At 36.2% G+C, this 144,179-nt stretch overlaps 3 protein-coding genes across 19 annotated transcripts in view; 1 reads left to right on the top strand and 2 right to left on the bottom strand.

Moving 5' to 3' along the window:
- Positions 1–2,039: 2,039 nt before the first annotated feature.
- On the bottom strand, positions 2,040–41,405 carry SRSF11 (serine and arginine rich splicing factor 11). Of its 9 annotated transcripts, none has more exons than XM_037501159.1 (13): positions 41,311–41,405; positions 32,467–32,685; positions 26,025–26,158; positions 22,150–22,259; positions 19,975–20,067; positions 19,335–19,384; positions 18,453–18,580; positions 16,211–16,292; positions 12,332–12,463; positions 9,683–9,772; positions 4,046–4,141; positions 3,526–3,664; positions 2,040–3,417 (listed from the first exon to the last, which is right to left on the bottom strand). In XM_037501159.1, exons 2-13 carry the CDS (start codon positions 32,661–32,663, stop codon positions 3,223–3,225), a joined length of 1,446 nt encoding a protein of 481 aa, XP_037357056.1. In that variant the 5' UTR covers positions 32,664–32,685; positions 41,311–41,405; the 3' UTR covers positions 2,040–3,222. The 9 variants fall into 9 exon arrangements, with proteins under 9 accessions (XP_037357056.1, XP_037357054.1, XP_037357057.1 ...); XM_037501157.2 differs by having other exon boundaries at positions 2,040–3,420; XM_037501160.2 differs by having other exon boundaries at positions 32,467–32,688; positions 41,311–41,401.
- Positions 41,406–41,491: 86 nt separating this feature from the next.
- On the top strand, positions 41,492–79,833 carry LRRC40 (leucine rich repeat containing 40). The gene is made up of 15 exons (XM_037498849.2): positions 41,492–41,699; positions 45,273–45,454; positions 45,818–45,891; positions 48,832–48,961; positions 49,590–49,713; positions 52,866–53,008; positions 61,280–61,452; positions 65,335–65,422; positions 65,530–65,575; positions 67,972–68,080; positions 70,218–70,325; positions 71,644–71,754; positions 74,031–74,108; positions 76,639–76,824; positions 79,243–79,833. Exons 1-15 carry the CDS (start codon positions 41,549–41,551, stop codon positions 79,346–79,348), a joined length of 1,809 nt encoding a protein of 602 aa, XP_037354746.1. The 5' UTR covers positions 41,492–41,548; the 3' UTR covers positions 79,349–79,833.
- Positions 79,834–100,768: 20,935 nt separating this feature from the next.
- The window catches only part of LRRC7 (leucine rich repeat containing 7), a 433,981-nt gene continuing 390,570 nt past the window's right edge, over positions 100,769–144,179 (bottom strand). For 8 of the 9 annotated variants that reach the window (XM_037499532.2, XM_037499531.2, XM_037499527.2 and 5 more), the window contains 4 exons: positions 139,729–139,950; positions 133,912–134,004; positions 114,944–115,018; positions 100,769–102,490 (listed from right to left, as the gene is read on the bottom strand). In XM_037499532.2, the coding sequence (XP_037355429.1) occupies positions 102,383–102,490; positions 114,944–115,018; positions 133,912–134,004; positions 139,729–139,950 (498 nt within the window). In that variant the 3' untranslated portion in view covers positions 100,769–102,382. Of the gene's footprint in view, positions 102,491–114,943; positions 115,019–133,911; positions 134,005–139,728; positions 139,951–144,179 lie in introns of those variants that run through there. The other variant, XM_037499530.1, reaches the window with a different exon arrangement.

The raw sequence follows: 144,179 nt of genomic DNA on the forward strand, positions 1-144,179 counted from the left end.
AATATTTTAGATAGCACAGGGAGGAAATGCAGATTTTAGATAGACTATTTCTCATTTTCAGTTTAAAAGATGTGTATCAATCTTTAGACACGAACCCTAAGCACTTTATCTGGTTCTCCAATTGAAGAAGGTGGTGTATTTTATTAAGAGGAAGTTGCCTTATTGATACTTGTTCTGGACATATAATGCCCTTAACAGAACCTGTTTTAAGAAGCAAATCCAAGATTAAAGTTAGTTTTACTGGTTTCAGTAGGAGCCCAGTGACCTCTTCCATATAGAATTGATTCAAGGAAGCCTATTAAACCAAAGATGTTCCCACAAAAAGATAAAAGGCCATCTCAAACCTAATCTTCAATTTATCTTTGCACTCTCGCTTAAACATTGCCCCAAATTAAATTATTGCACTCTTTTTTTTTTTTTTTTTTTTTTTTTTTTATAGAGGCATGCTTTTATTTATTTGTTTGCTGGTTTGTTTGTTTTTTTTGTTTTTATACATGCACTGGGTACAGTCAGAAGCGCGGGAGGGTGAGAGAATTCACCAGAGCCAGAGCGGGGAGCAGAGCAGGCAGAAGGAGCGAAGTACACTGCTGAGGGGAGCAGCGGGCGGCAGGAGAAGTCTGCACGCCATGTGGGACCCTCCTCCGGTGGCTGGGGAGCAGCCGGGGATCGAACCGGCGCCGCAGAGGCCGCGGGCAGCTTCGCAACCCAGCGCTCAACCGCTGCGCCACCGGGGAGGCCCTAAATTATTGCACTCTTTGAAAAGCTCCATAATCAAACAGCAAGTACCATGTGCTGACCCAGGCACATGGAGCTACATTTTTTGAGCAGAATTACTAAATACACTGCAAAGTCAGGTATCACTCCCACCTTAGACAGGAAAATTATGGTTAAAAAACTGGTCTCAGCAGCTGTGAACGAACCCCAAATTTGTAATTGGACTCAGCCATTATCTCTCACTTCTGGTAAGTTTAAGCAAATAAATAGGACAAACATTTTTCTAACAAAACATTTTTTATTTCTTGATCATTTTTACTACCAAATACAGAACAAAACCGTGTGGAGGGAGTGTCCACTTGATTTCATCTGGTTATCTGTGTGCAAGGCTGTGTCCCAGTGCAACCTTACCTTTGTGCATAAAATGTTCACTGAAAAATAACCTAGGTATGAATTCCCTTCACTGCAGCATCTTAAATTTCTGGTACTATTTTAGAGTCAAAAATTTCTTATCTCTTTTTGAAAAGTCTTATTTGTATTCAGAGATTACAAGTGAGAGAATGAACTTTGAGTAACAGGTTTAACCATGTGAAACTGCCAATATTTTCCTTTCAACTTACAAAAATGGCTATGTCAGATGATTCAAACTTCTAGAAAGTTTTTATAAGCTTGATGTCATGTTTGTTCACTTTTGTGTTTAAAAATGCAGTGATTATTAGGACTATTACTAATAGTTCTTACTATAGACAAAATTCCTTCTGATAAAATCTTTAAAAAGTTACTACAAACTGTAGAAACAATGCTGCTTTTCTATATGACATTTCAATTTTTTAAAAGTTAAAAAAACTTATACTCAAACTCTGATAAAATCTACAATTCCAAGTCTCAATATCCCCTTAATCCCAGCCACTGAAAACACTACTCATTTTATAAATGATTATACTATTTAGTATTATACAGTATATATACCATTGACAGTCTCTATACTATTCCAGAAAAGGTATTATATTTCACCGAAAATATAAATTTGCTAGATATAGGTGGGATCATTTGGTTATCCTAAACTTCATTGCTTTAGTGAGCCAAATTCCTACACCCAAATATGAGAAAATTACACCAGGAAAAAGACTATTTTAGAGAGAAATGAAACCAACTTTGACAATTCTGATGACAGCTAATCGCTATAGTGATGGATTTCATCTTATTACTATCTTTAAACATGTGGATTGAAATGGGGAAAACTTGATTTGTAAAATGAATGAGGTAAATGTCATACATTCAACAGTGTAAATAAATACAAATACGGTTTTACAGGAACATGAACATAAGTTTAAGGGTTTTATTATCAAAGTCTTGTAAAACAATTTCAGAAACTGTACATCAACATGGCACAGACTGTAGCCTACTTTTGTTTTTACTGCACAAAAGTGAAGCTTGAAACTCCTGTAACTAAGAAAACAGTTGCCTAACTACTTTGCATTTAAACATGGAATCACTGGGTGCTTAAGAGATTACGACTGCAGTAACACAAATTTATTGGTTTTATACAACTTGAGATCAAATAAAAAGTACATTATCAAGTAGATTTGTCTTATTTTAAAAGCATATGAAGGTCAATTTAAAATGCACTACCCCCTTTTTCCAACATTGAGATTAAAACAAATTAATAAAGGAGTGGAAAATTGAAAATCAGGACAAGAAAACTTTCTTTTACAGGTGGACTCAGGACAGGCAGATAGCTTCACTGATGGAGATGTGGAATAAATTACTATTTCAGGAAAAATTTCCGAAATACCTTATGAAAAAGTATACAATTCTACCTCAAAATATGTTATTTACTGTCAAAGACAGTTTCATTTGAAATCTTGTTTCTGTAATTAAAGCCTAATTAGCCATCAAAAAAAGGTTAGTGCATATAACACCTTTCAAAGTTAAACAAAAGCCACAAAAATTTAGCCACAAGGCTTAAAGGATTATCTATTTCAATGCTCATTTCAGATGTAACTATAAGAATGTTAATTTGTCATGTCAACAAACAAGACCATAAGTAGATCCATCATGTTGGAGATTTTAATGACATTTAGGATATTCCTGCCACAATTAACATGCAATCAGTGCATTCCCTACATGGCTCTATTACGGCAATGAATCAAATTCTAGAAATACTATAAGTGAACTTACGTAATAAAGGAGATCATACAACATAAACAATCCATGCCTGCTGTAGATGCATGCAGCTTTTCGTTTTTGTTATGAAGCAGCACCAGAATAGTAAAACTGCTTGGTTACTCAATCACATTTCACCATGTCAAGAATTGGTTACCCACAATATCATTTTCTAAAAGATTTTTGGTGTAAATAACTAATGTCAATATCAGGAGCTTTATAACCATTTTAACTCAGAGCTGTATACATCTAGGTTTGAGATGAACAAATACAGCATTAAGAAATCACACAAAGGAATGACACTGATGCATGTATACAGTCAGATTCTCATGGAGGCAATATTCAGTCACTCATATCCATGTCTTCCTCATGATGATCATCCCCATTCACTTTGGATTCTCTCAGTGAATCACCAGTTCCCTTCTCCACAGAACATTCTTTTGTTTTAGGGGAACCTGGCTCTGTTGGTTTCTTCTCCTCTTTTTTCTCCTTCTCGCTGTCATACCCCTGTTCCTCTTCATCGTAATCCCGTGTAACCTGCTTTGCCAACGAGAATAATAAAAGTAAACTTCTTCAAAGAAAAATCACTTCTTAAAAGTACCAGCACCACCCTAAATACCAAAATAAGTTAGTTTTTAGACTTACTTTTACATCTTTATCACTCTCTGATTTTCTTTCCCGATCCTTTTCCTTATCTTTACTCTTCTTCTTCTTGCTTGTTGATCTTTCTCTTTCATCTCTGCTTCTTTCTTTGTCTTTATCTTTCTTCTTCTCCTTTTTATGTCTAGGATGACAGCAAAATATTCTCAAACAGAGATTCTTAAACAGAACCATTCAAGAAGCTTTACCCTTACGTGCAGCAACAGGTTTTATTTGTTTGGATGGAGAGCTTGATCCAAGTTCACATAAAATTAATAGGAAAGCAACGATGAGAGTTCAAAACACTCGATAACACGCAGTGCACAAGTATTCTATGCAAGATGACTAACTTGGGTACAGATCTAAAATAAAACATTCAGTCTTGAACACTGATTATTATAAAAGTCTCAACTCATGAAGGGAACCTATCAGCAACTTCTTAGGCACTTAGTTCCCGAAGAGGAAAACTCGAATAAAACTGACAGCTTCTGAAAACAGAAAAGACAGAGTGAAATAATGTTCTTACCTCCTAGGGGATGGGGAGCGAGACAATTTTCTTTTAGGAGACCTAGGCTTTTTAGGAGACCTTGTGCCACTTCTGCTTCGTCGTCGTCGTCTTTCTCTAGAACCACAGATGTATAAACTAGACTTTAAAATACAGTATTATCTAAAACATGCAGACACATAGCAGATGTTTCTATGATGGAGCTCCTTTAGGAACTCCGATAACAGAATTCTGTTTTCAAATACTATTTTGAATTAAGGAGTCAAATGAACAATAACTCTTTGCAAACAATAGGCCTTTGTAAATGATACACCCTTCCTTTAAGGCCCTCAAGTAAATCCAATTTTAGCAATAAAGGCATTAGAAATATTAAATTTGAGAAAAGACTGATTAACAAAAATCACTTAAATTGAGTAAAATTTCAGAAAATTAACATTAGTTGGTAACATAGAAATCAAAATGCTTATAACTCTCCCCTTCTCCATCCCTCTTACTTTGAGCAATTAACTCTCCCCTTCTCCATCCCTCTTACTTTGAGCAATTAAAGATGGACAATGTATAATAGCTTTTTCCAATTCTCTTAACAACTTCTTTAAAATCTGAAGTTATGGGCCTCCCCTGGTGGCACAGCGGTTGAGTGCTGGGCTGCGAAGCTGCCCGCAGCCTCTGCAGCACTGGTTCAATCCCCGGCCACCGGGTGAGGGTCCCACATGGCGCGCAGACCTCTCCTGCTGCCTGCTGCTCCCCTCAGCAATGTACTTCAGTCCTTCTGCCTGTTCTGCTCCCGGCTCTGGCTCTGGTGAATTCTCTCACCCTCCCACGCTTCTCACTGTACCCAGTGCTTGTATAAATAAATAACTCAATAAATAAATAAAAAATAAAACCAGAAGTTATCAGACTTGTAAAATGACCATTATAATTTGATTTGGGCACAAACAAAAAAGTCCCTGTACTTTCAGTTGTCTAATAACTTAAAAAAAAAGAATCCTTTCAGTTGTGACCCCATGGTCCTGTGAAACATTACAGTTTAACATTCACTCATCAAATATTTACTACATATACCTCATACTTTTTGCTAAACTTTGTGTAGCTGCTATCTCAAAATCCCCATATGGAAGAAATGTTTTATATTTCTCTGCCTTTCTACAGATTGTAGATTGCAGCATACTGCAACCACACAGTAGGAAATCAGTAAAAACTTATAGCATATGCCTGAACTTAGAATGATCCAGTAAATACTTACGTTAAGATGCTTATAAATAACTTTATTAAAGCAACAGGCCTCCCCCCCGCAAAAAAAAAAAAAAAAAAAAAAAAAAAAAAAAAAAAGCCTCCATTTTTAAGTTAAGAAGAGTCATGCTGCACTCTATCTTTTATGTGCTTCTGCCACTTATTCCTCAGACCTAATTTGGCATTTCCTGCAGTACTTTATGCCTGGCTTTTTTTCTTATAGATTTTATTTTTAAAATTGAGGTAAGTAACATATTTTATTAGTTTTAGGTGTAAAACATGAACACTTGATATTTGATATACTGTGAAAAGATCACTACACCTAAGTTTAAATAACATATATTACCACACAGTTACAAGAACTTTTAAAGATCTATTGTTTTAACAACTTTCAAATATGCAATACAGTATTATCAACAATAGTTCCCGTGCAGTACATTACAATCCCAGGACTTATTTTTATCCACCCTCACAACTTCTAATAACCAATTTGTTTTCTCTATCTATGAACTTCTGACTTATTTCACTTAGCAGAATGTCCTCAAGGCAGACTTAGTTTTTAAGATGCTTCCAAAAGAAACGCCATGCCCTTAGAGTTATGACTTGCCAACTCCGACTAATCTACCTTTATCAGCTTACCTATTCTGATATTACATATAAACAGAATCATACGATTAAGTGGTTCCTTATGACTGGCTTCTTTCATCTAGCAAAACACTTTCAAGGCTCATCCACAGTGTAGCATTCGTCAGTATTTTGTTGATTTTTACTTCTGAATACATGGGCTGTATGGATATACCATTTTCTTTACCCATGATTAGTTAATGACTATTTGGGTTAACTTTTTGGCTATTATCAATAATGTTGGACATTCATGTTCAAGTTTTTTTGTGTGGAAATGTTTTATTTCTCTTGGGGATAGCCCTAGGACTGAAATTGTGTCTAAATGTTTACACTTTCTTAGGAACTACTACTACCTTACACCCATCATCTGTGTACTCCATGACATCATGTTCTCCAAAGAAGTGGAATCATTTTACAATCACACCAGCAACAGATGGTGTTCCAATGTTTCACATCCTCACTAGTACTAGTTATCTATCTTTATGATTATAGCCAACTACAGATGTAGTTTTGATTTACATTTCCCCCATGTCTGATGGTGAAACACCTTTTTAGATACTTAACACCAGCATATTTTGTTTGGAGAAATGGTAATTCAGATCCTCTGCCCATTTTAAAATCAGATTGTCTTTCTATTGTTGAGTTTTAACAGTTCTTTCTATATTCTATCTTTTTTGTTTGTTTGTTTTTTATTTATTTATTTGTTTTGTTTATACATGCACTGGGTACAGTCAGAAGCGCGGGAGGGTGAGAGAATTCACCAGAGCCAGAGCGGGGAGCAGAGTAGGCAGAAGGACCGAAGTACACTGCTGAGGGGAGCAGCGGGAGGCAGGAGAGGTCTGCGCGCCATGTGGGACCCTCCTCCGGTGGCCGGGGAGCAGCCGGGGATCGAACCAGCACTGCAGAGGCTGCAGGCAGCTTTGCAACCCAGCGCTCAACCACTGCGCCACCGGGGAGGCCCCTCTATATTCTATCTTAAGGGCCCTTATCAGATTACAATTTGCAAATATTTTCTAGCACTTTTAAAAAAAATTGAGGTAAAACTGTTTGAAATATTGTATATGATTTGGAGGTGTAGGATCACATGCTTCAAACATGTGTTACTCCATCACACCCACCACCAAGGTACTGCAGTCCTCCACTACAATCCTTTGGGACTCCTCCTCTTCCGCCCTGGTAGCCTCAATTTTACAGTTATTATCTAGGGTTTGTTTTGGTTTGGTTTTGTCTGAGCCTTTATTTTGCTGTATTTCATAGGTGTGAAACCAAGCCGTATGTGCTATTTTCTGACTCATTTCACTCAGATGCTAATTCCCTCCAGTTCCATCTATGTTGTTGCAGATGACAAGATTTCATTTTTTTGTATAGCTGAGTAGTGTTCCACTGTGCACATAATACTGCATCTTCTTAACACACTCATCTGTCTCTGGCCACTTAGGTTGTTTCCATTAACTTGGCTATTAGAAACAGTGCTGCAGGGCCAACTACCATGAGATACCATCTTATACCAGTGAGAATGGCACATATTAAAAAAACTAGCAACAACAAATGTTGGCGAGGTTGTGGAAAAAAAGGAACTCTCCTGCAGCACTGCTGGTGGGAGTGCAAACTGGTCCAACCACTATGGAGAGCTGTGTGGAGATTTCTGGACCTACTAAACATAGAGCTTCCATATGATCCAGCAATTCCACTCCTAGGTATTTACCCAAAGGACACAGAAACATCAATTCCAAAGAGCACCTGCACCCCTATGTTTATAGCAGCACTGTTTACAATAGCTAAGCTTTGGAAACAGCCCAAATGCCCAAAAATAGATGACTGGATCAAGAAGCTGTGGTACATATACACCATGGAATATTACTCAGCATTCAAAAAAGATAAACACATGCAATTTGCAGCAAGATGGATGGCGCTCGAAGGGATCATGCGCAGCGAAATAAGCCAGAAAGAAAAAGAAAAATACCGATGGTCTCACTCATAGCAGTAATCTAGAAAACTTAAATAAGGGACCAGGAAAAAGAATAACTATAGAAAGTAAAAATCAAAATCAACAAACAACTATGAACCAGAGAAACTCTATGGGGGTGGGACCGGGGAGGGGAGGGACTGGGGTCAAAATAAGGAGGTCGCAATTGTATGGGGAATATAAAAATAAAATTTATAATTGAAAAAAAAAACAAAAAAAACAAAAAAAACAGTGCTGCAATGAACACAGGAGTGCCTTGTATCCCTTTGAATTTGTGCTTTGCCTTCTTCAGGTAGATACCAAGGAGTGGAATTGGTGGATCATATGGCATCTCTATTTTTAATGTTTTAAGAAACCTGCATATTGTGTTCTATAGGTGCCAGAACAGTCTACATTCCATCAAGTATGAGGGTTCCTTTTTCTCCATATCCTTGCCAACACTTGTCGTTTCTTGGTCTTTTTTGATATGAGCCATACTCATGTGTGTAAGGGAGTAGATTACTGGGGCTTTGAATTATATCTCACTGATGATAGATATGATAAGCGTTTTTTCATATGCTTGTTGGCCATCTCTAGGTCTTCTTTGGAAAAGTGTCTAATTAGGTCTTCTGTACATTTTCTGACTGCATTTTTGTATTCTTTTTGTTGAGTTGTAGGAGTTTTTTCTAGATCTTGGGTATTTACCTCTTGTTAAAAATATACGGCATGCGGGGCCTCCCCGGTGGTGCAGCGGTTGAGCGCTGGGTTGCGAAGCTGCCTGCAGCCTCTGCAGCGCCGGTTCGATCCCCAGCTGCTCCCCGGCTACTGAAGGAGGGTCCCGCATGGCGCACAGACCTCTCCTGCCTCCTGCTGCTCCCCTCAGCAGTGTACTTCGGTCCTTCTGCCTGCTCTGCTCCCCGCTCTGGCTCTGGTGAATTCTCTCACCCTCCCGCGCTTCTGACTGTACCCAGTGCTTGTATAAATAAATAAATAAATCTTAAAAAAAAAAAAAATATATATGGCATGCAAATATGTTCTCCCTTATAGGGGGGTGTCTTTTCACTTAAATGATAGTTTCTTTTGCCAACCACTTTCCTGACAGTGCTCTTTGAAACATAAAATTTGTTGACTAAATATTTCCCATTATTTACTATTTCTTTTCTGTTACTTAATATTTTTGAAGTCAATATCTTCAAACTTAAGGTCATGAAGATTTACTACATTTTCTTCTCAGAAGGTGTTTAGTTTTAGTATTTACATTTAGGTCTTTCATTTTGAACTAGGTTTATATACAGTGTGAGACATCTATATAAACGAGATTGGGGAAAAAATGCCCTTATGTGTATGTCAAGTTTAAAAAATGAATTTTCAATATGGCAGGTCAAAGGTAGAATGATGAGTCTAAGATTGACAAACCAGAACCTGCACTGCCTTCATTATTTTATCAAAGAACTACGTACTACATATGGGGAAAAAATTATTTGAAGTATTAAGGTGCATCATTTAAGTATAACTTACTATAATTAATTTCATGTAGTAATTCAATTCACTTTAGTTATCAAAACAAATACTTAGGGGAAAAAAACTTGAAAACACTTGGGGCGAAAAAAACAGATCAGGATGTGACCTGCATATAGTAAACATAAAAAATAAGTTCTGTTAAATTCTGTTATTTCAAATATTTTCTATACCATTAAAATAAGTGAAAAGATAAACTTTATGCAGAAACTACTTAATCAAAACAAAACTTCAAAACCAAAGTGCATACTGATGTACTAAAAACCTTCATGTTCACAACCTACTGACTTTCTCTGAAACAAAGTTAAAAAAATATGCCAAGACTTTGTAATGCACCTTACCTGCTTGCACTTCTGGAACGTCTGGCTGTGCTATAACTTTTTGGTGGTGTTTTGGAACGTTTCTTTTCTTTGTCTTCTTTCTTCTTGTCTCTAATAGGACAATTTATGAGCACATTAAAATAGTGAGCTTAAACTTACACAGCACTAAAAACAATAAAAAATGCAAAATCTGAGGACCTCCCCTGTGGCTCAAGGAGTTAAGTCTCGGTACTATCAAGCTATTGGCAGTCACTGCAGCATAAGTTCAATCCCCGGCCAGAGAGCTAACCCACATGGCGCAGTAGACCTCTCCTGTCTCACCTGCTGCTCCCCTCAGCAGTGTATTTCAGTTGATCCGCCCATTCTGCTCCCCACTGTCCCTGGGGAAACTTCTCACCCCCTGCATCTCTGGCCTACACCCCAGCTCTTGTATGGATAATAACAAAAAAAAAAAATAAATAAAATAAAAAGCACAATCTGATTAATGCAATTTATAAAATGTTCCCACAGAAACTGCATAGAAACACTAGCACAAATGGTATATTTGTGGTAAATAACTTTAAAAATCCTCCTGGTATTACTTCTTCTCCAATGGAGGTAAGCAGATTATGTGGTGAGAAAATAATTAGTATGTTGGCCCATTTCTTGCTGTATCTGGCGATACACCATTTATAATAATCACCTCTAGGTTTGAAGCTTCAACATTACCTTTTTCTATCACCATGGCTCTAGATCTTTTACTATCAGATCTAAATCCTTAATGAACTAAATCATAGTGACTCACCAGCATTACAAATGATCTCATAAAGCGTATACCCCATATGTTAATGTCCACCATGGAACAAGTCAACCTTCTACTCTTTTTCCTGTTGCTACATACATATTCTATCATTAAATATCCGGTCATAATGGACACAACCATGCCTGAACCTCTGAAATTTTTTTTAGATTCTTGTAAATTTACTTTTATTCCCCAAAGTATTTCCTCCACAAGATCATTACTCTCCCCAAGACTGCAGGCAAAATGTAGATAACCAATAATATATTTGTTGAATGAGAAGTCCTTTTACCCATGAACAGACACATATCTATGTTCAACTACACTATAATTTTTAATGATTAAAATATGTATGTGCATATATAATTTCAAAGATTTATTTTTATTGTTCTAAATTAATTCACCTGCCCTATATTCTCTATTTCATACCCTCCCTTCTTTGGTAATCCTCTTTCCATTCAAAGTCTTTGCCATCTAATTCCTAAATTATTTTAACAGTCCCTTAAGTCCTAATCTGTTTTCTACAAGTTCATCTCAGACCTTTTATCAGAAATATTTCTAAGTACAAACTTGAAAATATCAGCACCCTGTTCATCCTTTTTACCATTCCCATTCCCTCCTCGAAAAACGCAAATTTCTTAAGTGTTAACAAGAACTTAGCGTGAACACAACTTTCTGTGTGTGATCTGTCACTTTAACATTTTTCTAACCTCTCTTCTTGGCACTCCTATAACAGGTATTTGCTATTTCTAGAATTTATGCTTTGAAACAACATTCTTTACTTGAAACCATGCTACTTACTGAGTCTAGTAGAATCTATCAGAATTTAATACTTGAGCATAATTTCTCAATTAGGCCAATTCCAACACTTAACACAGTTCTTTCTTTATAATTATATTCATTTCTCTCCTGATGTAAAGAAAGTTTCGTGAGAGAAGGAATGCCTAATTCCTCTTTGGATGATACGTGTTTCATTAAGAAAGCTTGTTTGCACGATTGACTAGATGACTCACTCTGCAAAATATAATGACGAAAAGCCTGAACACTCAGTAAAGCTATTCCAGAACATCAGTTTTCAGCTGAGTTTTATTCTTACTAGGGATAAATTTTACTGGTACCCAGCTGTCTTTATTTTAACTTACATAATCAAATGAACAGATAAAATAGTATGAAATAGAGGCTACATCTTAAAAGTTAAGGCAAAGAGAAAGATAAGACAGTTGTTTAGTGTTGTGAAATTATATGTGAATATCAAAAAAATTCTAAAAAACCTAGGTACTTTCAAGTGATAGTTTTTTTGGACACTTTAAAGGTGGTTCAACGGAAATAAACAGCAATTTATCACTCAAGACTAGGCATACTAATTTTAAAGGGTTTGGCCTAGATTTAAAAAAATGGATTCCTTAATACAAGCATGTTTAAGTCAAAATGAAATGTGAAGATGGGAGTGTTTTTTTTTTTTTTTTTTTTTTAATGAATCCTTACTTTAACTCTCAACTGGTTCCATCCAAATCACAGGCTAAGAGCCCCTAATAAGCCTAATATACACAGAAGCTTAAAATGTTTGCTATAAAGAGATACAAAGACAAGTCATAGTTATCTGCCATAACCTCTGGCATACTATGAAGAAAGGCTGTCAGCACTAAATCCTTAGTGGTGATTGAGTGGAAATGAAAGAAGGTAGCAAGACAGCTAAGAATTTTTACTACAAAGAAATCTTATTTATATAGGCCTTGCTATAAACGGATATCTGTTTACTTACAAAATGTCAGTTTCCTCAAACTCTATAAAGTTTCTCTCCAGTCTACTTCAATCTCCTCTATCATTAATACAGTATTGGATCTTGAAGCTTTAAAATTTGTTTTCCCACACAAAGTTGAAGTCTAATGTACCTGTTTTTTGATGTGCTCCTTGACCTTCTACCTCGCTCTCTGGAATGAGATCTTCTCCGTCTTGGACTTTTGGATCGTCGCCTACTCCTTGACTTAGAATGTGATCTCCTTCTTGACCTGCTTCTTGACCGCCTAAAAATATAAAAGGAAGCCAACACACATATAAATGTAAAAAGACTAGCTCTTGCTTGTGAGTATTTTACTTGGCACCAGACAAAAAACTCACACAACTGAACTAACCATCAGTAAGTGGGGATACTTGCCTGGTGGGTGCTGTCATTGCTGCCACTATTTACTTAGTTCATACAGTAAACATCTTCGATACCCTAAAAATTAGCAGAACTTTTTCATAACTGTAATTCCATGCATTTTAATCTTTTGCTTAATCTGTCAAACCAGTGCTTCTATGTCTACTGAAACTACAACTCCAAAGTTAAAAATAATGGCAAAGATTAAAAGGAACATTAATCTGACTTGCATCACCTCTCATAATTACAAAGTAATTTAGCATGTACTTGATTCCTCACTGATGCATGGTAAGTCTATCAGTTATCAAATAGTTATATATTCTTATTACTTGCTTTCTGAATGTTATCTTCTATGACTTCTAATTGTTATTCTCTAAAAAATATCCTATCCTTTGATTTATAATTTAAAATAAATCTAAGCAACGCTTGCCCCACATATATATATATATATATATATAAAAATAAAATTCTGGGGGCCTCCCTGGTGGCGCAGTGGTTGAGCGCTGGGTTGCGAAGCTGCCCGCAGCCTCTGCAGCGCCGGTTCGATCCCCGGCTGCTTCCCGGCCACCGGCAGAGGGTCCCACATGGCGCGCAGACCTCTCCTGCCGCCCGCTGCTCCCCTCATCAGTGTACTTCGGTCCTTCTGCCTGCTCTGCTCCCCGCTCTTGCTCTGGTGAGTTCTCGGGCCCTCCCGTGCTTCTGACTGTACCCAGTGCTTATATAAATAAATAAAAGTAAATAAATAAATAAGTCTTAAAAAAAAAAAAAAGACTCAGAAGATCAGAATTTGGAAATTTAAAAAAAATAATAAAATAAAATTCTGTATAAACTGCCTTTTATTTTCATTTCTTCTCAATATATAGATCTGTCTATATTATTTCTTTCCTGAAACATAACAAAAATGTTTCTTTCAGAAAGGTTCCCCTATTCTGTTTTCTTGAGGACATTTGAAGGACAACTATCCTTTTGATGTTGTCAATGATCCTCATTCCTGTATTTCATTCTCCTTGATTTTAAGAACAATTAGCAAAAATTTCAATCCTTTTCTTAGACTTGATCTTTCAACATCTACTAGTCAAACTTGTTCCAAGGAAAATTTTAAAAGAGGATGGGACATTTAGAAATGGAAAATATTCATGTTCAAATTTCACTTATAAGAAAGCTGAGAGCATATATTTAGCTATTTGAAGTCTTCATCAAAGAAATATAGCAAAGTCACTTTTACACACTGATATATTTGATTTTAAAAAATAAGAGATCAGCATATATAATTATATAAAAAAGTCTTACTGAAGCTTACTGGTCATTTTCTTTAATATCAAGAGACTTAAGACACTACCACCTCTAATAATCATCTCTCTATTATGATGTCCAGTGTCCAAGCACAGTTCAAAAGCACTGCATTCTGGGAAATAAATGTTTCAGTTATTTCAAATTACAATTTAAGCGCTAGCATGTACTTGGTATGTACAGAAGAAAAAAAAATTGTCCTTTTTACATGTTAAAGGAGATTATGACAGCAACTGTCCTGGAAGATTATGACAGTATACAGTACCAACACTTTACAAAAGTGTAAAATTAAGCAGCATTTGAACAAAGAAAAAGGAGTTCCTCAAAAAGAAGTGAAGATGTACCAAAATCTGCAATGCAGAAAGAAACATGAAGAGTGAAAATGACTACATTCAGTCAAGTGTTACCATGGCTCTTTTGGAATGGCAACTGACATAGATGGAAAGACAAACCAGACCAAATAATAAAGAACCCTGAATAGGGTTTTATATTTTACCTTATTAAGGTAATAAGGAATTTGTCAAGGTTTAAAAGAGTTGCAGTATGATCCAAATTTGTGTTTTTGAAAGTCAGCTTTAAGAACGAGATGAGTAAGAGAAATGTGGGTGACAGGAAATAAAACAGAAACACCAGATAGGACAACCTTCTAACAGCTAGCCATACTGAACGTGTACTGCAAAAATTCTGACATGAAACCTAATCCCAAGTGTGATATTTTGAAGTACGGCCTTTGGGAGGTGATATGGTCAGGAGGGCATAGCTTTTATGAAAGAATAGGATACAAAACCCTTATGAAAGACATCTCAGATCCCTGGCATACTGCCTATGAGGATACAGTGAAAACACAGCAGACTATAAATGAGGAGGCAGGTCCTCATCAGACATCACATTTGCTGGCACCTTCATCTTGGACTTTCCTAGCCTCTAGAACTGGAGACATAAATTTCTGCTGTTTACAAGTTATTCAATCTATGATTCTTATTAAAGCCGTTGTATGAGCTAAGACACAGCCCCAAAATGAACTTGATGATGTCATGGAGTCTAATGAAGACAAAATTATTTTGAAAACAGTAACAGCATTATTACTTGCCTTTTCCACTGTATTGACAATTGCACTAATAGTGCAAAAGCAATGGTAGTGTAAAAAGGCTGGCATCTCCTTTAGTATAAATCAAGGTAGTGGCAAATGAACTGTCCTAGTAGTCACTGTATTCTTCATTAGAATTTGCAGTATGTACTTGCAATGAAAGAGGAAGAAGAAAAAAAAAGCCATTTTCACTAAGGATGTCTTGGATGAAGCAGTAAAAATTGATTTTATTAAATCCAGTCCTAGTACTATTAAAGCAGTATTTCAAAATCTAGTCTCTTGGGCATTATTCTAATGGAATGGAATGGGATGCATGCACAAAACACTTCTGGTAATTATAGCTCAATAGCTGTATCAAGGAAGACAGTTGTGTGACTGAATTATAAGCTTAACTAATTGTTTTTCCATGAAACATCAACTTTATTTGAAAGAAGTGAGCAACCAAGTTGCTGAGACTTGGTTAGATGGCAAAATTATCTTAAAAACATGGTAAGAATGAAGTCTATCATTTTAAGGAAGATAACTACACTGATGCCAATGATAAAACTTGAATTAACCTTTGTGAACATTACAACTTTGTAATACTTAAAATGATTTTCGGATTACAAAGTGTCACTTTTGTATCATATAACACAATGTGTCAAGATTTAGGTGACAAATTATTCTCCAGGCCACCAATGCCTAATTTTACAAAACAATGACTGGAAGAAAATCCACTCAACGTAGAGGATGAGATTTTAACAGAATATGTAAAATCATTATTATGGAGTTATGGTGTTACATAGCAAAGAATATTCATAATATTATCACCTAAAAAATCACTTTCCCCTTTTCTAATTACATATTCACATGAAGCCAAATTTACTAACCAGAATCCCATACACCTTCAGTCATGCTAAATATTAAAGAGATTTGTAAGGCAGTAATACATAGCTGTTTTTTTTTTTTAAAAAGATTTGCTTCTAAGTTACATTAACATGTATGGGTTTACCACTGACATTTCAAATCTTAATGGCCAACATTGACAGCTCTCACCCACACATTTTTTTACAAGTACATAGAGATTACCAACCTGCAAGTTTGACAGCAACTTTTGAGAAAAACTTGCAGAACATAAGGATATTATCAACAGTGATTACTAGCAATTTAACCGGGAGTTAGCAGGTTTAACAGACAGCAAATTAACAAAGCAGTGACACACAGAAATTATCTTTGTCTAAGGTACAACTGACCACAAAAAGTGATTAACCGAACCTGTGCCTAGAAGATGAGGGGGTCCTCCTCCTCCTAGAACGTGATCTTGACCTTGAGTGCCTTCGTTTTTCCTCCTTCTTATCTGTATTTAAAAATGAAAATTTGGATTTATAAATAACCAAATAAATAGGGAGATTACTCCAATTCAGGAATTATTCTAGGAACTTATACAGCTATAATCACCCTGCTGTGAAATTTAATTTTACACATTTATGTATTAACATGTCTCCAAACAGTACTTAACTGTAAAATGAATGTAGTGTTCATAAAAAAAAATATAATAAACATTCTAAATTTTTTTTTAAAGTTGCAACAGTAGTTTATTTTATTTTTTTAAAGATTTATTTATTTATATATACAAGCACTGGGTACAGTCAGAAGCACAGCCGTAACTTTCAATTGTGTATATGGATGAGACATATAGACTAATCTCTCTCCATTTCCTAGCCTTTAAAGAAATTCCTTCAAATAGTAATTACTTAAGATATAAAGGCAATGCATTCTTCACTCATGGGCTCTCATCAAAGTGAGACTGAGATCATACCTTTCACGTTAAATCATTTCATTAACAGGATTCAATTTATTATAAATGTCATTACACTAATAATAAATTGACAAAAATACTGACAATAATAATCCAAACAAAGCTATTTTTAATCATTTCAGTTGTGAGTTTTCCATGAAAACAGAAAATAGTTACATCATGTTTTGGAGTCACACAAATCTATCTGTGTATCTAAAGTCCCTACTGCTTGCCATGTAAATGCAGGGCTAATAATTTAATATTCTGTGGCTCAAATGAGATAATACATAAAGCACTTGGTATCAATTTGCCCAAGATTATACTTTATTATTATTATTATTATTTTTTAAAGATTTATTTTATTTATACAAGAGCTGGGGTACAGGCCAGAGTCACGGGAAGGTGAGTGACAGAGTGGGGAGCAAAACAGGCAGATGCACCAAAAGCACTGCTGAATGGAGCAGCAGGCGAGACAGGATTCTCCCTGGCTGGCCGGGAATTGAACCGTTGCAGTAGAGGCTTCATAGCACTGCGCTCAACCCACTGCGCCACCTGGGAGGCCCAAGATTATACTTCAATGGAAAAAAAAATCCAGGAGAAAAGACCCAAATACTGCCAGATAATAGGATATATGCTCATTCTGCCTCGAAAAAAGAAAAAGGGCAGAAAATACAGTTTTTTTTCCTCTCTTAAATGGCATAACACACCTTTTTTAAAAAAAAGATTTTTATTTATTTATTTATTTATACAAGAGCCGGGGTACAGGCCAGATTCACAGGAGGGTGAGAGGATTCACCAGAGACAGAGTGGGGAACAGAACAGGCAGACTGGCTGAAATACACTGCTGAGGGGAGCAGCAGGTGCAACAGGAGAGGAGAGGTCTGCCACGTCATGTGGGACCCTCGCCAGCCGGCCAGGATTGAACCGGTGCTGCAGAGGCTGCGACAGCTTCACAGTGCTACGTTCAACCACCTGCACCACGAGGGGAGGCTCCATACCTAATCATGTTAATTAGGTTTCTTTTGGTCAAACAAATGACAAAAATCAATTAGGCTACCCCAACTTAGGCAAACATAAATGACTAAAAACCAAAAACCGGGCCTCCCAGGGGTTAAGATGCAACCTACGAGGCTGTCCACAGCCACTGCAGCACGAGTTCGATGCCCAGCCAGGGAGCTGCCCACATGGCTCACCCGCTGCTCCCCTCAGCAGTGTATTTCAGTCAATCTGCCCGTTCTGTTCCCCACTCTGTCTCTGGTGAATCCTCTCACCATTCCACACTTCTGGCCTGTACCCCAGTTCTTGTATGCATAAATAAATAAATCTTAAAAAAAAAAAAAAACACAAAACCTCAGAAATAAAAAATAAGAAAAATACCACAACAAATATTAGATATACTTAGATGCTACTAACATTTTGGAACAGATCATTCAGTGTTGGCTGAGGGTGGCATCTATCCTCTACCCACTACAGGCAACTGGTACCAACATGACAAGTCTCCATATAATTTTTCAAATATATCTTGGAGGCAACTCTGCTTCCCACACTGAGAATCATTTCATTACTTGACCCTTTACCAGAATTTAGACAATCCAAAAAAAAAAACCAAAACAAAACAAAACAAGACATCTAGAGTATTATTTTAACAAATTTTCAAAAGAATCGCTTTTGTGAATAATCAGTTTAAGACCGAAAACAACTGCAAAAACAAGAGTTTACCTGGTTCTATAGCAGCAGAAATTAGGGACTGTGCTTCTCGTACTCTCTTCATGGCTTCCTCTATTTCTTTACTAGAGGTATCTGATTTCAGGCTTGGTGAAACAAGACCAGCAGCTACATGATTCAACCTGAAACAGAAGCAAGAATTGAGATCTAAAATATTTTAAGAATATGCAAAACATGTAAAATAAGTAAAACATCATTTTAGTAAGTTACTTGTTGGAGGGAAAAAAGGGAGGCTGCCATAATCTTCGTAAACAATACAGAGTACAATATCAATTAAACCATCCTATGAACTTACTATCAAATAGGAAAAAACTTCAGTTATAGCACGAAGGGAACTTCTAAAAGCACCTAAAAGATGATGTTGGCTAGTATGTCACACACACACAGTACTTACTACTTTGCTATGAGATAGTGTTTCCTCACTTTGCCTTCCTAACTCCCTTCATCCTTTAGGGCTTAGTCTCTGATCTTCTTCTAAACTCTCCTCCTCTCAATTAATTCCCAAAGCAGCCCTCTCCTTCCTCTAGTTACTTTATTATGTTTAGCAACATCGCTCTTCCTTTCAGAGCATAAATGCTATGAAAGTAAATGTTTGTAATAAGCACTCAGCACATATTTTTTTAAATGAATCAACTAAAGATAACATTCATCTCTTTCACTGTCATCCTGGCATGAGCTATTGTCAGTTATTTCAAAAGACTCAAATTACATAAAAACAAAACCTTTTACAAATGGGCTGACCTCTGGATTTTTCTCATTTTAGAAAACAGAATTACATATTGCATGCCTTGGGATAACTTTTAGCTAACACAAAAAACCCAACTGCTTTCTAAACATTCACACACACACACAATTGGTAAGGAAAAAAACCCTTACTTGGGATCAACAGTACTCATAAGCTTCAGCAACTGATCTGCAGCAAGAGACTACAAAAACAAAAATACGAGTGAGCACACATAAGACAATGATTATATTTCATTTTGGGTTATGCTGAATGTATTGAGACAATCTGGCAAACCTACAAAAAGTACAATATTCTTGGCACAACAATGACCAATAGAAATATAATGCCAACCAAACACACTGTATTAATTTTTCTGGCAGCCACATAGGAAAACAAAAACAGGTGACGTAAGTGACTATAGTATTAGAAATCTAGAGCTACTTTAGCAAGTCAAACACAAAGATAATAGTTACATAGTCCAGATTTTAAAGAAACTTATCTCTTGCTTACTTTAAGATGTTCTGAGAAAGTTTTAATCAAAAGATTTCTACAAAGGGCTTCAGATAAAAGTTTAAGCAAATTATAATTTACTGATTGCATGATACGGTATGTATAAGCTTTTTATTAAACTACTTTCTAATTTGAACTATAAAATAAATTCTTTAATGGGTAAAAGGCTAACAATATAGTAACCAAAAATTTCTTTATATTAAATTTGAAATGCAGCCAATGAGATGAATTCTTTAATTAATTATAAAGAGAAGCTCAAAGTGGAAGGATGTTAGGTTATACCTGAGAATTCAAGTTTGCTCCAGGAAGCCCAAGTGCGGCAAGGGCAGGATCAAGAGTAGGGGCTCCCAAAGCAGCCAATGGAACAGCGCCAATCTGTGAAATTTCAAATTTTATTTAAAGTTTCATTTTTGTTCCTTCTATCAAAGGGTTAATTTTTCCCCCCTCTAAAGGTCCAAATAAGTTTAAGTCTACCGGCTATGTGAACTGTTGCAACTACTTAACTATGCCACTTCAAGCCTGTCAATAGTAACACAAAATGGGCATTGTTAAGTGTTCTAATAAAAATATAAAAACACAGGGGTCTGCCCAAGGGTTATAGTTTGCTTTGCTTCCCACACATTATAGCACATTTACTTCAAAAATTAGATTTAGAAAAAACACAAAAATTTTATTTTCTTGGGCTAATAACATTGCTTCTTTAAAAATGCTTATTGGGAAATGTTTGGTTTATGTTTTATGAGTAAAGGCTCTCATTTCTACAAATGCCTTGTCTATTATATCATACCACCACCAAAGTGCCCTTCATCCTTCACCAGTTCACTGGGCTCCCTGTCATCCCAACTCCCCACCATCCTCCCCTCCTGGTAGGGAGTATCAGTTCTTAAGTCAGATTTTATGTGTTTGTTTTTGTCTGTTTCTTTAATATTGGTATCTTTGTATTTACTGCTTTTTAGTTCCAAGTTCATTGTTTTTTGCTCTGCTTTGTGATACTAAAGGCAGTAAGTATCCTTAGAGGCACCCTTTAGCAGTTAGCATGATACTAAGTTTCATCTGTAGGGGGAGCTGGGAAGACACTGTGAAAGTCTCTCTTCCTGGTTCCTTTGTCCTCTGATTGCTACTGCAGCTCCATGTAGCCTTTTATTTCTGTTTGTTTCAGTGACATCCTCTCTGCATCTTCCTGAAAAGTTGTGTGGCACCCCAGAAAACTTCTCTGCTATCTGCCCTCTTTTCAAAGGAGGTCTGAATAATAGCCTCAATGAGGAAGAAGAATCCTTTCATCCAATGTGTCTTTTTCCCTAAGTCTTAGAAGTAGTGAGACTGATCTGGATAGCGGCTACTCCTAGATTCCTTAGCATTCCCCTCGTAATTTCCCGTTACTAGTTACCTTAAACTTTTCCTGTTCAAATTACCATGTGGTTTTGTCTTCCTGCCTGACCTAAGCTAGATTAATCTGTAACACAGAGACACAAACCATGCAAAATCCTATGGCTTTAGAGGCAGTCTGAGCGTCTCCACAAGCACTAGGCTAAAATTTAAGTTTCAATTATTTAGCAAATACAGGTACCAAGCTTTCTGTAATTTAACTATATTGAATACTACTACTACTATACAAATCACCATCTTAGTGATTACACAATTTTATACATCAATGCCTCATTTTATAGATTAACAACAACAAATCTAGGAGTTAAGGGATAATCAAAGTTATACTCAAAATGCTAAGAATACCTGATCTAGTTCTCATTGCATAATACTATACTACACATTCACTTAACAGGTAACTGAGCAAACGATATAACAGAAAGAATGCTGTCAAAAAGTTCTAGCTGAAGGCTCATCGTTCACGATCACGTGTGAAACCAACAACCAGTTGTAATCTCTTTGAATGGTTATATTACGTGACATTTACAGACCCATAAAAAAAGCTATAGGCTTTTTATAGCATTATTAAGGTAAAAACATCCAGTAAAAACTTTCTCCAGTTTTACTTCAGTCCCCTCATATCAACCATCTCTATTGAGGATTTGTTATTTCAAATCACCTATTTAATTCAAACCCCAAGATAAGAGCAGAAGATGAAAGGGGAATGAGAAAGAAAAAAAGAAGTCTGAATTTTTATTCTCCTCCTGATTCAAATGAGCACCCAGTTTTTAAAGTATGTTCACCAGAAGTTTATGTTTCATGAGATTTCATTCACATAGTTACTACCTATGGGTTGTTTTGAGAGAAAGTGGCAAATCGATGTAACAGATTCGATTTGCAGAACGTTCTTGAAAAGTGTATTTCCAAGAGAATCCCTTTCGTATTAGTGACTATAATATAAACCTTTAACAATATTGTGCACAGGTAATAATGCTCTGTGAACTACAATTACAACACCATTTTAAAAACTCAAATGTTTAGTTTTATACACAATTCTGCATTCCTCCGCATTTTAAGAGTCTAACAGAATACCTGGGTAAGTGGGTTAGGGGTAGGCAGGAGTCCACCACCAGGCAGAAGACCTGCCACTGCATTAGCTGGTGCCAACAGAGACAATGCCTTAGTCTCATCAGGAATAACTCCTGCAGAGAAATATCCACGCATTAGAACACACTCTTTTGTAAGACAGAAAACACACAAAAACACCCAGAAAATGTCTCCCTGATACACCACCTGAGTTTGTTGAAAGTACTTATGTTCGCCAAAATATAAGGTTTGATTTCTATGATTTATCATTAATTTTATGTCAGAAAGTTCAATGTGTGAAAATTTGTTTCCTTTTCTCTACAAATGGTTAAGTTTCTAGAGTAAAAAAAAATAGCACAATACACACTACTTTTTTGTTAACACTGCCAAGATTTCATCACCTGTACTCGATTTTTAAGTCATGAACCAAACGTAAGCAAGCACAGTCGGTTCTCCAGGGGTGTGCTCTCAACTTTCAAAAGCTGTTTTATGAACAACGACTCGTGTCGGCTGCTTCACTATAAAGCACACAGAAAAATCAAGATACACAAGACAAAAAAAGTTTGATTTAGGGGTTAATAATATGGTACAGTTACTATGATTTTTTTTTTTACACCTACCATACAAATTTTGTAAAAATTAAGAGAAGAAAAGTATGTAAAGGAAATATTCTGTTGGAATCAAGCGTAGGGCTTTTGCTGACTCATGAAAATGAATATGAATGTTTCTGAAGGTCTCTGAATACACACAGGATGTGTGTGTGGGAGTGAGAGAGAAAGAGAGAGAGAGAATAGGTAAAACAACATGGCACATTCCTTACCTGTACAGTAAAATGCTTTACGTTCCAACATGTGCCATGCTAACCATACCAAAAAAGGCTGCTATACAGTGTCAGTTCGAAAGCTAACTGAGCCAAACTCCTAATGCCAAGAATGACATGTATGTCTGTTTTTAAAGCCTAATCTGTGTATTCAGATAAAATCTAAGGGTCCTAAGACAAATATTCATGTAGACAATTTAAATTCTATCCAACAGCAAAAGCCCTATACAGATGGATTAATCTGTTAATGTGCCCAAGCCCCCAAAATGAGAGTTCAATAATACAATAAAACTACATATTTGCAAATACCAGTAGTATTTCTGTAATACATATTAAGAAACTGCATCTCATCATAAAACATACAATATGTACAGGGCACTTAAGAGAAACTGGATAAGCTGCAGAAGAAAACTGTTGGGTGGTATTTTCAGCAGGGCCTGGTATATAGTTCAGGCTGAACCAGGGAAAAGAACTGTAAAACACAACAACAAAAAAGAAAAACCACTGTTAAATAAAGGTAATGGTTCCTTCCACCTATACTGAGAAGTGCCGATAATATAAACAAATGTATACTACACAGCACTGTTATCTTGCTTGTGTCAGAGCTGTCATCAATTTAGATACCAAGAGTTATGGAGGGAGGGAGAAGATCATTTAGATATAGGGCATTAATGCATCAATATTAACAAACCTACAGAGATTATGGGATAATTTGCATGCAAAATTATATCTCAAGAGGATAATATTAAGTATCAACATCTTACTCAAATTAGTGCATTTGCAACATAACTGGCAAACTAAAATCCTCTTGAATTTATTGTGAGACACCTGATAGAAGATCTGCATCCATTAAAAAAAAGTCATGCATCTGATCCTCTGATTAAAAAAAGACTATTTAAAAATAAAACTACAATTTAAAAATAGCAATGAGGCCCCTCACCAGTTAATTTTCATGCGTCAAGAGTATTTTTTTTACTGCTGCTTTGATAGAACCATGAAATACTGCATGAATGTGTAGAAATGAAAGAAAAAGAAACAGACAAAAGAAACAAACATTAACCAAGGAACCTAAATAACCCCCAGATCCATTACTATTAAGAGTTCCTTCCAAATCCAGCTAAGTTTTAGCAATTAAGACTATTCCTTACCGTAAACTTTGTGTCTATTGTTCTAAAACACTGACCAAGAGCCAACACCAAAGTGTGAAAGCTAAAACCAGGGTGAATGGTGCCAAAGGGATTGAATACCCCAGTTATTTAGTGGAAATAACATTAATACAGCATACCATACTAGCAGTCAAATACACTAAAAACAAACTTTGGGACTAATATCTTGTAATTCTGTCTATAAAAAACTCCCAAATATTTCACTTCCAAAACAGACCCAAAAAATTACCATGGTCTAAAAATAGTTATGAAATCCAGTTATATGATATACTGTATTATGTTCAGGGTCTGGGAACTATATTATTACTTAGGCAATAAGAATTCTTTTAAGTTAAAAACTAGTTAAATGTTTTGCATATTACTCACATGATTTGACCCCTTTTCCAAACACTATCATCTATTTTACGATAGTATCCTAAATCTGAATTCTGAAAATTTTCTCTTGGTGATAAAATCTTATTGTACAACAGGCACACTGACATAAAAGAAATTGCTTAACCAAAACACACTAACTCAAAAGTTCATCAGCATATATACACACATATATATATTTTAAAAAACAAATTTGGGCTCATACTTTAATTCATGAGATAAACGTACTGTTATATAACATGCCTTAACCCATCTATGGATGCACTTCAATTTCTTTTGAAAACCACAAAATTAATTATTTTGAGTTTTATGGACTAGACATTTCACAACGTTTACAAGGTATAGTGTAAATGTTCACATTGGTATTCAAAGATCTAAGAGAGCATGTAAAATCAACAATACCGAGATTGTTTCCACTGACCAATTCATTAAGGAAAGGGTGAAGCATTTAAATCCTGGTCAGCATATATGTCAAATTGTAACTTAAATCCAGTAATTCTATCATATTTCAGTGATTTCTTTGATTAAAATTTATAATTACCAAAAAGCAAATAAAGTAGCAGTACAATGGGAACAAACTAATTATAAAATATGCCTTAGAAAATTACAAAATGGAATTAAAATAGTGCTGTCTTGCTTGTCACAGTGGCTTTTTTAGATCCCCAAACCCTGCTCATTATTTACTTTAACAGCCTAAAATGTAAAAAGAGAAAATGTAGTTAACAAATGGTTACACCAGGAAAACACTTGGGGGACTTGAGTGCTTGCTGGCCTTTAGTTAATGTCTAGAATCCCCTGTAGCTGCAGAGGACCCACTGTTTTTCAGTCATCTGGAAGAGTTTTGCATTTGCCTTCTCCACTACAAAAATCACACACACAAATAACAGAGAGAAGAATTTATTATTTAGAGATATTCTAGAAAATATAGCAAGAATGAACAAGAAAATCTGGCATAAAAAACAAAACACCCAGTGCCCATCTGGCACCTAAACTACAGGAAATCTTGAACTTCATAAAAACCAAAACCATTGCAAACCCTTGGTATACTGGAATTCAATGTGGGCTTTTTTTTTTTTTTTTTTTTTAAAGTTACCAGTGAGTGGAAGCACTAAGGAAACAGAACTAACCTAGTTACTTATCCAAAGAAAGATATAAAATCATGCATTTATTTTAAAATTTCTAGTATTTGTGCATGGAGTAAACCATTCACCTTCAAGGACTTTTTCAATAAAACTCAACATTAAATTAGCTAAGTAACTAAGTAGATGTCTTAAGGAATTACAAGCAGGGAGATAATTTTATTGAACTTAAAACTTTTAAATTTTAAAAGAATGCAAAAGGCTAAAGTCTTATAAAAACATCCAATTTCTAATTTTTAGAATTAATGTGGACTACAGTATAACAAGGGTTTCAAAATGTTAATAACTTAGATTTTTAACATGCTACTAATGCTCACTCTAAAACTATGCTGAGGTAGATGGTCATCATAGGATGCCCAATAGGTAGTTAAACAAAGCACAAACCTTCTGCATATGGTACGACTATCAAAGCTCTGTCAACGAATACAGTGTTTGTCAGATGCTGTGCCACAACTGCTGAGTCTGGATCATGGAACTTAACAAAGCAGACACGGGATGAAACTGGCAAAGGTGAATCACTAAAAAAAAGCGACAGAGATAAATATCAGCTAAAACACAAATGTATGATTCACAAATCAACATGCACTCAAAACGTGAACTAGGCAGATACAAATACCTAACTGTACATATATTAATAAGTGCAAAAGAAAACAGCATTTTTAATAAAGAACTACCTACTGAACTCAAATACAATTTGCAGAGTTAAAAAAAAAAAAATCACTTTAAAATTACAGTGCCTTGAGTTAAAAACAGTTTGAAACTAAAGCCTCAACTCTGAGCATATCAAAGTGCCAACATTTTCTTCCCATACCATTTATTTTTAAATAAAGGTTACAAGTTCTGGCTTAGAAAACTTTTCAGGTGAAATTTTCCACTTTGGATACAAACAACATTATAGGAAAATACAACTATCTGAATATCATTTAATGAGTTTTCCTGACCTGCCTACTAAATGTTTTATGTTGTACATGTAAGAACTTTTAGGTATTACAAATAATTCAGGCTTTCTGGCTTAGGTAACTTTCAGGAAAAAAAAAAATCTCTTAAGCACACAGGGAAATAGTACCTTACCCCGAGGCCCCAGAACTACTGTGCAATATTTCAGTAAGTCAGAGTCACTTCCTTTAGTGAAATGACTTCTCAGTAAAATGAAACAAATGCTAAAATGCCAAGTTATGGCAACAGAGGCTAGATTACATAGGAAGCAACAGCTTTTCTTTTTTTCTTCTATAAGGTGGTTCAAATTTCTGCCATGAGATCACTCTGTGAGGAAGAGATTTAATAAAGCATGGGCTGCTCCCTAGCCCCAGGTTACTTGATAACCAGTTCCCTAAGGTAGCAGTAATCACACTATCCCCAGTTAAACATGAGGATCTTTTTGGAGGGAAAAATAAAATCCATGCTCTTTAGTTCACATCAATTAAATCAAGATCTCTGATGAATTGAGTGCCTTCTTTAATTTTTCCAGACAGTTTTAATATGCACAAAGAACCAGGATTTATCTTAAGAAGTCAATGACAGGGCCTCCCCGGTGGCGCAGCGGTTGAGCGCTGGGTTGCGAAGCTGCCCGCGGCCTCTGTGGCGCTGGTTCGATCCCCGGCTGCTTCCTGGCCACCGGAGGAGGGTCCCACATGGCGTGCAAACCTCTCCTGCCGCCCGCTGCTCCCCTCAGCAGTGTACTTCGGTCCTTCTGCCTGCTCTGCTCCCCACTCTGGCTCTGGTGAATTCTCTCACCCTCCCGCGCTTCTGACTGTACCCAGTGCATGTATAAACAAAACAAACAAACAAATAAAATAAATAAATAAAGCATGCCTCTATTAAAAAAAAAAAAAAAAAAAAAGAAGTCAATGACATCCTAAGACTCAATAAAAAGGGAAATCCTGTAATATTTGAATGTTATTAAAACAGAGCTTATTTTTAATTTTTTATTGAAAGAGATATCCATGTGGTAATTATACCATATTTGGCTACATCAGGTATTTCAGAGATTAAGTACTGTGTGGTTTAAAGGTTTTTTTTTTTTTTTAAATGATTTGACACTAACAAGAAATAAAAACTCATAATTTGAGGACTAATATGAAAACTCAAACTCATTATAACTTCTAAATGTAAATTCCATAAAGGCATTACCCATACTAAGCAGAACCTAACCTTGATTTAAAGCAAAACTGACAATATCCAAAGGTATTTAAGCCATCTTTAAGGTATTTTAGACAGTTACCTGTAAAAGTTTTGGAAAGGATACATTATTTATTTTTAAAGAATTTTTTCTTTTTTAAAGATTTATTTATACAAGCACCGGGTACAGTCAGAAGCACCCGAGGGTGAGAGAATTCACCAGAGCCAGAGCGGAGAGCAGAACAGGCAGACTGACGAAGTACACTCCTGAGGGGAGCAGCGGGCGCGGCAGGAGAGGTCTGCGCACCATGTGGGACCCTAGCCGGAGGGATCAAACTGGCGGCTGCAGAGGCTGTGGGCAGCTTTGCAGCCTAGCGCTCAACCGCTGCACCACGGGAGAGGCCCAGGATACATTATTTTTAAATGTGAAAATTTACTGATAAAATCTAACAAGGTTGCAGCCAAAGTAGTGTAAAGAATGTCATTTTAGCAGTTGTAGGGCTAAAGCATCTATTTCTTGTTCTGACATCCATATTTTTACCACTAAATTGAAAAATTCTTTAAATGCTATCATTTGTTCCTAACAACTAACACAGTGCCTTGGGAAACAGTAGCAACAACATTTCATATACAATGACCTTTTCATTTCTTTGCTATCATTTACTGTCATCTGAATAAAAGGGGGGGGAACCCTATCAAATATGAGGTCCTTAAAGATTATAAATAGTTCTTTAAAAATTACAAAGTGCCGGGCCTCCCCGGCGGCGCAGCGGTTGAGCACTGGGTTGCGAAGCTGCCCACAGCCTCTGCAGCACCGGTTCAATCCCTGGCTGCTCCCCGGTCACCGGAGGAGGGTCCCAGATGGTGCGCAGACCTCTCCTGCCGCCCGCTGCTCCCCTCAGCAGTGTACTTCGGTCCTTCTGCCTGCTCTGCTCCCCGCTCTGGTAAGTTCGCTCGCTCACCCTCCCACACTTCTGACTGTACCCAGTGCTTGTATAAATAAATAAATAAATTAATTAAAAAAAATTACAAAGTGCCACCTACAACTTCACAAAGCTTTTCCATTTACTGGCAACTTTTAAATGATTCATTTTTTTCCCCTACCCACTCATGTCATAATACTGGTATAATTTGGCTATAGCAAACCTGTTAAGAGTTGGTAAGGATTAAAAAAAAAAAGAGTTGGTAAGGATAAAATAAGATTTACTTAAATACCATAATTTAAATACCATGGAAAAGACAGGGACAGTTAAAGACAAGTTTAAGGGCAAATAATTTATCTCTCCTGACTTCAAATGGCCTTGTTTAAGGGTTTAAAGTCATAGCTATTTGGTCCCACAATTGTATTCTCAAGGCCAGTGTTAAAATTTATTAATGAAAGACACACGGCTAAATAGTATGTGCAAATGCCACTTCTGAAAATATGATTATTTCACTTCTTATCTTTAAGAATATGATGAGGCAGAGCAATAGAATTGTGGAACAATATAGGGGAAAAGTGAGCTCCATAGGAAGCTTTTGCCCTTCACCTCAGAATGGTGGTACCATTTCTAATATTTCTTTGTTTCCTCTAAGGGTTGTTTCAGAATCTTCTGGTATGTACATAGAAAACTCACGATTTCAATGTTTCATTTCAAGCCCAAAGAATTTGAGACTCCCTTTTAAAGGGGGGGGCTCTGATTCTTAACAAGATCCTCAACTGATATCTGTGCTCATGAAAGGAAGTACGCGAACTTCTGGTTTAGGCCACTGACAAATCTCTGAAGCTGCCCCCTGCCCCATTAACAAGTGTGTAACAAACGTGAACATTCATCTGAAAACTTGACTCTCTTGATCTCACATGCCCTCTTCTCATTATGTTCCTTTTCAGTTCTGAAGTAAAGTAAAATGCTGCATATATTTAAAACAAAAATTTTTAAGGCAAACTAAGTTCTTTCCCTTACCTAACTATACCGAGTTCCTCATAATTATATGATCATCAAAGTATTTTTGGTCACTAAAAAGCTACTTATGATTTTAAACTTATCTGTAGTGTTTCAGTAGCTGCGAAGCAGTGCATAACTTTGACATATGCTTTCACTGGGGTCTTCATCTAATTCACACCTCCAGTTATAGTCTCTACTCTGAAATCCCATGAAAACCAAACATTTGAAGAATATCAACAATCAGTATGAAAGAATGAAACCACTCACAAGTTGCTTGGCTAAATCAAGGAATTCCTGATCCAGTGGCAAAGAAAAAAATCACAACATTGAGTTTTGATACTTACAGAGTGGCTAGGGTATATAAAACAACCTATGTGAATTTCAGCCCACTCAAGGACAAAGCATGATAAAACATACTTAGCATAAAATAGACACTTAGACAATACTGAATTTCAAACACGCATTTTAGGGAAAACAGACTCAAAGTAACTTTAAAAAAACTGCATTGGATAGATGTTTTTTAATAACTATAGAAGAAGTGAAGGGTTAGAATACTGTTCAGTGTGAAGACAACAGTGTATCACTGGATGAAATCACAGGTCAGCATTTTCTGTTGCTTAAAAGGAACCAAGATATAAACAGATTTTCAATAATCAAATAAAGGAAATCTTCTCTAAGAGTCTGTCTGACAAAATCTGTGTGAAACGTCTGATATAATCCCAGGATCCTCCCTCCTCTACAGGCACTTAAAACTGAATTTAGAATTTCAGTAGGTGTGGGCTAATGTACACTCCCACGTACTTAAAAAATGTGCCCTAGGTGATGAGGATGTCCTCAAGGGCTCTCTATTCTAGAGGGGCCGTAAGCTAAACTTAACCTGTCAGTGGGTAATAGGTGCTATAGAAAAACAATAGGTAAACAGAACAGAGAAGGCAAAGAACAAGGGTATTTTTACATATTATAATCAGGGACTACTCTGATTTGACATTTGAGCAATCTAAGAAAGCAGGCACATCAGGGGACTATCTAGGGGAAAAGAACTCCAGCACACCATAAAAAATGACTAGACAAGTATGTTTATGCTAGACAATTATATAATCTAAAACCCCATGGCCAGTTATCCCTAATAAGTCTACTGCTGCATACTGCAGTGTGTTTAAATTGACAATAAAGAATTCTCAAGAGTAAAAACTCAGTATCAAATTATAATAGGCATCTATATAAGTACTATTGAAATTAGGAAGCCCAGTAAAATTATAAGATTAACTATACTGTAATCTTGTATAGCTTTTGATAAGAAAAATGATATGTATGTGAGAACATACAGGAAGGAGTCAAAAGAGCAAAAGTGTGTCAATATTTAGCCTCTTTTCCCAACACAATATTTATCCTCTTTTCCCTTAATGCACAGAACCCTACATAACGTTATCTGGTGGACATCATTTATGATAGAACTTTCCCTTTGATTACAAAGCTAAAAATGCCAGATTTGCTCCATTATGACTCCCTCTAAGAAGGTACTACTTGCACACTGAGTAAATGAGGAAGTAAACTGCCTATACTTCTCTGTCAACTTTTTATAAATGCATCATAAAAAGAACATTTTAAAAGAATAAGCAAAAACATTTTAAAGCTAGCAACTATAAAAGAATAGATACTAGTGTTTCTGCAAAACACTAAATTATTGTCTAAATAAATCCAGAATCTCACGATAACAAAAAGTCACTCTGATTTTCTGCCATTTTACGGTTAATTCCACAAACAACTTAACAGGATGTTGTGAGAAAATTGAATAACAGCAGTCTATTACATTCATACTATGAAAGCTATTTATTCTTCATTGTCAAAATCAAATTTCTGTTGAAAATAGCTACAACAAACATGTGCTCCAAAAATCCTACATTTTTTACACAAGCATCTGAAAATATTTTCAGACTGTGATAAAATATGGTCAAACTTAATACCTCATTATGATCAACTGAACAGAAATGTACATAGATTAATGATTTATTACACACATCACAACAGTAGATTCCTTGAGCATTCCAATTTCCTGTTTAGCACTCACGTGATGTCATAAAACTCAAAACATACTATGGGTACTGAGTATTTTCCGAAATTACATGTGAATTTTCACTTTCACCAGTCTTCCCAAAGAGCACAGGGTTGTTTTATTTCAAATGTTTGTTCTAATATTTATTACACCTTACCTTACTGAATAGCCACTTTATTTTTTCCTTATAATTAATTCACTCATTTTACACTTTTGCAATAAAGAATGTAAGATAAAAAAAAAATACACTCCAAGTGAAATATTTAACATCCTGTCAAATTTAACATCCTGTCTCAAAACCCTAGGTTTCAGTTCTATTCCATTTTTATCATTATAGAAGCTAAGTATTCACGCTCGTTAACTAAGCGGTCAAAAAGTGTATTAGTCCTGAACGATACCCGTGAAGCCAGAATCGCCACCACTGCTTAGCAGCGAGTGCACAGCCAGAGCTCAACATCAGACACAGGAATGAATTATTTTGTTGTTTTTCGAGGAAGGCAAACACTTGATAGTCTTAAAGAAACAGCTTACACACAAAGCACATAAAGTGCAGCTTGCTCTGCTTTAAGAGACCCAAAAAGAACGACCACGTTGGCGCAATCGAGGAGGGAAAAGCCCTGGGTCCGCGACGCCGAGGCCGCGGCGCGGGCCCCGGGGCAGGGCGCGCGGGGCCCGGCGCAGGCCGAGGCCGGGAGAAGTTAGCGCGGCGGCGATGGTGGCCGATACTCACTCCGGCGGGAAGAGGCGCAGCTCGTCGATCTTGCCCAGGAACCCGAAGAGGGTCCGCATCTGCTCGGAGCTGGCGCTCGGGGAGACGTTGGTCACCTGGATTACCTCGGTGCCGCCGCCGCCGCCGCCGCCGCCGCCGCCGGGCCCGCCGCTGGGGCCCGGGCCTGCGGTGCTGGGGACGACGGTGGTGTTGCTCATGGCGCTGCTCGGGCTCTCGCTCCTGCTTTAACACATCAAACACACAACAAACAGTGAGAGGGAGGGGGGAGGAACCGGTTCGCCGGAGGGGAGACGGGAGGGTCCGCTGCTACAGCCGCTGCCGCCACAGCCGCTGCGCCGCCGCCGCCGCCGCTTCTCCGCCCCGCCGCTCGCCGGGGGGAGGCAGGAGCGCGCGCCGGAGAGCACGAGAAAACAAACGGCCGCCCCCGCCTCGCCTCCAACCACCTAAATCGCGGGCCCGAGCTGCCCACAATGCCTTGCGGCGCACGGGCGCGTCACCGTTGGCTCCACCCCGCGCAGGCTCAGCAGGAGCCGCCTGCAGCCAGAGAGACGCTGGAGGGGCCGGCGGCGGAAGGCGTCCCTGGGCTGGCTGTTTTCGCGTTTTGTAGAAGAGACAAGTGGAAGGCATTTACTTTTTTTTTTTTTAAGCAAGCAATAACTTCCTTGCAAAACACTAGACACTTTAGCAACTATTCTTATTAAAAATGCCCACGATCTTTATTTCTTTATACAACGCAAAATCTACAGATATGTCCCGTTACAAATGAAATTTCCACCCAAGCTACGAAGGTTTCCCTCTCCACCACTATTAGTTTTTCTTAATCCTTGGGAGTGCAAACTGGTCCAACCACTACGGAAAGCTGTGTGGGGATTCCTCAACCTGCTAAAGATGGAGTTACCATACGACCCGGCAATTCCACTAGTAGGCATCTACCCAAAGGACACAAAAACATTGATTCTAAAGAACACCTGTACACCTATGTTTATTGCAGCACTATTTACAATAGGTAAAACCTGGAAACAACCCAAATGCCCAAAAATAGATGACTGGATCAAGAAGATGTGGTACATATACACAATGGAATATTATTCAGAAATCAAAAAAGATAAACTCATGCCATTCACAGCAACATGGATGGAGCTAGAAGGAATTATGCTCAGTGAAATAAGCCAGAAGGAAAAAGAAAACTATGGGATGGTTTCACTTATAGCAGGAACATAGGGGAACCAAATAAGACATTAATGCAATAAAAATAATACCAATCACAACAAAGCAAAAACAGACAATTATAAATCAGAGACATCCTGCAGGGGAGGAGGAGGGAGAGGGATCAGAGGGAGGGAGGGAGGAGCACAGGACTGAGGTGATGGTGCACTGGTGCATTAGGGAAGGAAACTCTATGGGGACTACACCTGAGGGGGTGGGGGGAAGCAAATATTGTTTAAAAATGAACAATGATGTAAAAAATGAAAAGAATAATAAAAAATAAAAATTTTTCTTAATCTTTACAGCGCTTACATTTTTGTAACATTAAATTTGTAACAATCTGATTTGTCACTAAAACCTTCATAACAGATACAATGTTACACTTGCTAGGGCCTTACAAACATTTTATTTCACAAGTTGACATTTTAAAATGTGAAGACTTGCACAAATAAGCCTAATGACAGTGTCCTTTACCAAGCGAAATTGACACAATTTTGCGACTTTTATCTAGCAACAGATCTTTTAGCAATTAAGCAGCTTTCTATCAAATAGATTTTGAAAACTGGAAAGGCAATGTACAAATTTTTGTATTTTTGATGCCCAACAAAATTACACAAAGTCAGCATTTGGCAAAAACTTACTGAGTATGAGCTTTATGCCAAAAATATTACAATGCTTCACCTAATCTGCTCAACAAAGGGTTAGTGAGTGAAGCTAGGAGTGCATTTTTGAGATTTACAGAGAAATTTGGACTTGATAAACTCTGAGTGTATTTTGCTATAATTTCCCCCCTATAGTTACAGAATGAAATCTACAAAATGAAATGCTTATAAATCTGTAACTTTAAAAAAATTTATCTGTAGACCTATTTTATACTCTTCATTCTACAACTTAAATAACTATATTTCTAATTTTATAGATTAGAGAATTCTATAAATATTATCTATTTTAAAATCAAAATGGTAAACCCCTCACTCCCTTTTCCTTGGCTCCATCTAAATAAATGAAAGGGAAATGCTAAAAGATGAACTAGCATTAGGAGCGGAATAGATGAAAGGACCACAAACACACATTCTAGAGCAGAAAAAGTCTACTTGTTTCCATACACTTGTTTTGTTTAATTTACATAGTTTATCAATAGAGGGGATTCTATACTTACATTTAAAAATTGATAGCACAGGATTTGAACAGCTTGAAATTGTGGGCAAAAACCTGGATGTGCTTTTTTTCAAAGCTTGGTATTTACAATCAACACAGGAAAAAAGTAGTAGTTTTGAGTTATTGCTGCCTCTATCCATATAAACAATATACTGTATTTAGCTGTATTGAATATACGTAGCTTTAAAAATCACAATTTATTTAGCTTTTTGAATTAAATGGGGCCAACAAAATATTTAGATGGGGAAGCTTTGGGGACTGGCTTAGCTACCATGACTACCCACTGTTACATATGATCCTTTTGGATTCTCAATTGAGAAAAGGCCATTTGAAGAAATATTTCACAATCCTAAAAAACAAAAACATGTATCTTTACTCTTAAGTAGTTTCAAGCACTTTAATAGTAGTTTTCCCTAACCAAGGAATTAGATATTTGCACCATTTGAGCTCTTTCCTATGCTGTAAAATTAACTTTCTCTTTACAAAGGGAAAGTATTTCTGAAGTCATAAAACTGGCATAAATTAAACTCAACTTAGTAATATGAGGACGTACATTATCTGAATGCTTTGGTAATATCCTTTAATCCTCACAAAACTTGAAAGGTGTTGCAATGATTAAGAATGCAGCCCTGGAGTCAGAAGGGGATTTCTCACCAATTAAGATAATGATGAACTTTGACTCATTCCTTTGTGCTTCAATTTCCTCACCTGAAAAAATGGAGAGAATAATAATGCTCACCTCACTAGTTTGCTTTGAAGATGAAGTGAGAATATTAATATAAATGCTTGGAAAATATAAATATTAGCTACTATTAATATCCCTATTCTATAAATTAAAAAATTTTCATTTTAAAAAATGACTGGTTACCTCAATTGGCTCCATTTCCTAATGTCACTACTTTAGGCTGGCAGCTTGTTTTAATTCTACTCTATCATTCACATGACAGATAGGAGTCAAAAGAATCAGTTTACATAGTGAGAAGAGTTTTTTATTTGAGATTCCACATTTTAACATAGGTTTTTTTGTGTGGCCTATTTAACTTATTATTAAGTAATAAATGCACGTGCTAAATATTCAAATTATAAGTATGAAGAAGTTCCTTATTCTACTCCACTATGTATCTTCTCTACCACTGTAATAGGTGCTGCCTCTGATTGGCCTTGCAAGCCCCAATTACCTTATGTGAAAATAAGGGTAATGATACCATTTATACTTTCAAAGATTAGAAATATGGATATGAAGCACCTAGCACAGTACCCAGCACACAGGAACTTGCGCCATTAAAGAAAGTTAGCTTTCAACTTCATCTTTTCAATGGCTGAGTAACAACATTCTGTCTCACCTTAGAGTATTACTGTCAAATGTGAAAATATTTTGTAATCTCTTAAGTGGCAGTAAACATATGAAATATTATTATTAGGTGCCCCTTCTCCTTTAAGAATGTGCTGCGGGCCTCCCCGGTGGCGCAGCGGTTAAGCGCTGGGCTGCGAAGCTGCCCGCGGCCTCTGCGGCGCCGGTTCGATCCCCGGCTGCTCCCCGGCCACCAGAGGAGGGTCCCACATGGCGTGCAGACCTCTCCTGCCGCCCGCTGCTCCCCTCAGCAGTGTACTTCGGTCCTTCTGCCTGCTCTGCTCCCCGCTCTGGCTCTGGTGAATTCTCTCACCCTCCCGCGCTTCTGACTGTACCCAGTGCATGTATAAACAAAACAAACAAACAAACCAGCAAACAAATAAATAAAGCATGCCTCTATAAAAAAAAAAAAAAAAAAAAAAAAGAATGTGCTGCAATGGACACCAACAGATCTCAAATTTTCATGTTTAGTTTGATCCTAAAGTAGCGCTTTATCAATGGCACACATAGATGCAAAAGGGTCAGCATCTCTAAAATGAAAGGGAATCAAAGCTGTATTAAGGATACACAGGTTTAGGGATGAGTGCACAACATGGACATCTGGAAAGATGAAAAGTAAAGCTGACTTCACAGGTTAGCATTTTAGAGACCAAGTATTTCAGTACTTCAACATTCCAATGATGGCGCCTTTCAAATTATTGAAGTGCATTTAACAGTGATTTTTAAATGATGGGAAGAAAAAGCTGGATAGTTTGTAGGTATCCTGAAAATTAAATTAGCATTTATCTTAAATGCAACTGTGAGTATAAGTATCTTATTTTGAAATTTGAGGTTTTTAACTAAAAATCTCTTGATTGTGACTGTAAACAAATTATCAAATTATCCATTTTCCTCCTCACTCCGTTGTCACTTTAAGTTGATATTGTATCTCCTCTTATGAACGTTTGTGGGGAGCTTTGCTCATACAACAATATTTGCCATGTATAATCATTCAATGTCTGTCTGTCTGTCTGTCTGTCTCTCTCTCTCTCTCTCTCACATTCTCTTTCTCACATTAAGCAAACGAAGCCGCAAACCAAATCCAACAGTACTAAATTGTTGGCACAGGGTGACACAGTCACACTTTAAAATAGTGAATTTTGATTAAAATTAAATTTTAGAAAGATGTATTCAGTAGTGGTTTCACATGTGATAACACAACTGAAGACAGAATACTATGAGACACACTCCAAGGTTTGGTGTCATAATTTTACTTCTATTACATTACTACTTTAAAGAAAAAAATCTAATATAATTAATATTACAATTAAGATTTTACACTATAGAAGATATTAATCTTGGGAAAATGAACTATTAAAGGTTAAGATTAAGAATCACTGAAAACAGGGCCTCCCTGGTGGCGCAAGGGGTTAAGCACAGCACTGTGAAACTACCTGCAGCCTTTGCAGCATGAGTTCTATCCCCAGCTGGCCAGGGAGCTACCCACATGGCACAGCACACCTCTCCAGTCTTGCCCGCTGCTCCCTTAGCAGTGTATTTCAGTAGATCTGCCTGTTCTGCTCCTCACTCTGTCTCTGGTGAGTCCTTTCAGCCCCTACCCCCCACACCTCAGGGCCTGTACCCCAGTTCTTGCATGCCCAAAATCTTTTAAAAAAAGAAAAAAAGAATCACTAAAAATAATGGGATACATTTTCAGCTGATTTTAGAACAACCAATAAGTAATATCATAGTGCTTTTTATTTAATGATATAAGCAAGAATCCTATATAGCCACGCTGGTTTCAACTCTTTTTAAATAGGAAGGAAAAAAAAAAAAAAACAAAACACCCAAAAGTAAAACTAAAAGTAATTAGCAGAAAAGTCTATTTGTAGGAGGGAAATAAAAATAATATTTTTTAATAATAGTATTGAAAGTAGAGATTTAAGTTCTTTTGAAAGTAGAGAGAAATATTTGAAATGTTGAATCAAATATTAAGCCTCCTGGAGGAAATTTTATGATTCAAAAGTAAGAGAGAGCAGCTATGTTAACATATAAAGAATACACAAATGTATAATCTAGAAGATACACACTATCTCCATCAGAAAAATTACCACACACAACTCCAGCAACAAATATAATTTGAAAGTATGAATAAAAATGCAAAATATGCACTGCCTTAAATGAAATTAGTAAAGAATATTTTCAACTGACTATTTTTAAAAGTGGCAGTTTTAGGTCTGAATGGAAAACAAATGTGAAACTGCAAGCTGAAATTTTGAAAAGAAACTAAGACCTGTGTAACAAACTTCTTTGAAGTTGAATATTAAAAACAAGTTCTCTATAATTTGCTCTCAATTTTGATATATAAAACAAATTTTTGATAAAGGAACAAATAGAACCTTTTAATAAGCAATGTTACATGTAACAATTCCCAATAATCAATGTTACAAAATGTTCTCAGTATAAAGAACTATATCATAAAATAGCAATTCTCAATAAGGTGATATTCTTAAAGACAAACATACTGACTCAAAGTAAACTAACTCTGTTCTCTCCACAAGAAAATTCTAGAAATATTTGCAAAACAAATTTTCTTTGCTCTTATTTGATGTTTTTAAACATATGTATTAAAAATTTGCACAAATTAATGGCATTTTGTTCATTACAATTTCTCAAATTGCCTCAATAAATACATCTTTTCAACTGTGACTTTCAGCTTTCCAAAGATTTACAGACATGTTTGAAAACGTCTTATTAAATTTTAATGGTAGAGATAAGCCACTTTGTCAAACATTTTATCTTACTACATATAGTAGTCTTCCCATTATGAAACTGAACAGCATTTGTTGGCCAATATGATTCTTAGGTTTGTTTTCTTTCTCATTTAACAATGAAGTTAAGAGAATGAAACCCCCCATTACTTTAACAAAATAAAGATATTAAATCATAACTATATAAATTCTGTAATAATAGGTAGCTATGCCCCTACGACAGCTATGCATCCATTCCACATTAGTAAAGAATATGAAGTACTTTTTTTTTAAAAAAGCAAACACTTTCACTTAAATGTTCATGTTTAACAAGGGTTGGATTTTTTGTAATGCATTCTTCTAGAACAATGTAACTAATACAAAGCACTAATTCCCCAAAATTATATGTAACTCTAGTCTCACAAAGAGAAGCTCACTTCAGGTTGGTAAGCTTTCTATTTCCATCAATTTGAGATAAAATAAGTAATTTTTCCCAGCTGCATCAGGTGATAATTTTAACCTTCCACTTCATTTTCACTTGCTTCCCAGATACTTTACATAGCATACTACAGATCTATACTAATACAATTTTTATGTATTAAGTTTACCACAAGTGTATGGTCACCTGGATTTTTCAGAATTATTTTGCCATTAAACAGGATACACTTCTTATATACAAAATGAAAAAAAATATTTTAACACACTATTATAATTAAAGGTCAATAAGAAAATATTTACTTTCAAATAGAAGCACAACAAAAATTATACCTTGTTTTTTAAGAAATGTTGGACTAAAGAATCTATCATAGAGGGGAGTGATGGCAACTGTAACATTTTATACTTGAGCAATTCATCCTCCAAAGGTAGTAAATCTTATAAAAAAAGGGTTTTTCTTTAATAAATTTTAGAATATAATTGAATTCTTCCTTAAAATGGCTTCAGGATAAAAAAACAGTTGAAAAGAATGAACCAAAATCCACTAGGCAAATCAAACTGATTAACAAGAATGGTTTGGGAGACAAATTTAGGTTCTAATTCCTGGCAATACCACTTACAGAAACGTGTTGCCTTCAGCAAGTGTCTTAATCCCTTTTTGCCTCAATTTCTTTATTTGCAAAAATTCTTTATTTGGTCATTGTGTTAAATAAAAGACAGCAAAAGAAGTGGTATTAGCACTAAGCCTGGCACTTAGTTAAGGACCATGAGGTAACTTAGTAATCATTATTGTCAAGTCATACTAGTCTTCCTGACAGCAGTTCCCTACTCCCACTCCCCACCCCACTATCATTTAGCGACTTTGCAAAAACTGCTATGCTTCTTTTCTTGCTTGGTAGTGTAACTATTGGTACTTTACTGCTGTTCACTTTTAGTGAAGTCCAGAGAATAATGAAGAATCACAGAGAGAGGAAGCTAAAGAGAATTTTACAGGTAGCAAGAATCTGCACTCAGGAAAAAGTGTGTGAGATGCAGAATTTGTCAGAGGGCCATCACCCTACCTTCTAAATATCCTACTGTTGCTCCGTTGAATTGAAACAAGCTTAGGAGGTAATTTCTCGGTTTATGTTTTTGAAAACAAAATCACTTCAGGTCAAAGAACAGCACCCTTGGCAGTACTGGAGAGGAGTGAGTTCTTAATAATTATTTATTGAATGACTCAAAGCTACGACAGAAACGAACTTTCCAGGAAAATCAAGTTATTGAACAAAATTTTCATTTTCTATTCAGAACTCGAGTCCCTTTCCTCTGCAAGAGAAAAATATTAAAAATTTTACCTTTACTTGTTTCAAAACCCTCATGAAACAGGGATTATTATCTCTAATTAAAAAGAAGTGAGCTTGCTTTAAGATAGTGAGCATTCTGCCTCTTACAGTTACAGAGTTTTTAATGTACAGAATCAGCTAGGATTAGAACTCGGATCTCTGGGACTCCAAAATCCAAGCTGGCCTCTCTTCAACCTAAACTAATGCTTCCAAACCGTCCAGCAGACAGAACTTTTATTATTAAGCTTCCCCCCTTCACCCTTCTTTGTTGCCAACCCTTCCGTTTCACACTATCTCATTTGCCAGGCTAGAAACTCAATACAACAACAGGCACGGAGCTCTGATTCTAGGAATCCGAGTGTAGACTTGAAGAAACCAGTGGGCTTCGTTATCGACGCCGGATGGAGACCTCACGCCACCACCAGCTACAAACACAGACTGGGGTGCGGAGAGGCTGCAGACCGCGCCCAGGTTTCAAGTTTTAGTTAAGGCCTACGTTCAGGCCACGCAAGGGGAGAGAAGAGGTTACCTTTTCCGGACCCCTTCGCCACGGCGGGAGCACAGAGGAGAAGGCTGGAGTCGCAGTAATAGTGCACACGCTAAGCCCTCGATCCCTCTTCAGCCCCTTAAACGCACTTACTTGAGCGAAGTAATTCTAAGACACAAGGCCGGCACCGGCAACGGAACGGGCTCCTCTGTCCTCCAGCCCCAGGCGCTGGCGGTGACGACATCTGGGCCGCGCCGCCGAGAGCGAAGGCCCAGCGCCGGACCACGAGCGCAGTGCACTGAGCGCGCGCTCGGCGAGGGGCGGGAGCAGCCGCCGCGCCACCTTTTAGCGTCACGGGCGGGGCTCAGCTTCCGAACCCGGGGCTTTGAACATGTCGCGCCTGAAGCGGGCTGGGGAGCGGGATCCCCGGGCGGGTTTCAGAGCGGAGAGGAGCGACCGCGCTACCTCGGTGCCGCAGGGACTCTTGAAGGCGGCGAGGAAGAGCGGCCAGTTAAACCTGTCGGGGCGGAACCTCACTGAAGGTAGGATCCGCAGAGGCGCCCCGCGTCCCGTCCGAAAGCCCTGGCTCCAGGCCCCCCCATCTCTTTCCTCCGTCTTGGCTCTCGCCGCCTTGCCTCAGGCAAGGAATTAGGATGTTTGGTGCCCGGTGCGCTAATTCTGGCGCTGTAATTCCTCATCACGTTTCTGTCTGGGTGCCCCGGGTTTGGTTCCTGCTTTCTCCTTCCAGGCATCTCTGGTGATGGGACCTTGCTGTATAGGTGCGCAAAATGTAAGCGCAGGCGCTTTCTGAGATTCTTACGTTCTTTGGGATAAATAATATAATGTGTGACTAAATTAGTTATGAAGTAATAGGTCCCCCATTTCCCTCTTTTTAATTTGATTTCGTAGGGCACTTTAGCAAGTCTTCTATGTGCTGCTTTGTGACCCTAAGAGTGAATGCCACTCCACGACCCTTTTTCTGTATACAGCTTGGCAGAGTCCTAAATACAGGGAATAATGAGCATATTTGCTGAATTGAGGGTCAAAATAGATACCATACAAAGCGAATGGGATACTAAGCAAGCAAATTCTTGCTGAATGACCGAAAGGATGTATGATTTAAAATCTCTGCTTCACCAGGGGAAGTTTGTATAAACAGTGGGAATATAAGTATTTTGAAACACAGATGTGCATGTACACTTGCTTTTCCCAAACACTGGCAGGTTTTCCTTGATACCTGACTAGGGCTCATTCCTTTGTTTCCTTAGGACTCTAATCAGAGATCACACTTCATAGGGGCCCTTCCTAGTTATTTTATCTAACTGCCATTGCTTACACTCTGTTCTTTTATCTGTTTAATTTTTAATAGCATTTATCACTGCTAGCACTTGTATCATGTATTTGTTTGTATATTGTCTTCATTGCCTAAGGACTAGAATATCAATATGTTCCATATAACTTTAATTTTCTCTGGGGCGCGTGCGTTTGTGTGTTTCTTATTAGACTTTAAAGATAACTTGAAAGTGACATTGTAATTGTGGTTTGTCAATATGGGATTCTTTAATTAATATAATGAGGTCATTGGTAGCCATAAATAAACAAATGTGGAGAAAATTGGAATGTTACTAGTGGGCTTTCCTGAGTTCTTTATATAATGATTTGTTTTATTGGTTTATTCTTTTGAAGTGCTCATAATTAGCACTAGTAGGCAGTTTAGTGAATGACGTTTGGTGTATTATCAATACATTATCCTACTTGAAGACTTGCCTTATTAATGATATCATTAGAAAAATTGAAGTTTTTTGATAAAATTCAGTTGTCAAGTTTTTTTTTTAATGATTGTTACTTTTTCTATATTAAGACATTTTATCCAGAGCCTCCCTGGTGGTGCAAGCAGTTGAGCGCAGGGCTGTGAAGCTGTCCGCAGCCTCTGCAGTGCTGGTTCCATCCCCGCCCGCCTTGGAGCAACCCACATGGCTAGCAGACCTCTCCTGTCTCGCCTGCTGCTCTCCTCAGCAGTGTATTTCGTCAGTCTGCCTGTTCTGTTCCCCGCTTTGTCTCTGGTGAATCCTCTCACCCTGCTGTATCCCGGCTGTATCCCGGCTCTTGTATTTAAAAAAAAAAAAAAAAGACATTTTAGCCATTCTGAAGCTATGAAGATTTTCTACTCTGTTTTCTGTTAGAATATTTATAGTTTTGTCTTTTTTCATCTATTTGGAATGAATTTTTGAGTGTATTACAAGGTAAAGAAAACTTGGTTGATTTATTATTTTTATCCATGTGAATTTATAGTCTTAGTACCATTTGTTTAAAAAATTGTTCGTTTCTCATTAGATTATGTTGGCAGCTTTGTTAAAAATCAGTTGACAATATTTTATTGTCTGAAAGTTTTTCTGAATTCTACTTTCCTCTGGATCTATGTCTTTAAGCAAATAACACATATCTTGAAAATTTTATTATAGGACTTGAAATCAAATACTATTGAGACCTTTAACTTTACTTTGTTTCAAAGTTGGTTTTTTTTTTTTACATTTTTTGTTTTTTTGGGTTTTTTTTTTAAGATTTATTTAATTTATTTATTTATACAAGCACTGGGTATAGTCAGAAGCACGGGAGGGTGAGAGAATTCACCAGAGCCAGAGCGGGGAGCAGAACAGGCAGAAGGACCGAAGTACACTGCTGAGGGGAGCAGCGGGCTGCAGGAGAGGTCTGCGCGCCAAGTGGGACCCTCCTCCGGTGGCCGGGGAGCAGCAGGGGATCGAACAGGCGCTGCAGAGGCTTCGGGCAGCTTCGCAACCCAGCGCTCAACCTCTGCGCCACCGGGGAGGCCCAATTTCAAAGTTTTTTAACTTATTTTCATTCTTTTGTATTTCAATATATTTTTTAGAATCAGCTTGGTAATTTCTACAGAGAAGCCTTCTGGGATTTTTTATTAGAATTGTATTGAATCTGTAAGTCATTTAGTGGAGAAGTGACATCTTACCAATATTGAGTCTCAGACTGTCATGTGGTATATTTGTCTACTTATCTGGACCTTCTATCAATATATATGTAATATAGGCTCATGGGTTTCAAGGTCTTGTATTTTTCTCTTCTATAAAACCATTGTGTCAGAGTTCTTTTTCTGAGTTGTACTTTGGTGTCCTGAAATTGAAACTTTGATCACTGAGGTGGATAATCAGTGGTTTGATTAATATAAGCTTAGTGTTCTAAGTCATACTCATAGGTAGTCCTACTTTTTTTTCAAGGAATGAAGGATTATACTTAAAATAGTTTTACTACAATCTCAACAAGTTAATATCTTCTGGAGCTTCAAGTTCTGTAGTGATTCAATGGATTCTTCTTGTTCAGCTTGTATAGTATTAATTGCTGTGCTACTGGAATTGCTGTATTTTCTGAAGTAGAATGAACACAGTGTTGTGTGGTGGGGTAACAAATAAAATTGTAAGTTAGGTAAAATAGAGAGCAGCTACCAGAGTTAGATATGCCTTTCAAATGTTCACTGAGAGACCAAATATGTATGTCTGCCAGTGTTTGAATCCTATCTCTGTTACTGACTAGCTGTATATCTCTTGGTAAATTATTCTTTCTCTCTGTGCTCGTTTTCTCATCTATGAAATGAGAACAGTAATTGCTTCTACGTCACAGGCTTGTTATGAGATGTAAATGAGTGTGTTAGAAAGTTGTCTAGTATTTGTAAATGTTAGCTATTATTATTAGCTATTATTATTTCTGCTCCTTTCTCACACTTGGTCTGTATTTCTGTTATAGGAGTTTCTTATATCATATATATTGATTTCTGCTCTTCTGTTATCATAATGATAAAGTCCACTTATTTGTCTTATATACCTACCACAGTGTGCCATGTGGAGTATATACATAGTAAATAAAGTTGAGTGAAGTTAAAAGTGAGATCTATTAAGTAAAATGCATATTAAATGTATTTTTTTTGGAAAAGATCAAATCACTATAATCTAGTTGCAATTTATTGCTATTTGCTTGAAAGTTTAAAAAGTTTCAATAATTGCCCTTTAGTAGATAAACTGAATTGCTATTATAAAAATATGTCACTTAACAACGTCTTGTTTTCTTTTTTTGTGTGGTTTTGGAAATAGTGCCTCAGTGTGTCTGGAGAATAAATTTGGATGTCCCTGAGGAAGCTAATCAAACTCTTTCATTTGGTGCTACTGATCGATGGTGGGAGCAGACTGATTTGACCAAACTGATCATTTCAAACAATAAACTTCAGTCACTAGCAGATGACCTTCGGCTGCTGCCTGCATTGACTGTTCTTGATGTAATTATGAATATTTTTGAATGATTATAAATATTAACTCTAAAGCTAAATTTAGGCTGTGATAAGCAGAATATCCATGTTTAATTAATAGAACTCAAGAAAGAATAACAGGTTATTATATTTGGTGTACCATTATGGTTAAGCATGTAGAGTCAGAACATCAGGCTTCAAACTTTGCCTCTGCCTCTTGATAGCTGTATAACCTTGGGAAAGTTCCTCTTTGTGCCTCAGTAGCCCTATGTATAAACCAGGACTGATAATTATTCTTAGAAATTAAATGAGTTAACATGTACAAGATTTTGTAAATGGCCAAGTTCATATATTGTTAACTATGAAACTAATATGTCTTTTAATAACTTTTAGATACATGACAATCAGATAACATCACTTCCTTCTGCTTTAGGAGAGTTGGAGAATCTTCAGAAACTTAATGTCAGGTAAATTATAAGCTTATTTACACTAATATCACAACTTTAATGGTGTTAAGTCTAATATTTGTTAAATGTTTTTTCTGAAACTAGATAATCTTTTTTGCTAATGTTTTTGTACCAGTTTTTAAAGGAAATGGTTAAAGCAGAATAAGAATTTTAAGTTTTCATTCTTATTTATTTTTATTTTTGTTTAATTTTTTGTTGTAAAGTTGCCTATGTATTTTTCAGTTTTACAAATCTGAGGCCAGCTGCTTTTTTATTTTTTTTTTTTTTTTTTTTTTTTTTTTTTTAATTTTCTAGAGGCATGTCTTATTTATTTATTTATTTATTGTTTGTTTGTTTGTTTGATACATGCACTGGGTACAGTCAGAAGCGTGGGAGGGTGAGAGAATTCACCAGAGCCAGAGCGGGGAGCAGAGCAGGCAGAAGGACCGAAGTACACTGCTGAGGGGAGCAGCGGGCGGCAGGAGAGGTCTGCGCGCCATGTGGGACCCTCCTCTGGTGGCCGGGGAGCAGCCGGGGATCGAACCGGCTGCAGAGGCTGCAGGCAGCTTCGCAACCCAGCGCTCAACCGCTGCGCCACCGGGGAGGCCCCCAGCTGCTTTTTTAAAAATACTTTTTGTTATAATTTTATAAAGCAATTTTTTAATGGTTATTTCAGAAATCCTCTTTGATGACATCTAATTTTGATATTTGAAAGAATAGGTGCTAAGCAACAGGAAGAAATTTAAAATAATTACTTCATCAATGATAAGAAAATTTCATGGTTTTGGTATTAGTTTTTTAACTTTTCTGGGAACTTTCGGGTTTTCACTAATGTTTTTGGTATTTAGTGGTATGAATATGGGGGGCTAGGCACAAGGTTCTAGCTAATTCTATTTGGCCTTCAATGAACATCTCTACTTTTAAGAAAGAATAACTGCCTTATGTGTTATATATACACAGATTACGGGAAAAGAGCTTAAGGAAGATTTCATTGCAGAGAAAAAATGAAACGGTTTAAATGTTCAAAATATGGTTTGAAAAATGGTGGTTTAGAAAATAGATAAGGCTATAGATCTATGCATCTTACCACAGTGAAGTCTCAATTTCTGGAGATGAGTTAATTGGTTTGCGGGAAAATACTTCCTCAAATAATAGTCCTCATGTGTGAAAAATTTTAAATTACCATAAATCAGTAAAAATATTTATGCATACTTAGAAAGGTATTAATTGTTTGTAATATACTAGGACCTCTTTCCCTTACACATCAGAAGCATAGATGTGGCCATCAAAAGCAAAATGGGGAAGGTTCAGAAGAAGAGGTGGGATAATATGTAGTGGGGAAAAGTATGTGTTAGGATAGAAGTAATAGAATAGAAACGGAATAGAAGAAATGTATAGTTAGAATTATATCTCTACTCAACATGCAAAAATTTCTATTTTTAACGGTTTTTTATTGCTCTTAATTTAGAAGTCTTTTTTTGTATTTTAATTTTACAAATAATTTTACTTTAATAAAAGCTTACTGTTATTACCATATACTTCCCTTATCCCCCATCATTTGTAAAGTAATGGTATATGGCTTGAAAATAGAGCAGAATTCCTCAGTGAATGGTTGAGATAAATCTAAGAACAAGTTAAATTATCATTTATTTATTTATTTTTTTAAAGATTTATTTTATTTATACAAGCACTGGGCAGTCAGAAGCGCGGGAGGGTGAGAGGATTCACCAGAGCCAGAGCGGGGAGCAGAGCAGGCAGAAGGAGCGAAGGACACTGCTGAGGGGAGCAGCGGGCCGCAGGAGAGGTCTGCACCCCATGCGGGACCCTCCTCCGGTGGCCGGGGAGCAGCCGGGGATCGAAATGGCGCTGCAGAGGCTGCGGGCAGCTTCGCAACCCAGCGCTCAACCACTGCGCCACCGGGGAGGCCCTAAATTATCTTTTAATTATCAGGGTATTCATCATTGTAGGGTAAACAATTGTTAGGCTTTTCTGCCCTCCCACCATTAGGATTGATGATGGATCCCTGTGACCCTGAATGCATGCCTGATGGCGGGCACCTGGAGTGGGGTGTGGGCATATGTAGATGTTATTCACCTGGGTTGAGAGGGGGCCTATAAGCACGGTGTCTCGGGGGCGCCAGTGGAACGGAACCATGAGAAGAGAACAAGTGAGAGGCTGGAAGAGAGCCAGCAGAGAAGCAGAGACCATGAGAACATCAGAGAGCCCAGAAAAGAGTGAAGATTCGCTGGGGACCGGGAGGCCTGCCAGCTTCCTGGCCCCCCTGGCACCCTTCCTGCCATGTACCTGGTAAAACGATAATCAAAGCCACCAAGGGCTCCAGGACTCTCCTTCTTTACCCCATCTGCTCAGATCATAGAGATCCTACCCTGTGGCCTTCCTGCCACTACAATCATCTTCAGTGACTTGGGACGTCTATGAAACCAACAAGCTAAGTATCTCTATAGCGGGAGTAAGCTGAAAAGTTAAGACTAAGCACACACAAAAATGAATAGAGTATATTAAATTCAGCCGAATATACCAGCATCTCAAATCGAAGTTGTTATTTTTGTATTAAGTGCTAAGTTTAACACCTAATCTCTAAAGATGTGACACCATTGTATATGTAGCTTTGTCAAAATCCAGAAACTCAGAAACAGTATAAAAATTAATGATCCACTATATCCTTTCATATTGCATGTAAAAATTGATTATAAAGAAATATAGACACGTTGTTTGGTTAAAGACCTTTATTTCTTTGTTATTTTTCTTTGAAATCCTTTCCTTGATTAGATTATGGTCATTGTAATAAGTATAGACTTTTAGGATATGAAGTTTGGTAAGTACTTGAATTAGCAATTGTATTTCATTTTTTTAGTGAGCCATGTAGTTGGCTAACAGATAATGCCTTTATAAGTATCATGTTGTCATCAAATTACTTAGCATTTATTTTATCAATAATAGCCATAACAAACTGAAAATACTCCCTGAAGAAATTACAAATTTGAGAAACCTGAAGGGTCTGTATCTCCAACATAATGAACTCACCTGCATACCAGAGGGATTTGAACAACTTTTCAATTTAGAAGATTTGGTAAGTTGTGATTTTCTAATTTTTGAATAATTTGGGACTGGTGGGATTTTTTTTATCAGGCTGACTAATTGGATGTAGTATTGAAATCATGGGTCTTGGATAACTGTATGACTAGATTATCAGAAACTGCATTTCACTTAGTTTGTTGAATTACTAATTGTCAATTTGTTTTCCTTTTTCTTATGAAGTCACCCTAAATTTTAATTCAGAAACAGTTTGGAAAAGGGGCAATGAGGATGAGTTTGTTATTCAGAAGCTTTAATGTATTAGCCAATAGAGGAAAGGTGTCTTTAGTATATACCAACTCCTTTCGTATACCATTCCCACTTTTCTCTATAACTCCTATGGCTCTGGGTAACTCCTAGCCACTGGGTAACCAGGTAATCCCTCAAGCCCTGCCTTTTCTTCCCTGTTTTTCGAAATGGCCACATTTCTTGCCAAGCACCATGGGCATTATTGAGGTAATAAATGATGATCTGTGAAATTGTCACTCTGAGAGTTATAAAATTTATGAATTCTGAAATAGCCTTTCTGTTGAATTTTCTTCAAATTCCAAAATCCCCTTTAGGAATAATTTATTTATTTATTTTCTCATTGATTTATTCATTCTGTCTTTCTCTTTTTAAAGGATCTTTCAAATAATCGTCTTACAACTGTTCCTGCTAGTTTTTCTTCTCTATCCAGTTTGGTGAGACTCAATCTTTCCAGTAATCAACTGAAGAGTTTGCCAGCAGAAATAAGTAGAATGAAAAGTAAATCTTCACTATTTTAAAAATTACGTAAATATGAAGGTGCAACTTACATCTAGAAAAATTTTATATAGTTACTTACAAAGAAGTAAGATAGATTTTATGGTGGTAATGCAAACAGTAGCAAGCAGTCGGTTTTTCTTTAGGCTGTTATTGTCTAGCCACCTCTTAAAGAGTTACCCCCCAAAAGATAACTGGGCTTATCAAAAAGAGGAAAAGAAAATATGATTGTAAATTATAGAAAAATTATATTCTGAGAAATTGACTAGGGCTTTGAGCTGTGCTCTCACTGTTCATCCATTCTTTCATTTAGGATTCACTAAAAGATTATTCCCCTCACAGGTGATTCTACCTGTGATAAGTGGTTATGTTAAAGCTAAAGCCTCCTGGTGTCCCATAATGTTTAAAGATAATCTAGTATTCCCATATCAATGCTTTTTGTTTAAAAAATCTAAAATTTATTGGTTTTCTTAAAATTTGCCATTAATGCATCATATTTGAAGGTTTTTAGATATAAAGGATTAAAACATTGAGGTACATTTCAGTTCCTATTAAATAAAAATACTTAACCATCTTAGAAGTCTTAATTTTGAGTCTAAAATCATTATAGTAATTTTTTTTGTTGTTAAAAGGCATCTTGGATGACCACACTGTGTGTCAACTATCGTCGTCTTTTCCTTATCTAGTCTTTTTTTGCTAATCATAAATAAGCCCTCTTCATTTTTTTCAGACCTTTTTGTAGAACAAGTCATAGAAGTGATATCCAGTGATATCCAGTGATCATAGAGCACTTTGAGATGAATTTGTAAGATTATGCTGTTTTACATTAATAGTTACTTGTCCTTTATAATAGAAATGCATGAATTAAATTTGTCAAATATTGAATTGACATTTTATGGGAGTCTTTATTTGGGATACTAGTAGGTAAGAGTCTGATTGTCTTTACCATTTTCAATAAAGGTAGCAGAAGTAGAGCTAAACATAATATATGATAATATGAGGATATCTGTGGGGATATAAGAAAAATGGATTTTGTTCCCTATAAGTTGAATAGAGGAACATATGAGATAATCTATAGAAAAAGTTTTGAGTTAATAACAATTTTTCTAGAACTGTATACTAGTTACAGATGTATAGAGATGTATATAACTGTATACTAATATACAGATGCTTTCTGTTCTTTTGCTCTAACAGTAATACTTGTAAGCTATCATCAATAGTTGTTACTACACTATTAATGACTGGATTGCAAGAATAGTATTTTACATTTGTGGAAATGCTTTTATGTGTATCATTTTGCTATCACTACAATTCTGTGAGTTAGAGGGGATATGTGTTGTTTGTATTTTAAAGATTCATAAACCAAAGCTTAGAAATTATATTGTAAATTGTAGAGCCTTGTCTTGAGTGCTTTCTTTCCAAACCACATGTTCTTTCCACTGTATACTGCTTCTAGTCTCAGTCAGTGCTCATAGAGGCAAACCGTTATAAAAATTAGTTTTTTTTTTTTTTTGAAAAATTTATTTGTGCATACAAGAACTGGGGTATAGGTCAGAGGTGCAGGGGCTAAGAGGATTCACCAGAGACAGAGTAGGGAGAACAGGCAGAACTACTAAAATATAGTGCTGATGGGAGCAGTGGGTAAGACAGGAGATGTCTGCTGTACCATGTGTGTTAGCTCCCTGGACAGAGATCAAACTCATGCTGTAGTAACTGGCAATAGTTTGGTAGCACTGAGACTTTAACCCCTGTGCCACTAGAGAGGCCCTACAGTTTCTAACTTTAAAGCAAACTTTTCTTTCTTTTTTTTTTTTTTTACAGATTTATTTATTTATACAAGAACTGGGGTACAGGCCAGATGTGTGGGAGGGTGAGAGGATTCCCCAGAGACAGAGCGGGGAACAGAACAGTCAGACTGATGAAATACACTGCTGAGGGGAGCAGCGGGTGAGACGGGAGAGGTCTGCCGTGCCATGTGGGATTCTCGCTGGCCGGCCGGGATCGAACCCGTGCTGCAGAGGCTACAGACAGCTTCATAGTGCGGCACTCAACCACCTGCACCACCAGGGAGACCCTAAAGCAAACTTTTCTTTATAGACTTTACTGAATTTGGGGTAGATCAGATTGTGATATTTTTATCAATGTTCTAGTCAAAATAATACATAAATTATGTTATTAGTTGAAAGTAGTACCATGGCATTTGCTTTGAAAGGCTGTTAGCTTTTTTCAACAGTAAAAGAAGTTATTTAGGATGGTATATTAACTTGGTCTTGAATTATATTAAAATTGACAGACTGAAAGTACCAGAAAAGAAGGGTTGCAAAATCATATTACATATTCAAATTAAGGGTTGAGAGTGGTTTTGTTGGAAAAAATGCTGACCATGATTAACTGAAGATTCTAATGTGGATCAGGCAGAAAACTGTTGATTGAAGTCTTAAGGAAAAGAAGACCCTTACTTTTTTCCATTTTTGTTTTCTTTTCTGACTTTTAAGAAAGATAGATCCAAGTTAGAGATGCATTAAGTGAGGACATCCTTCTTGAGCTGTTATGTATATCATTGTCAAGTATATTGTCTTAGGGAAAGCATGTGATTTTTTTAAGAGGATAAAGAAGAAAGGAAGGGAAGGGGAAGAAGATAGGGTAAGAGAGAGAGGCAGTTTTGATGGATGAATGAATGGGAATCTGTAGAAATCCAAGGCCTTTTGACAGTTAATTTGTCCGTAAATATAGATGTATCTTAGCAGCATTATTTGGCATCCATTCATACAATTAGTATCATACATATTTATTTGTCCTTAACTACTTAAGCTTCGTCTTTTTAAAAGATTTATTTTAACTGAGGGAAATAATAGCCGATCATACACAGTTTATACATTATAGAGTACTTTAAGTAATTTGTTTTTTCAATCTATTACAAAATGACCTGGACTGTTATTAAATATTAAATTAAATTCTCTTTAAGTGTAAAAAAAATCAAATATTTTTAATTTTCTGGTATTCTAGTGTTCATGATTATAGCACTATGTAATGACCCAGGTTCCTAAGTCCTCATGTGATTACACACACATTTTTTGGAAGGTATATGCAATTATAGACCAATATATATTTTCTCTATTGAAGTCCTTTTGTTTTTTACTAAATATGTATTACAGAATTAAAGCAGTTGGATTGTAATGCAAATCTTTTGGAAACTATACCTCCTGAACTGGCTGGCATGGAATCGCTAGAATTGCTTTATTTGCGGAGGAATAAGTTACATTTTCTACCAGAATTTCCTTCTTGTAAGCTATTAAAGGTACTATTTAGTTCATTACAAAGTATATATATTATTTTCTAAAAGTTAATTATAAAATGAGTTTTTAAAAGGCGATAATCTTGTTTTTTTTTTTTTTTTTTTTTTTTTTAATAAATTTTATTGTTATATTCCCCATACAATTGCAGCCCCCCCATTCTGACCCCAATCCCTCCCCTCCCACCCCTGCCCCCCTAAAAGTGTCTCTGGTTCATAGTTTTTTGTTGATTTTGATTTTCACTTTCTTGTAGTTATTCATTTTCCTGGTCCCTTATTTAAGTTTTCTAGATTCCTGCTATGAGTGAGACCATCCGGTATTTTTCTTTTTCTTTTTGGCTTATTTCGCTGAGCATGATCCCTTCCAGCGCCATCCATGTTGCTGCAAATTGCATGTGTTTATCTTTTTTGAATGCTGAGTAATATTCCATGGTATATATGTACCACATCTTCTTGATCCAGTCATCTATTTTTGGGCATTTGGGTTGTTTCCAAAGCTTAGCTATTGTAAACAGTGCTGCTATAAACATAGGGGTGCAGGTGTTCTTTGGAATTGATGTTTCTGTGTCCTTTGGGTAAATACCTAGGAGTGGAATTGCTGGATCATATGGAAGCTCTATGTTTAGTAGGTCCAGAAATCTCCATACAGCTTTCCACAGTGGTTGGACCAGTTTGCACTCCCACCAACAGTGCAGAAGAGTTCCTTTTTCTCCACACCCTCGCCAACATTTGTTGTTGCTAGTTTTTTTAATATGTGCCATTCTCACTGGTGTAAGATGGTATCTCATGGTAGTTTTGATTTGCATTTCCCTGATGACAAGTGATGTTGAACATTTTTTCATATGCCTGTTGGCCATTTGCATTTCCTCTTCAGAGAAGTTTCTTTTAAGCTCTTCTGCCCATTTTTTGACTGGATTATTTTCTTTGTTGTTGTTGAGTCTCATCAGCTCTTTGCAGATTTTTGTGATCAGTCCTTTATCATTAGTGTTGGGTGCAAAAATGTTCTCCCAGTTGGTGGGGTTTCTCTTTGTTTTTGTTATTGTCTCTTTTGCTGTGCAAAAGCTCTTTAATTTGATGTAGTCCCAGCTGTTTATCTTTGCCTTCACTATCACTGCTTTGGGTGATGTGTCTGTAAAGATGTCTTTGATGTGCAAATCACGTAGTGTTTCGCCTATATTTCCTTCTATATATTTTATGGTTTCAGGTCTTATGTCTAGTTCTTTAATCCATTTTGAGTTGATTTTTGTGTATGGTGTGAGGTGGTGGTCAAGCTTCATTCTTTTGCATGTAGCGACCCAGTTTTCCCAGCACCATTTATTGAACAAACTTTCTTTGCTCCAATGCATATTCTTTGCTCCTTTGTCAAAGATTAGTTGACCATAAATCTGTGGGTTTATTTCTGGATTTTCTATTCGATTCCATTGGTCTGTATGTCTGTTCTTGTTCCAATACCATGCAGTTTTGATGATTATGGCTTTGTAGTATAGTTTGAAGTCTGGGAGTCTGATGCCTCCATTCCCTTCTTTTTTTTTCAGGAGAGCTTTGGCTATTCGGGGTTTTTGGTGATTCCATATGAATTTCATCAATAATTGTTCTATTTCTTTGAAGAATGACATTGAAATTTTGATTGGAATAGCATTGAATCTGTATATTGCTTTTGGTAGGATGGCCATTTTAATAATGTTTATTCTTCCAATCCATGAGCAGGGGATGTCTCTCCATTTCTTTGTGTCTTCTTCTATTTCTTTTAACAGTGTTTTATAGTTTTCTTTGTATAGGTCCTTTACCTCTTTTGTTAGATTTATTCCCAAATATTTGATTTTTTTTGTTTCAATAACAAAAGGGATGGTCTTTTTGATTTCTTCTTCTTCAGATTTATTGTTTGTGTATAGGAAGGCTACTGACTTTTGCGTGTTGATTTTGTATCCTGCCACTTTACTGAACTGATTGATGAGTTGAATTAGCTTTTCTGTGGAGTTTTTGGGGTTCTCTATGTATAATATCATATCGTCTGCAAATAGTGATAGTTTGACTTCTTCTTTTCCTATTTGGATTCCTTGGATGTCTTTCTCTTGTCTTATTGCCCTGGCTAGGACTTCCAGTATTATATTGAAAAGCAATGGTGAGAGTGGACATCCTTGTCTTGTTCCAGATCTTAATGGAATTGCTTTCAGCTTTTCACCATTGAGAATGATACTGGCTGTTGGCTTGTCATAGATGGCCTTTATGATGTTGAGGTATGTTCCTTGTATCCCCAGAATTTCAAGGGCTTTTATCATGAATGGGTGTTGCACTTTGTCGAAAGCTTTCTCAGCATCTATTGATATTATCATATGGTTTTTATATTTCTTTTTGTTGATGTGTTGGATAACGTTGATTGATTTTCGGATGTTAAACCATCCTTGTGCCCCTGGAATGAATCCAACTTGATCGTGGTGAATTATCTTATGGATACATTGTTGGATTCTGATAGCTAAAATTTTATTGAGGATTTTTGCATCAGTGTTCATTAGGGAGATTGGCCTGTAGTTTTCCTTTTTTGTGTTGTCCTTGTTCGGTTTTGGTATTAGTGTAATGTTGGCTTCATAAAACGTGTTTGGTATTGTCCCTTCCTTCTCAATTTTTTGGAAGAGTTTGTGAAGGATAGGCACTAATTCGTCTCTGAATGTTTGGTAGAATTCATTTGTAAATCCATCAGGTCCTGGGCTTTTGTTTTTGGGGAGGTTTTTTATTACCATTTCAATTTCGCTAATTGTAATTGGTCTGTTTAGGTGTTCTATTTCTTCTTTATCTAGCTTTGGGTGATTGTAGAGTTGTAGGAATTTGTCCATCTCCTCTAGATTGTTAAACTTGTTTCCATATAACTGTTCATAGTAGTTACTGATTATTCTTTTGATTTCTGCTGTGTCCGTTGTGATTTCTCCTCTTTCATTGATGATCCTATTTATTTGTGCTTTCTCCCTTTTTTCCTTTGTGAGCCTGGCTAGGGTTTGTCTATTTTATTGATTTTTTCAAAAAACCAGCTCTTGGTTTCATTGATCTTTTGGATTGTTTTTTTAGTTTCAATTTCATTTATTTCTGCTTTGGTTTTTATTATTTCTTTTCTTCTACTGGTTTTGGGGTTTTTTGTTGTTCTTTTTCTAGATCTTTGAGCTTCGAGATGAGGTTGTTTCTTTGCGTTCTTTCTTGTTTCTTGATGTGAGCTTCTATTGCTATATATTTTCCTCTTATTACTGCTTTTGCTGCATCCCATACATTTAGGATATTAGTGTCCTCCTTGTCGTTCAATTCAAAAAATTTTTTAATTTCTTCTTTGATCTCCTCATTAGTCCAATGGTCTTCCAGTAGTGTGGTTTTTAATCTCCATGAGGTAGGAAAGTTCCTTGCCTTCTTTTTATGGTTTATTTCTAGTTTGATGCCTTCATGGTCAGAAAAGATGGTTGATATGATTTCAATCTTGGTGTATCTGTTGATGTTTGTCTTGTGCCCCAGTATGTGATCGATCCTGGAGAATGATCCGTGTGCGCTTGAGAAAAATGTGTACTCCGTTTTTTTGGGGGTTTAGTGTTCTATAGATGTCTGTTAAGCCTAATTGCTCTAGGTCCTTATTTAGAGCTTTGGTTTCTTTACTTATTTTTTGTCTTGTTGATCTATCCATTGTTGATAGTGGTGTGTTGAAGTCTCCCACTACGTATGTGTTTTCTCTGATGTCTGTTTTCAGAGAGGACAACAGTTGTCTGATATATTTTGGTGCTCCTTCGTTTGGTGAGTATATGTTAATGAGTGTTATTTCTTCTTGAAGTATTGTCCCCTTGATCATAATGTAGTGACCATTGGGGTCTCTTTTTATCTTTTTGAGTTTGAAATCTGTTTTATCTGATATAAGTATAGCTGTTCCTGCTTTCTTTTTTGGTCCATTTGCTTGTAGGATTGTTTTCCATCCTTTAACTTTGAGCCTATTTTTATCTTTTGTAGCTAAATGTGTTTCCTGGAGACAGCAAAAGGTTGGGTTTTGTTTCTTAATCCAGGCTGCCACTCTGTGTCTTTTTATTGAAGAGTTTAGTCCATTTACCTTTAGAGTTAATATTGATATGTTAACATCTGTATTTGCCATTGTGTTTGTCTTTCCTTTGATTTTATTTATTTATTCTTTTAATAACTTTTTTTTTTTTTTTGGCCTTCTTTCATTGTTATTCGTCCCTCTGAGGTTCTGGCTTTAGGACTCCTTGTAGTATTTTTTGGAGTGGGGGTTTAGTTGCAATGAAATTCCGGAGTTTCTGTTTGTCTGGGAAGGTCCATATTCTTTCTTCAAAGAGGAAGGAGAGCTTTGCGGGATAGAGTATTCTTGGTTGGCATCTGTTTTCTTGGAGTCTGTTGACTATGTCCCTCCACTCTCTCCTTGCCCGTAGTGTTTCTTCGGAGAAGTCTGATGTCAGCCTGATTGGTTTTCCTTTGAATGTTATCTGTTTCTTCCCTCTTGCCAGCTTCATTATTTTTTCCTTGTCCTGGATTCTTGGGAGCTTTACTATTATGTGTCTTGCTGTATTTTTCCTTTCGTCGTGGAAGTTTGGTGTTCTTCTTGCTTCTTGTATATCAATTTTCAGCTCCTTCTTCACATTTGGGAAGTTCTCTTCAATTATCTCTTTGAATATTTTCTCTGTTCCTACATCTCTCTCCTCTCCTTCTGGTATTCCTATAACTCTTATATTTCCTTTCCTCATGGAGTCAGATAGTTCCCGAAGTCTTTCTTCGTTCTTTTTCCTTCGTACTTCTCTTTCCTTTTCTGTTTTGGTTCTTTTTATTTCTGTGTCTTCAAGATTACTTATTCGTTCTTCCATTTCATCTATTCTGCTTTCATTGCTTTTCCCAGAATTCTTTAGTTCTTCCATTAATTCTTTGATCTCCTGCATTTCTTTTACTTCCCTCTTTAGGGACTCAATTTCTTTCTTCTGACCATTGTTTTCCCTCTCTAGGGACTCAATTGCATTCTTCTGATCATTGATTATTTTTCCCTTATCATTGTTTTCCTTTATGACTTCTGTCAGTTTTTTAATCACGGCAATTTTAAATTCTCTTTCTGGAAGGCTCAGAAATTCTTCCAAGTTATTGTCTTTGCAATCTGGGGGCTGGCTTTCTTTTTGTGGTGTGCTTTTTCTCTGGAGAGTTGCTAGGTTGCGTGTGGTTCTTCTCCTCCCTACTGTCTGTTTTCTAATTTGCCATATGCGTTGGGACACTGTGTTGTTGGGACTGGCCGGCATCTTGGGTGGGCTTCTCTGTTCCCCTCTGGTTCTTCCAGGAGTCATCTGTCAGTTTCAAGCAGCCTTTAATGGAGAAAGGTCCCTGTTCTAAAATGCCGATGTGGGGACACACTCCCCTGTGCGCCTGGTCTGCCCCGGCGGTGGGTTCCTGCTCCCCTCTGGGCTTGGACTGCAGGCCAGAGGGGGTCTGGCGTGGGCGAACTTCCCCCGCTCACCTCTGGCTCCTGAGGAAGCCTTCGGCAGGTAGTCTTTACTGAAGAAATGTCCCTGTTCTAAAATGGTGATGTGGGACACACTCCCTGCGCGTCTGGTCTCAGGCACACTCTTCTGCGCGCCTGGTCTGCCCCGGCTGTGGGTGCTCGCTCTCCCTGTGGGCTCAGACTACTTGTTCGGAAGGAGCCAGGTGTGGGCTAACTCCCCAGCTGGCCACTAGCTCCTTCAGTAGCCTGTGCTGGGGTCAAGTCGCTAGGTGGCGCCAGAGATCTCTCCTAGAGCCCTTGGGGAGCTGATTTTCCACCCCGTGGGACAGGGAGCAGAGCGGGGATGGTAGGGTACACCTCAACGGCTTTGGGGTGCTGTGTCTGCCTTGTGCCCCACCGTCGTGGGGAACCCACGCCCCTAATTTCGTGCCCCGGGTCTCAGTTCCAAAGCCCTCAGTTCCAGGACGCGGGCTGTAGCCCAGATCAGTGGCGCGGGAATGGCGCCTTTTGAATCCCGCTCCCCTGCCTGGGCGCCTTGTTCCTGCTCACTCAGGGAGGGCCTCCGCCGTCTCCCCGCAAGCCTAGGTCGCAGGCGCGGGGACCTGGGCAGCTGCGATCCGGTCTGGATCCGCGCCACTTTCCGCGCAAGCTTACCGGGCGGCCGGGGCTGTGTGCTGGTGCTGGTGCTGGTCTCCTCCTGGGGGCGGGGCTCTCTTTAATGGCGCCTGGAGCTCACCTCCGCGGCGGATCCTGCAGGGTTCGCCTCAGCTCCCGTTCACGGGGTGTGGTGGCTGCAATAGTTCCTTTCCACTCACAGTCCCGCTTGCTGTGTCCGTTTTTCTTGTTGGCCGTTTTGGTTTGTTGTTTCCTCCTCTCTGCCGGTTGGAGAGTGCCGACTTTGTGGGCGGGGGAGGGGAGCAGGGTTCTGCGCTTCCCTCCCTTCTCGTCCTCTTTTATGGCAACTTTCTTCTTCGGGCAGTTTGCTGGAGTCGTCCGTTTATCTTCCGTGTCCCAGTTCTCACTGGGACCTGCCGCTTTTCCTCCCTATTAACTTTTTTTAATGGGAGATCTTACTCGCAGCGTCTCCTCGCCGCCATGTTGCTCCGCCCAATCGATAATCTTGTTTTATATTGTAAATATATATTGGGTATAAGTGCTGTTTTTCCTGTATTAATAACTTTAGAACTTTAATATCATCAATAAGTTTTTTAAAAAGAAATAGTTAACTTTAAAAAAGGAACTTGTCCATTTCATTTTGATAAGTGATTTGTAACTGACGTGTGGTAGATGATGAGGCTAACACAGTAAGGTGTGATATTGTTAAAGACCTGGAATATCAGTAAAGAATATATATCAAATTCTGTAAGTTGCGACCTCACATGTTTGCCTGATCAGAATGAAATCCATTTAAAATTAATCTTTCTTTTGGTTTTAATTATATACCATTAATATTGTCTGAAATTTACTGTTTTCCCTTACATATACTTTCATGCATTAGTATTAAAAAGTTTTTTAAAATAAAATGGTGACATGCTGGTGGGAGTGCAAACTGGTCCAACCACTATGAAGAGCTGTGTGGAGATTCCTCAACTTACTAAAGATAGAGCTTCCATATGATCCAGCAATTCTACTCCTAGGTATTTACCCAAATGACACAGAAACATTAATTCAAAAGGCCATCTGTACCCCTATGTTTATAGCAGCACTATTACAATAGCAAAGCTATGGAAACAACCCAAATGCCCAAAAATAGATGACTGGATCAAGAAGATGTGGTATATATACACAATGGAATATTACTCAGCAATCAAAAAAGATAAAGCCATGAAATTTGCAGCAACATGGATGGAGCTAGAAGGGATCATGCTCAGCGAAATAAGCCAGAAAGAAAAAGAAAAATACCGGATGGTCTTACTCATAGCAGGAATTTAGAACACCTAAATAAGGGACCAGGAAAAAGACTAATTATAATAAAGTAAAAATCAAAATTCACAAGCAACTATAAATCAGAGACACACTACTGGCGGGCGTGGGAGGGGTGAGAAGGGGTGTGGGGAGAGGAAGGATGAAAGTCAGAATGGGGGAGGTGCAATTGTATGGGGAATATAACCAAAATGAAAATGCATACATTGTGCAAAAATGAAAAATTATGTAAGAATTATAAAGAATAAAATATTAAAAGTTTCCAAATCCCAAAAAATAAAAAAAAAAATCGTGTCAGTGATAAAAACGGAAAAAGTTATCATTTAATAAAATTAATTTAAGAGTAATTACCTAATAAGTATAGATTTTGCTAATGAGAAAGCATAATAATTGCTAAGGAAAATGTTAAATAACAAATTGGTTATAACTTTTTCTAACTGGTATTGAAATGTGGTATTTACAGATGTTGAATTATAATGCTATACTCCTGAAACTATAGGGTTTTAAGCCAATGTAACTTCAGTTAAAATTTAAAAATAAATAAAATATATCAATTTGTTTTGAAACTTCCATTTTTTATTATACAGCCATTGGATTTGTATTTTTATTAACTCTATAAATAGAACTACAAAACCACTTCTCTACTTTGGCTTTATTAATTTTGAACTTTCTGCCAGATTAAACCTTTAATTATTTTTAAATTACCAGAAAAATTTTGAAAATTTTGTTTCTGCTCTTTTTCTTTAGCTATAAGATAGCTCAAAATAATTGAAAATTTAAGTGGTTTAGTGAAGTTTTTTTCATGTTTTCCAATGAATTAAATTAAGATTTCAACTTTGTGTTACATAGTATAAAACTGATTATAGAAATAACATGATTGATACTTGGTTTTGTAGGAATTACATGTAGGTGAAAACCAGATTGAAATGTTAGGGGCAGAACATCTTAAGCATCTGAATTCCATCCTTGTGCTAGACCTGCGGGACAACAAGTTAAAATCTGTTCCAGATGAAATCTCACTACTAGAGTCTTTGGAAAGACTTGACCTAAGCAACAATGATATTAGTAGGTAAGTTTAAGATCAAATGAAGAAGAAATCTTACCGTATTTGGTTATGATTCTTAAGTTCAAATATTTATAAAGCATGTAGAGGTCTTTTTCAAAATTGAAATAGGGCAGGAATCATGTGCAGACAAATAAAGATTAACTAGAATTAGTCTTGGTGGCAAGCTTCATATGCTGATAAAATCAGATGTATTTACAAGTTAGTCTAACCTACTGGAATGTAACTCTAAGAAGGCTGGATTTTTATCTGTTCTATCTCAAGATCGCTAACTTCTAGCTTAGTACCTGGGGACATAGAAGGTGCCTGACAAATATTTGTTGAAAGAATGTAAAGAAGATATATAAAGTGCTTGGGGGCTCAGTGAAGATATGGGAATCATTTTAGTGAGGGGAATAAGAACATATTTTATTGAAGAAGTGATTTTTTTAGATGATCTTTGGGACTGGGACTAGATTGAGACATTAATTGTGTAGACCACAAAATTTAAGAACACCATCATTTTTAGCATTATGCCTCACCCTACTTCCACCATATGATCTTTCAGGGATAACCTTGATTTTCAAGTGCATGTGTAACATGGTTAGAATAACCTACTGTTCAGGAGAAAACAATACAAGCAAAGCTTTGCCATATGGAAGAGGCTCTAAAAATGCCTGTAAAGAATCAATTTCTTTTTCATTAGTTAAGAAGAAGCTATTGAAGGATTAAGAACAGAATCATTTTGATTGCAATCTCACTAAAAATTGAATTGATGATAGTGGGTTGATACATCGAACTGTTATGATTTTTTATCCGTCTAAATAAACTCTACTAATCTAATATTCATCATTAAGGAGCATTTGCTTTATGCAGTTCACTGTATTGACAGCTTTGTAGATTTTTCTCTTGTGTAATAATGACCTAACTTGAGACAATGGAAATGGAAAGATGAGACTTGAGAGGCATGATAAGTTAGAGTAAATAGTACTTGGCAGTTTTTTGCCTGTTTTGGTGATGATGAGGAGGAGGTTAGTGAAAGAATCATAAGAAGTTACAGAATCATGATTTAGGGATGTAATTATTTCACAAATATAAGAAATAAGACTAAGATTTATCGAGGATTATACAGAAGTTAGATGTGTGAGGTTTTGTGCCTGAATGTTAGAAACATGGTTTGTTATTTTAGTAGTAGAAAGGTCAGGCAAGACAGAATTTTATGAATGTGTATATATTAATATAGTTTTTAAAAAATCAGTTATTTTCACAATGTATGTATGTAATACAGTACCTCTTCATTATAGATCTAATACTTGAACAGTGACCACTCTTCACTCATTTCTGTTTGTAAGAGTGTTAGTAAATGACCTGGATATCCCACATTGTGCCTGTCTTACAACTAATGAATAAAATAATCTGTTGCTTTATACATATTGACATAAAATTTTCCCAGTGGTATTTTTATTTTGGCTCCTAAATGAAAGCAATGGGAAACAAACATCGAAAGCAAAACTATGTCAAAACTAATATAGTAATTGGTACCTTTTTTCGTGATATATATATATACTTCTTCCTCCAGATGTCTGGATATAGTATGTTTATCTTACAGGGCCTAAGCACATAATGGCGTTTAATAAATATTATTTTCCTTCCTTTCCTCTTTGTTTCTGTTATACACCCTAGATAATAGAAACTTGAATTCATTTGTACCCCTCTAGAATCTCCTCTGGCTGGACAGTAATTGCCTGCATTGCATCAATTGTTTTTTTAAAAAGCAAATTATCAGGTTATTTTAGTAATAAGTTCTATGATTCAATTGTTACTATACAATTGTTACTATACTATTCAGTTGTTTCCTAAATATGGCAATGTATCAATCTATTGAGAAACTTTAAGGAAAAAAAACACAAATTTGAGACACCAGTGAATCAGAATCTTTAACATTGAGATCACAAAATTGTTATTATATTGTTTTGTATCAAACAGTTCCTAGGAGGTTTTGCTGTTTCTGTTTTTCCAACAAGCAACTGGGAGCTATTGTCTTAAAGTTCAGACTTTCGAGCACAGCATTCAAGGACATCTCACAATCATACTTAATTCTTTATCATCTTTCACTCCTACAGGCATCCCACTATCTGACTGCACCAAATTCTAAATGTATCGACTCTTTCTTCATTTTACTCCTTTATCATAGAATGTACTTTTACTGAATTACTCATTGCCTAATGAAATCCCATTCCTCCTGCTATGACAAAATCCAGACTTTGCTATTCCATTCTCTCCCTAGCCTGCTTGCTAGTTTCTACAGCTCTCCTCTCATAGCAACTTTACTTATTTGGCATTATCTTAATTTTTAATATATACACACATATAATATACAAATACATATATGTACACATATATGAAACATGCATGTATTAAATGTACATTTGTTCAAGTACTCACATACAATAAAATTCATCCATTTAAGCCTACAATTTGATGATTTTGGACAAATGTATATGCTTGTGTAACATGTTTGTGTAACCATTATCACAGTAATGTAGACCATTTCTCTCCATAGTTTCCTCATGTTATCACACCCCTTGTTATACCCCAAACCTATAGCAACCACTATTGTGCTCTGTCACTAGTTTTGCTATTTTTTTTTAGAATATCATAATCACACAGTGTATAGTTTTTTGTGTCTTTCTTCATATATCATAAAGCTTTTGTGATTCATTCATACAACTGTGTATATCAGTAGTTTATTTTTATTGCTAGGTGTTATTCCATTATACAGGCTTAACACAATTTATACATCATTTCATTACTTAGTTGATGGATGTTTGGATTGCTTTCAGTTTTTTTGGCAACTGTGAGCCTTCATGTAAAATTCTCTGTGTAGACATTATTTTCATCTCTCTTAGGTAAATAATAGGAGTGGAATTGCATAGTTGTGTGGTAAGTGTATGTTTAACTCTAAAAGATTCCGCTTCTTCATATGCTCACCAGCAACTTAAGATCCTTCCTAATTATTATATTTTGTATCTTTTTTCTTTGCTCATCTGAGGACTCCCTAAAAGGAAAGATTTGTTATCCCTATACCAATGCCTTGTTTGTTGTAGCTAGCTAATAAACTTTATTGGGATTAAAGTTATATGTATAAACAAGTTATTTTTTATACTAAAGATAATGATGAAACTATGAATTGGGTGATTAAGACCTTTTTTATAGAAGAATTTTCTTTTTTTTCTTGAAAAACAAATAATATCAGTGAGGATGACTATATTGAATCACCAATTAATTCAAATTAACTTTTTAACATTTACTTTTAGCACTGAATACAATATAGCAAATGTTTTAAAAAACACACCCATTCTGTTTTCACAAGACCACATGGGGATTTCAAAACAAGTGTGGTTTTTCTTTTACATGTCCAGCATTTATCTCAACGGGAACTATTTTAGGCCTATATTATTTGGGCTTTCTTTGAGACTAATATGTCAGAGTTCATATGGTGTTTATTTTATAGTTAAGTTTTATTTTTTTTATTTTTTTTTAAAGTATTTTGAAATTCCATCTTTATTTATTTATTTATACATACATACATACATACATACATACATACAAGCACTGGGTACAGTCAGAAGCGCGGGAGGGTGAGAGAATTCACCAGAGCCAGAGCGGGGACCAGAGCAGGCAGAAGGACCGAAGTACACTGCTGAGGGGAGCAGTGGGCGGCAGGAGGGGTCTGCGCGCCATGCGGGATCCTCCTCCTGTGGCCTGGGAGCAGCCGGGGATCGAACTGGCACTGCAGAGGCTGCGGGCAGCTTCACAACCCAGCGCTCAACCGCTGCGCCACCGGGGAGGCCCTATAGTTAAGTTTTAGTTGAAATGTAATAAATGTTTTCCCCTAATCTTTTGTAGTTTGCCCTTTTCATTGGGAAACCTTCATTTGAAATTCCTGGCTCTGGAAGGAAATCCTTTGAGAACTATCCGAAGAGAAATTATAAATGTAAGTTTAGAATTCAACTTTTTTTTTTTTTTAAAAATATAAACATGTTGATCTGTAAGACTACAAAGTATGTTTTGGTGAATGTGTATTTTTCTCTACCTTTTCAGAAGGGAACCCAAGAAGTTCTAAAATATTTACGAAGCAAGATTAAAGGTATTTTTTTTAGATTTTGAAGGGTAATATGAAAAGTGGTGGTGTATATTGAGTGTAAATATCTAGAAGAAATGATCCCTGACAGGTATATCTCCAGTTTTTAATTTATATAGACCTTAGGTATGCTGAAGTTATAAAAACATCCTTAAATTCACAATATAATAGTCTATCCATAATCTTTCTGAATCATATTATAGTGTATGAATTAGAGAAAATAACCAATGTATGTAAACACCTAGTGCTTTGACTTCTAAAAAAAAAAGCAACACTTCACTTTTATGGTATAATATATAGCTTCTTTTGACTGGGAAGTATATTAAAAATTATTTGAAAATCTGCAGCACATATCATTTTACTAAGTTCTGACAAAAACAAAACACATTTTTCAGGATATTTAACATGAACATACACCAAAAGAGAAAATGATACTTTAATTTTTAATGCTTCACTAAAAGTGTGATATAGCCCCCTTTTTTTTCATTTGTGTCTTTGAAGTATACACTAAAGCATTAAGAAAAAAATTAGTTGTAACAGTATATTGTACATAACAAACCACTCTAAAACTTAGTGGCTAAATATAGAGCTATTAATTTAGCTCACAACACTTTCGGTTATACACATAGCCCAGCCTTGTACCATATTGTCAGTGTATGTTAAAAAAATAAGACATTTGTAATATATGATAGAAGTACTCACAGATAAAGTGGAAGAACGTAGAGGTTGGGATAACCTTCTGCCCTAAAAGCAACTATAGAAAGAAATATTTGCTCAAGGGAGGACTCAGAAGTTCCCCAAATAGGGTCTTAGGACTTTCCTGTGGAGAACTCAAACTAAGGTTGGTGGCTGCTGGGGGGAAGGAGTGCAGGGAAGTAAAGAGGGGCACAGCTGAGAGAGTATGCCCAATCTGTAGAATGGGATGGGGATGATTCTCTAAGTCACGACTATGCACTCTGGGGCTCTATGAATTTCCCAGGAGGAACTTTTCAAAAAGGGAGTGCAGGCACGTGGGTTTGACCTAGGAAGTTGGGAACTCTGCAAGTGGTGTGAGCAAGGAAATTACTCCCCTGATACCTCCTCCCAGAAATAAGAAATCAAAAAGTTGCTAGCCATTGCCAGGCTGGGAACCATTGCTGGCCAGTAGAAGGACTAGTGAGAGAAATCACTAAAATTCCTTGGAAAGTATCAAGCAGGTACACAGAACTTAAAGCTGTAGTCCCTCAGAATTGGCACAACAGAAGTGGAGGTGGAGACAATTGTGAAAACCACTGCCTGTGTCTATAGCCAGACAACGAGGCACATCCTTCTCAAGCGCCTCTTGCCTGCCAGGTCCAACTAAGTCCTGGAGTGTGAGCCTAGTGGACCAGAGGTAGCCCTCAGCAGACTCAAGCTTCATAGCTATTGACCCAGTGCCCCAACCATAAAAAAAGCAAATAAGCCAACACACATGCCTTGGAAACAAGGTACATTTGAACAGAAGATGGAAAAAGAAAATAAGAACAGAAATTCTGGAACAAATATAAAGGATACAGAAATACAGGACCTATCAGACAAAGACTTAAAACAGCAATTAAAAAAATGCTAATCTTAAATGCCTACCAACTGAAGTAAGATCAAGGTTACTACTGACTTTTTTTTTTCACCTTTGTTCTGCTCTTGACATGAATATTGGACTGTTAATAGTCTTATTTGGCTTTTGTCTAGATTGCTCAAATCTCTTATTGAAAAATCACAAAGCTGATTCTTTTAAATATGTATGTTTGTTTTATTTTTTTATACCATAGGGTGGCAGTGTTAAACAGTCTGTAAGATAATGAGTGTGTGATTGTGTGTGAATGTGTGAGTATGCCTGTATGTTAGGATATATACATTGAAAATAAAGTATTGCATATGCTAAGAAAAAAAATCTTCACATAAATAATGTACCAAAGCTTACTTTATTATGTAGGTTGTCAAATTTTAGATGATTGGGAATGATCAGCATTGTGTCCTAAACTGAAAAGATAGGCCTATTTGGCCGACATCTTTGGGAAATAATGTTTTTCCTTTGTTAACAAATTCCTTCTAATGGACCATATTTTGCTTAATTGGAAGTTTTGCTTGTTACTGTTTCTTCTGAGACATTGTAGTTACTCTTTGACATTTCTTTCCTACTCTCAAATTTCCTTACTGCATGAAAAAGGTTTTGAATCTGTATGATAGTGTTTTTCTCTACTGCTTTGTACTAATTAAATATTAATTCTAGACTCAGATTTGAGTTATTGGAAATAAAGAATATGACTAAGATATTCTCACCAATCATATGTAGACATCATATGTATTATCTTTATGTATTTTCAAGAATTAAAAAATGACCTTGTAGTGTAAATATTGGTTTTATATAACTTTTCTTTTGCCAGATGATGGACCCAATCAAAGTGACTCTGTTATTGACACTGCCATGACACTACCAAGTGAATCCAGAGTCAATGTACATGCCATCATCACATTAAAATTATTAGACTATAGGTATGAGTTTTTTTTTTTATAATATTGCAAAACACTTAGGAAACTTTCAGAAATAATCATTCAGAAAAAAACAATTGGCGAGGAAGAATTCATCAGAATGTATTGGTATTTGATTTATTATAGCAGCAGTTGTAAAAATGATGCCATAAAAGCTTATTAAAAGTATAATGAACTTAAATGTCCATTTTTAAGGTGATTTGTGTTGTGTTTGAGAGACCATTATTAATAGTAAAATCCTTACAAAAAAGAACACTTTGTTGTTATAAAAAATAGAAGAGTGACAGTATTGGGTAGTAATAAAATTTTCTGCTCAGCTAGCATTCAGCAAGAGTAAGTATCAGTTAGTCAAGACAAAACTTGAGAGCTTGTTTCTTAATATATCTAAATATAGATTAATAACAATGTGCTCTAACACATAATATGAAACCTGAAATAATTAGAATATTGCTATATAAATGTCATATGAAAGCCTAATTTTTTATATATCATGGAATTGTCTAATTGGTGAAAGAAGATACCTATGTAAAGATTTGGAGTGGTTGTCAAGTATTCTTTTAGTACTATTTTTAAGGCAACAACGATAAAAATAACCAATACAGTCATAGCTCTTGCAGTGCTTGGCTCATGTTTAGTGCAGTGTAAATACAAAAGAATACAGACTATAGTCAGGTATTTTATTTTGTTTACCTTATCGCATGCTAAGGAGAGAGAAATTAGATTTTGAGAAAATTAGCTTAGTATAATGCTTAATTTTTGAAAATTATTGTTATCTTGCAATAAACTATATCTCCAAAAAAAAGTTGAAAGGTAGCCCCTTTAGAGATTTTTTTTTTAAGATTTATTTATTTATTTATACAAGCACTGGGTACAGTCAGAAGCGCAGGAGGGTGAGAAAATTAACCAGAGACAGAGCGGGGAACAGAACAGGCTGACAAAATACACTGCTGAGGGGAGCAGCAGGCGTGGCAGGAGAGGTCTGCGCGCCATATAGGACCCTCACCGAGGCTGGTTTGCGGCGCTGCAGAGGCTGCGGGCTGCTTCGCAGCCCAGTGCTCAACCACTGTACCACCAGGGGAGGCCCCCCCTTTAGAGATTTTTAAGAAAAGGGCTAAAAGCAGCTTTTAAAACTTTAATTTTAAATTTTTATTGAGGTAAAATTGGTTTACAAGACTGTATGTAATTCAGAGTTATAGGTTCACACCACTTCAGATGTATGTAACCACACCACACCCACCACCAAGGTACCCATAGTCCTCTACCATAGTCCATTGGTAAACCTTTAACTCCTTTATCTCCATGCTCCTTCTCCCTCTCTGGTAGCCTTAATTCTGTAGTCAAACTTCAAAGGTTTGTTACTGATTTGAATCGACTGATACTTTGTTTTGTTTCTCTATATTCCACATTCAAAAGGACTGTAGGTAGGAATGTAGACTGGTCTAGTTCCTATGGAAAATAGTATGGAGATTTCTCAAAATGTTGAAAATAGGCCTTCCATATGATGCAGCATTTCCATTCCTAGGTATCTACCTGAAGAATGCAAAAACAGTAATTCAAAGAGATATATGCACTTTATATTCATTGCAGCATTATTAACAATAGCCAAGTTATGGAAACAATCTAAGCTCCCAAGAACAACCTAAGTGCCCAAGCTGAGTAGATTAGGAAGATGTGGTATATATACACAATGGAATTATATGCTCAGGTGTAAAAAAAAAAAGGTAAATTTTTGCCATTTGTAACAACATGAATGGAACTGAGAGGATAAATGCTAAACAAAATAAGTCAGAAAGACAAAGACAATAACTTTTAAAATTATAGATTTAGTTCTACTCTGAAATAATTGAATCCACTTATTAAATGATTATCCATTTACTTTATGACTTTTAGATATCTTTAAAGATTATGTTTTTATTCACATAGCGCATGAATGTTTAGTATTCATATGTTCTAGCACAACATATCTGAATTTTTGACAGTTAACATTTGTGGGTTTGCAGGTTTTTGTGACTTTGTTTATGAACTTCATAATCAACTGTCTTGAACAATCTTGTACAATCTTTAAAGGTCATTAAAAACAAATAATCATATCTTTCTATACTGCTAAGAATAATGCATTTTTCAACTATTTTTTGTATAGTGATAAACAAACAACTTTAATTCCTGATGAAGTGTTTGATGCAGTAAAAAGCAATATTATCACTTCTATTAATTTCAGTAAGAATCAGCTCTGTGAAATTCCAAAAAGGTAAGAACTCTTCATGATGCCATTTCTATTAAGTTGTGACTCATTCTCAGTTGTAGTTGTATCTCAGTTCCAAATATGATTATTTTCATAGTTTTTAATTTGAAAGATAATGTAATTTTTGTGTTAATATTAGAGGTACTTACCAAAATTTACTTATTTCTTGAGATATTCTGAATATTTGTTCTGATACATAGACCTTTTAGAAATGCTATTTCTATTTCTTTTACATCTTAAACTTAGAAAATAGGTATCAGAATTATTATAAGTATCAAATCATACTTTTTTCCCATATGATGAAATAGAGGGAAAGTTTTATGAGATAATCCAAAGACCTGTCCATGTAGATTAATAGGAATTTTCATTTTGTGGGTTATGTTAAATAATTGCCAATAATTGAATTTTCCATTGATAATAAAAGCAAAATTGACTGGATCCTGTTAATTTTTTCTTACCAGAAGGAAAGAAGTCTTCACTTGCAATCATTAAAAGTTATGTGCATTATTGTTCCTATGGTTTAGTATATCTTTGTTGATATTAATTATAGCAAAATCTTCAGGTATGACAAAGTTAAAGACTGAAATTTTAAAAATTATTATTTTGAAGTAAACTACCCAAAGGATATTCTTTCTTTCTTTTACATTTTCATTGCTAATGTGATAGACAAAACAGATTTATAGTTATAGTTTAACTTCATATATAACATTTCTTATTTCAGTTAAGGTAATAGCAAACTATAAAATTACTAAACTTGATTAGGCTTACTTGGGATCATTGTATTCTTCCTCTTTATGTCTGTAGCTTAAATTTCTTTGTAATGATACTTGCCAAACTTAGGAATTAACTTAAAAATTTTTTTGTAATTACTATTAAATGTATGATAATTTAGTGAACAAATACTATGCTATATTTTGAAAATGTTTTTAAAAAGTTGAAGTGCCCAATATGGTGGTATTATATTATGCAATATAAAGAGTAAACTACTATATTACAAGATATGTCTAACAATTTATGGATTCAGTGCCTAGATTTGATACTTTTTCTTTGTCCATAATTGATTTCAGCGTAAAGTAAATAAGCTTTTAAATCAAATTTCATTGTATACTCAAGGTCAAATAGAAATTCTTCTACTGATAATATCAAAACTGCCTTAAAAAGTATTTTATCAGTTACACCAAACTCAATGAATTTTTTGTGAGAAAAGTAAAAGTTACAGGAAATCTTAGCAGAAATAAGACAGCATGTACCCCCCATTGTCTACTAGTTTTGAAGATAGGAAGTTAATGCAGTTGCTAACATTTTAAAATTATTCTTGTTTCAGGATTGTAGAACTGAAGGAAATGGTTTCTGATGTCAATCTTAGTTTTAATAAACTTTCATCCCTATCAGTGGATTTGTGTATGCTTCAAAAATTGACATTTTTAGATCTCAGGTATTTATTGATACTGTTGCTTGGCTTTTCTTCATTATAACTTATTGTTTGCCTACTTTTTGCCTGTTCCTTTGTATTTTCCTAAGTAAATATGGGAATTTTTTATTTGATTTAATATATTTTTTACATCATTTTTCATTTTTGCATAATGTATGCATTTTTGTACTGTTTACAGTTGGAAATTGGTTTTAATTTAATAATACTTAGGAGAAATTTCAAATTAAGCATTTAGGAAGTATTTTAATTAGATGTCTATCATTTTTAAGCAATTTATATATTCAGTGATAGGACAAAATTATTTAAAATATTAGCATTCTTTATATTCATGCTGAATCAAAGTTACAAATAGCACATGGAAAGAATTGCTTCATATTGCTTCTTTTCTGAAAGCAAAGAGCATAAAACTGTCATGGCCCTGTGTTGGTACATCAGCTTATATGGCTTCTCTAAAAAGAGCATATTTGGCTTCAAAATATTACATTAATTGAAGTGACAGAATCAGAGTATCATAGTTCTTTAAAGGTAATAATATGTATTTAATATATAATTATACAATCAGTATATTTACTATGTATTATAGGTTACATAATGTGTAATGTAAATAATATGTGTTTAAAGGTAATTTATAGATGTCATTTATTTGCTTGGACTTCAAATTTCTATTTGCAAACTATATCTCTATTGCCTTGAGCCTCTCACTGCTCATTTATTGTTAGTAAGTGTGTTTTTAGCTTAAAGTATAGTGTTTCTTGCTCTGTTGAAACAAAATTATCAAAAAAGGAGTCAAATAACAGTAAACTCTTTGAAGGTCTTCTTCCTGTAGAGATAAAAATTATTCATTTATAGAATCAAACAAATTTAATACTGCCACCCTACTAGCTGTGGAATTGCTTCCATTTGGGGTGGCAATCACACTAGCAAAACAATGTAAAATTACATTTTAGTTCAGTGTTAATGGAGCAGAGTATGAATCCATGTCTTCATTGCTAGTGTCTTTACTTCTTTTGCCCCCACTCCTTTATATATAAATAATCCTTTGTCTATAATTAAACCTGGAAGTTCCTAACCGACTGGCTAATATTTGCTTTCATGTTTGATAACAGTAGGTAGAAGGCTCTATGAACAGAATAGAAACTAGCCCTGGGTTATTCAACACAACTTAATAAAGACAGTAGCTGGAGAAAAGTCCAGAGGAAAAAAATATATAGATTATGCTGTGGAAAGTATGATTCTTAACTTGACTTCTTAATCTAAAGAAATAAGGTAGAGAAAATTATTCTCTGGATATAATAGGTAGCCATGTATTTGGAGAAAATTTTCTCACACATTTTACAATATTAGTATTATATAACCTCTACAATCCTTCTACCTTCTTGTTAACATTTTTTCTAACATTGCTCCCAGATTCTTCTACTCGTAAATGAGATTCTGTTTATTACCATGTTTCATAATAAGATCTAAAGAGATAAGTGCTGTGCAAATTGAAATTCTAAACTTAGAGTATAAATGGATTTGCTTCAATACCGATGTAGTAGAAAGCTCCAAGTTTCTAAATATATAGAATGTTTTTACCTTCCTGTTTAATTTTTTCGTATATTTTTCATTTTTAAAATATTTATTTATGCGTACAAGAACTGGGGTACAGGCCAGAGGTGTGGGGGAGAGGGGTGTGAGGATTCACCAGAGGAAGAGTGGGAAACAGAACAGGCAGATTGACTGAAATATACTGCTGACAGGAGCAGCAGGTGAGACAGGAGATTTCTGTTGCGCCATGTGTGTTAGCCCCCTGGCCAGGGATTGAACTCATGCTGCAGTGGCTGGCGCTAGCGTTACGGTGCTGCAACTTAACCCCTTGCATCACTAGGGAGGCCCTATTTTTCATTTTTTGAAGTAAAATTTCATGTCTATATGTGTGACATATGTATTAACCCCAATCCAATATCTGTGGTATCAAGTATTATGGTATTTAGATGTGTGCTCTTAAGGGTCCTAACTATTGCGGAGCTCAATCTGGGGAAATAAGGGATTAATTTACAGTGTTTACCTTGGCAAGTCTTTTATTCAAGAGTTGCTCTGTTATTTGCATATTGGTTTTATTAGGTTTGACACACTAGTCAAATACTTGAGGCAGCTACTGATTCAGAATTCACTGTACTTAGACTTATTGAGCTCAGATCAATGATTGACAAACGAGGCTACATAATTTTTTGTCTAACACTTTTAAATTAAATTGATACACATTTTCACACTTTATATGTCACCTTTTTCCAATTTAGGAATAATTTTTTAAATTCTTTGCCTGAAGAAATGGGATCATTGATAAGACTACAGACAATCAATCTTTCCTTTAATAGGTAAGAAACAGAACTGACAAATCTAACAATTTTTTAAAACATTACTTTTAAATAAGTTAATTCAGTAATACGGCTAGATGATAAGAAAGGCAGGAGCTCTCCACTCCATCACTAGCACCCACAAATGTGTCCAAGCAGACAGGAAGTGGAGGCGGGGTGGTCAGAAGGCTAGTTAACAGATAACTTTTTCTTTTTTCTTTTTCATGACAGCTCACTGCCTGGAAATGTTTACCCAAAGGAAGGGAGTTGTTTTTCCATCCTGGCTCTGTAAACAATTTGTAGGTCTTTCTTACTAGAGAATAAATGCAAATAAAATGGCCCAGCATGTTTACTTGTTTTATCCATCTTTGTTTTTATTTAGTTCTACTTAGAATTGAAAGTGATGTTGCATTCATATAATTTTCACATCTGATGTGTGGTAGACTGTTTTTTTAAACAATTTTAAGAAAGGTGTAGTTTAATAGGAAAACAGATGTGCAGATAAATAATTGAAATTGCTATAGTAGAAGCATGGTGCATAGAAAAAGTTGTTTCTTGCAATTATCTGAAGGTAAAGAAGATAGTATTGAAGTAGAGACTTGAAAATAGACATTTTCCAGACATTTAGAGCTAGGGTATCCCAGGTTGAGCAAATAGTATGTACTAGGGCACATGAGTTTGGATAACCTCAATAAACTCATTTCAACTTAGATCTTAAGATTATAAGATAGAAGAATAGAAGTAACAAATGATACTGGGCATGAGTGAAGTATCCCTTTAAGAGCTTTTTTTTTTTTAGATTTATTTATTTTATACAAGAACAGGGGTACAGGCCAGATGCATGGGAGGGTGAGAGGATTCACCAGAGACAGAGTGGGGAACAGAACAGGCAGACTGATGAAATACACTGCTGAGGGGAGCAGCGGGCGAGACAGGAGAGGTCTTCCACGCCATGTGGGACCCTCAACTGCCTGCTTCACCAGGGGAGGCCCTTAAGAGCTTTGTATAATGAATGAAACATGGATTTTGTTCAGCAAGGACTATAAAGATATTGTTACTAATGATGAATACCTAATATTGGCAGCTTATTATCTGCTGACACTGGGCCAAATATTACATATACTGTAAACACATATTATCTTGTTTAATCCTTAAAAAGACCTACACATTAGATTCTGTTATAATATTCATTTAGAAATTGAGGATTAGAAGTAACTCACCAAAGGTGAGTTTTGAGCTGGTATTTGAGTTCAGGTGGTTTGACTGGGGCTCTTAACAACTGTCACATCATTTCCTATGATGTAAGTTGATTCCGACAAGAAAATAATATATATATTCCTGATACTATCCTGAAATCTGCATATATATACATTCAATCCTTATAACAACTCTATAAGTTTAATACTGTTATTACTCCTCACTTAACAGGTGAGGATGCTAGGGCACAGTGATGTTAAAATACTGCCTATTTAAATTTTTGTTGCCTGCTCCATTATTTGTGCATTCTCGTGCGTTGTATCATTATAACATTGTGGTCATTATTTAGAAAGATATGCACTACTCAGATCTCTTCTAGTTTTTGTTACTTGAACTGCCAGTTCTCTATTGAGTTGTTTATTGAACTATCAATTGCATTCTAATTTATTTGGGGAGGTGGTAAAAATTAACCCTAATTTCTGTGTTAGCAGGTGAGCTACGTCTTTTTAATTACTTTCTTCTTAGATTGGGGCAGAGAAACCACTTAGGGACTGTTTGTCCACCTGCACTCCTCGTTACTGGTTTTCCAGTCCCTCTGGAAGTACAGAACTGCTTTGAGTTTTACCTTTCACTGTTGCTTTTTTTACATCAAGGCAACAAAGAAAGGGCAAGACCGGGATGTGAAAAGGCCACTGCTGTTCCACCTTTCATCCACCCAGTACTGTCTCTCCTATCCAGCCAGCAGTTTGCCTCACATGAAACCATGCCAGCCCTGCCTCTCAAGAGATCCCCAGCCATTTTGTGTTAATAGCTGAGTGTTGTTCAGCCTTTCCCTCATTTGGCATCTTTAGGGTTGCTTTAGAGGAGAATGCTGGCAACCTATGCTAGTTTGTCATCTTTTCAAGAACCAAAAATACACTCATTTTGGAAGCTTCAGCCAAGCAAAATATTAGTCTTTAATTTTTATTTACTGTGTTGACAGTGATTCTGTTTCATGAGAAATAAAAGTGAACTAAGGAAGAAAACCTGTATGGAGACAATAATATATAGAGAATTTGAGGAGGATTTCCTTGTTTCCTGTATGTGAAAAGAAACACATGGGACAGTTTACTCCACACTTTTAATTTTCTACAATAAATAGAAACTGTTAGAAGTCTTGTACTTCCATGTATTTCAAAATTTCCAAAATTAGTCCATTTTCTGGAAAATTTGAAAACAGGACTTACTCCAAATATACAGTAACTTAAGGTAAAGAAAATTGTATCTCATGATAATCAAACATAAGGTCATCCATTGGAAGGAATGCTTTTGCCTGATTCCAATATACCTAAGTATTCTGTTCATGTTTTAATAGGTTCAAAATACTACCTGAAGTTCTCTATCGTATCCACACACTTGAAACAATTTTGATTAGTAACAATCAGGTTGGATCTGTGGATCCCCAGAAAATGAAAACAATGGAAAATTTGATTACATTGGATCTTCAAAATAATGACCTCCTACAAATTCCACCAGAGCTTGGGAACTGTGTGAACTTAAGGTAACTACACAATTCTATTTTGCATATATTTGATTTGTTGAAGTTGTTTTCTTGTTTTTTTTTTTTTTTTTTTTTAAGATTTATTTATTTATTTATACAAGCACTGGGTATAGTCAAAAAGGCGGGAGGGCGAGAGAACCCACCAGACCCAGAGTGGGGAACAGAACAGGCAGACTGACGAAATACACTGCTGAGGGGAGCAGCGGACGCTGCAGGAGAGGTCTGTCGTGCCATGTGGGACCCTCGCCTGCAACCGGGGATAGAACTGGAGCTGCTGAGGCTGCGAACCAGCGCTGCTGAGGCTGCGGGCAGCTTCGCAGCCCTGTGCTCAACTGCTGCGCCATCAGGGGAGGCCCTGTTTAGGTACTCTTGCAATAAAGCTAAAGTAACAAATTTAATGTCTTATTGAAAATAAGTTAACAAGACCCAGAAACTTTTAAATTTTACCAACTATGTTGTTAGCTTTGTTTATGTGGTGTATGTGTAAATACAGTAGCTGATTTTTTTCTAGTGGTACTTTTCTCATTGCTATGTATCTGTAACCTGAAATTCTACTACATAAAAGTGCCAGGCGAATATGAAGTCCATAACTGTGCATACTGGGGTTTACAAAAGCTGACCACAAACTACCACATTTCAAGCTCAGCACGTTCTTTCACAGTGCTTGCCTGAGCCTCATATTCCTCTACCCTGCTCTTACCAGTAGTCAGCCTAAGTATCACCTTTGACAACCTTCCCCATTCTCCACGTAGAGTTAGTCCCTCCTCTAATCTCCCTTCTTGCTGTTTGGATTCACTTATACCATTTATTTGTCCTCCTTTAGAAAAGAGTTGTATCAGGGTCAAAGGTAATAAGCATCCAGTAAGTGCTTGATTTGTGAACATAAAGGGAGCTTGAGATGTCAGCTGAAAACTTACTAGCTGAATGTAACAGAATAAGTTATTCACTGGAACAGCATATAATGGTTTGACATATTTTACTTAACTAGGACAGCATTGGCACCAACTCTGGTGCCTCATATTAGTGAATTTTCGGAAGTCTGTTGATCTCGTTCTTTGCAGTAGTTGTAGTCTGTGAAGTCTTTGTGAACACCAAACTGGTGAATAATGAGCCATTACTTTGAGGACCAGTACAGAGTTAGGTTCCTCTGAACATTTGGTCACAACATTTTCATCAGTTAGTCAATACATGACCGTGTTTTAAGCATTTTCCTGTATTAAGATTCCTTATTTAATACTGTTGATTCATTAACATAGAACTCATGGTGAAAGAGTGCTGTATAATTCACGCCTTAAGGAAGCTCATCTAACATGTGTTTTTTCTGTAAGGAGCATGACAGCCCTCTTATGTTTAGGAAAATTAGACAATACTTTAGCACTACACCTTCTGGCCATTTTAAACAGTGAAATCGCCAACTAAAAGTACAAAATTCCAAAAGTTCAATTAAATAGAACATGAAAAGTATACTTGTTTATAGTACAAGGGCTGAAACAAGAAGGCAGAGTGTCACCTTGTTTAACCCCCAGTGGAATGTGCCTGTTGAGCAACTCAAATTTTTTGTTCTGTGCGAATTACCACAGATGACATTGAAAGTGTCATTGTATATTGATTTTGGGGTTACAAATAAATTTTGGTGAGTAGGCAAATTAGCAAAGAATCTATAAATGAGTATTGACAGTACTTTTTTCTATAAATTGAGAAAATCCACTTTCAAAAGTATTCCCAAGGCATACAAATATTTGAAGATATAATTTAGATCTATTGTTTAATATGGTATGAGTCCTTGACTTTTATTACATACTTATTAAAAATTAATGTCTTTTATAATTGAAGAGATTTCATAAATTACATCAACAAATCATTAAATCCTTAAATCTTACATTGAATCTCATTTCAGAACATGTAAATAGATTTTATGTGTGTATCTGACAAAGGAAAGGGCAGGTGTGCATTACTGTTTCCCAGGAAGGAGGGTGATACATTGATTGCATTACAGTCCCCAGTGCAAGTGTTCATCAGTGTGTTCATTCTAATACTGTGTAAATCTAGTTCAACCATTTAGTGTTTGGTGTAATAAAGCTAGACTGGTGGTTCAAACAGCTTTTCTATTTAATAGCTATGTGTGTGATCTTGGACAAATCCTTCTACCTTCCTGAACTTGTGATTCCTCATCTATGAAACAGAAAAAGGATTAAGATAATTAAGAGAGTCAGTGGATATAAATTACTTAGCACAGTACCTTTCACATAATAGATATTCAATTAATACTGTGTCGGTTATTGTAGTTATAATTCAAACTTTTAAAAATGCTTAAATTTGAAGGAAAAATACACAAACTTATAAAATTGCAAATGAAATTAGGAGAAAAGCCTACTTAATGAACATTGTTAAAATTCATAATTTTTCTTCTTTATTTAGAACATTGCTTCTAGATGGAAATCCATTCCGTGTTCCTAGAGCTGCCATATTAATGAAAGGAACAGCTGCTATTCTGGAATATTTGAGAGACCGAATTCCTACTTGAATGAGAATTGTTTTACATTTTTCTAAGGTGTTATACATTTATTATGGTAACCACATGTAGTCTTCATACATTTGTTCTGAATGTTTAATACAATACTTATGGTATTCACTTTTATTCCCTTATAACATGAAAGTCTTCAAAGTGAATGTTTAATGTACTTTAATATTTTTATAATCACTACCTTTTTTATAGAGTGGGTTTTTTTTCCTGTCCCATTTCTGTTTGTTAAAATATGTGAACAATTGACTTGAATATGCCCATCCCATTTCCACCTTTTCTTTAGATATAAAATTGAATTTATTATCCAGTACTGTATTTGCCTTTGAAAAACTGCTTTACCCATAATAGGGCTTTTTTGTAGTTGCAAATAAGTTTAAGTTAGCTTTTTTTTTTTTAAAGATTTATACGGGAACTGGGGTACAGGCCCTGTGGACACTGAGTGGGGGACTGAGGACACTGGGGGTCCTGGGTGGGAGTTGGGCCCTTGCGGGGTGCTGCTGGGGAGGGGACTGAGGATGCGCTGCCCTGGGGGCTCTCCTCTGGGGAGGGGACAGAAAATGCTGGGGGACGTGGGTGGGGGTTGGGCCTGCCCCAGGGCTGAGCTGGGGGGCCCCTTTGCTGTCTTGGCTCCTGGGCCCTGCTCCCTGGGCCGGTGAGCTGGCCGGGAATCGAACTCGTGCTGGGTCTGCAGGCAACCACAGGCGCACAGGCGCTGCTCGGCACTCAGCCCACTGCGCCACGGCTGGGGCCCCCTTTGTTGCCGTGTTTTTTAACCTAGTTGAAGTGTTTCTAACCTAGTTGAGATGGTTGTTTTCTGCCCTTGCCCGGCAGGGAATCGGGAATCGAGCCTGCGCCAAGGCTTCAGATAGCTTCACAGCGCAGCGCTCAACCCACTGTGCCCCTGGGGAGGCCCCTTCACAGTCTTTTTAACCTAGTTGAAATGTGTGCCCTTCCCCCATTTTTAAATTGTTTTTGTAGGGTTGGTTTCTAATGTTCTAGAAAGTCTGCCCAAAATAGTTATTGGTGGAGAAAGTAGTGTTTACTCTCACAATTTTGAATTTAAAACATGACAGATTTTCTTTGATGTCTTAGTATTATTTCCACAAAACAATCTAGTACTTCAAGCTTAAAGAAATTTAGAGATTGGAACTATATATTCTTCCCTCAAAGTGTGAACATGTTAATACCTTTGCTGTTTAAAAAAATGTACTGAGCACCTTATTTTGTTAAATCTGTAGCAACAGAAAAATAACTCATGCATAGAAATCTTGAAATGTTCCTTAAGTACTTATTAAGCAGATATTTGTATATATAACCTATTCTTTTCGTGTTTTAATTCAACCTTGTGCTTTTTAATTTGTAGGGCCTTAATTTTAAAATTTGCCTGTAATTTTGATAAAACTAAACTGGTGGTTACATGGTAATTTTCTAAAAGGGAATTTGTTACAGGTTGATTTAATTTAATAAAAATTAAAGAAATATTTTATTTACACCAAAAATACCAGAATAGGCTGATTAGTCATTATAAAAAACCTACCATGAGATTCTATTAAGGGGTCAATCAGTAAAATGCGTATTAACTAAAATAGCTATATATAGATGGATAGCTAGCTAGTTTTGGATGATTGAGGTGTATCGTATTATGAAAGAAATCATTGCCAATAAAGAATACTACATGTTAATAAGTTACATTTTTCAAATATTGATTATAATCTGTTTTTGGTTTAAAGAAACATGCCCTTTTCATATGACAGTTCTATGGATGACTAAGAAGTCAGTCTTGATATTAAACAGGAGGCATTTTACAATAAGGTGACATTTTATTATTTATACAATAAAGAGACTTTTATGTTATTCAAAACACTTTTTTAAATACTGAAAAAGTTGAGTACACCAAAGCCGAAAAATGGCTCTGCTATACACTGCACAGCATTATTTTAGTCCCTGTATTTTGTATCTGTACAGAAAGCATCTTCAAAATGCATTCTAATCACATTGTACACCTTTACCGATTTTTGTCAAAACATAAAATAGAACTGGAGAATACAGCTTGCATTTGCAAATTAACTGACAAAGTAACTTCACTGATTCAGTAAATTTAAAATATAGATTCATAGGACTTCTTTGCACATAAAATGAAGCAGCTTTTAAGGTCATTATGGTCTCATACTGCAAAAAAAAACCATTAAATACATTCACAATCTATGTTAATGAAGTAGTAAATATGTCTTCATCCAGTTTTTATTTACATCAGTATGTAGTTCAACTAAAAATTACTGTTGTGATTGTTTTTTTAACACATACAAAAATGACAGTTTTTTATATATAATTTAAGCTCAAAATCACAATTATCTCAAAATATTAATTACAATACAGCCATTTCAATTAAACATGTCATGATTTAATTTTTTTATAAAATGGTAAAATTTTTATTAAAGTAAGCAATTTGTTTTGAATTGACTAATGTTTACCCACATAGAAAACCTTAAATGTTAAGAGGTGTTTCCTGCCCCCTCCCACCCGAATTTTATACAGCCACCTAAGCTAGCAAAGAGACAGAAAAGGCCCCAATTTATAAAGATTAAGCCTCTTTTGCTATACTGCTGTGGCTTGTTTCTTCCATAAAAGCTTTACAAGGGGAGTGTCAATAAACTATGCAGTGAAATGCATGCATTACTATACAGTATGTCTATGTAAAGTGTAGCATTTACTAATGCACATTAAAATGTTCACAAAGACTGCAAAAGAAGTCATAAATAAAGAAGCACTTACAAGGATCTACCAATTGCAAATTGTAAACTTGAAAACTACTTGATAATATAATTTCTTTGAAAACATACCAATTAAATCCTTTCTCTGGCTAAAGGAGCTCTAGTTACTTGGCCTTAAGATGTCACTGTTGGGCTGCACATATGATAGTGAAGTCTGATATCAAAAAAGACTACCAATCTAGAGACCGTCTTCATTTTGCTAAAATAGTGGCCCAATGTTACTCACTACTTAGGAATTTTTATTAAATTTGCAGAAGAGTGAAATATTTCATTAACTGAATTATATGACCTCATGAAATGTGGAAGGTATGTGTGCATGTGTTTAGCACATGGATAATTATAAAAATAAATTGGAATTAGGTCTTCATACAATGAAAGCATCATGACCCCAAATAGATTAGAAATAAATATGAGATAGCTTAGGAAAGAATTTTCATGAATACTTCTTAAAAATCTCAAAGCAGAGTTTCTGGTATCCTTTTACTTATAATTCCTAAACCAATTAAAACAATCACTTAAATGATGGGGATAAAAAACATCTTTTCATTTAGAATTTCTGATGTTAATTTACCATTTCTTCTCTCAATAGAAAAAGACCATAGTTGATATTATGGTTTAAACCCGGTAGCGGGTATGGGGGTGGGGGAGAGCGGCCCTTGCATGGTTATGAAGTGGGAAACTTACAGTACTTGCAAACCTTACTTTTTGCAAGGTTATTTGTGATCATCTTTGAAATTTACAAAAAGATTTCAGTATCTACTTCTGCTTTTCAACTGGGGAAAAATTCCTCCTTCATATGAGAACATGTCGTCATCTTTAAGCTTCCTTTAGTCTTTTCCATACACTGAGTACAAAGAGCAACTTGATTGGCTCTTGAGACAAAAATATCCAGTTTATCTATCAACTATCTTTCTCTTCTCTTCCTTCCAAACAGAAAATAGTAAGGCTTGTATTTTCAAGGGGAAAATGTAGTTGAAGATGTTAAAGGGAAATGCCTAAATGTCATCCAACAATATTAAAACATTTATTGCATTCATTGAAACTAGGTGTCATCAAAGCTAACGGGAATTTCTTAGAGCGGAACCTAACTTAACACCACATTCCTTACTCCTCTTTACCACACGCAAGACCACTAAGAGTCCTCTGAGTGGCAAGACTACAAGTATTGAAAGTAAAATTAACTTCAGCAATACATTTTGGAAAATTACATTCTAGAACATATTGGAACCACTTTATATTCTCTCTGCATGAGAATTTCATCTTGGTTTTCCTACAGACTTTCCAAAAAATGAACTATGATTTTCTGACTAAATAAGAAATGTTTATTAGCAGAGAGTTGAGAAGGAGGGAGAGATACAAAGAAATATAACGTGATTTCTTTCGTCCATTCATCAAATGCTTTCATTAGTTATTATGAAGGTCAGCTGACCTGCATACTGGACATTATTTAACCTCATAACTTCTGTGCAAAACAATTGCACTAAGAAAAACACCATGTATGTGTGTCTTTGCAGACACAAAACCTGAGTCACAATAAAAAGTTTTTAATATAAGAAAACTTTTCTTAATGTAGGAAAATAACCTTTAAAGGGCCAAAAATACCTTTGTACAATGTAATCAGCTAACTTTAAAACGTCAGTGTGCTTAAATATCACATATTTTATCACCCGACAAAAAAAGAAATCATTTACATTTGATCATAATCTATAGCTGAAATACCCACATTTTTTATTTGTAACATCTATTTTCATACCCCTGAATTCATGGACTTTCCTAAAAAAAAAAAAATAAAAAGCACGACCAAACATGAAGACTGTTTAAGATGAATAGTTCCTGCTTTTTTTCCCTCTAAATATTGAGGACACAGGAGATTTGCAGTTGCTAGAAATATAACTTAACGTTAAGCCACAATGGAATGCTAAAATTCAAGACAAAATATATGACCTATTATTGAAATATTATGTGGAAAAATATTTTGTAGAGAGCTGGGTCAGTCTGCATGAAGCTATTCTCTCCTTTGCAGACTCCCTTTTTGCAGATTTAATTCTTTAAAACAAAACAAAACCTTTTGTTCTCTATGCTCTATTTCCACTAGGTGTTTTACCTTCATATTTGAACCCTGAATTGTTCCAACCAAAGCGCCTTTGCTCACTGGTTACAAAGTCCTCTTATCTACATCTTTATTATCTTTCCCTCACCTTCCTGAAGCTCAGTTCTCTGGGCTGATTCTTAGACCTCTCTTGTGCCAGTTAGCTACTCATTAGGATTAAATCTGTTTAATTGTTCCCACTGTTTCATCGTTAAACACTAAATTAAGGCTCCTGCCAGGACCTACCTACTTATTCCCTGGGCTGTATATATCTCAGATGCATGCTGAGGAAATTTTATAGACACGAGTGCAAGCTGCACCTTCATGTTGCCCCCAACTGTCTCTTTTTTGCACATTATGCATTTATGTCAGTTAAATCACTGACCTAGAAGAGAAAGCCACCTGAACAGAAAGGCTTAATCCTTGTAGCTGCAGTGAGTTACAAATGTCCTTTGACCACTTGTGTGAATAGGTAAAAGGATTCTGGGCATTGTCCTTGACTGCTGCATTTCCCCTCTGAGGTCACTGTGCCTGGTTTGTGTGTAGAGTGGGGATGCAAACCCTAGAATGCTACAGGATTAGAGACATCAGCCAAAGTAACTATAACCTTTTCCTGCCTTTTTATGTGACACTTGTCTGAAGATCATTAGTAGGATTTTGCGTTGTGCAGAGGCTAAAAGCAGAATCACACTTTCTCTGCCAACAGACTTGTTACCATGGGAACCAATGCAGAAAAATGAAAATATGCAAGAAGCTGAGGATTAAATGTGGAGAAAGTTGATAGGGAGTTGGTTTCTACATGGCAATTTGAGCATTTGGGATTTAAAGAAGCAGCATGTTCCTCATGGGGCCAAATCAATGAAAAAGGACAAAATGACTTGGTGGTAGCTGGTCCTGGAGGCTGAGAGGAGGGGAATGAAGAAAGAAGGCAGTAAGCTATGCTGTACTTCAGATCAAGGAAACTGTACAGTCCGGTTCCCTTTCTTCTGTCCCTATGTCCTTCAATAGACATGTCCACGTTTAGCTCGATAAATCAAAGCTGCTACAACAATTCTTACCCTTCTAAAGCCAGCACACTATCTGGCAAGAGTATTGCGCACCTAGTATATTATTGCTTGAAGCATCTTCCCAAACACTCAGAATGAAACAAAACACTACACCACAATGTGCAAATCCGCAGTGCCTCTCCCATAAGGCAGCTTTGTATGTAAGCTAAAATTTAAGTCAGTTTTTCATTAACGAAATAATTATTTCACTTCCTTAGTAACTTCCTTTTTCTGGAGTTGATAATTAAACTGATCAAACCAGACTAGGATTCCAGGAAAGCTCAAAAGAATGACTTGGAGTTTCAGTCTAATCTCAGGAAGGCAGAACTACAATCATACTTACAGAGGCTCCGGGGAGACTCCCCCATGCTGTCTCCCACATGTCCCAAGAGGCCATTTCCTGAAATCCTATAATTATTGCCTCATCCCTGTGACTTCAGCCTTTGGCTTATATCTAAGTGCAATTGCCCTGAGGAAATGGGGGAATGTCACATTATCGTCAGCACGATCTGACCCTTCCCTGAGAGCTACTTTTCCAGAAGTAGTGACACCCTTCCCTGACCCACCCTCAACATACACAAATTTAAAACTAGAAACATCACTCAGGAAGTTGGAGACAAACCGTTTTAGGTGGTGTTTGGCAACCATTGCAGCCCGGGTAGGTTCACTGGTGGTTCTAGCAATTCGAAGAATTTTGGAGCCCTTGGCATCATCTTCACAGGTTTGAATAGTGCACAGGGGAAGCAAGCCAGCAGGGAGACAGCGACTTGAACCCCCTTCCTCAGGTTGACGCCGCCCTTTTATCTCCTCGTTCCTAGGCACAGGTGTGCACACTTGGACATGCGCACACACCCATGCTAGGTGGCCATCATCAGGCACACTTGGCCCACACCCGTGCGCCTTCTACGTTAACAAGATCAAGACCACAGCTGATAGCCACAGAAGCCAATGGCGTAAAAGCCTGATCAACTTCATTTACCCTCCAGATGTGTTTAAGGTTACTTCTAACTGCAAATGGTCTCAATAAAACTTGCTCTTTGTGCACTCTCGAACACACTGGTTATAGGTTGTATGAGAAACGCTTATTTCACACTCGCTAGTGGCTTCCTGTTCTATATGTTAGAGTCCTGAATCCCTTGACAATCCCAACAATGACAGCTTCAAATGCCAAAGCCCACTGATTTCTGTTTTCCTCAGCATATTCACAGAGCTCTGAATCTGATAAAATACCTAAATATCCTACCAAACAAACTTCAGGACGTGAGACTTCAGTCTTGGTTTTGCAGGTGGGAAGCACTGAAACAACTTGATGTAGGACTAATCATTAAAGCTAGGCAGATAACATTCTGAGATAGTTAAATAAAACATAATAGAGTTTTCACAAGGAACTATGCCTTTAAATTTAATATATGATAAAAAAATGGGTGTTTATTTTATTTTTCTGATATGGTACCTAGAGTCAGGCAGCAGATGCCTGGAGGAACACTTAGTGGTGTGGATTTAACTGAAAAAATGATCTGTTTTTTAGCAACTCTATTCTGTTCTTTTGCTGGTTGAGCACACCTTGGACAGAATTCAGCTTCGTTAGGCCAAGAGACCACCTGATTTAATAATTTGGTACCACATTCATTCCTCAGACAATTCAAAAATAATTGTCATATTCTCAAAATATATTGAGAATTTAAATTCGGTTCCTTTAAATTTTTGAAGCAATATGATTTATCTTCTCAATTTTCCTTGAGTGATTCCCTGCTGTATCATGTATCTTAAAGAGTTACAGCTATCATTTTTACATAGTTTTTCTAATTTATCACATAGCTCTATGTAGTTCATAAGAGAACCATCGTGCTAATATGAGGACATTTATTGCTTTCAACTACCACACATATTTAGAAATCAGAAAGACTGACTAGTGGAATGATGATGTCTTCACAATAGGCATATGATGAATAAATTTTGAGATCAAATTAATGCATATCACAGCGACCATAGTTAATAATATTCAATTAAATAATGGGATTCTGCTAAAAAATTAGATTTCAGGTTCTCTGGTACTGGGGGCTGAGGCCAAAGACTGTTACTGGTGGGGCCCCTGATGGGGGAGGTGCTAGTGAGGCTGAATAGCTCCAGGAGAAATACACACAAAATATGGGTGGGGTGGAGAAGGAAGCAGCCCCCTTATTTTAGCTGGGGATTGGGATTTCAGCAGGTTTTTTTTTGTATTTTGCCTGGGGCTATACATCCTCACCAGTAGCTCCCTCCAGGGGGTGCCACCTGTAACAGTCTGACTTCAGCCCCTGTTTACATTCTCACCACAATAAACAAATAATTATGTGAGGAGCTGAGATGTTAACTTGACTGTAGTAATTGTGTTACTCTGTAGAGAAAAGCCTCATGTGTGTACCTTAAGTAACACAATTTTTACTAAAAACATAAAATTGAAGGAAAAAAATAAAACCAAGGGCATCATGCTCCATGGTTATTCTTTCTGGATTAAGGTAAGGTGTTAAGTAAATAGTTAAATTTACAGTGTACACACACACACAAAATGATGCCTTTTCAGTACTGACCAGTGACTATGTGTAGACGTTGGGCTTCTACAATACCCTTTACCCTCTATCGCTAGCAAAGTGGTGCTTGAAGGTCTAAGAGCCCTCTGACGTAGTGTTTAAAAAGCACAACCTCATTTTCAAATGTAAGCACACTGTACAGTCCATTGAAAATTTTGTGATAAGCTCATATTTTTGAAGCTACTCAGAGGCACTTCATTGCTGTAAGGAAAAACCCACTATTTCATCACCAATTGGCTGATCCAAGGACCATAGTTGACCTCACATACTTTTTGAACCCAACTTTATTAAGTAGTTGTTCCGCGTCTAGGGTAATGCCGACCTGAGTGAAAATATCTTTAATTTTTACCCCAAAGAGCAAACAAAAACTCCAGCATTTTTGTTGGCTATGAAATTGTAACTGCTATTTCCTTTGCCAGTGGGATCTTTAAAGTGGTTTTTCCTTTAGAAAAGCTTGTGGGAATTTAGATAGCTATCATATTTTAGTGCTTAGAGTTTTGGGCAGGATAGCTGAAATCGTCATCGCCATCCTAAGAGAAGGATCAGCTGGGATGGGGAAGGTCAGCATTTGAGCTGTTCACCTTTGGTGGCACGCATGAAACTTGGTCTCTACTTACATAGCTCTGGGCCCGTTTTAGCTTTTCACTTCCTAGAAAACTTATCATGGGTGCTGTTCAAGTCACACTTCTTACTGGACTCTAATGGACCCTGCTCTGTACTTACAATCAAAGCATCCCCTAAGTAGTGGGGTGTTTGCTAACAGCAGAGTATGAATCTTTCCTTGTATGTAGGTGCATGATCAATACTCAGGATATGCACGCCCACTAGAAGTACACTCATTTCCCTAGGTATTTAAAACAAATGAATTATTTTTAAGCAAGGATTTCAAGAGATACTGAAGGTTAACTGTCCTAGTGTCTCCTCAGGTTGATCTGCAAGTGGAACTGTGGATTTTCCTTAGTAAATTGTGGTGGTGGCGCTTCCCTCCAGCAAGGAGGATGTGCCTTTGATTCCTGCAGCCTCTCAGACTTTCAACCGTCCGGGAAAACCCTTGGAAGGACAAAATCTGATGACATTGGAGAACCCAAACTTGGCTGGTGACTATCCCTTCCTGTTGTGCTCGTTCAGATGATACTGCACTTCTAGGTTATCACCACCACCTGACGCTTGTTCTTTTTGGAACATGGGAGGGGCCATAGGAAAAGGTTCCAAACTCACGTGAAAACAATAAAGCTGAACGAAAGCATTTGCCGATTTATTAGATTGGAAGAGAAAGTGATTGTACTCCGCTCTGTTCTCTCATATTTGTATCCACACAATAGGGTTCCAGTCTGTCTCCCCACTAGACTGTGTTTCTTGTTGGGAGTGACCACGATCTAACATTTTTATGTCCTACTGTCCTCATAATCCTTTGTTTATTAACATCTATTGATTAAATTATTTGTACAGCAATTATAAATTGTTTTAATTCTGATTTTTTTTTTTAAAGGATAAAAGCATAGGTCAGCTCCAGGGGAGGACTCAGGGGAGAACTACTTACTCACTTCTCTGAGGTACATCTGCTGAAACCTACATACAGGCCTGGTTGCACAGTCGGCTTATGTACATATTGCTGTGGGGCTGCAGGTGAGCATGCTGGAGATATTTATGGAAAATTTAAAAAAGAAAAGAAGACATAGTCCCTTACCTTTGAGTAGTTTATGATGATCCAGGTTCCAAGGTCACAGGGATAGTAACTGTCATTTATATGAAAGATGTGGAAGACTAAAAAAACCTGTATTGTGTGTGTGTGTGTGTGTTTATTAGAGAGAGAAAGAGAGATAGAGAGCATTAAGTTTGAATTTCCCTGGGAAAAGGTCACAAACATAGATCTGTAATGTTTGCTACCAACATTCATGGTTTTCTAAAGAACATTCTTTAGACGATCTTCTAGAGAAGGACGATCTTCTAGAGACTGCCTGATTGTAATGACACTGTGATTCTCCTAAGTGCAAAGTACTTATTGCTGAATTGAACACCACTACAAGCGTGGCTGAAAAATTGTGTCCAAAGACTGGCTAGCAAAGATGGATAGTTTAATACAAACAGATGGACAGCAAGGAAGGATAAGTGTTAACCAGTCAGGAACAGTTTGTATATAACAGAGAGCAAATCAAATGTGGAGCAAGACTGGCCTACTACCTACCAACCTTTCCTCTTACAGGTGAATTTTGGTTTAATGGGCACCGAAAGAGTGGATTCTGGTGCGTGGCTGTTGCAGGGAGGGTGGCACAAATGGATAATCAGCATCCAGTTGGGATGGTGGGGGGCAGAAAAGTGCAGTTTCAAAGAGTAACAGTTCCTCACTGCTTTCTTCTCTTCCATCAGCTGCTGAGGCCCCACATCTCAACCCAAGCCTGGTGATTGGAACCTATTTATTGTACCTAAAAGCAGAGCTTCCAGACCTCTTTATAGCATGACACAGATAGAAAATGACTGTTCTGCAGAATGGTCTACAGGTGGATAAAATCGAGAGAGCCTTTGCAGGCCCTGAATAAGAGTAACAAGCCACAAGCCCCCATGCGCTCGGAACAGATCAATGTCTCAGTGCAACTGGGACTCTGCTGGCTGCTAGACAGGAAGCACTGACCTTGACATTGTTCCCAGAAACGTGAAGTTAAGATTCTCCACATAAAGAGGATGAGGGAGAAAGATGAGGGGGGAGAGAAAATACTTCAGGTAATAGTTGAGACTAAAAAATCTAGAGGTAGTACAGTACCACATAAAGGCGCTATCAGGGACCATAACTATAATAGCTTGCAAATAAGTTTCCTCATCACTCAGTACAAATTCTTCCTCATTTTCTTTCTAACATTTCGTTTCAGATTCTACAACTAAACCTATTATGAAAAGCTTATGGATATCTAAGAAGGGATAAAAACGACAATGAAATAGAAAACAAGGCCAATAAACAAGTCAAAAGCTGTATCTAAAAGTGGGAAACAAGGATGGAGACCAACCAGAAGTGTGTGCTTTAAAATGTGTGGCCACACTGTGTACAAATTAAATTTATTAAGAAGCTATTTACCTCTCTGGAAAGTGCACTTGGTAAGCAAACCCAAAGCAGTGCATGAAATTGGCATGCTTTCAGTCAAGAAGTTACAAAAGACCAATTCCGAAGAGCTGAAGAGAATTTGCCAAGAAAGCACACTGTATTCCCAGTGTGCTCATGTGGCCAGAAGGAAAGTGTTTTCTCTGGAGGAAAGCACTGGAGGATTTAAATCATTTTACGTAGCTTTGGGGAAGGAACATCTTGTTTGCCTTTTTTTTTTTTTTTAAGAGGCATGTATTTTTATTTATTTATTTATTTGTTTGTTTGTTTGTACATGCACTGGGTATAGTCAGAAACGCGGAGGGTGAGAGAATTCACCAGAGCCAGAGCAGGGAACAGAGCAGGCAGAAGGACCAAAGTACACTGCTGAGGGGAGCAGCGGGCGGCAGGAGAGGTCTGCGAGCCATGTGGGACCCTCCTCTGGTGGCCGGGGAGCAGCCGGGGATCGAACCAGCACCATAGAGGCCGCGGGCAGCCTCGCAACCCAGAGCTCAACCGCTGCGCCAACGGGGAGGCCCTCTTGTTTGCCTTTTACTTTTGTTTGGGATTGGAAGATAAAAAGATTAAACAGTTTTCAGAGAAACACCATACACTCAAAATAAGCAGGGCATTGAAATTAGCAGAGAGGCCTGAACAAGGATGCTGGCTAATCTGTTGAGTGTGAGGGTATAATTAGTTTAGAAGTAAGCAGAAACATTTGGCTTTTTAAACAATGATGCAGCCATTGGAGGCCCTGAAATGACACATATCTGAGAACTATAATTGCTTGAGGTCACATGTCACTAAAGCTGCCAGAGGCTGTGCCTTCAACACTCAGACATTCTGACTGAAAGGAGGGGGTTGGCAAAGACTGTAAACTACCCTTGGAATCCAATGATCACCGTATGACCTATATTTTGAGTTACATCCCTTATTCACTTTTTAGTAAGTGAATATTATCAAATTTAATAATAATCAAATTTAATAATTTGATTATAATATTAGGTTCTTTATACATATCAATAAAATGAAATTAGGAGTTCATATCAGTTGCCTACTTAACTGCCAGATGTCAACTGGACATAAAGCTAAATGCAGATACACCCCTATTTAGACTGGACTTGTTTTAGAATTGTATAAGGAAGACTATGCTAGGCTAACTTCATTCCTGAAGCATTAGGTTTTGGAACATTTGTTTCAAGAAATACATTTAAAATTACGGCAGAGAAACAAAATATTTGGAAAACACAAGCAAGTTAGAGAAGAACTACTAAAATGACGATGTAAAAATGAAACCGAATAATTAAGAAACATCAAAATTTTAGAGCACAGATTCACCTGAGGCTTTGAGAAAATGTAGGCAGCCTTGCTCCCTCTCCTCCACCCCTCTCATTGGGTCCTAGGGTGATGATACAACCTGAGAGATTTAGTCAAAAAACATATAACTGCTTTAAAATACACTGAAAAGTCTTAACATTTTTCTCTACATTGTTTAAATTTAGAGCATTGTTTCTAATGAATTCTTTCAAAACGTATGTAAAGGACATTAACGGCAAATACAAGAGGCCTAAGAACTGACCATCCAGAGCATGGGTCAAACTCTAAGCCCAAATAAGAACTGTCAAGATATAGCGATAGATATGCACGCCACCTGGTGGTGTCTCTTTCTAACTGCAGGCATGTTCCAAAAACTGATGTGCATCTGGATATAAGGATAACTTTATATGAGGATTAACATGTCAAATAGGAATCCAGTAATTTATTTATTTATTTATTTATTTTTCAACTCATCAGTTTTTTTAATACATTTTTTTAATTTTTATATTCCCCATACAATTGCAAGCCCCTGATTTTGACCCCAATCCCTCCTTACCCCGCCCCCGCCACCAAAGTGTGTCTCTGGTTCATAGATGTTTGTTGATTTTGATTTTTTTCTTTCTTATAGTTATTCTTTTTCCTGGTCCCTTATTTAGGTTTTCTAGATGGAATCCAGTAATTTAAATGGAGGTTCTTATGGAAACATAATTTATTACTTTATCAGGGTGGATTATTGAGGAAGTAGTAACCTCTTCTCTGCAGTAATTTAAAAACAGTATTAGTTCTTCCTTTGAAGAAGATAACCAGATACTCTCCTGGTCCTTTTCTCTCTTATATTAGATGACTTCTCTCATTTCCACACGTATGTCTAAACTATGGCTATAATGTTTACTATTGACCTTTATTTCATAAAAGTGCTTTGGTAATTTTTTTTTGGGATAGCTTGAGAATTTGTGTGACTAAAAGTTTATCCACTACATTACAAAAATCGTTTTCAGAAATGAGTAACAAATGAAATACATTGTTTGCTTATACCTTGTTTTTCATTCTGGATTTTTTCTACTCTGCCACAATAGGAGAGAGACCAGAAACCAAGAAAAGCTGGATGTTCACTCTCTGGTCAAGAGAGAAGTAGGAGAGGAAAGGAATTCTGGGGCTGCCCAAGGAAGAGACACAACCACTGGAATCAATAATCTGAAACTGAGTCTGATCGCTGGCATCCAGTTTCTCTATTCTTCTATCAGTCATTTACCTCCTCTTTTTGCCCTTTCTAGTTATTACTTCCTTTAGAGCTTATTAATTTCTTTCCTTTGGCCCTCAGGTTTGCTCTTATTCTTACTATTCTACAATATGCTTACAACTTACTACCTAGAAAATGTCCATCAATATTTATTTTCACTTGATTTTTCTTCAAGCAGGCACTGGCATTCTTTTCCTCATGTAAAAATCTAGACACTGGGCTATAAGACCAAATAGTAGGCATCTGGAGAGTGTGAGGTGCTCTACTGTCAAAGAAAACAATGATGGGAGTTTCCTTTGAGGAAGAATCTTGGCTTCCAAATAACAAATTTCATGAAAAGTGCCATTATCAGCCAGTTAGCAAGTTTTCCTCATATAAAGAAATTCAAAGGCACAAGAAGATGGAATAATTAGTATTATCAATATAAGCACAATATTAGATGATAAATGGGTATATTTGGGAATATTTCACTCATTTCTGTAGGCAGTTTTCTATGAAACCCAAATAGAAAATTCTGGGAAATATTTTTAAGAGAAAGCTAAGAAAGATAACTTGCAAGGAAAGCAAGAGCCTATGAGGTAATAAAGGAGCTGTGATTAACAGTTTTCTATCCTGTGGGTCTCCCGGATGAGATACTATTTACTATTGCTCTTTTTAGGGGCTAGACTACACTCTTTGACCCTAGGAGGGCAGCATCTAATGAAGCCAACATTTAAAGGCAGTATAAATAGGTTTTTTTTTCTTACAATGAGATCAACAGTTCAGATTCTGACCTCTATGAACTATGGCCAAAGGCCTGTGGACAGTTTTCTTTTTTCCAGAAGAGGCAGAAGTTCATTAAATTTTAGAGCTAAAATGGAATTGAAGATTTCCTCTTCCTAATACCCATTCTTTACTAATCTTCATACTGCCACATTTAAAAATAGCTTGAGTAAAGGACTTCCTGGTGGCACAGGGGTTAATACACAACCTATGAAGCAATCTGCAGCCACTGCAGCATGGGTTCGATTCCCGGCCCGCCAGGGAGAAACCCACATGGTCAGACAGATCTCTCCTGTCTCGCCCGCTGCTCTCCTCAGCAGTGTACTTCAGTCCATCTGCCTGACCTGTTCCCAACTCTGTCTCTGGTGAATCCTCTCACCCCTCCACATGTCTGGCCTGTACTCCAATTCTTGTATAAAAATAAATCTTTAAAAAAAAAAACAGCTTGAGTGAAGTAATCAGCTGAGTCACAAGGTACCAGAAGGAGAACTTTAGAAAGGGACCAGATTGAACCACATAATTTTGACTCTTTAGTTCAGAGTCACTTCCCCTCGCTAGATCTCAGGCCACTGAAAAAATGAGGGAACTTGATTATCTCTTAAGATGCCTTGTTAGACCCAAACCCGCAGCTCTACAAATTCAAATTCATGAATTCATTTTCAGGGATTTCTGACATCTATATGCATGACTTCTTCCATGAACAGAAACAAAACCCAAGACAAATCAAAAGCCTAGATCTGATGTGCTCCAATAAAAATGAACAAAAGCCACTTCATAAACAGGCTATTAAACACAACTGTTGAAACAACACGAGATCCTAAAAGATCTTAGGAGAAATGTTGGGGAGGGGATGAGGACTAGAATCAAAGTGAGAATTTTTATAAGAAATCTAGGAACGTGGGCCTCCCCGGTGGCGCAGTGGTTGAGAGCTGGGCTGTGAAGCTGCCGGTAGCCTCTGTAGCGCCGGTTCGATCCCCGGCCACGGGTGAGGGTCCCACATGGTGCGCAGAATTCTCCTGCCGCCCGCTGCTCCCCTTGGCAGTGTACTTCATCATTCTGCCTGTTCTGCTCCCCGCTCTGGCTCTGGTGAATTCTCTCACCCTCCCGCACTTCTGACTGTACCCAATGGCTGTATAAATAAATAAATAAATCTAAAAAAAAATAAGTTCTCTTGTAAAAAAAAAAAAAAAATCTAGAAATGGTATATGAATTAAGAAAATAAAAGGTTTGTGGTTCAGGTTATGCAAATTAAACAGCTTTCTGTTTAATTCAGTAAGTATTAAGTGTGTTTGCATTCCGGGTCTTTCATCCATTTAATCATTGCACAAATATTTACTAAGCACCTACTATGCTTCTGAAACTGACAGGCACCCAAAATACATGGTAAACAACACCAAATGTGCCCTCCTGAAGCTCTTCTGTCTATCATGCCTCTTTTAACTATTGCCTGGCCCTCTTTCTCTAGGAGCTTACTGTTGATAGGAAAGAACAAATACCAAACGGCTATCACCTCTGGTCTAATGTGATAAGTATTATAAAATATAGTAAGAGTTAATATGGCATTACTGAGGAAAATAAATTTATTATGATTAAGATTAGGGCCAGTTTGATGATGGCAGTGATGTAATCTAGTTGAAAAAGCAATGTGGGCAAAGGCTGAGACTGAAAAGTACAAGTAGTACTTAGGGACAGGGAAGGATTTCTAGGTATCTAAAAACACTGACTATGATTAGGATGGAGGTAAAAAAAAAAAAAAATTCCTTGTTTCAGAGGATCAAACTCTTCCTGGAAGAATACATATATAATATGTGTGCTACAGGATGGGCTGGACAACATGCAGTAAAAATGTCTTCACTCCACTGAAGGAAGTAAAACGAAATGTGGAGTAAAAAGAAGTGGAGTAAAAAGAAATGTGGCCAGTTGAATGACTATTCAACTCACTGCATTTCAGAATGGGACACTCGAATATTTGCTATTAGGGACTCCCACGCTTCTTGATTATGAGTGGACTTAGGACAGACTCTGTGGGATCCGATTCTATCTTTTCTGTCTTCTGTTCTATCTATTCCTACCTCCAATTCTATCTTTTATTTAAGAAAGACGACACACTTCAAACACTCTATACTGACTTCCATCTCTTCCCCCCACTGCTGAATTAGATTGAGAGATACCATTTTTCATTACATACTTTCTCCTTTTCAGAGCAAACTGGCAAATTTCTCTTTTAGCGATTCAAGGGATTCTGTTGCTATTTATCTTGTCCGCTAGGTAGCCACTCTTACCATTTCTAGCTTATCAAACATTGCCCTAAATTTTGGCAAATATTCAGAATGACGTCCCAAAGGCCATAGGTACCAGTAGGGAAACTTATCTGTAATTCCAGCTGGAACAACCTGCTCAAATCCAAAGATGAAGATGCTACTTCCCTTCTGAATTCATGAACTGAGGAGTGGGACAAAGGGACTCACCATATTACTTTGTATTGTCTTTGATCTGGAAGTTCTCTCATCTTCCCACTTGATTGTGAGATTCTGTGCAGAGCAGACCGTTATGTCCCTTGCAGTGCCTGGTATATAATTATTGCTCAAGAAATATTTATAAACATTGCATTTAAAGTTTTATCTATGTTCCCCCAAATATTTTAATTTATGAATGACATACTTTGGGCATCTGGGATTCAGATATAGTAATTATTCTCCTGTGGGGAAACTATGGAGTTTGCTGATAAAAATAAAAGTTCCAGTACTAGAATATTTTAATCTAGGTATAGAAATACCTGGTTATTTTCTAGGCTACTTATTCATCATGTTATTTTAAAAAAGGTTTTGAAAAGAAACCTGGCTCAAATAATACAATTGTGCAACAGTGATAGCTTTAAGAAAAAAAAAATACTTTCAGAACTAGAAAAAGATTGAATGATTCATTTAACTTTTTCCTCATCATTCATTCCTGTACACACTGAAAATGATATTAAAAAGAGCCTCTTTCATTTTTAAAGGAAAAGAAAATGATGCTTGGTTGGAAAATTACGCCTGTGGAAATTTGACCATGGCTTTTCCTTGAGTCAGGCTATGATGCTTCTACTCCAACAGCTAAGGTACACAGGATTTCAGTGGATTTTGCATAAACATGGCCTGAATTTTACAATCTTCAACTCTTTGAGGTGCTACTGTTCACAAAATTAGGCAAGATTTTAAAAAATTATTTGGAAATACCTACCAATTTGGGGAGGTTTCAGGGAGACTGGAGAGCCATCCTTCTCATCTGTGTCACCTTATACCCAGGCCTATTTCTTATCTCATTTAGAGCTCAAAAGGTTGCTACAAAGCAAGAGTTGACTGTGCTACAGCAGAATCCAACCTCGGAAACTCTACCAGATGAGCCGATGCTTTCAAAGATGGAACCAGTGAATTATTACCCCTCTGTTTTTCTCTTCTTGCTTCCTATAGAACTGCTCTCAGGGATGAATAGGATAATCACATTGTTGAAAGCCCAGAAGATTCAATATTATATATTTTCATTTATTCTTTTTAATCAAAGCTTCAAGTGGATTTCCATTCCCCCACCCCCACCTCCATCTCCATTCATCAGAAATCTCTGAATTCTCCAAGGTAGAAGTCATGCAATTTATATTCTCACCGGAGAGTCTCTCCAAACCAAGGCAAAGGACCTTGGAATCTGTCCCAAGAACGGTCAGTTAGGAGGCTTAGAGAAAACCCTCCCCATGTAAGACTCAACATTTTAAAACCAGAAATGGCAACACAGCTCTATGAAGATATTGCCAGCCTCACCCTTGCGCATAAGCTTTGTTTGCTGTTGTCAGAGACATAAGTGCTGATTAATTCTACCACCCCTGGCTCCTTGATCACCCAGGAAAGTTCCTCCCAAACTGGAAGCTGTAGCCATCAATTGAGACTCCAAACAGTCAGAACTCTAAGGGGGCCTCTTATCTTGGTGTCAGCAGACTAGAAACAGCCATCCGCTGCATTTGGACCGTCATGGGAAGTTGGAGGAATGGATCCATAGCAGAAAGAGCAGCATTGAAAAGAGATCAGTTTTAAATACTCAAAATAGAAATGACTCCAGCAGATTCAGGATATTACTAGTAAACTCAACTGTGACTACCTTCATTTTGTACAGTGGGGTGTTCCAGAATATACATTTTCTGAATAGTTAGATCAAGTGAACTGGAAGGATACAAAGAAATACTGACACCCAGAGTCTCCTATAATATCAATGCATGTTACTTCTGTAGTGCCCACCTGTTTCTCCACGGCCCACACGCTATTCCTTTACTAAAACATATACCTGGAGGGAGTGATCTTGCTGAGTGATGAGTAAATAGCAGGGGCCAGACAGGATGTTTAGTGAAAGCTGATTGTATTGTTAAGGTAAAAAGTTCATGCAAGTAATCTTCAGTCTGAACATCTCCCACCAGTTCCCAGTAGATAGGTAACTGCTGTCATAAGCAAGGGCACATCAGCCACCCAGAGTCTGAACTTTTTATTAATCCTCAGAAAAATTTAGTATTTGCTGAGAGGACCTTTACTGGAAACTGTTGTTTTTCTTGATCAGAGAAGGACCCATCTTAACAGTGCACGTCATTATTTGCAGTGTTTCAAAAAAACTGATAGGGGGTTAGCATATCAGGAATCAGTCAAACATGTTGTCTGACCGAATTTACCAAAGACTTAGCATGATGTTCCTACACCAACGTGACTACTGATGTTGTGGAATCGCTCCCTATTGATCAGATCGCTCCCTCTTCATCAGAATAGAGTTTCTTGATCTGTGTATCAATGAGGAGCAGAAATTGATGGAGGACAGTCAAAATACAAGTTGGCAAATACTGTTTCCCAAAGCTTTAAATTGTAGTCATTAAGTAGATGCTATGAATAAAAAGAAACTGTTTTTCCATCCTCTTTCCTGTAATCATTTTGGTAAATTCAGATAGTTTTCACTTAATATTTGAATAAATGTAGTTGCTTTAACGTTTCTTTTCTTTGACTATACTCTCTCTTTAGTTATGATGAAAGATACTTCAGTCCTACTTTAAAGTAAGCACTTACATAAGTGATACATGTGTAATTATCTATAAGATTAAAAATTAATTAATGCTGGTTTGTTGCCACCTCTTTAAAACTGCCTTCCATATTGAAGGTGGTAAACCCCAAGAATTGGTGAAGAAACCACAAGGACTATTTGATATCTATATAATTACAAATCTAATTAACTGGGATACAAACATTGTAAAAGTTTTAATGAGTATTAAATTAGAAGGATGTAAATATTTAACGTCATACTGACTTTGAATGATTCTTCTGAAAGCACACCTATATTTTGAAATTATTAGGCTTGTTTAGGTGACTTTTGTTTAAAATCTTGTTCACTAATATCCATTCGGCTTGCAAAATCAGCAGCAATTCTATTAATAATTTTCAGTGCTTGTTCTTTCTTCCTCTGATTGTTTTCATTCTCCTCCATTGAGTCTCACTGATCCATCAGATATAGACAGTTTAAGCAGAAAGATTCCAATAAAAACCAAAGAGCAAAAGGTACAGTCTATTAGAGGCATCATGAATTCCACTCATTTTTGGTTGGTTTGTTGTTTTAAGGACATACCCTTAATTATTATTATTATTTGGCTAACGCAACTTAGATTCTAATTTTAGGCAGCAAAACCAGTTACTCCCCAAAAAATCAAGATGCAAAAATCGATGTCTTATTGATTTTAGTCACCTATAGAATCAATTAGACTTTTCCCCCATCAAATGATGAGTGATTATATTTAGCCAGCCTAAAAAAAATTGCCTCTTTTCACTATAATCTGCCTTTCTTAGTAAGCAGCATTACAGTACATTGGACAATGAGGCACATCGGGTTTACTTTTCAGTTGGCCAGGGATCTCTTTTCTTGTTTCCCCCCTTCTGCAGAACAGGAATGGTTAGAGTATTGGCCCAAAACAATGCTATCACATCAGAAGTGGCAGAGGTGTTTACCAGATCATCCTTCTCTCAGCTTTGTGCGCCGCAACATCTCCTGAAGCCCTGGGTTTGATGTGGAAACCTGACATAAGAACAAAGATTTGGGAGGTCCTATATCTGGCTCTTTTTCTACCTCACTCATAAAATATTAAACAAGACTGATGGGATAATTTGAGATGATTCATTGCCACCAAATGGCACCCATGAGTTTGTTTTTCCTTTAAGTGATCTTGTGAGGCCATTGAGGGTCTCTCTTTTGAGTAACGATGATCATCCTATAATAGCAACTGGAGAAGGTGGTTTGGGTTGAGTTTTTAACAAAGGAAATTAGGCCATGAAAGACTTTTCTCATCAGAAACTGTCAATATATTAAAATGCACTTAAAAGTTACTTCTGGGAAACATTAAATAAGGTCAATCATTTAATCATTTGCTAAATGTCAAACCCTATAAAATCATGGAATAATGTCACTCTGACATAAAGCAACATTAAAGTTAGTGCATCATCTATAAAGTGAAGTATCCATTTGCCTGTAAGCGACAAATTCTATTGCCAAAAAATACCACTGTACTTCTAATAAGTGACACTCATTTTAATAGACCCTACAAAAATACAATATTTTCAATGTCCCCATAAAACAATTAACTTACAAATATTATTCTCAGAGCTTTGGTGACATCAGCATGTGATACTATTGTGAAAATCCTAATAAAATACCTGAAACATTGGCATGTAACATAAATTCATTATATATATATATCTCTCTCTTTAAAAAAAAAGAGACATGTGGAAATATGAGAGACAATGTATACAATCAACTCTGGGAAATTATTCTGGAAATTCAAATTAATATTTTAATCAAACTAATGACTAATATCAAAAAAGATATCTTTTAAAAGGATTATAAAATAAATTTTGATCATTTATAGAGGAAAAGGGCCCGAGTGCAAAAAATAAATTCTATATTAACTATGCTTGTTTTTCTCTTCAGTGAGACAGAATTCAGGATTTTATATATTTTGAAACATTTTTGGAAAAAAAATATTTTCTCTATTTCTCTATTGCAGTGCCCACAAAACCAGGCACCAGACCATAGCTCTGAGAAATTATATTTGAAGTTTCATATTTAAATACCAAAGTTTTTTTTTAAATCACCCACCATAACTTTCTAACAACAGTCTTTCTTAATGATAAATTTTATCAATCCCCCAATGCATTTTAAATGATTTAAAAGTAGCAAATTAGATAAAGCTACACACAAATGAAGTCCACATTTACAAGTAAAGAAATCACAGGGCTACAGCTTATAATCAACATAAATTTGAAGGAAAGAAAACAATACCTTTCCTGCCACCCATCATTCACTGCTTAAATTTGTGGTGAAAAAGATTGATCTACAATGACCTTTAGTCTGTTTCTTAACTCTGTGTGTATTGTAATTAGCTAAAGGCATTGAACAAATTAGTTTGTCCCATTTCTATTCAGGTCCCAGAGATAAATGGCTAATTTATGAAATATTTCACTCTGTTATGAGAATTTAGCAAATAAATATGGAACCAAATATAAACACTTTATACCATATATACAGTTACTTTCATAAGGCATTATCATGTAACTTTTATTGAAAAAGATTCAATATAGTAAAGTCTTATTTTAAGATATATTTTCTTTCTCAATCCGAGATGTTAGGTTTATGAAAATATTGTTTTTCTCTATATTCTTTTTGTATATATGCCAACATATACCTTGTGCTAGAAATATTTTATGGGAATTACAACTCTTTGTATTTTCTATATAAAGGCATATACAACTTTGAGGCAGTGTTTCTGATGGAGAGCAGAATTCGTAAAGAGCTTGTGTGTGCTTCCGTGCTCCGAAATTATATGAAATCCACTTCGAGAAGAAACTTATTTGATTAAAAAAACAAAAACAAAAACAAAAACAAAAACAAAACCGCACCAATGCACAGCCAGAGGCTGACAATTAAAACTAATACATATCCACATGAACATCGTATTTATATAGTTAACATTTTTAAGGATGATCAGTGCTAACATATAGTATTATACATTTGGCACTAATGTTTGCCATTGGTCCAGCAATTGGCAAAATTTGTTTCTATGTATAAATTTATTTTTGAACATTAGGTCTGGCTAGACGTATCTTCACTATTTATAAAAAATATTTAGACAGTAAGCTCACGTTGAATAACTAGGTCTACTGTGTTCTGGAAACTCTTCAGTAGTAATACAGCTTTTTCATGTTCCATATGTACAAAACTATGTCCATTTGCCTGTAAAAAACACAAATAATATCAGGCAATCAATGCAAGCTATTTGTTCATCACTTTATCATTATTTCTAACCATACAATTTAAGGGAGTATTGCACACCCAAAAGTTAGCAGTTTTTAAATTCACAACAGAATTGCAACTATGCAAACAGCTAATTAATTTTACCCAGTGGTTTCACTTATAGGAGGAACATACAGGAGATCAAGAAAACAAACAAGGGATCGGGGGGGGGAAAAAAAGACAAAACTAGCAGGCAAACTATAAATTGGAGACATTCAGCAGGGGAGCAGGGTGAAGAGGGATCAAAACATGGGAGGGAAGAGCACAAGAGACTATGGATCAAGGGAGTCTTGGTGGTGGGAATTTTATGGGGGTTATACCTTAGAGGAGAATGAATGACAATGTAAGAAGGGTATAAATTTAAAGAAGTAATAAAAAAATAAAAGAACTAGCATCTTCTGAAACTCTAAAAAAAAAAAATCCATCCAGCTTCAACACAATTTATTAATTCAACAAATATTTATCAAGTACTTGGTATGTCCTACCCAGGACTGCCCTTGTACAGTCCTAGCTACTGTGCTAATCACAGAGATGCACTTAGGAATAACAGATATTCTTAAAATAAGGTAGTTCACTTTGTTGTTGGTTTGATTTGTTTAATTTTTGCAAGTACTTAGCTGAGATCATTTCACAGTGTCCCCAGGATAATTGCTTTCTTTTTATATCTAATTACTGATATGAACCCATCAGCATGGTCAAATGTTTCAGTCATGCAAATGTGACACTAATAGTATGGTTATTTTTTTTTTCTGGAAGAAGCTAATATTTATTATCAACACATGTGTATAGTTAAATCTTATTTTGACTCACTGAGATGATCTTAGTTTACCAATGCAAAGTGCAACCATATTCACAGTCTATACCAGTAGCCTTCAATCCCATCTAATATAACTATGAGATCTGTCCCTCCGGGGTAAAACACACTGGCATGAGTAACAGTGGATGTGGTCACAGTCCTCTAGTTAAGAATCATCTATTTATGCCATCAAAAGTCATCTTAAACATAATTAGCCTTCAGGATACTAACTGGCTATTATTTGACATTTCCATCACAAAATGTACATGCTTTTCTGTAATGACTGCTCATGGGTCCATGGTTTTCTCATTAAATTGCAGTTTGTTTTTTTTTTTCTTTTTTTTTTTTTTTTAATAGAGGCATGCTTTATTTATTTGTTTGCTGGTTTGTTTGTTTGTTTTGTTTATACAAGCACTGGGTACAGTCAGAAGCGCAGGAGGGTGAGAGAATTCACCAGAGCCAGAGCGGGGAGCAGAGCAGGCAGAAGGACCAAAGTACACTGCTGAGGGGAGCAGCGGGCGGCAGGAGAGGTCTGCGCGCCATGTGGGACCCTCCTCCGGTGGCCGGGGAGCAGCCGGGGATCGAACCGGCGCTGCAGAGGCTGCGGGCAGCTTCGCAACCCAGCGCTCAACCGCTGCGCCACTGGGGAGGCCCAGTTTGTTTTTTTTTTTTAAGATTTATTTATTTATTTATACAAGCACTGGGTATAGTCAGAAGTGCGGGAGGGTGAGAGAATTCACCAGAGACAGAGCGGGGAGCAGAGCAGGCAGAAGGTCCGAAATAAACTGCTGAGGGGAGCAGCGGGCGGCAGGAGAGGTCTGCGCGCCATGTAGGACCCTCCTCCGGTGGCTGGGGAGCAGCCAGGGATAGAACTGGCACTGCAGAGGCTGCGGGCAGCTTCGCAACCCAGCGCTCAACCGCTGCGTCACCGGGGAGGCCCAAATTGCAGATTTTTTTGATTGGAATGATTTTTATTATTATTATAGGAAGAAGTGAGTCCCACAAATAAAGTGAAACACCAAATAAAACATCACATTATTGAAATTTGGTAGGAATAAATCATGGAAATTCAATAACTGTAATTTATGTGACTGTTCTCCTGCAATCTGAGACTCAGTTGATGTGAAAGAGTGAGCCAAATTGATTGCTTGGCAAAATACAGAGAATAGAGTCAGTTAATTGTTTGACTTGTTCAATTTTCGATTGACTGACACTAATTTCGGACACACATTGACTTTGTTATATCACTTTTTTATGCTTTTTGATTTATGATTAATTTTCAAATAGCCATCCACTTTAGATACTCTACTGGCTTTTTTGAATTAAAAAAGCAGCATATCTTTAGCAATACTATATAATCTTATAACTTAGAAGAAGGTCAGCTGACACATTTTATTACTCGATCCCACAGTATTCGCATTTCAAAATAGTAACACATTTACAGATAAGGAAATAAAGGAGATAAATATGCCAATCCATTAAATCCATATAACCAGCAGAATAATTTTTTTTAAATTAAACAATATTAAAGAATATGTATAGGGTCTCCCTGGTGATGCAAGGGGTTAAGCACAGCACTGTGAAGCTATCTGCAGCCTCTGCAGCACGAGTTCGATACCCAGCCAGGGAGAAACCTACATGGAGCATCAGACCTCTCCTGTCTTGCCTGCTGCTCCCCTCAGCAGTGTGTTTTAATCAGTCTGCCTGTTCTGTTCCCCACTCTGTCTCTGGTGAATCCTCTCACCCCTCCCCCACACCTCTGGCTTGTACCCCAGTTCTTGTATGCATACATCAATAAATCTTTTTTAAAAAAAGAATATGCATATATGAGTATGCATGTTGGTACCAACTTTTTCAGTGGCATGAAATGCTAGTTGGGTATAACTGAATATGTCTCATGGCCCAAATATCTTTCCTTAAGTGACACTAAAAAATAAATAACTGGGTTCCATTTTATGTTATTTCTGGTCACATGGTCATGCGGAATAGCAGATGGCACATTCTTTTTTTTAACTCTCATCCTATTTCTGACATGAGGAAAATAGCAAGCTTGGGTGATTATAAGTTTATCCCACTGTACTTTTTTTCCACTGTATTTTTTTAGGGATATATTAACTACCATAATGTTTCCAATTTTACCAAAAGGCTTACCTTAGTGAAATTAAAATTTAACTTGAACAATAGTTTTTTTTTTTTTTTTTTTAGAGGCATGTTATTTATTTATCTATTTGTTTGTTTGTTTGTTTTTTGTTTATACATGCACTGGGTACAGTCAGAAGCGCGGAAGGGTGAGAGAATTCACCAGAGCCAGAGCGGGGAGCAGAGCAGGCAGAAGGACCGAAGCACACTGCTGAGGGGAGCAGCGGGCCGGAGGAGAGGTCTGCGCGCCATGTGGGACCCTCCTCCGGTGGCCGGGGAACAGCCGGGGATCAAACTGGCGCCGCAGAGGCCACGGGCAGCTTCGCAACCCAGCGCTCAACCACTGCGCCACCGGGGAGGCCCGAACAATAGTTTTTTGAATGTCAAACCTTAATAGCAACTATGTGAGTGATCAGATTTCTCTACTAAAGACTTAAAACCTAAAATTACAATGAACCCAATCCATTGAGAATTTTCAGGAACTTGTCTGAAATATAAAGCTCAGTATTTCAAAGATAAAGAATAAATCTGGAGGCCATGAATGACAAAATGTCCATTATCATTCCTAAATATTCCTGGTTTTAAGAACTACAGTTCTCAAAATAATGTGTCAAGGGTATAAGTGATAAAAAATCCTTACAGTAAATTAATCATAGCTGTTAATTTTGAATGATAGCTTTATCATAAGATCTTAAAGAAAACTGGCCTTCTTCCACCATGAGTATCTTTCATTTTTTTTTTTTTCCCCAATCAAATCATGGTGTGTTGACTGGGTCAAGGTATTATGCTAAGCCTCGGGGAGAGGAAGTAAGAAAGAGATGAAAAAGGGAGGCTGGGCCTCCCTGGTGGCGCAAGGGGTTAAGTCACAGCAGTATGAAACTATCCGCAGTCACTGCAGTGTGAATAAGATCCCAGGTTAGGGAGCTGACCCACATATGGCGTGACAGACCTCTCCTGTCTTGCCTGCTGCTCCCCTCAGCAGCATATTTCAGTCAATCTGCCTGTTCTGCTCCCCACTCTGTCTCTGGTGAGTCCTCTCACCCTCCTGTACCTCTGGCCTGGCCTCCAGCTCTTGTATGCATAAATAAATAAATCTTTGGGAAAAAAAAAAGAAAAGAAAAAGGTAGGCTCCCATCAAAAAGGCAAACATCCAGATGGGAAAGTAAGCCATGAAAATGACTAAAAGTAATGTAGAAGATACCTTACATGTAGAAATGACTCAGCAAATTAATGCTGAATGGAATTAACATCTGAAGAGACAAATAAAGAATTATGGTAGATCAGTGAAAAAAAAAAAAAAAAAGGAAAAATTTCCAAGGAAGCTGTTTCTCTAAGCCATCAAGACAAGACTTTCCTGGTCCTCATGTCTGGCAAGATGTGCTCAGCAAAGGACTCCAGGTCTTTGTCTTGTCTCAATCCTTGGAGTTGCCTCCAGCTCTGGACATGTGACTAGCTGGCTGTTTCAAATAAATCCTGCAACAGGTCAGGAGGGGATGAGTTTTAAGATGATCTGTGCATGTAGTTATTTTGGGGAGATTTAAAAATCAAAATACCAATGAATTTAGACTATAGGCTTTAGCACAAGAATTAACCATAAAAATAAGTGAATGCGGAGAGGCTTTATGGAATGAGGAGATGGAGCTAGTTCAAAGAGCCTTTCTTTCAAAAGGAAGAGAGGTAGCCCAATATGTAAATCATTTAAACAGAACTTTTCTGGAGAGATAGAGAGTGAAACAGTCAGAGAACGACATGGGGACATGGAAGGATGAAAGGCAGAAGGAGATTGCATCTTAGGACCAGCTTGCTTGTCAACACCTTCCACCTCCATGGTGTTCCTGCAAACAGTGTGAAAACTGTGGATCTCTGTTAATCCTGTTATTTTATAAATGAAAGAGCTAAACCTCAGCGAGACCGAAGGGCTTGCATGAGGTCGCACAGCCAGAACTGAATCATCTGATACTGTAATGTTATTTCTTATCATTTCTCTCAATATAGTAATGATCACAGTCACTTCCAAGTGATTTAAGCTGACATTTTATTGATCATGATGAAATAATGAACAATTTCCTTTTAAAAACTATCATTCCATTACCTCCTAACATAATTCTATTCTTTACTGTGGTGGCAAAGTCCTGATTTCATTCAGATTCTTATCAGGTTTAATTGACCTTATTCAAAAAACAGTGGCAGAAATAACACTCCTAAATTATAATTTACAGAAATGCCCAATCTCTTATTCTTAATATAGTTTTAACTCCAGTTTAATTGGATTGTTGTAGCCATATGTGAGTTTTCTCTATCAAAAGTAGAAAGACTAATTCAGGCTATCTGCTAGGGCAGTGCCAGAAGACTAGAGGAAATAGATTAGAAAAGGGAACACTTTAAGGATAGAACCTATAAATTTGACAACTAATTGGACAAGGGGTAAGAAAGAACTAAGAATCAGATTGTGTTGCCATTAATGGGTAATGGAGACTTTGAAGGAGCAGCGAGCTTCATTGGGAAGACAATGAAGTGTGCAGTTCTGGAGGGCAAATGATGATCACATGTTTAGAAACAAGACACTGAGCTCAGGAAGGAGGCTGGTATGACAGCATTGGCAACAGAAGTTAGATCTTTACTGTAGTCTGATGTTAACTACATGGAATGCTGAGAGATTTATCAGAAAATTTATTTAAAAGGGAGCATTGTGAAAAGGGGACAGTCTTGGGGCAGGATGGGGCTTGCAACTGAACAGCAGAACAGAAAGGTTTGCAGGTGCCCTGGACATCTAGGAAATCTCTCTGAAGTGAGGGAGAGAAAGGTGAAACAGGATCCAATCCTTCTTGCCAGAGGATGGCAGAGAGCTGGCACTAGTCTGATAGCCTAGTGAATGAAAGGACAGACAAGGATTCTCCTGTGTACAAAGCACTGAGGGGAGGAAAGAGAAAATCTGGATTTCCCAGGCAGATGAACTAGAACAAGTCACCCTAAAGCATATTGAGGCAAAGTGCTTCTAAAGGTCATGGGAAATCCCAAGGAATCAAGAATTTTCTAGCCACCTCAATTAACTCTAGTCTCATGCAGCGCAGAGGATAGAACAGGAAAAGGGACAGTCGTGTTAATTCCAGCCTTGAATTTGGTTCCATTCCAACACCCCAGGCTTTAAGATGTTCAGATCCACAGTCCAGATTCAGAGTCACCTCTATGGGGACCCCTTGTTTAGCTTAGCATTTAATATAGCTGTTAAGCATCAGTTTTTCATTTTCATGCTTTGTAAGTACAAAGCAGAGTTATATGGTGAGAAACACAAATATGGCACTTACTTCCCAGAGGGAAACAGGCAGATTCATAAATTAGATCACTACCTGTAATGCTAGTCCCCCAAAATGTTTTGAATCTATGTGAACGTCAAGAGGCCTATTTATATAAAAGACCACAAAAAAGGGCTGCCTGGGAATAGTTTCAAAATAGCAAAAGGACTCTGACAGATCAGAAATCATATTATTTTACAAAGTTTCTAAAGATTGAATGAGTAAACATATGCCAATTGTTTGGGACAGGACCCAGCACACTATAAATAACCAGCTGATGAATGTTAGGTACTACTATTAATATTACTTCACTGTAACTTTTTTCAACTTAAATACAATTTTCAGTAAGTCACAAGAACAGATGGACAAAATGTCAGAGGGAGGAAATCTTTTTCTTGTTTAGTTATTTATACTCCTTTAAAAGATGAAAATGTAAGGATTAGAGAGATTACATGAAATATCCGGATCACACACCAGGTGGGTAGATGGGAATTTATGACACAACAGGTTGTCAACTCTCTGTATCTTGACACACAAATATTTCCTTGGACCTTGTGAGGTTGTTACACAAGTTTAAGGTTCACCTAATGAATTTACTTTATGACTTTTTATAAAAAGATTTATTTATTTATACATAAAAGAACTGGGGTATAGGCCAGTGGTGCGGGGGTGAGAGGATTCACCAGAGACAGAGATACACTACTGAGGGGAGCAGTGGGAGAAATAGGAGAGGTCTGCTGTGCCATGTAGGTTAGCTTCCTGGCCGGGAATCGAACTCAGGCTGCAGTGGCTGGTGATAACTTAGTAGCACTGAGACTTTAACCCCTGTAGCTCTGTAAAAGTAGAGCTTTGCCACCAGGGAGGCCCTGAATTTACTTTAATATTAATTGACTTATTTCTTGATAGGCCATATTATGTTGGACCTGATGTCAGGAGAGGCAATGACAGAGGGTTTTTTTTCTTTCCTAATGGACCTTTTCCTTCCATCCTTAGGAGAGAAGAGCAAAGAACATTAAATGACTATAACATATTCATTTAAATGAATATGGCTATCTGACTAACATCTTGGTCAGTTCAGACACGGAATCAGAAAATTATGTTACTGCAATTGTGTATGGCTTTTCCAGTTAAAATGAAGATCAGAAGACTCACAATATTTGAACTAGTAAGGCTTTGGTGTTTTTATGTGTGTGAAAAGAGGGAGAGCTAAGAAATATTAACTACAAAGTATAAATCCAATGATGCTCTGAAAAATAAATGCATATCATCTATATTTACACATTTGATATTTTAAATGTATGCATAATATAAATGCAAAAGATGATTTGAAGAATTAAAGCTAAGTTAATGAAAATTTAAAATATGTTGCCACATTTGGCTACATGTACATTTTGTATAAACACACTGTCTGTAATGGCTTATAATAAAATGTATCCAATTTTGCAAAAATTGCAACTTAATGAAAATGGAGAAATAAATGACTGGATTATTATGTTAAAATGAAGTTAATAAGAAAACAATCTAGGAAAGAAATATATTCTGAAAATTTTATGCTTCAAGAACATGTAATTAATGGGATTTTGACTTTAGCTAATTTGAAAATATAAAGGATAATTTTACTATAGTCTTTATGTTATTTCTGAAAGATCGCCTTCCTTATTTTAATTCCACTTGACATTTGCCACAAAATGTTTTTAATTGCCCTGTTTCATGGTTTATAATTGAAAAGACTGAGGGTTAATGAAAATAATTTTTGCAGTTCCAACAAAGTAGAGTTTTGCAATTACAGCTCATCAATTTCCTGTAAAATACACATGGTTTCTGGATTTCATCTTCTGGGTCCTTCCTGGATTTATCTTTGATTTCCTTCTGGTAAATGCTTTGTTAAATGGATAAATTATGGATGTTTATAATACAGAAAATCTCCAGAGGATGCTGTAATTCTCTCAGGAATTCTGCTGTGTCCTTATTATGCACAGTTCTATACTTAAAAATCAGACTATGGGAACATTAGCCACAAGGTTGATGGGATTAGCCAATAAGAAGGGCAATAGCACTCCTTAGAATTCTAGAGAAAAATAGAATTAGAGATTTGCGTATGTGATTTTGGGTTGATTTACACTCATCTTCAAGGGAAGAGCATTTAAAGGGCCAGTGCACTTGTATTTTGTACATTGGATACACACTAGTTCATTAATGCCTTGGAAACTCTGAATACCTCTGAGGGAAAACTGAAAAAATACAGTGACTATATTGATGCTGTAAGGACAGGTCTTCATGATCTCTAACCCTGACAGTGAGGAACATCATAAGAAATAATGGGAATCTGGCCTCCCTGGTGACGCAAGGGGTTAAGCACTAACTATGAAGCAATCCACAGCCTCTGTAGCATGAGTTCGATACCCGGCTGGCCAGGGAGAAACCACATGGCAAAGCAGACCTCCCCTGTTTCACCCGCTCCTCCCCTCAGCAGTGTATTTTGTCAGTCTGCCTGTTCTGTTCCCCACTCTGTCTCTGATGAATCCTCTCACCCTCCACATCTCGGGCCTGTACCCCAGCTCTTGTATGCATAAACAAATAAATCTTTAAAAAAAAATCTACTGAAGATATGTTATTATAAAAAAAAAATTAAAAAAAAAGAAATAATGGGAATCTTACATAAACATAATTTTGCTTCACAAGAACTGCCTGGAATTCCCATTTCAGGTTTTAATGTGATAGAGTACTCTTATTAAATATTGGGATATATTTAGGGCAAGTAAACTGCATAATCAATATTACATTGATTCCAGGCCAAATCATTTGAAAAATTTTCCATTCTCTCAAACATTTGAATTATAGACCTTAAATTCTTGGAGAGTTCACATGAAAACTTAATATTGTGCTTTTTAAATATGAGAAAGCTTAAAGCTTTAATGGCTTTTACTGTAGGATTAGAAAATATCTTCACAGAATAATCCACAGATAAGAATTTCTCTTGTGTTTTAAGTGCACGTGTATTGCAGCTAGACCATTTCATGAATTCAGGCCCAAAAGAGACAAGGAAAGACAGAGTTGACTCAATTAGAGGCTTTTTGAATTATTTGTATAGAAATTCAGGTGTGGAACTGATAATAAATGATAACCCTGAAAACTTTTCCTTATTCGCTTGATTTTAAAATGATTGCTTTCTTCTTATCAAGCATATTGAAGAAATATGTCTAAAAAATGAAAATTTCCTTCCTTTGATTGCAAAGCAGTTCCCAATAAACTACAGATAGTCTTTTTACTTTTGCTAGGAAAAGAATAACTGCAAAATCAACCCCGTTCTTTCAGGGAGTTCTTGGTAGCTAGGTTGAGCCCTGTTTTGGAGGAGAGCTTGTTCTTAAAAGAAGACAAACTAGGAGTTGTTTATTAAACATTTGCTTGTCAGTTTTTTTCTGTCTTCCTTTCTCCTTCATTTTCTGCTGGTAATTTTGGGCAAGTCTCCCTCCTGCATTAGATTGTGTACAAAGACAGGAATTTTGTTATAGTCTCTACTACATTGTTCATATTAATTGGTAAAATGCTTTGTGGAATTTTAATAACTTTGCTTTGTGGAATTAATAGTAATTTTAATTTTATAAATAAATAAATAAAGACAGAAAGAAAGAAAGAAAGAAAGAAAGAAAGAAAGAAAGAAAGAAAGGTATAGGACACTACTAGTCAAATTTGCTCCAGTAGAATCAGTATTGCTTACTGGGAGAAACTCAAATAAATTATTTAATCTCTGTCTATACTAGGAACCTTGCAGAGTTGTTATGTGAAATAGATGATGTAATAGAAATGCTAAATGAATGTTACATTCAGTCAAATCATGGTAGTTACAACCAACCTAATGAAGTTAACTTGTCTTTATTCATTTTCATGCCTTACTGAACAATTATTAATTAGTAGTAAATAATACTTGCATAAAATATATTTTTGATTTGCAAAAAGCATTTTATCAATCTTTTTATTTATCTGTGCTGAACTTTGTGTAATGTGAATAAAACTAAATGGATAAAGATACACAATGAAACTCTGGCATGTAACACCACACATGTTTAAAAAACATTGAAAAATGAGATGCCTTCTAATCAGACTATATTTTTTAAAAGTCTTATTCTTGAAATGATCGAACATAGGTCCTTCTTACATTTCCAATTTGCCTTTTAAGTTTTGGGGTTGAGAGATAGCTCAGGTTACTCTTTATTTTCTGTAGGTTTTTAAGGGACACATTTTTAAGACCTCAGAGAAATGAATATGCTACAGTCCATTTTTAATTACTCATGATGATAATTATGAACATGATGTTAATCACTAACACCCTCTGGGATTAAGCTATAGACCCGGTTCATTGCATCTATAAGAAACATTTCCCAAAGTGTGCTCTGTGGTTAATTGAAATTATTAGTAAGGCATGTTCTATGCTTAGTTAGCTATGTTGGAAAATGTTAGCTTGTAAGATTTTTCAGATTTTTAATATGCTTAATATATTGTGAAATCTGAAATAAGAGATAGAGCCTGAGATGGCTCAAGTTTATTTGACTAAGGAAATCTTTTTTAAAAAGATAGCTTAAAGGGTTGCCTCCTTTTGAGAAACACTATTCTTCACTGCCTGTATCTGAGGTACTTTTTGAATGTTGTTTTTAAAAGAACATTTAAAAGAAGTTGCTCTCTCTTCCTGGAGGCTGAAGCTGTTGACCGTGACTTCTTGCTTTTGGCAATATGCCTGGACCCACAAACTTTCCCCCTTGTGATCTGGAAAACTAGGTGAAAGACTGGAACCATGAAATAAATAACTTCCGTTCAGACAGGAGGATTTGATTTAGTGGTTGAGTACAGATTTGTCATCATGTATCTGTATCCAACCATCATGGAAATTTTATTTAAACTTCTGGGAAGTCTAAACTTTCTACTCATATTCTTGAAAACTGTGTCTCACTATTTCTGCCACATCCTTATCGCCATGTGAAGTCATCTCCGTTTTGAACTCTCCAACTTTCCAACTGTCTCAAACTTTGAAATCTTAGGAACTTTAAAATTCTTCATGTTTGCCATCTCCTCCCCAATCTTCTCTCCTCTGTACTGCATACTACTCACTCATTATGGTAGAAATTTCTCACCTCTGTACCTGAAGAAGCCCACAGGTATTTCTCCTCTTACCCTTCCTCATTTCTTCTCTCTGTTAGGACTGAAGTAACTCCTGCTCCATTAAGAGTCAACTCTTTGATACAACGCTCTGGGCTAAACAACTTACCAATAGCTAATGGAAACTTGATAAACTCATTTGTTGAGAGTAGTTTTTTTAAACTGTCCTTTTGAATTGCAGGACCAGGGGGTTTTAAGATTAGAAAAAAAAAAGATTAGAAAAAGAAAAGATTAGAAAAAAAATCTGGTTTGTTTGAATTATCATCTCCTTTGATTTTTTTTTTTATTTTGGAATCTCAGAGAAATAGAGACTAGGGATATATTTTAGATTACAAATTCCAAAATTCTTAAAATTCTGGTAAGGTAGAGAGATTATGAAATTATGTTTACTTTGGTACCATTTTTATATACCTTACATTAGAAAAATCTGTTTTGATAACTGGTAAAATGTTGATATTATTAGCTAATTCTCTATAAGTCATTTAATTTCTTCTGCCAAAATTAGGCTCTCATCTGGGGAGAGTGGGTGGGGTAAGTGGTTGACTACCATGATAAAACAGAATATGATTTACTCAAGTGAGCTTTAGGCTATAACCGTGAATCCTGTTCATTATCCAGAATAATAAATTCTCTTCTCCAGTATATTCATATTTTTAACAGAGTGACTATAGTTAGTAGATGTCTGTATTCAAATATATTTTGAACTGTAAAATGTATAATGAATTAGACAGATTTTTTTTTCACTGGAAAGAACATTGGAAAAAAGATACATTACCAAAATAATATCACTTAAAAATGTCAGGCCACTTACCATATGCCAACAACTGGGCACACAGGATTTTATGAGACTGAATTGGTTTCTGGCCTGCCTCTCAATCTCAGAACAATAACAGCAAATAGGAAAGGTAAGAAGGACTTATTTTCAATCATTTAATTCAAGTCATTCAACTTAATAATTTGACCACTTATTTGTTTGTGTTGACATTTGAATGCATTGTTTTGCATATGTCTTACCTGCAGGATCTTATCACCAGGCTGTAGCAGGTTGGATGCTGGTCCATCAGGCTGAACCCTAGTAACAAAGATACCCTATAAGTCAGAAGTAACAGAGGTTAGGATTCTATTTTCAACAACTAGATCTACTTAAAAGTTTTTATTCATATAGAAAACAGTAATAACAGATTAAAATCAGTTTGCACATGCAAGCATCAAAGCTTATTATGGTAGTTCATGCAAGCACCTCTTTTCAAGTCAAGTTTAAGTAAAGCAACATCTTTATTTGCACCAAAAACTTCTTATTTTTAAAGTGCACATATGATTTATAATCTCAAGACATTTTTTTTTTCTTAAATCATTTGAAATGTGGTCCTGAACTGCCTTTTGTACGACTTCTGAAATTGCCTTAAGATATTCTGCATTGAAAATGTCTCTCGTTTGATAGGTTGTAAATTCAACCTTAAAAACCTTACTAGAAAAAAAAAAAAAAAAAAAAAAACTTACTAGAATTACACATTCTAATATGTATGGTTTCTTTTAATGAGTATATGCTGTCGAGAATTTTAATATAAAATGTATATGAGCAAATTTTTTTTTTAAAGATTTATTTATTTTTATACCAGAGCTGGGTACAGGCTAGAGACACAGGAGGGTGAGAGGATTCACCAGAGACAGAGTGGGGAACAGAACAGGCAGACTGATGAAATTCACTACTGAGGGGAGCACTGGGCGTGACAGGAGAGGTCAGCCACACCATGTGGGATTCTTGCCAGCAGGCCGGGATCTAACCTGTGCTGCACAGGCTGTGGACAGCCTCACAGCATGGCGTTTAATCCGCTGCACCACTGGGGAGGCCCAAAATGTATATGAGCAAATTAAACATAAGACCATTCCAAAGCATTTAAAATATAAAGTTGATATCTACATAGTTACACAACCCCTACATTGATTAAATTACTGTAAAGAGTCAAATTAATTTTTTTGGTCATATGTACAAAGCAAGTACTTATTGACTGTCTACCACATGATAGGCCTTGATAGCTAGTGTTTTATAATGATATACAGAATACAGTTTCTGCCTTCAATGAGTTTATACTGTAATGGAGGAAAAGTTAAGAAAATCAACAATTATAAAATACAGTGACAGATGTTATGATAGAGATGTAATTGAATATGAAAGAAATTCAGCCTCACTTATCCTCAGTGTGCTGGGGTTTTTAAGAGGAGGAAATACCTGACAGCTGACTCAGAAAGAATACAAATAAGGGGAAGACATATATCCCATATAGAATGGGTGAAACAAACAAAAGTAAGAGTGTGTCTTAAAAGTACAAATAGTTCTGTAGGACTAGAGTGCTGGTGGGAGGGCTGGGGCCACGGGAGAAGATCAGGCCAAAAGGCAGTCTGGGACCGGATCAAGGTCAGCCTTTAGTGGACATGCTTATCAGCTGGGGAGCTACAAGATTTTAAGCATGATGGTGACAAGATTTTAATTAACACCCAAAGAATGAACTGATAAATGGATAAACAATACATTTTCAGTGGGATATTATCTGGCAATAGAAAGGATTAAAGTTCTGACAACATGAGTAAACCTTGAAAACACATTGCAAAAGGCCACATATTGTTCGATTGCATTTATATGCAGTGCCAAAGAATAGGCAAATGCATAGAAGTGCAAAGTAGATTAGTGGTTGCCAGGGGTTGAGGGAGGATAGTGGGTGGGGTTGGGGAGTGATTTTTAAAAAGTGTTCAGAGTTCCCTTTTGAGGTAATAAAATGTTGTGAAGGGAATAGTGGTGATGATTCTACAATTCTGTAAATACTCTAAAAACCACTTAATTTTATACTTTGAAGAGATGAATTATATGCTATGTGAATGGTAAACTATGATTATGTTTTTAATTTCAAAGAATTATTAATAGAATCAAATACAATATTTCAATGTCCTTGCCTGTTATTTAGAAAATTATCTTATTTGATCACTTGAATTAATGATTTTCTATAAACCCATAACTTTGTGCATGTGTGCATAAATAGTAGGACATACAGACCCTAATTGTCTTTTCCTTTCATATTTAAGATCTCTATGAAACTTAGTTGAAGACTTTGGAATATTTTTTTTCTTTCTGATTGTTATCTGCTTTCCTTTCATTTAAGTATGAAATTATAGAGTGCAAAATTCCTAGAAAACCACCTAGTTTTTAACTCAACTTCTTTCTAGAACTTATCTTTTTTTTATCATATATATTCTTATCTTCTTTTTTAAATTATTTTTTATTTTATATATATTTTATATCATTTTTCACTTTTGCACAATCTTAAGAAAATAACTGGACAAGTGTCATTGCTGCTAGTTATCCAAGAGGAATTGGTTGCAGGAATTTCTCTCTAAGCCCTGCATGTTCAAGCCCCTTATATAAAATGGTATAATATTTTATATAATTCCCACAACCCTTCATATACTTTAAATCATCTCTAGATCATTTATAATACCCAATCAATATAAATGTTATGTAGGTTATTGTTATGCTGTATTGTTTGGTGGAGTAATAACAAGAAAAATTCTGTACACGTCCAGTGCAGATGTACTGTTTGAGGTCCAACAGCACAGCACTTATTATTCATCAGTGGCAGCAGCTGATTGACTCCAAGGAGGAGGAAATGGAGAGCTGACTATATGCAACATACATTTACTAATATGTTTTTTATAGCATCATCTGCAATGATAAAAATTACAAATATATCTAAATGTCTAATAATAGGAGATTGATTAAAAAAATATAGTAAATTCATACAATAAGAATAGTATGTATTCCATTAAAAATGAAGTTCCAGATGGCATGTATAGAAGCACACCAATGCTCAGAGAAATAAGCAAATTATAAAGTATTATGTGTAGTATGATACTATTTTTGCTGGAATTAATATATATATGTGTCTATGTATGTACGTATGTAGATACACATACATATACATTATATATATTGAGGTGGAAAATATCTGGAAGGATATATTTGTAGTAGTTATACTAGCTAATGAGACATAAAATACATATTTTTCCTTTTTTGTTTTTCTAATTTTTCTATAATTATTATGTACTATATATTTATAGCATTATGAAAATTTATTTTTATTTTTCTTTTATTGGTGACTGTTAGGAGGAGTGTGTAGACAGCTAGTTACTTTGGTCAAGTGGTCAATACAAAAGGAAAAAGAAAACTGGTTGTTTGAAGAGAATATTTAAATATAAGACGCAATGATTTAACCCTTCAGACCAGTGAATGGCATTAGTTGTTAAAAGAAAATATAATCCTGACAGTTCTTTTCATATTGAGCACATAATTTATACTCCACCAATTCAGGAGACTGCATGTGTAATCGGTCCCCTTGGTAGCCCCCTCTTTGCTGGTGGGGTCTCTGTACAACAGGCAGAATGATATTACTTCCCAAAATAAGCTTCTGGGTGCAGGAGGTGAAGCTGTTTTGAGCATTATTTTATTTCAGCAACCAAAGTCTGTGCTACCTATTTAATTTTGATTGCCTTTCCTCAGCTCATTGTACAGGAACTGTTTTAATAATGTTTATATGATTCCAGACCATAGGAGCTGAATTATGGCCATCATCGGCAGTGCTGAGAGGAACTAGCAATACTCTATAACCTGACTCCTGAAAGAATATAAATGTAGTGTCTGAGGCAGGTTTAATTTCATCCATCACAGTGCTCTGCGGGATTCAACCACTGTTCTGAAGACCTGCTTTGAAGCTTACTCTTAATGTGGCCTGAGTCTTCTAAAGCATTTACTGTTGTTTTCTAAAGCTTTAATATTTCTTTTCAATCAATAAATGTCATTAACTAAGAAACAGCTACTGCCCATTGGTGTAGTTTCCATTTTTGTACATATATCAGATCGGCCAACAAACAATCACCTTGGCGACACAGATAGCAGTGAGTGGTATTTTTGATAATGGTCTGTGGCATTCATTATTTGAGGAAGTGGAACGCTTCACGAAAGAAAGCCTGAAAAGAGTACTACTTGATTTGTCACTGTATTTATGTATATAAACACTGCCAAATAACTCTGAACCCATTTTGTAGTCTATTATGATAGATATGTAGTCTATTATGATAGTGATGAGAATTATGAAAACTTTGATATTGCTTTGAAAAAGCTCATTGTAGTAATGTATGACGTTTCCAATAAAATCATTTTATTCTGAGACTTCAAAGAATATTTTGTCACCAATGACAGAATTGCATGAGGAATCATCAGATTATTTGTATTCTGAAAATTAGAACAATGTCTTTCTGTGTTTTGCTAATTTCCATCTCCTAATTTCCAAACAATAGTAAGCCATCTTCTATGTATCAAAGATTCAAATCAAGGCCTCTGATCAATTTTATAACTCTGTTGTAAGATCTAAAATATGTTCAGTTTTTATAATAAATGAGAGAATGCTACATGTGGAGAAAAACGATCATGTCATATATTCAAAAGTAGTTAAACAACCTATATATGAAGGGAGAAGTTAGGGGAAACCATTTTGCTCATGGAAGTTACCTAAGTAACTCTATGGTTCAATGAGGTAGTAGGTATTAGATTTTTTTTCTTGCTGTTGTTACAAGTGAGCACAAACTTTGTGGCTTAAGACATTGCAAATTCATGATCTTACAGTTCTGAAGGTTAGACATCTAGCACAGTTCTCACTGGGCTAAACGCAGTGTTGGCAAGTCTGCATTATTTTCTAGAATCTCTTGGGGAAGATCTGTTTTCTTGGCTTCTAGGAAATGTCCACATTCCTTGGCTCATATCCCCCTTTTTCATTTCCAAACTCAGCAATTGTATATTTATCTAACCATTCCTCTATAGTTGCATTGCTCTCTGACTACAGTCAAGGATACTGTTTTAAGATCCATGTGATTAGATTGGGTCCACCCCAGTAATCCAGGATACTTTAATCTTATCTACAAAGTCTTTTTTTGCCATGTAAAATAACATATGAACAGGTCCTAGGAATTAACTTTTCTTGGAGTACCATTTTTACCCCTGTCTACCACATTGTATAAGAACTGGTTAAGAACGTAGCTCTGGAGTTAGCTTTTCTCTGTTCACTATTTATAAATTGGTGACCTTGGACAAGTTAATTAAATTTTATGTATTTTCCTCACCAGTAAAATGAGTATAATAATGGTACAGACCTTATAGAATTAGAGCAAGTGAAAATACAACAAAGAATGGCACGCAGTATAGGGTCAATAAATGTCATTATAATTATTGAAAGTCTGAACACTAAGATATAATCCAAGGTCATTTATCAGGCAAAGTCCATAATGAGAGTTTCTGAATTTTACTGTCAAGAAATTTGTACTCTCTATTTGAAGTATTTTGAAAACCAACATTTGTTATCTATCCCTTGAATTCCCAAGAGATGAGAGGATTTGTATCTTTTATTTAGGGGAAGGTATGGCAAGGGGACTGCAAAGTTTCTTCTGTCTCATCCATGGTTTTCTAATGATGTTTTTTGGGATTAATGGCTCCAAATATTGTTCACTCTTGGAAGTGGGCATGGGTCCCAGCTGAAGGGCTTTGTGAATGTTAGTAAATTTCAGGGGCTACTTCATTTTTTTTGTAGCTCCATTTTGAACCCATTTTATAGTCTATTATGATAAACAGTGATGAGAATTATGAAAACTTATTATGAAATTATGAAAACAAGTCAGGAGCATCAATAATGAAATTATGAAAACAAGAATTATGAAAACAAGTCAGGAGCATCAACTTTTTATAATAATGGCTGTAGAATCTTGCTAGTGATTTGTGGCATCGCTAAACCCGTCTTTCTAATGTCTCTTACCTTATGAATAGCTCTCAGCTTTCTTACTGGCTTGAAAGCACTATGGCTTTTGGGCCTCCCTGGTGGCCTAAGGGTTAAGTCTTAGCATATCACCACTATGGCCTCAGTTCAATGCCCAGCCAGGGAGCTAACCCACATATGATGCAGCAAGCCTCTCCTGTCTCAACCGTTGTTTCCCTTAACAGTGTATTTCATTCAGTCTGCCTGTTCTCCCCACTCTGGTGAATCCTCTCAACCCCTGTACCTCTGGCCTATATCCAGTTCTTCTACATAAAAAAAAAGAAAGCACTATGGTTTTCCCTTGGCAACAACTTAGAGGGTATCTCACAGCAAGGCAGCTGCTACAGCCCTTTCCAAAGAATGTCGGTCTTGGCTTTTCTCAGATGCCAGCACTGAGTGTGCTTGAGATAGCACAGGCCCCACGGGGTCATGCATCACAGAAGAATCCTTATAAGTTTGAACCAAAGATAAGGGGTCTGTTGGATGCTACCAACAGGCACGACCTGTTGCCATTTTGTATTTCTTTCCCATCTGTTGAAACAGTTTTTTTTTTATTAGTCATAAATTGTATTCCAACAGTGCCCATAAGAAGTTTTTAAAAAGTTTTATTTTTGACAATTTTGAAAAAGTGTGAGTATGGGCAGTTTTTCACAGTGTTCATATCTGACCTTTCTTAAACAAGCCTATCATCTGCAGACATAAACCTTAAAAAATTCAGAAAGTTAGTATATAAGGCCAAGTTTTAAAATTTTAAATTTAGAGGAGAAAGAAATTTTATATGGCTTTTTAATGATGAAGGTGAATGACTGTGACAGTCTCAACTACTGAAAAAATGGATACCAAAATAGAGCTTGTCTTAAGGGAACTACAACTTCAATTTATGAAATGTTTTAAAAATTCTGAAAAACCCAACCTCTAGCTGATCCTAAGAAACTGGTTTCTAGGAAGACCAAATCTCAATTAAAAACTGTGTACTATTATAGTTACAATTATGAATACAATGGTCAGTTGTTATAAAGTAATTCATGCTTCTGCATGATTATGAAAGTTCACTGTATATCTGGAAAACTAACTCGTGAAAATAGCAAAACAATCATATATAGATTTTAAATGGGAAACATTCTTTTACCATTAAAAATGCAGCAATTTTTTTTTCATGAATTGGGCAAGGTTAGTGTGAAGCTATGTTGTGACTCTACAAACAGCATTACATTTACACAATGGACTGTATTTACTTAAGCACAATGATTATTACACAACTTGATAGGGCAAGGATAAAGGTATCATTAGTAGTTTTTCTCACTATGGATCAATAGTGTGATGACAAAATATTTTAAGGTTAATTGCTCAGTGTCAAATCTTAGACTTTGAACAACTTGCTACCCTAAAAACAGGAATTTATATGCAGCAAGAAAGAAATTTATACTCATGCCACTATATACTAAAGAGGAGACAGGAAAGATGGAGGAAGAAGAGAGAGAGAGAAATGAAAAGTGACATTGGCAGCTGAATATGATGCTTCAATGTATGATCAAACGTTAGCTGACAAAACAATGAAATGTAAAATCCATAAAAGATAAACAGAAAGAATTGCTTTGGAAACCTAGAAATTTTTAACCTCAAATGATAGATACAAATAGAAAAGACTAACTTCCTCTAAAAATATCACAGAAATTTTATGCACAGATGTTTAAAGGAATTCCAAACACTTTTTCATAAACTAAATATTAATATAGGGATCAGCTCTATTAGTGAAAAATTTATTAATAATGCATCAAAACAACAGAGACCAACTAAAGGTCTGATAAAGACAAGCTTAACAACTAATCCTTGAAAGCTGACTACTGAACTGAAGCATGGGGGGTGGGGTGCAGGAAAGGGATGAGAACAAGAGGGGAGGGATCATGATAGACTATGGTGGTGGGCTATAGGTGACTTGGTGGTGGGTACACTAAGGTGATAACTGATCGTATCCAAATATTACCTCAATTAAAAATAAATAAATGCATTGATCAAAAAATGATGATTATTCTAGTAGAAGAAACATACAGTGTTTGTTCTTGAAACTTGCATCATTTTCCTAGTTCATTATGAAGGTTTGTTTAATAGAATCCCCCAAATAGTGTTGTTTCTGAGATACTGTTCTTCTGATTTGTTAAAAGAATTCAGAAAGTAAGTAGTCTATTCCTTTCTATCTGATGTCTCTCTTGAAATAACAGATCAAGTACTACAATATTTTTTATAGTGTACAACTGATCATGATGGACTGTTGGGGAATTTAAATGTAAGAGTTAAAATTATGTTTTTGTTACTTTATAATTATACTTTCCCATGTATTAAGACTCCAGTATTCCAACTGTTATCTAACAATTTCCAACTGTTATCTAACAATTAACATCTCTGGGATGTCTGTCAATGGTAACTAAAAACACATTTGCATCCTGTTTATTTCCTGGTGAAATTATTGAGCTTAAAAAATAGTTTTCTTTCATTTCATCTTCATATTTTCTTTTAAAAGTACTTAATCACACTCCTCTACATTCTGTGTTTCCAAATTTCTGGCCTCTTTGGGAAAAATAAAGGAAACGTTTTTCAGTTCTTTTACTTATGAATTCTTTAAGCCTGTATTTCATGTAAGAACTCAATATTGGTGTATATTTGGATTGCTGGACTCCAAACCATTTACTGGTTCTCTGTCAGAGCCCCTAATGGCTTTTATTCTCAACTTCATCCATAGCATGAAATAGGAGAAACTATTAAAAGCAGGAGTGGGTAACTGTAGGTGGCTGTGGATTCTCCTACCTAGCTTTTCCTAAAATATTGTCGGTAATCAGCTTTCTGATTATCATCCCTACAGGCTACCTCAAAGTCCTTCCAACTGTATATATATTTTTGGCACTATCTGTACCATTTCAAAATAATGAATTGAAAAGAAAATAATTTTTTTTGCCACTTTTTTTGCCACTTATGCTAAATAAAGTGTTTGAAGTGAAAATTGCTTTGTTTTAAGTTATATTCAACCAAACTGTGATTCTTTAAATTTAAGAGGGCTAATGCATCACTGTATGGCCAGACTATGGAAGATTATTTCCTTGAGGTGGCAGAGAAGCCAGGAGATCAAAGAGGCCAGGGGCAAATGCTCAGAAGACATTATAGTTGTGATGACTAATGACTAATAAGGTGGCTAATGACTAATGACTAATGACTAATAAGGTGGCTCTTAAGTCAAGGCTGTGCACTGGTGATATGGGGTGGAGGGAAAAAGAGGATTTGTCACTTTTTTAGCCTCTGCATTTCTGTTATATGAACTTACATAGTGACAATGTTTTCACTTATTATCTGTGTAATGTTTTACAAGATACAGGTTAGAGAAAAAGAACTTTGCAATTGTACACATCTGAGACTAAGAATGTATTATGGATTTAAAGGATGATAATTTTGTCACCCAGTGTAAAAGCTATGAGCAGCATGTGGCTGATGGACGAAAGGGAAGCAGTTCACACTCAGAAAAGGTAACTAAGTAAAAATGACTCCATATTTTCTGTATCTTCTACCACTCTTACTTTATGGCTCACAGATGGACACCTTCAGAGAACTAAAGCCATTCCAACTGGTGTGTGCAAGTCAAATAAAACTGGACACATTATAAGTTCTTTCTTGTGGTATAAGAATGAGCAAATCTCCCTAAGTCCAGGTTTTCCACCAAACTGAACATTCAGAAACATTATTCTCAAAGTAGGGAAGGAACTATGATTCTTCTCTCTAAATAAACAAAAAGACACCAGGGTACCTCAATGAACAAAAAGACAAACAACAATTTAAGATATTACTCTAATCATTTTAATGTTTAGTCCAGTATTTAAAGAGTTTCTTCCTATTTCCTATTAATAAATATTCTTGGGGGTTAAATGATAGTGGCTAGTTATGGGACTGTGCTTTGTGTATGATAATGAAGTTTGATCAACCAGATTTTAAATGTTGAAAGCAGTTCTCTACTCTGTTATACTTAAGAAAATACAATTTAGGGCCTCCCTGGTGTTGCAAGGGGTTGGTTAAGCACGGCACTATGAAGCTATCCACAGCCTCTGCAGCAAGAGATAGATCCCCAGCCGGCCAGGGAGCTACCCACATGGCGCAGCAGACCTCTTCTGTCTCGCCCGCTGCTCCCCACAGCAGTGTATTTCAGTCATTCTGCCTGTTCTATTCCCCACTTTGTCTCTGGTGAATCCTCTCACCCCTGCCCCCGCACCTCTGGCCTATACCCCAGCTATGTATACATAAAAATAAAGAAATCTTAAAAAAAAAAAAAAGAAAATACAATTTAGTTACTAAGACTTGCATAACTATATCAATTATATTGTAAAAATGATAGCTAATTAAACAAGTGCATATTTGTAAGTTATCACTTTATACGGTATCCTAAACTGATATTACTTACTGCTTAATCTAATTCTGGATTTATTTTTAATCACTCTTAATTCTGATATGCTAGTATAACCTTTCTGCAAGCTCTAGAACCTTCAGTTTAATTTGGTATTTAAGTCTTTTCTGAGAATCTATTTTTAAAAAATTTTTAAATTTTTTATTTTTTTAAAGGATTTATTTTATTTATACATTAGCTGGGGTACAGGCCAAAGGCACGGGAGGGCGAGAGGATTCACCAGGGACAAAGTGGGGAGCAGAACAGGCAGACTGACCAAAATACACTGTGGAGGGGAGCAGTGAGCAAGACAGGAGAGGTCTGCCATGCCATTTGGGTTTCTCCCTGGCTGGCTGGAAATTGAACTGGCGCTGCAGAGGCTGCGGACAGATTTACAGAGCTGCGCTCAACCGGCTGCACCACTGGGGAGGCCCTGAGAATCTATTTTCACCGGCTTGTGGCTTTCGCTTAAGACATTCAAAGGATCTTAGGGAGGATTTAAGTTTAAGTTTACAGAATTTATGAATCAACTCTTTGAGTTCTCATGATTTTTTTTTTTACATACCCCAAAGTGAAAAAATGACACAAAAAATTGTATTCCAGTTACTTTGGGTTTCTTTTTGTGCTAGTCTCAGAGTCTTCTAATTTATTGTTACCTGACTTCCTTTCTGCTCCCACCTAAGGGTGTTTACTTCAAACATCCCTGCTCCTTCTGATGAATATTTAGTTTGCAAGCTACTTTCTTTAGCTACCAAAGAACACAGATTTGGTTCAATTAGTGATTACTTTCTCAAGGACTCGGTAGACTACATAGCAGTGTCTTTTAAAAAATCCACTTAAGGGCCTCCCCAGTGGCGCAGCGGTTGAGCGCTGGGTTGCGAAGCTGCCCACAGCCTCTGCGGCGCCGGTTCGATCCCTGGCTGCTCCCCGGCCACCGGAGGAGGGTCCCACATGGCGAGCAGACCTCTCCTGCCGCCCGCTGCTCCCCTCAGCAGTGTGCTTCGGTCCTTCTGCCTGCTCTGCTCTCCGCTCTGGCTCTGGTGAATTCTCTCACCCTCCCGCGCTTCTGACTGTACCCAGTGCATGTATAAACAAAAAAACAAAAGAAAAGAAAGAAAGAAAGAAAGAAAAACATGCCTCTATATAAAAAAAAAAAAATAAAAAAAAAATAAAAAATCCACTTAATCAGAAAAATGACAAGGATTTAAAAGGATCTCGCTGCAAAAAATTCTGGCAAGTCAGTTTTAGAGTGCACACAGAAGTGTCAGTTGCTTTGACAATGTCTCTCAGAGTCATGGCTGAAAGCACTTAGACTGTCAAGCAGTATTCAGCATATCAGAGTCTCTGATACTCAAGAACTTTTAGCTTGAAAGAGGCAAAAATGACTGTTTCCATAAGTCTGTAATGGACACTTTTGGGGACCTGCCCAGATTTCCTTTATCAGATTGGTGTTCTGATCCCGCAGAGGCTGTCACGGCTCACATCTGACACTCCTCCTGGGAAATGCTTGGAAGAGTACAGCCTCTCCCTTGGGGTGATTGCCGAATGTTATCAGATACAAAAGACCATTTCCCTCCTCTACGTGAGACAATTCTGTTACCTCTGATGCCCCGGAACACCCTGGGAGAGCAAGCTTCCACCAAACCCATATTTTTTGCTCATGTTCTTCCCCTGCCCTATCCTGCTTCCCTCATTCCCTTACGGATATCACATGGGAATAATCCTTTAACCACTTGCACAAAAATCCCACCTTTGGTTTATATAAAGGAAACTTGACTTGGACAAATAAACTACAAAAAGTAAATATCTGCAGTATTTTCTTGCCTGGAGGGATATGTGGATTCTGTATTTTGCTGACAAGTGATTCTTGGGAAGCCAGAGTCAGGACATAAAACATCACCTTACTTGCCCAGCATAGAACGACTTTGAGGGTTGGAATGGGTAAAGGTGGCTGATACTGCTATTAAATATAAATCATTGAGCCATGCCTCAAATATAATATGGGTAAATAATAAAAATGTTAAACAATATTGCTCTAGGTAGAGACCTGCTTGCTATTCCATTTTATTTATTTTTGGTTTTGTTTTAGTTATATTAATGTGGCTTCATAATATTTTCAAGACTTCTAGTTGGTTATAATCTATTCAAGCAGGAGACTATCAAATAAAACCATGAGGTTCCAGGAATACCACCTAAAATATGAAATAGTACCTTTATAAATGAATTGTGAAAGATTTCACATACTTCCCAAAGATCTGTTTAACTCAGTTTTTAACTTTCTCTTGTTGATGGAGCTGCATATTATTTGTGAACCAATTTAAGTACTTTCAGTTGTTGATAGAGAAATGTCTGACATTTCGCCAATGCTTAGCAACAAACTGAAAAGAAAGTCTCTTACTCCTTTCCCACACCATTTTCAGTCTATTTTGCTAATGTTTCACACAAATGACTAAAATGATGCAACAGACAGAACATAAGTAAATGTAACTAAGACATAACAGGATGTGAACACCAGCAACTAACATAGCTGGCTATGTACTTGGGATTTAATTTTATTGAAAAATACTTTACAATGTAGCACAAAATGATAACAATCTCACTTCAGTGATTTTCTAAATTATAATTAAAATGTTCCAATCAATATTCTTATTTAAAGTGGTACCTTGTAAAATATGCATGTATATTTTTGGGATATTTTTCTGAAGAATGAAGCCTGTGTTGTGGTATATTCACTAGAGTCTTTCGTAAGCTGATTTCCATGTCTTCTTTACATTATAATCCCTAGACACTGACATTATCCAATTGGCTAAAATACACTGCCCTGCTTTTTATAAAAAGCTTTGCCTAAGTGGTTATACCTGCAAGAATTCTAGTAGGAGATTGTAAAGACTATAAGTCTATCAATGTTTCTGAATAAATTTGGGATTCTTTTCTCAACATATAAGCAAAGAAGAGAGTGGGAAAAACATAATTTTTTTGTTAAAAAACTCTTTAGTGTTTTCAAGCCACAATGTGGCAATTTGAACCTCCAACTTCCATGTGACTGAATGCATCTGAAGTAAGAGTGTAAAATAATTTATGCCTGGTATTGGAAAAATTTAGTTTAATGTATAGGTATAGATAGAAATACATTTATGTAAAATCTGCATACATATAGTCCAAAGTTTAGTCCTACATTTAGTCCAAAGTTGAGTCTATAAATAATATTATTTCTCTTGTTTGCTCCTGAATTTTCTTTCACATAATTCACAGGTTCTTCAAATTACTTTGTATTACACTATCACTTGAAGTAAAATTAGAGATAGGACAGATACATAAATTCTATTATAAAATGAACTTAGAAATATGTAAGATAAGTAATATTTGTCTAATAGTTGTACAAAATGAAGGAAATGTGTTAAATGCAGCTTATTACTTAGTAAATAATAAGTGTGGTCTCCTAGACAAATATGTTTGCTATTCTTGATTTTTGTATCCATGGAAAACACATGGCAAGAAATAAACAGAGTATGCACCTTTTTAATAAGCCAAGAGCATAGCTTTTGCAACCTTTGGTTTATGAATCCCCCAATGTCAAGAGGCTGAGTAAACCTAGAAAATTATTCTTGTGCATTTTTGAATTTGCCATTGACAAGCATGCCTGTGGGTATTGTCATCCCCAGGTAAAGATATCAAATAAATGCTTTGAATGTGCACATCAAACACTTGAATAAGAGCCTAAGTTCTTGAAAATGCAGAGCATTTTCATATTGGGAGTCAACAATTTATAAGTTATAGACAAAGATATAGTTATTTATTCTGAAATTCCAGAACAACTATTTAGAGTTTATTGGGAATTAAATTTTACATTTGCCATGCTTCAATATTTTTTCATTGGCTTGGGATTTTGCCTTTACTATAAGCAAATGAAGGCATTTGAAAAAGAACATGGATTTGTTTCTAATATCATTTCTGTATCTACATGCAGGTAGCAGTTGCCCAAGTCTATGAAAATATGGTTGGACTCTCTGACATCTTCTGAGCAATGCAGTTTATGAAAAAAAAATGTAGAGAGTAAGTGAATCTTTGGAACATATGCCTCAGAATGTTTATTTTCTGTTGTCAAGAGTTTTGAGAATAGGTTGGATCCATTATATAGCTTTTATTTAGTCCTATAGTTGGATAATTGTACATGGATCTGTTCAGGAAATAGAGAAAAGGGCTGAATTTCCTTTAATATCTTTAAACTATGGGAAATTAATCCTTCTTTAAATGGGGCAAGGAGGGATATCAGTGCCTGAATGATGAACTATATGAATTTGTCATTAAAAATTCATTCATTTTCAGAGTTATAGGCTGCTGTTTAAAGATACTAGAGCAAGAAGGTATTAATCACCCATTACTCTAGTCTCTTTTTTCTCACAACATTTTCTGGTAATTGCATTGGTAAATTAGTTGAATTTCGCAATCATGAATAGCTATTCTATGAACATTTGAATATAGCAAAGATTATCATGGCTTGTTCCACTGACAGAATCACCACTGTAATACCTTTGTTCAAAAGTTATGCTACTGCTTAGCAATCTACTGTGTACAGGGTGCTTCTAATTATCTAGATTCCATGGAGAACACACGCTGACTTCCAAGGACTTGTTGAAGCAAATATCTAGACTATGACTAATTAGAGGGCTCTATTATACAATACGTTCAATATTAGAATATCAGATTAGTCTCAACTCTACAGGGTATAAATTTTCTGCAAAGTGACATTTTCAGACAGATGCATGCATTTTAGTGCTTATTAAGAGAAAAGGACTTGGAGTCAGATCAATTTGGGTTCAACCAGATCAGTTAAATGACCTTGGGCAAGTTAATTAACCTCATGGGGCCAATGTAAAGTGGGAAATAATAACACTCAACTAACATGAATTGTTTTGAAGATAAGTTCATGTATAGAAAGAACCTAGCTCAGTGACATTGTAGATACTCAATAAAAAAAAATTTAAAAAATAACTCAAAATTTTTTTTATCATTATCATATTTGTTAGATCAAAATCATTCTTGTCCTCATAGCATCTTTCCATCTCGACAGAAACTATATTGTAATAAACCATATCATGACTTCCATCCATTTCAGTGGGAGGGCAGAGGAAAGCGTTACAGTGTCATTTTCATACAATGTTCTGCAGCTTTCTGTTTACAAATATGTTAAAACAATTTTACCTGGTAATGAAGCCAAAATAATAAAATTGACAATGAGTGAACTGTTTGTTCAACTATTAAACATTGTTCTAAAAATAATATCAACTGCAGGACTAGTTGTGCTCCATCTATTTAAAAAGAGGAGATCATATTTGATTAGAACATCCTTGGGGTCTTTGAGAGGAGTTAAGTTTGCAAAACCAGATGCTCTTCTAAGCTGTCATGGTCTTGTACAAAATAGTACCATGTATCTGACTTAATCCTGAATCCTTTCTAAAGCCACGGTTAACTTTTGGGCAGCTCCAAGTGTTTTCAGCAATAATTTCATACTACTCCAAAATTTAAAGTAGAAATTCTGCCAGAATGAATAACAGCTCACTTTTGCCATAATCCTATGGTCCCAGTCTTTTGGGATGCCTACCTCTTGCTCTCTTTAATTGAATGAACTGGATAATTAGTTTATATGCTGTCTCACCACTGGTCTGTTGCATTTGACTGCAACAGAGGGTCCTATCATCAATAATGCAGAGAACAGAACAAATCTACTAGCTAACTTGGTACAGAAAGTTTTCAATGATTCTGAAACAATCAGATGTTCTTGTATACTTAGAATTCAAAATGGTATTACAAAACATTCAAACATTCATAAATAGTAAGTAAAACAGTGTGCTCCTGAGACAACTTCTGGAAGGTCCACAATTTGTTTATTGAGAGTATGTATCATATCAAAATTTAAGCTTTTGCATGGCTGGGACTCCTTATGAAACTTCCATCTCAGATATAGGTAGTATCTGTTCAATTTAAGCATTTGTTTCATTCAGTTTGCCTAGTCTTCAGCTTTAAAATTACCCAACTCATTAAAAAAAAAAATCTCTTTTTTACAATGGAGAAAGGAGTATATTTTTAACTCACTTTTGTGCTCTTACTATTTGGTATTCTGGGCTTGGTACAGGCACTGGGTTCTACTATAAATTTTATGCTATCACTATTAGAATAGGGCATTAAAGAATACAATTATATTCCCAAGAGATGGTATTACTGCCTTAGTAATATCCTTACACTTTTCTTGTCAGTGACTACAGTTTTGTATTAATTGTCAGAGCCAATGTCTTTAGATCTTTTGAACACTTTTAACTAAGTACCCACCATATGTTTGGAATGACACCTAAAGTGGTCAATAAATTAAGAGCAGTATTGAAAGTCTTCTGTAGATTTGAAATTTTTAATTACTCCCATCAATTTTGCAGTAATGGAAATACATTTTTCAGATTGTTAAGTGTTTTAGAGAGTAATCAGGCAAGAAAAGTGCTTTTGAGAGGAAATTTTTCAATGATCACATTACATAATTCAAAATTCAGTACTTGTTGCATTTAACCAAAAGAGCAAATGATCACAGAAATGTCTCACTAGAGTTATCAAAATGTTACAAATGAGAAATTAATCGTTACAAAGTGTTTATATTCATTATTGTGGAAAAATAACAGGCAATGATTGGAAAGCCTCACATCTACTAACCCTGCAGGAGAAAATAACAGCAGAAAAGCGACAACATTTAAGCTTCTTGACTGCTTAGCAGTTGTTCATCCTTAATATAAAATATTTATTGCAGGCCTCCATGGTGGCCTAGGGCAAGTCTCAGGGTTATCATTGTGACAGCCTGAGTTCTATCCTTGCCCAGGGAGCCAACACACATATGGTACAGCAGACCTCTCCTGTCTGGCCTGCTGCTCCCCTTAGCACCCTTAACAGCGTATTTCAGTAAATCCACCTGCTCCGCTCCCTACTCTGTTTTTGGTGAATCTTCTCATCTCCTGTACCTCTGGCCTATATCCCAGTTCTACGCAAAAATAAATAAATCATTAAAAATAATAAAATATTTATTGTTCTGTGCCTTCCAAAAATATATGAATTGTATATATACTGGTGAAAAAGGAGAAGAAAAAACACGTCTTTTGAATTTCAACTATCTTTGTCCTTTTATGGAGAAAGTATAAAACCAGAGACAAAAATAGGGGTTAAAATGAGTAAGAGATAATGATTTGAAAATTTAATGATACTATCATGTTTCTGATATTTTGACTATTCACATTTTTTGTCTTGAGATAAATTAATAATTTATTAAAATTCAGTAAATATTGATTTTGCTAAGCTAGTAATATTTTAATCTCTAAATCAGATTAAAATGTCCATTTCAAAATGGAAATAAGTCAATGTTCATTTCAAAATGGAAATAAGGTACTTATGTATGCACAGATGTTTCTAATCAGCATTCCCCTAATTACAAAGGACTGCCTCTTATACATTCCTCCTATACACATTGCTGCTCTACCCAGCTGATCAAAGGAGCTCTCATCTATTGCCACCAGGGATTTCCCTTTTTAGTCCCTTCCTTCCTAATGTGTGGGGTAAATAATTATTACTCTTGGCCCAAACTTTTCCTCTGTCTTTAAAGAAAGGAATGAGGAAGAACATAAAGAATGCAAGTAGACTGGGAAGAAGTAAAGGAAAACAAAGGAGTGAAGAATTTATTTCAGGCTATAGAACTCTTCAGAGTAACAACATCCAAGTTTATTCAGAAGCAGGACTTATGATCATAAATTGATGTGTGGTTCACTTGTATAATAGCAGTGCGTTGAAAGGATCTGTACCAGGTTGTGACCCAAATGTAAGTCAAGAGATGTTGGAGCTTTTATTCATTTGTAATTTCTGTCATCTCTTCATCAACCCCAAGTTTTATGATGTCAGTTAATGCAATTAAATTTGATGAGGTCAAAAACGTATAGTTTCAATTACTATCAAATTATATTTTCTAATTGATTCAAAGTTGAGAGTATTAAGCACTGATCAGGGCAGTTTATGTAGATCTGCATAAATTTTTAAAATAAAACCAGTATGGTGATTCACAATGGGATTAGACTGGCCCTCTGTGAGCATGGGCAGCATGTTAGCTGTCCAGACAATGGCTGAGGTTAGAGTAGGGAGCTGTGGTGAAGTTTTACCTATAGTTTGACAAGCAGAAGTAAGTGTGAGGGTTATTTTCCTGTCATGCTTAGCTCTGATTTTATGATAGAGTATTTGCTTTCTGTGGTTTTTAGTTCTACAATATTATTTATAAAATAATTTATAAACATGATGAGATAAAGCAATTATCCATCATTTGGCCCTGCATGGACTCATTTAATCATTCTGTTATAATGAAACCCTTATACAAATAAGTGATCAATAAGTAAATTTGTAGAAATAACTTGTTGGAAATTGCCGATTTTTTTAAAAATAAATGTACACAAGAAGCAAGAAAGATCTTATCTTTCAAAAAACGTATGCTTAAATTTATTTTTTCTTTCTTTAAGGATTTGTCAAACACTGCAGTGAGTTCTTTATTCCCTATGTGGAAAAAGTTTCTAATTGGCTTTATAGTTAGATAGCTTATTAAAGCAAAGCAAAAACATGTAAGTATTTTCTAACTTTCATTGCTGAAGTTGAACACAATATTTTTTTAATGAAATCTGTCAAAAAAATTCACTTCTTACCTTGTCAGAAGGTTTAAATGGATTTCCTTGTCCACTAATTCCACCACTGATACTGAATCCAAGGCCAGGATTCTTTTCTATTCTTACACAAAACTATGTAAAAAGGATAAAAAAAGGTAATAAAATATATATCAAAGCTAAATATGCTCAAATAACAGCATTTCAGTAGAAAATATTCACATTTCACTAAGTTCTCAAGGTCAGCCAATATTGATTTGGTTCATAAAAGACTATATAAACTGACATAATACTTAGTGTTTCAGACATCAGATGTAGTTGAAAATAACATGAATTATCTAGGTAAGTAGAAATCAGTACTTATTCATTAATGTGCAGAACTAAATTATGTAGTTTTTAAAAATCAAAATAATGAAAAACTGCATTAATTTTCTATTTTTTAAATAACTTTATTTTTATATTCCTCATACAATTGCAACCCCCTTATTTTGACCCCAATCCCACCTTCCCCCCTCTCTCCCCCCATAGTGTGTCTCTGGTTCATAGTTGTTTGTTGATTTTGATATTTTCTTTCTTATAGTTATTCTTTTTCCTGGTCCCTTATATAGGTTTTCTAGATTCCTGCTATGAGTGAGACCATCCAGTATTTTTCTTTTTCTTTCTGGCTTATTTTGCTGAGCATGATCCCTTCCAGCTCCATCCATGTTGCTGCAAATTACATGTGTTTATCTTTTTTGATTGCTGAGTAATATTCATTGTGTATATGTACCACATCTTCTTGATCCAATCACCTATTTTTGGGCATTTGGGTTGTTGCCAAAGCTTAGCTATTGTAAATAGTGCTGCTATAAACATAGGGGTGCAGGTGCCCTTTGGAATTAATGTTTCTGTGTCCAATGCAAATCAAAACTACAATGAGATGCCATCTCACACCAGTGAGAATGGCACATATTAAAAAAACTAGCAACAACAAATGTTGGCGAGGATGTGGAGAAAAAGGAACTCTCCTGCACTGCTGGTGGCAGTGCAAACTGGTCCAACCACCATGGAAAGCTGTGTGGAGATTCCTCAACCTACTCAAGATAGAGCTTCCATATGATCCAGCAATTCCACTCCTAGGTATTAATTCTCTATTTTGAATGCATGTGTATTTTGACATTAGAAAGAATAAGTGAAAGAAAATTTGCAAATGTAGAGTGAGGGCAAATATGGAAATTTCAATTAGTTGCTACTGAGTGTGAAGGGAGCCAAATGGACCATGGGAGAGGACTATGGGTGCCTTGGTAGTAGTGTGGTGTGATAACATACATCTGAAGAAGTGTGAGCCTATACTTATGGATCATATACAGTATTGTATATCAACATGACCTCAACAAAAAAAACCACAATTTAAAAAGTATTAAGTTGCTACTGCTTCCTAGTACAGTAATACTATTCACCTCCTTGTTAGATAATTTTATTGTCTACAAATAACAGGGCTTTTAGTTTGAGAAGTGGTAGGGGAAGGGGGAGGGATCTTCTGACCATGGCTTGAGAGAAGACGAAACAAAGAAAGAAAGAATGTTTAGTAAAAGAGTTTTGGGTTTGGCAACAACTCCTGGAGAGGCAGTTAGGAATCTTAGAAGAAACAGGAGAACACTGTGAAAAAGAGAGACAAAGATGTCAAGAATATGCAGAGATATTTTTTTGTGACAGGGATTGATCAATAAATATTTAGGACCATGAGGGTTAATAGTCTAGATTTTGTGTGATATTATCACCCTGAAATTGAAATCATCAATGAAAGCTTGTTAAACTCAAGAGCCTTATGTTCTGTAGCACAAAAGGGAAATGAGGGAACTGAGATTGGGTTCACTTTGGGATAAGGCCAGAATGAAGATGGCCTTACCATATATATCATATATATAGCTAGCATAAGAGCTAATACAAAAGTGTAGGTCAAGAATCTAGTAGGCAAATCAGTGTCAAGAATGATCTGGAGAGACAATAACAAACCTGAGCTGGGATGTTTGTGTGGGTTATGGTAAAAACACTTTATTTATGTAAATAGGACAGGGTGACCCCAGATGACTGAAAGACACAGGAAGCATACACTTTGATCATATATAGGAAAAAAAATACTTTTATAACTTTTAAATACAGAATGAACACTATAACTAAGGGTACAACTGTAGTTAGAAATTAGCAGGCAGAAAATTAATAGTTAAGAGAAAAATCTAAAGAGATACATTAGCATATGTTTTGTATTTATAGAAATACATGCTGGAAATGGTCTTCAAGATGACTGGAAAAGTTTGGTTTCTCAAGCAGCTTAATGTTTTCCCTAGCAATCTTGCTAATTCTATTTATGGGCAAATGTAAATGCTCAATATGGTTTCTATTTTATTTATTTATTTATTTATTTTTTGTGGGACCCTCGCAGGCGGCCAGGGAACGAACCGGCGCTGCAGAGGTTGCGGGCAGCCTTACAGCCCAGCGCTCAACCGCTGCACCACCAGGGGAGGCCCTATGGTTTCTATTTTTTATTTTGAGGGTACCTTTAAATCCTATATCAAGGCAAATTTGAGTCCTGTTTATTGCTTAATTAGTAAATATTGTGAGTCCTGGGAAACTGGATCAATTAGATTTGGTTGGGTAATGGGACTATCCTTAATTTATTGTTATATTTCATAACAGTAAGTATATTTATTACATAGTTCACTTATAACACAAATCCGCTATCTGCTAATGTGATTTTTATGGTAGAGTTATTTATGAATAATTTCTAAATTATGAATTACTGCAATTAGCATAAGTATTCACCCATATTTTTATTTTAAAGATTTGTGTAATTACATCATGTCCTTTAGTTGAGCTATATTTCTTAAAACATTATTAGAGAGTAGAGAAACTAATTTATAATTGTCTTACTTACTTATTTACTTACTTACATGGCTTAGTTTGTGAATATGAGCATATAATAGTTTGATGCAGTTTGAAGAAATATTTTAGCTTTAGTCGATGTACCAACTTACCCTGTAGTCCTTTGAAGACATTAGTGGTTACACAGAAAATGGAAAGAATGGAATTAATATGATTTATGCATTTTATTTTTGTTTCCCCCTACATATATGGGCATTTCCAATTAAATTATTTTAAATTTAGGTTCTAGCTTTCTGATATGAAGATTTTTATATCGTACTATGTCATATGTGGAAGGTATATATGCTCTGGCTTCCCCCAGGTCACCATAAAGCCTGAAAGGGAACATATACAACTGATTTTATTTACATTGGAAATTGCTGAAAGTAGTTCCCAGTCATTCTCTTTCAAGGTAGCAACTATATCTATTTTATATTATTGTCAATCTGGAAAGCACTAAAATTGTAAGGGAAACAAATTTCATATGTGCCAAGTATATGAAGAACTGCCTCAATATATTTTAAATAATAGAAATAATAAAGATGACACTATAGTTTTACAAATGTGACAAAAAAACCATAAATTCTGATCTGTAGTTAGACTACAGATCATGCAATGGTATGGTTAATAGGTTGTGTTGTAACTGTTGTGTCCCATTAAGCATGTCAGAGAAAGTATTCACCTCACATATAAGGAATTCCACCTGCCTACAAAGGCCCAAAGGGGTCATAAAGTTAAAGAGGAGAGAATTCTTCACAGCCAAGAAGCAGACTGAAGCTAAAGAGGATGAATAAAAGAAATGCAGTGTTCTAGCAAAAGATCAGATCAAGGAGGCTAATACATAGTTTATTTAATGAGAATCAGCATTTCAATTTTCTTTTAAGAGATTGATATCAATGAATGAAATTTCTGGCTTCAAATATAAGCAAAGAAGCATTTGCTTCTTTCAGAGACAGTTTCTATCATTTGACTATACTTGATACTTTCGGTCTTTGTTAATTTTGTGCTAATTAAAATACTGGGTCTTATCTCAAAGAGGTCTCCAAGACAAAATGGACTGTTAATGTAGCAGTGAGACCATGTAAGGTCATAATCTATGATCTGCAGAAGGCAGTGCTCTGACTTTGCCTCACCATACTCTGTGTGTGTGTGTGTGTGCGTGTTGGGAGGTGTAATTCAGGATAGGAATTTGTGTTGCAGAAAGCTACCTGAAGATGCTGCAATGATCTGGCTTACTAGGTTATATGCTCGTGACTAATCTCTTTCTAGCAGTATGAATGATAAAGCTTTTTTGGATACCTGTTATTTTTGCTGTCTAAGATCCATTCATCCTTCTTCTGGTAGCTCTACCTTAATTTCTCTTTGAAAGACTATTCACTTCCCCATTCTCAGTCTGTATGCTTTGGGTGAGTGATGTTATCTGGATCTAAAACAAATCCCCGTATTTCCTAAAAGAATGATTACATGATGGGTCCTGAAACAACTAAAAAAGGAATAATGAGATGCATAATAGGATTTCCAGGAAAGAGAATCTTGCTTTTTCTTGCTAATTTCAAATCTGAGAGGCTCTGGAGCTCTGGAGCTCTTCCTACCATGAGCAGAAAGCATTTTTGAAACAAACTATTTAGGGTATTGATCTCAGTGGATTTTTAAATGCATTGATTCTGGGGCAAACCCTCCTCACCCTCTTGAGTCTCCCCTCCCCCATCACACAGACAACTGTCAATCAGAATAAAAAATCAGAGAACTGGGTGGAGGTTATATCTGTATGAACAATTTTTAACCTTCTAAGCTGCCTTGGTAAAGCATAATTTAAAACTTTATTAACTTTTTAAAATATCTCTGGAGAATTAGAAATCTCACATCATTACTTGATTAAAGACACCTGTCTGGTTAATTTTACCTTAAATCTAACACTTGGCCTAGATCAAGGCAGGATAGGAAGAAAATTATCTTTAAAAAGACTGATGATTTGAGAATAATTAATACATAATCTCAGCTTCAAGAAGAAGTATTAATAGAGGAGACATCTAGAGCAGCTGGGATCCAAACAATAAATGGCTCTTAACAGAAGAAAGTGAAAAAAACAGGAGAATGAAGATAATCATGTCTTCTGTGTTTAGAAAATAAGGTGGGTGCGGTGTGAAGCTTTCAGTAAGCAGTAATAAAGTGAAACCTTTATAAACCGTATTAAAGAGTTAGTAAAGTCAGTGGGAGCTTTATGTAATTATCTGAAGAATGAAATAAGAGAAGTTAATTTTATGAGAGTATTAAGATCTTAATGTCTTACTTTCTAAGCTTAATATAACTCAATAGATAAGATTCTATTCAGTGTTCTGATCCTAAGGGGGAAAAAAACCAGTTTTATAATGGAAAAGCAAATCCCAATTTTAGATAGGTCAAAGAGCAGCATTTATTTTTTTGGTACATGGTCTTTATCAGTAACTTTGGGAGCATTTCAGAAATGTTTCCCTTCTAACCTTTTTTTTTTAATCATTTTCTTTAGTAAAGCTTTATCTTTGAACTATTCAACAGTCAGAAAGTAGGACTTTGAAAAAAAGGTCCCCATAAGTGAAGGGAACATACAGTTTATTTTTCACACTGTCGATTTTACCAGGGACCTTGGTAAATACACCTAATTATTGAAGCTCTTTGTCAATCCAAAAGCTGTGCTGTAGAGCTAAATTGAAGTTTGGAGTGGGTAGGAGAGGGTAGGAGATAGTATCAAAAAACTATTCTGCTTCACCAATTTTTCCCTATGTGAAAAGCATATTGTTCCAGCCATCAAATCATTGTACAAATCAGTTCATAACCACTGAAAATAATGATAAACTCCCTTCACAATGTCCCACTCTACTCATTGGGATGATGGGTCTCAGATTACATTAATGAAAGAAAAGAAAGTGTGGATTCCTTGGATTTTCCTGAAAATTCATCAGTTGCAAAAACTCTTCTCACCTGCTCTGGATAGCCATCCATACTCCTTTGCCCTTTCGTTTGAATTAAGCACCTTCCAGGCTGAGGTCCTCGGGTGGCCTGTGAAGAGGGGATCTGAATAGGCAATGGTGACTGAAATTGCTGTATGGTCACTTTGTTTATATTCCCCTCATATGGCTGCTGTTCCCGGCTCCGATGTTGAAGGCTTTGGGACCCCATCAAGGTCTGGATGTGGCTGCCTGCCTGTGGAGAAGATAATCTGTCAGACAAAGATTCGTGGTGTTGAATGGATGTGATTAAAGTAGGAAACACATACAGAATATCTTTTGGATAAAGTGGCATCATTTGGACTTTCATCCACGCCTGGAAAGGATAATGAAAAAATAGTAAGGATCTGCCTACTGCCGTTTGTGAAAATGTTAATATCCGAGCAAGGTTGCATTAAATACATTTATAGTAATTTCTAGCTTGCCGAAGATTATTTAACCCACATTGCAAGGAAACAAAATTCAGTCTAAAATATCTCAAAAAGAAAAAGAAGTCACAATATATAGTGGAGTTCTCTCTTGCACTTCATTTTGAATACTGGCAGGTAGGGAGATGTAACTGATTGAAACTTTTCTTAATTCTGGAGCAGAAGAATCGAATTGCCTATTTTCCTTAAGTAACAGGTGCATAGCAAGTTTATTCAGATGAGTAGAATCAATACGTATTAATTTTCTACATTATTAAGTCAAGAGCAGATTAATTTTCTGCATTATTAAATCAAAAGTATGTATGGTTTGGGACTCTTTAAGTGATATTAGAGTTGTTCATGTGACAAAGTCCTGGTAGTGTCTGCAGCCTGTAGAGGCACTAGCTTATGGAAAGGTCTTCAAAGTGAGGTCTGTATGCAGACCATCTCCTCCTGAGCTCCCAGGGAAGTTTATGGGCATTTTATTTAAAGCAGAACTATTCTTGATGTCTTCTCTACCAACCAAACAGTTCTGTCTGTGAGCTTAGAGATGACTCTTAAAATTAAGTTGGTTTAAAATGGAGGTCTAACATGGGAAGCAAATGGAAAGTTTATCACTAATACTTAAAACATGTTTAATACTTAAAACATGTTTAAGTGGTGGGTACTTTACCCATTGCTACCAAAAGATCTAACTAAGGATTTACTTCCTGAGCTAATTTTCTTTGTCAATGATCTTTAAAAGGTAGGTAATTTGGAATTCAAAAATGAATTTCAGCTTCAAATTCATTAGTTAGTAAAGGTTGTAAATTTTCCTGACTAATCAAGATTTTCGATTGCTATGGAAAAGACAGGTTGGAGAAATAAAGGAGTAATTATTAAACAAGTATTTAAAGATGTGATTAATTTTAAATACTTTTCAAGTGTTTAAAAAAAGAGCAATATAAGAGACATAAGGAAATACAGTGACTGTGGAAAATCATTTGTAGAAGATGGAAGGCATATTGCCTGATTCTAGATGAGAGGTAATTTCAGCGAAGAACATACTCAAAATTATTATTTGTCAATAAGGCAAAATAAACAAGCATTTGATTACATTTTAAAATGAATGTTCAACTGGTTGTCCTGGTATCATGCACATTTTTTTTTTTACATTCAAAAATAGTAAATATATTTCAATAGTGAGAAACTGGAGGAAATAATGTAAAAAAGAGTTTTAGGCTGTACCAGCACAATGTGGAAACAATTATCAGTATAATACTGTCCAACAAAATTAACCAGAGAGAAAAAACTACACCATCAGAAACACATTTAAGATAACCTCATAAAGGGAAATGTGTATTTCTCTATTTTATCTATTCCCTTCTCAGAAAAGTAAATGAAAGGAAGTCACAACTTTCTAAGTCATTCTAGAAGACTGAAAAACCTGTGATCAAGTTTTCCTTATTGCAAATTCAGTTTTCTTCTACCTCCACGAAATTTCATGTTTTTTGGCATGGTAGGAGTGGAAACCCATAAAAAACCCAGTCTCACATTTTGAGCTCCTGTACTCTGAAGGAACTTCTTGGCATGCTGAATTATATAGTTAGAGATGATGACTTTTTCTAGAGTTAGAGCAGCTACCAAACAATCAATTGATTTTACATTTCTGCTGCTTTTCACCTCACTGAGATAATATTCATAGTTCTTCAGTCAGTGCTTGGCCCAGCAGACAGAGTAAGACTGCCTGTTTAGTTGGAGTGATCACATAGACAAACAAAGAATTATGGCACCCAGAATAACTTAGAAGAGTGCAGAACATAGTATAATAATGCATAATCCACATGAAAAATACCAATAATGATTGCTTAATAATCACTTCATTGATTGGAATATTCTGGTAATGGTCTATCCAAGGGTGAAAAAATAATCTACATATTATAGAACTGTAATAGATTTTAGACTCAAGTTTCTGGGTCTTTTTCTTCTAATAGGATAATTTGGGTTTTGGTTATACTTTGTTTGGACCTTCCTTAGGGCAAGCATCATATCCTATTTACCATTTTCAATGACTGGCACAGTAACTGACATTTAACAAATAATGGCTACTATCTAAACACTAGGTGCCAAACAATGTGTGAAAACTTATCTAACACATATTACGTCTTTTATGCTTTATGATAGCATTATGAGATAATTATTATTATTTTTATCTGGTTTTATGAGGAGGAAACTAAGGCTTGGAGAGGGTAAGCAACATTGCCTCATAATTTGCACAACTGACAAAACTGGAAGACTAAGATTTGAACCAAGGCTGCTTAACAATCAAAGGTTATGCTCTTAAACAAAATTGTACTTCAGTTCCCTTCCCCCAATCATTACCCTAAGAGTTGAATTGTGAATTGAAAAAGGACTATGAAATAGAACAAAAGGGTATTGAGGTAGAATTTATTATAATTCTTTAGCAGCTCTTTAATTTGCTGAAGGGCCATTCCTACTTATTGAATTAGGGCAATTAATATATAGCCTATGCATTTGATATAGAGCTTTCCAGGTAAACAAATGAGATGATGCTCTGTGTATTTAGCAATCTATTCAAGATTACTAAGCAATGAAGCTCATGTTTTTAGATGACTTGGCAAAACTTAAAGCGGACATGGAAGGAACATGTGTAAAGTGATTACTTGCATCAGTCACAGTTCTTTCACTCTGTGATTGGGCTACAGGCTGCAATAATGGGGACAGGGAATGACAGCTGTTGAAAGCAAACCATTGACACTAAATTTTGTGTGAAGTTAAATGTAAATTACACAAGAAATCTAAAGGGACAATTTGGTGGGGAGGGACTGTTTTGACTGGCACAAGGCTTATGGAAGGTAAAAGGATGCTCATGATAGAATTCAAATGGCTGGTGAAAATGGAGAAAATGTCATGGAACTGGATTTGTTCAAGCAGAGGGTAAGCTATGAGAATTCTGAATTATACTGAAGGGGAATTTGAACATGAAGGTTTCTGTAAAGCCTGCACTACACATTTTGAATGATAAAAAGTAAGAGAAGATTTGGCATTTGTTTCAAACTTTCAAGGGGAGGTTGGACAGAATAGCATGTATCTGAGGAGAATAGTGATGGAATATGGTGTTTTCAAGTTGACCCGAAAATAGACTGTCAAAGTTTACAGGGAAAAACTCCAATATCCATTGGATTCAAGGAAACATTTACGTCAACACTACAGAAAAAGGAATGTTGATTTAATACTGAATGGTACTGTTCGTGCAAGATTCATCCTACAGCTAATCAGGCTTATTATGTAGAAATCTGAAGTGCTTGGAAGGTTCTGGGTGATAAAAAGAAATGACTTTGTCACTTTGTCACTGCAAAATATGCTTTGGTTCATACCATTCTCTTAGAAAAGAGTGTTAAACTGAGAATATTATCCAATTTGGTCATCTGTTTTACTACCCATCTTGGCTATTGAACCACTTGGAGTTGTTTCCAAAAATCAAGCACAGTCTGAAAGGATGATAATTATGTCACCAAGAATATTCAAGTGGAGACAATTCATTCTCTAAAATTACATGCAGAATAGTTCTAATAATGTTTGGGAGGAGTGTCACAAACACAGAATCATCTACAAAAGATAAGTCAATAATTTATTTCAAGGAATCAGCAGTATCAATTAAATGAGTCAGTTTTAGTAATTTTGTAAAACAATAACAAAACAGTTCCGTCACTAAAAATTCACACCATGTAGTCTGCAGTGCCTTGGTCTAGCCGTATGGATAACAGTATAGAGGAGTCTCCAAACATTAAAAATAGATCTACCATATATCCAGCTGTTTCATTTGTAAGTATCTACTCAAAGAAGGCAAAAACAATAACCAGAAGGGATATGTGCACTCCTATGTCATTGCAGTACTATTTGCAATAGTCAAGTTTGGAAATAAACGAAATGCCTAATGACAGAGGAGTGGATTTAGATGTGGCACACACACACATACACAACACATATATACATACATACAAACACATATATACAT

Source organism: Talpa occidentalis, unplaced genomic scaffold, assembly GCF_014898055.3.
Source record: "Talpa occidentalis isolate TD23 unplaced genomic scaffold, MPIMG_talOcc4v2.1 talOcc4.9, whole genome shotgun sequence".
In the NCBI taxonomy this organism is placed as follows: Eukaryota; Metazoa; Chordata; class Mammalia; order Eulipotyphla; family Talpidae; genus Talpa; species Talpa occidentalis.

Coding starts and splice junctions, on each gene's coding strand:
- LRRC40 (XM_037498849.2), top strand. CDS start 41,549: ATGTCGCGCCTGAAGCGGGCTGGGGAGCGGGATCCCCGGGCGGGTTTC. Junction 41,700..45,272: donor GGGGCGGAACCTCACTGAAG/GTAGGATCCGCA, acceptor TTTTGGAAATAG/TGCCTCAGTGTGTCTGGAGA. Junction 61,453..65,334: donor AGCAACAATGATATTAGTAG/GTAAGTTTAAGA, acceptor AATCTTTTGTAG/TTTGCCCTTTTCATTGGGAA.
- SRSF11 (XM_054691822.1), bottom strand. Junction 4,142..9,682: donor CGTTCCAGAAGTGCAAGCAG/GTAAGGTGCATT, acceptor CTGTGGTTCTAG/AGAAAGACGACGACGACGAA. Junction 3,665..4,045: donor CGCTCCCCATCCCCTAGGAG/GTAAGAACATTA, acceptor CTGTCATCCTAG/ACATAAAAAGGAGAAGAAGA.